Below are 144,179 nucleotides of genomic sequence, written 5' to 3'. Positions count from 1 at the left end.
AAATATAACGGGCTAATTTTTAAGTTGATAATTTTGTATGGCCCGCGAATGATGTTATAAATATCCAAATGGCCCTTGGCAGAAAAAAAAGGTTCCCCGTCCCTGGCCTAGAGCAGGGCTCGTCAGCCTGCGGCTCCGGATCGACGACGTGGCTTTTCAAGCACCGCTTCGTGGCGTTATTCGCATGCATTGGCGGCTCTTGAAATATTGAATTCATGGCTCTTCTTATTAGTTTGACTGCCGATCCCTGGGCTTTAGAGTGGTGAGCCGGGGTATGAAGGCCTGCGGTGAATGTGGACCTGGAGATGATAACCCAGGGGCTGGAGTGAGTGGGCAGCATTTCACGCGAATGGAGGAAGTGCCGGCAGGAGGAGGGAGACACGGGGGGGGGGGGGGGGGGGGTGGAGGACTGTGGAGTTGAGATGATGGCCCAGGGCAGGAATGATTGGAGATAGAGGATAGAGGACGGCAAACAGGAAGGCGAACCCTGCCACGTCCGTGTGTGGGGTGGGGGTAATTTTGGGATGAAGAAGCTAAAAGACATTACACAATGGAGCGTTATGGTCACATCGTTCATTGGTTGCCATGGCTCGCTCGCGGCTTATCGTGCGTGGCTGTGCGGTGTGTGTGTGGTGAGTGTGTGGTGAGTGTGTGGTGAGTGTGTGGTGAGTGTGTGGTGTGCGTGGCTGTGTGGTGTGTGTGTGGTGTGTGTGTGGTGTGTGTGTGGTGTGTGTGGTGTGTGGTGACTGTGTGGTGTGTGTGTGTGGTGTGTGTGTGGTGTGTGTGTGGTGTGTGTGTGTGGTGTGTGTGTGTGTGGTGTGTGTGTGGTGAGTGTGTGTGGTGAGTGTGTGTGTGGTGTGTGTGTGGTGAGTGTGTGGTGTGTGTGGTGAGTGTGTGGTGTGTGTGTGTGGGGTGTGTGTGGTGTGTGTGTGTGGTGTGTGTGTGTGTGGTGTGTGTGTGTGGTGTGTGTGCTGTATGTGTGGTGTGTGTGTGGTGTGTGTGTGGTGTGTGTGGTGAGTGTGTGGTGTGTGTGTGGTGTGTGTGTGTGGTGTGTGTATGTAGTGTGTATGTAGTGTGTGTGTGGTGTGTGTGTGCTGTATGTATGATGTGTGTGTGGTGTGTGTGTGCTGTATGTATGATGTGTGTGTGGTGTGTGTGTGTGCTGTATGTGTGCTGTGTGCTGTGTGTGGTGTGTGAGTGTGTGGTGTGTGTGTGTGGTGTGTGTGGTGTGTGTGGTGTGTGTGTATGTGTGGTGTGTGTGTGTGTGTGCTGTATGTGTGCTGTGTGTGTGTGCTGTGTGTGGTGTGTGAGTGTGTGGTGTGTGTGTGTGGTGTGTGTGGTGTGTGTGTGGTGTGTGTATGTGTGGTGTGTGAGTGTGTGCTGTATGTGTGGGTGTGTGTGTGTGGTGTGTGTGGTGTGTGTGTATGTGTGGTGTGTGTGGTGTGTGTGGGTGTGTGTGTGTGGTGTGTGTGGTGTATGTGGTGTGTGTGAGTGTGTGGTGTGTGTGTGGTGTGTGCCTAATGCAGTGGGGAGCGGCGGTGCAACGGTTCGAGCGCTGCGCTACAAACCCGGCGACCCCGGGTTCGATTCCCGCTCACAACCAACAGCAGTGACGATTATCTGAGCCGGTCCTGGGCCTCCCCTAGGTCGACTCAGCCTCAAATGAGTACCTGGTCCGGTATGGAAACATCGACACTCGGGGCCACCCATCCCTTCGAGTGCCGTGCCGACCCTTCATAGGTGCTCGCTAACAGCACTTGCCCCAACAGTCTGTTAAGGCTACACGGTGGATCTTTGCCTGTGTTACCTTTGTGCGGGGGAGCGGTGGTGTTAGCGGTTAGCGGTTAGCGCTACGCTCCGTTACGCAACCCAACGGACCCGAGTTCGATTCCCACTCACCCGGCCACCAACACCGAGTGACGATGAACTGAACCGGTCCTGGGACCTCCCCTAGGTCGACTCAGCTGGCCTTCGTAGGTGCTACTCGCTCACAGCACTTGCCCCAACGGTCCGTTAAAGGCTCTTTGTTCTTTGTCATTTGCGCCCCGTGATGCGAGTGAGTTCCCTTTCACGAAGAGCAACTCGTTAACGAGCACTCGGGAGGCGTTGAGCATCTTTTACGGCAGCAGGTCAAGGCGCAGAAGTTCACCGTGCAATTGGTGGGAATGGTCTCCCCTGATCGGGCCCCTTATTCGAGATGGTCCCCCAAATGAGCTATTTAGACTTCTCCTCTCACCACACGGGCCAAACATCTTGCAAAGAGGTGGGCGAGTTTGTTTTGTATGTTTTCAATGTGTTTACTAATGAAGTTAGCGTAAATAAGCATACTTAGAGGCAGCAATATACATATCCTACTGTAAAAAGGTGACTATTTACTGCACTGTACTTCCCACTACAATCCCCCGAAGCCTCTGCATGGGGTGATGATATGGTGATGTAGGATTGGGGGGGGGGGGGGTGGTTATTCAGAGGTTGAATCAAACTCCCAGCAGCTGTGATGATGGTTCGACGGATCGGCCCGGGACCGCCGGATAATGCTGGAAGCCGGAAAACTGCGCGCCGGATAATTATCGATGACCCATTGTCAACGTGTTTTCAGGCGAGCCTTAAAACCATCGACTGACTTGCGGAGCCGCTCCTAACGGACCGGGGGCGAGACAATTCCACTAACGAGGCGCCCCGGCTAATGAAGGCTCCGCCGCTCGTTGAATGCAGATTTGTCCTTGGGTGCACTCAAGGTGGCCCGGACTTGGTGGATCGACGTTGCCGAACTTCAAATTCGAACCTCGATTTAACTGGAAGCCAAATTCAGGGAACGAAAAATAGGTGTGACGTGCCCACATTTCCTCACTCCACACAAAACAACACGCACTTTACCCCACCGCAAACCAAGTGCCCGTCTTATAGAATACACAACTAAATAATATTAATGACAATTACTTACCCCAGGAAAAGTTTCACTTAGTCTCAAAACTTGTTTTTTATTTCTTCAGCAAGATCCTGCATTGGGATGTTTTTTGGCCAATTCTACTCAAATGGGTGTTTTGATAGTGGTAGGAAACCCGAGTAGCCAGATAAAATCCGCAGTAAACACGCTATCATTTGGCCACTCTTCACAGCCCCAGATTCCGATGGGATTTGACGAAATTCGGCACACTTAGGGTGATTTGATCACAGGCAAAATTTTATCCAAATACTAAAGAGACCGGAGGGAACGGTGGCTCTTTGAACCCCCGGTGACCTGTGTTTGATTCCTCGCACGACCATCATCGGTGATGAGCGATATTTAAACCCGTCCTGGATCTCCCTCCCATTTCTACATTCCACATTGACAATCAACTTCGCTGAACTCGCAAACAAACACCTCGTTGAGAAAGACCCAACGCAGAAGATCCCTGGGATTTGATCTTCCAGTTCATGGTGCACCCTGAATCGCATCCACAGCACAAACCATGGCAGTAGATGCATGCAGATGCACAAATGGAAATTTTAAAACTCTCCAGTGTGCGACTGCGGTCATTCAGAACAGAGACCGTACAACGTAGAACGACACAATGCCCGATCCACAAATACAAAAGAGAGACATCACAGCGATACACTCCACTGCTCCTCACGCGGTTGTCTGCTGGCTTGACCACCTGAATGCACAATTATCGTTGCTGCTCTGCGTCTACATCAGCAGCCGTACGAAATAAGAAGAAGAAGACTGCAGACATCACAGGCGGCTGAAACATGGATTCGAACTCAGGTTTGCCGTTCCAGTTTCTCTGACCCCTGCCTGAGCCAGCCATCCCTTCGTAAATCCACTGCTGGATGAAGGCCTCCCCACGCCGTGTCGGCCGTGAAAGATCTATGACCATTCGTCAACCGGATTTTTAATGGTTTTTTTTTTACTTTCCCCCAGGTTATTGGCAACGTTTCACCAAACAAAAAAATTAATCCAACCTTATTATTGCACAGGAGGTGGGGTAGGGTGGAGTGGTGATGGGGCGGCGGCGGGGGGGGGGAGAGACCGGTGGAGAGTTGTGTTCAGGAGGTTTCCCTGGAGGCGCATTAGTCACTCCACATTCTCTGGAGTCACTTAGAACTTCTCAAGGAGGTCCAACTCTGCTCCACACGCCGCGGGGGTGGTGGTTAGTGGCGCCACCAGGCATAGGCGAAGCTTAGAGCATCCAAGGAACTCCGGGTTAATTAAAACACCGTTGGTGCATCAAAAATCATTATCCGAAACGAACATAACGAGACGGCAACACATCCAATATACTCGTTCGCTCGTCTCTGTCTCGTCTGCTTCTCTCTCGTCATCTCACCGCATCTCAATTGTCGTCTCCACTTCTCTCATATCACTGCCTATACGGTACACACATCTATTCTGTCATCACACTCAGATATTATTAATTGAAAGGTTGGGCCTCAAACACGAATTTCTGCTTAGGTTACCCCAGTGGGCCAGCGCCGCCACTCAGAGTTGGTGATGGTGGTGGTGGGGAAATAATATTTGGCTTTAACTGCCAGCAACCCACACTCATTACGCGCACACACGTACGCAAGTGTGCGCGCGCACGTGTGTGTTTTCACGTGGGTTGTGAAATTTTAGGAGTCACTAAGCAGTGTTTGGTGCAACCCTTGGCATTAACAGCTCATTAAAATCTACATCGGCTAAATGGGCCTTTGGTCAGTTCTCTGGTGGGTTATTAACTCCCAAAATTATTCACATTTTGTGGAATTAATTAGGCACTTTATTGGTCGTTGTGGCACCCACGGTTAAGCTGCCTGTGCCTGCGTTGGCAGGTGAGTTGCCTCGGCTGTGCTAATTCAGTTCCGCGTGTCCTGCAGATTAACGTGGCGTGTTTATCCGCAAGGCAGGCTTTTAAGCAAACCCAATAACCCCGAATACCCCCGATCTCACTGGATCGTGGAAGCTATGCAAAGGCTGAGCCTGGTGAGTTGCTTCGATGGGCGATCGCCACTGCATACCAGGTGGTTGTAGGCGTTTAGGCACGTGGTGAATAGCAAGTTCAGTCCGCATGTAAATTCAATAACTTGGGTTTGACTATGAATTAAATACAAATTTCCGTGGAGCTTTGAGTGTTACACCTTTGTCTCGGCCTGCGTTCAGCAGTGGATAGCACATGGGAACTGCTCTGTTGTTCGCAATGATGATGTTGTAAAATACACCACCCACTCTTCTCCCCTTTGGCTCAGAGATGTCAATCCAATACCGTCAGGCCTTCAGGACACTTCAACAGCCCGATCCAGCTTTATTGATGGAATAATATGTTAATGGCGTGTCCATCACTGACCGCGCAACTTTCACTTATTGATGTATATGGAATGTGACAAGAGATTTGAAGCCAGCGGCTTCTTGTTGCGGGGCTTTTATTGCTTGCACGGTCAGGGTGGGCAGTGGAGACACGAGCGTGTCGCCGAGTGAGTGTCTCATTACGTGCGAGGAGCAGTGGTGTAGGCGGGTTGCGTGCTGCGCGCACTACGAACCGGACGACCCGAGTTCAGTTCCCGCTCAGCGCCAACACCAGTGAAGATTGTATCCGAGCTTATCCTGGTCCTTCCCTAGGTCGACTCAGCCTCAAATGAGTACCTGGTGCGATGTGTAAACATCGGCCAGTAGGAAGCTAAAGGCGGCCCGGGGCGTTTGTTGCTGGCCACTTACAACCTCGTGTGCCTTCCAGGCCTTCAAAGGTGCTCGCGAACGGCACGCGAAGCGATGGCGAGATCGTGAGACTGCGTGAGATGAAAGCGCAGGGCGGAGGACATCTGTTGAAAAAGAGTACCCAAGCTCATCGGATTCCACCAGTCTCAATAAGCATTCTGACTCTGCAAGCAAATAAGTTCCGAGGCCACTATTGGAGAGTAACAACTGAAGAAAGGCAGGAATTGAAGACAATTGGGGAAGCACTTTCCCAGCAAAGGCAAGTTGTTGCAGGCTGACAGCCCCGACAGCAACATGACAGGCTTTGCCCCCCCCCCCCCCACATCGCGAAGGTATCGGCCCGTACACATGGAGCACTTTTCGTCACTTTTTTTTTGGTTTGAGTGCCATCATCATTGGGGCGAGACGGTGACAAACTCTCCGCGAGCGGTAAAGGGTTTTTTTTGTGTTTGTCAACGGTGCGATGGCTGCAGCAGTCAGCCACGGCGTTCATTTGTCACTTTGTCTGCCCCCCCCCCCCCACTGCCGCCCGGCGGGCGTGGGGGGAAGCTGGCTTGCACCCAGTTCAAGATCACAGGGGAGGCGCCTCTGGCCCAATACGCTACTCTGCCACATTGTAGCGGAGTTGGTCACAGTGCATTAGTTACGCGCGCGCGCGCGAGCCACCGAGACACCTGCATGAGTCAGTGCTCTCGGTCGCGGTGATCGCAGCCGATGATACCGGGGCTACGATAGCCCCCCCCCCCCCCCCCCCCCCATACACACACACCCCTCCTTCTCTTTCTCTTTGACCGCCTTGTTGCCGTGGACTCGGTGCGGTGCCGTGATCCCACCAGCCACTGTTCTCCCCCGTGCCAGCCAACGGTACCGTGCAACGCGCGTTCACGTCGAGGATTGCACGGCCGCTCCGTTCCGTTGGCCTGGCCAGGTTGGCCTGGCCAGGTTGGCCTGGCCAGGTTGGCCTGGCCAGGTTGGCCAGGCCAAATTGGCCTGGCCAGGTTGGCCTGGCCAGGTTGGCCTGGCCAGGTTGGCCTGGCCAGGTTGGCCTGGCCAGGTTGGCCTGGCCAGGTTGGCCAGGCCAAATTGGCCTGGCCAGGTTGGCCTGGCCAGGTTGGCCAGGCCAAATTGGCCTGGCCAGGTTGGCCTGGCCAGGTTGGCCTGGCCAGGTTGGCCTGGCCAGGTTGGCCTGGCCAGGTTGGCCTGGCCAGGTTTGTTGCGAGTTCCAAATCCTGAAAACCTTCCCGTCGGGTTTTCGGCCTCGGAAGCCGAATCGAACCAGTGAAAACCTCCGCATCGCAAAGTCCGGTCTGCCGACCCAATGTTTCACCGCCGTGGCTGCAGCATCCCGAACTATAAGCACCAACAAAACCTGTTTCCTCTTTCAAAAACACGTATGAAGGAACCACCTCTTTTACTCGTAGGTCCCGAGTGAGTTAAGCACAGCCCATACCACGAGAACGAGGACATTTGTGGACACGTTGTATCACCACCATCATCATCAACAGCAGCAGCAGCATTGTCCAATCCACTGCTGGATGAAGGCACTTGCATGCACAAGGTGGCACGCTCCAACAACCTCGTGCAGGCAGTGTATTGTAGCACGTGCGCTAAATACGCCAATGCGGAGGAATCGGTTTTTTTAGTGTGTTGGTTTTTTTTTCTCTCCGAGAGAGAAAGAGAAAAAAACGTTTATTGTTTTGTTGTGGAAAGTATTCCATTGTTAATCTCGCCCAAACACTACACACAGCTGGCTGGATAATGGTGTTGTTGAGTTGTGTGCTGAGTGTTCCGAGTGTCACGGCGATAGTTTCGGGGGGGGGGGGGTAGTGGTAGTGGGGGGTTTGTAATTTCGGTGAAAATGTGTGAAGTGTCATCGGATGGACAGGACGGACATAATGTGTTCCGGGGATAGCAGTAATTAGCCCATCGGCTGCCTTAAAAATTCATCATGCTTCGCTCATGGCAATTGCACCCTCATTAATATTCCTAACCGCTTTACTCTGTATTAGTTTTGTTCTATTTTGTTGCCACAGACAAAAAATAGACAGAGAGAGATATATACATCTGCGACTTTATAGTTTGTGATGAATGACCCTTTTATTTCGTACTTACGAACAGAACCGCGTAACTATTAGGTTGGGTGGAGCGATCCTCCGTGAGATGTAACGAGTCCCAGCATCCTGCAGAGACTCATTAGGCCGCTTCTGACAAGCCAGGTAGCATCAGGACTCAAGGAAAGTGAACATGAATCTGATTGTTTTTTTTCATCTTATCTCATCTAGGATTTTACATCGCGCTTTTATCAAAGCGCTTTACAAGAATTGTAAATGGTACATTAGTTATTGGCTGATGGGGAAATGGGGATGGGGTTTGAGTGTTCCGGATGGGGAAGGGACGGCAAGGAAGGGTGATGATCGGGAAAGGGAGAGCTGGCGAGGTTCGGAAGGGGAAGGTGGAGGATGGTTAAAGTTTTAAGGATACAGACAGGGAGTAGGAGAGGGATACGCTATTGAAAAAAGAGAAGTCGTAAGGAAGGAACGAAAAACCGGTTGAGTGAAGTTGCCTGTGTGGATGTGGAGTGGGAGTTTATTCCAATGGAGGGGAGCCAGGAGGGAACAGGAGTGGAAACGAGGGGGTAGTGAGGGACTGTATTTATTTTTTCGTGCAAATGTCCAATAGTTCTGAGGTGCAAGCGCCGTTAGCGGGCACCTATGAAGGCCGGTATGGCGCACAAGTGCAGATTTATTACATCCTGTATCAAACAATTTAAGGCCGAGTTGTCTTAAGGAAGGCCGGGACTGGTTCAGATATTACTTGCAAGCCATGGTCGGGATTTAAACTTTGTACGCACCACATTACTCACAAAAAAAACAGCAGCTACCGTGCACTGCCATGTGATGGAGACATCACCACGGTGCTTGTGTCAGGCTAGGTGCACTTTGAGGCTACGAGAACTGTCGAAGGCTTGCTCGCAGGAGGTCACGGGGATTACCCAGGTGCTACCACGCTACGCTTTAGCCGCCTGGCACTCCGCTCGTGGTTGTGAGCGTCGCTCCTCCGCCCCCTGTTGTTGCTGGAGACCGAATGCCTCTCAACTGCCCAGTAGCATTCTTCACGAGCCTCCTCCTCCCCAGAGGCCGATGTTGACACCACTGGTAACTCACTTTTATGTGATTTGCGAGCGCACGCAAACACACACACACACGCCGAAAGTTACACACGCGCACAAGCACACACACCACTCAATCACTCAATCATGAACCACTCTGCGAGAGCAACATAAAAGCGCAAAGCCACAATTCCCCTATCGCCCCCTGCTAGCCTTTCGCACAAAGAGCCACAATGACACAAACATGTGGAAGTTGTGCCCACAAGGAGGCCCCATTTTTGTACCCAGTGGACACTTGCACTCGGAGACAACAGCGTGACCTCGTGTGATGGATGCGCGGTCACTCGAGTACCCCCCAGGGCACACATACTAAAGGGGGAGGGGGGGGGGAGACCTCTGTTTTGATCCTGTTGTGACCTTTGGTGGCTGCCAAATTTCAACAACCAAAAAATGTCAGAGGTGGCCGAGTGGCTCCCAGGGGTCAGAGCGCAGTGCCAGCACAGCTGAGATCAGGGGCGGAGCCAGGATTTTCAGCCAGGGGTGACATTCAACAAATTTTAATTTCAAGAATGATTAGAGAGTCAGGCTGTTGAACTAGACGCCATCGGTTGGCGACACACTCTGACAATGCAGTTGCACGGAGTCCGCCAGACCGAGTGTCGTACACTTATACGCAGAATGTTTCAGATTTTCGATTTTTTATTTTTTTTCGGGGGTGACATTTGTCTACCCTGTCACTCCCCTGGCTCCGCCCCTGGCTGAGATCCTGGGTTTGAATTCGGGTTGCATCTGCCCGGCAAACGGTGATTAAACCGGCAATAAACCAGGAGTTGTGGTAAGATGTTCAAAGACCAAATATATACCTATTGCTAGGCATCAGGTCTGCATTAACGGCACATACGTGTTGCCGAAACATGCAAAAAAAAAACACATTATTTGTTAATAATGTGTGCATTGTCTTCGAAACTGATTGGCCTACACCAGAGACAGCCTTCTTTATGACATTGTCTTACCACGTGTGAGACCAGAGGACGTCAAAAGGCGAACGGTACAAAGGCAATGCGAGTATCAAAGTATGAATAGCTCGGGTTGAACAGTTATATCGAGAAAGAGCAAACCCTATTGTTCTATTTTTTTCTTCATAATTTTGATACTGGCAAAAGGTCCCATAGATATGATTGAGCCGGGTTCTCAAGTGAAGTGAGTTGATGTTCTCAGCCACGTCACCAATGGCTTATGGAGACCTCTTGACTTACACACAGGGACCCGTCGATTTACACTGAGATTCATAGGCTTGCACATGACTCAGTGGCGATTAAACCGAAGGAATTCTTCGTTTCTTCACACGATGTTGACAGGACCGTTGGAATAAATTAAATGTGTTTTTTTTTATTAAGTTACCGCTTCCACACGCATGCATGCAGTTGACAGAGTTAATTGTGGGATGTTAATGATCGATTTTTCTCGTCATTTGCAGATTTGATAACACAGAGGAGGGCCTTGGAGATCTTCTTGTGTCGTAGCGCAATCTCCCCGTCTTTGCCCGACCCCTAACAGATGTCACAAAGATAATCACTCCTGGAAACATAAAGCAACAACGCGTGGTTTGTAAAATAAACATATAATCTGTGCGCGTGCGTGAGTGTGAACGCGTGCCTGAGTTAACACGGCATGCTTTCTGTGACGACGACGATGACGACGACGACGATGATGATGATGACGATGATGAACTTTGCAGAGCCGCACCCTGGCACCCGTGCCGGTTTGTGGATTCCGGATTGAGGAGGCAACGAACTCTCCACCTCGGTACCCCCCCTCCCCCCCCCGCCACCCCCCCGCCACCCCTTAATTTTCAGGTGGATTAGTTGAGAAAACTGAAATGGTCGTGGTTTTGTTGTCAGCGCTGTCTGGCACGGAGGCCCCGGGGACTCGCGTGAGGACACAGAAACTCACATCGAGGCCTAAGGACTCAGAGGCCCATAGACTCACAACAGGCAACCTGGAGACTCATGCAGAGACCAATAGGCTCACACAAAGACCCGAGACTCGCATAGAGTTCCAAACTCACAACGAAGACCCATACATTTACACATAGACCCACAAAGAGACGCAGGGACATATGGACTCACACAGAAACCCATACATTCACCTAGAGGCCCATAGACTCGCGGAGACAACCATAGACTCACACAGAGACCCAGAGTCTCACATAGACACGCGTAGACTCACATAGAGACCCATAGGCTCACATAGCAATCCATAGACGTACGTGGAGGCCCCCCCCCCCCACCCCTCGGACAAATTACATCCGAGAAACATTGAAATCCAATCGGTTTATAGTAAGGGTGAGCTTGGGGACTGTGGCACAGGGGCGTGATTTAAAAGCCGGCTTCAACAATTTTGGAAAGGTTGGCATGATCGTTTCGCGAATTCATATTCTGCTCAAAAATGAATTTGTATCACGCGGCCACAATGTAACATTTACACGGAAAAAAAATATTTTCCGCACATTATCTCATGGCGGTTCCCTTCGTAAGTGCGGGTGTTCGTAAGTCGGACGTTCGTATCTCGGGGGACTGCCTGTAGTTGATCTAACAGTCGGTGGCGCTTGTTTTCTCTGTGTGGGGTGGGGTGGGTGCAGCAGCTGTGCTCAACGTCCCGCTCGATGATTCCTATCGGCTCATCATCGTCGCTGATGTTAAAACAAAGAGAGAGAGAGAGAGAACAAAACACGAATTCAATAACGGCACTTTGTTGACGAACAAATGCGTCCACCCATCCCGCCGGCGACAGTTGGCACTGCTTGCCCGACCTGCTGCTTTGGAAAGGCCTCCTTATCGAATTCAGACGAAGGGGATAAAAGTGCCACGACGAGGCCACCTGTTTCTCCCCCCGTAACTGGGCAGAAACATCGGGCCAATTAACACCTAATTAGTTGTCTTGTGTTTGATTACTTTTTAGCAAAACACAAACAGAACTTTGTGTACTTAATCAAATTGTTACTGCAAGCGTTTTTTTTTTTTGCGACAGTCCTGCTAATGCGTATACTGGGTCATATGAACATTTGAGACCTTTGGGGCCGTCCATAAATGACGTCACGCACCTAGGGGGGGGGGGTCAGACATTTGTGACGATGTGTGACGAGGGGGGGGGGGGTGAGAAATGTGACGTCACATCAAAATGCGCAACTTTAAATAAATATAGACAACACGTTCTACTTAATTAAATGGACTTTTTAATAAATGTTTTCTCCTACAACATCAGAGTGCAGCGCCACATTAAATACGCACTACAATGACAATAGTTTAAAGCGATTTGAAGCATGTTTTATTTTCAAAATGGAAATATGGTTTTGGGGGGGGGGGGTAGAGCTTTGTGACGTCATATTTGAAGGTTGGGTCTGACTTTTTGTGACGCCGTGTAACGAGGGGGGGGGGGTCAAACATCGACCAAAATCGCGTGACGTCATTTATGGACGGCCCCTTAATTAATCCGCAATGAAACAATACCATTTGGATTCATATAGCGTGGCATCTCAAGATGGCACGAAAACAGTGGGAATATTTTTTTTTTTACATAGAGAGACGTTCAATTGTAGGTCTCTATGTGAGTCTATTCGTCCCTGTGCGAGTCTATGTGTCCCTGAGTAAGTCGTGTATGTGGGTTTCTGTGCGAGTTTCTGGATCTCGGTGTGAGTCTATGGATCTCTATGCGAGTCTATACAATGCAATGAAACAATTTGCATGTATGTATGATTTACTTTTACAGGAATTAAACTTGAGCGATAACCGAACGTAATGTTCATTCTTAATGTGTATTACAATCCAGACTTGTATTACAAAGCACCACCCAAAATACAAGGCATTTCCGCGCAATGAACATAGTAGGTTCATTATATGGATCTTACGTTAAATTTGAATGCATCGATGCATGAAATCCAGCTCATCGTCAACAAAATATGCATGATTTACAAAAATTTAAAGAGGAATAAGCTTTTCTTAAATTTGCAACGCAACGAAATGATAATAACAATGATATGAAGTGCAGTGTTTAAAAAAAAAAAGAAGTTGAGAATATCAATATTTGGGGCGCCTTGGTGGCGAGATGTTTACAGCCTCGCCTGGTGTACAGGAGGTTCGTGGGTTCGATCACGACACTATCGCCCGTAAATTTGGAATTTGCATGTCTCTCTCCATGTGGTCGTGTGGATTTTTCTCCGGTTCCTCCGGGTTTTCCCTCCACATGCTTGTGGCTCCTATAAATTCCCGCACGATAAGCCACTTTGTTGAACTATAGTTTGTGGCCGGGTCGCTTCTGAAAAAGAGCTATATAGCTCAGTGGGCTTTCCCTAGTAAAATAATATATATTTTTTTGTAGGAGACGTCAGTCTCGAACAGCTTTCTTGACATGTGGGATGATAAAAAAAAACGCAACCATGGAAACCGGAAGAACCTCAAAGATGAAAAACCGAGCAGGTGAATTTAAATGAGATGATTAAATATTGAAATGCAAATCTCATTGTGGGCTATCCGTGCATATAATCCACTGTCCTTTTGATATGCTTTTAAAGGCTCCGTTATAGACTCCATTTAAGCTCTGCCTCGCGTAGCCACTTCCAAGATTAATAGTCTCTTGGCCATGTTTGCTGAACATCATCAGCTCTGCTGCGGTGTGCGCTCTTGGCGTAGACAAGACAAAGATTCACCCCGTACAGACTTAACAGACCGTTGGGGCAAGGGCTGTTAGCGAGCAGCTATGAAGACCGGCACCGCACACGATGGGGGTGGGGGGGGGGGATGTTTAGACTTGGCGCGAGGTACACATTTGAGGCTGAGTCGACCTTGAAGAAGCCCACGAATGGGTCAAATAATCTTCACTGGTGTTGGTCGTGAGCAGAATCGAACTCGGGGCCCTCGACTAACAGCGCAGCACGCTAACCCGCTGCGCTAAAGCTTAGACACACAAAGACAAAGATCACCCGTATAGCCTTAGCAGACTGTAAGGCACACATCCTCACACATGCGCGCATTACGAAATACATTGTCGGTTGTTATATAGGTCTATGCAGACCCATTGTGCACCGTTGTGAAGTATTGCTATCATCATCAACAGCAGCCACGATCAATCCGCTGCTGGATGAAGGCCTTCCCAAGGTCATCGCTCCATCTCCTGGGTGATCGTCCGTGGAATTTCTTTCGCGCCGTACGTAGCCAACCGTGCCAATCGGAAGTGCGGGAAGTGAGGTGTGTGTGCCCTCCCCCCCTGCTGTGGAGAGTGGTGGGTAAATAAACCCAGGTTTGTCTCTCCACGCTAAAAAAACCCCTCATCCTCCGTGTGAACCAATGTGCCACCGCACCCCCAAATTCACGTTTTTTTTATTTTGTTACAGGGATGGTCGGCACGCTGGACTTGCAATCCAGAGATCGCCGGTTCTCGTCTATCTCGCGACGCGGCAATTGAAACATTGCGACAAGTTTCTGAACCCCCCCCCCCCCGCTCCAGCTCCCCCACCCACCACCGCATCTGTCCACTCGGCAGTAGAGAAATGGGTTCGACCAGAGTTAGTCGATCTTGGAGGTCGCGTGCGGCGGGGTGAAGTGTGGGTTCTCCCGCGCCTATCAGAGACGTCTGGCCGGCGTAGAAGAGGAGGCCAAAATGCCCTCCGTGCGAGAAGCTCCCTGGAGCTCCTCCGACGGGCGCGAGGCTCTTCCGCCAGGATTGGCGTGAGCGAGCAATTTGCAGGGCTGCGCCTTTACCCCCTATCGGGACGGGAGGAGAAGATGAAGGGAAAAAAATGTTGCAGAGCGGGGGATTTTGCTTTCTTCTTCGGTCATTTGCTGTTGTCATGGTGAAGCCCTCCAACGGCACTTGACAGCACTGTGCTGGGCCGGACAGACATAAAGCCCCAGGTCCATGAACCCTGTTATGGATTTGTCTCTGTTGGGGAGTGTGCACGCACTGCCAATGCACGCGGCAGGCTTCTCACTCGGCAGTCCACTGCTGGATTGGGATAGGAGGGCGCCTCGTCGTGCCGGGGTTATAAGTTGACCGCGCATGGCCACCGTTGGTCACTGCAGTTTGCTGTAGGTGCGGTGCATAGATGTTGAAGCGCAGGCGTTAAACAACGGGTTTTACCACAATACCCTCTCCCCCAACCAGCCCTCTGGCCGGCTCAAATCCAGGCTCAGACCTGCTCCGAGATGTGATGAGATTTTGTGCATTCCGCGTTATTTGGTCTTCGGCTACTGTGTTGCAACACGATTTTCAAGAAGCATTTTAGCTGCATAATATTTGTTTCTTAAATAAAGGCCAATTTATCCATGAGAGCCTCAAATGTGTCTCAGGACTCCTTTGATTTTTTTTGGAGCGTCCTTCTAGAGTGGGACATTTTGGTCAATTCTGCCAACGAGTTTGGTTTCACGTGGAAGGAAACCGGGGAGCCCGGAGAAAAGCCACCATACACCCGACGGGGACAACCCGGGCGTCTAAGTTTACATCTCGCCGTGGTGCCAAAATGTTAGCTACCTCGCCTGGTATACAGGAGGTTGTGGGTTCGATCCCGATCCCGACCCTGACGCCTGCTGTATATTTGGAATTTGCGTGTCTATCTCACCGTGGTCGCGTGGATTTTTTCTCCGCTACCGCCGGTTGTTCCCTCCACATTTGGAAACATTGCACTGAGAGTATTCGGCTGCTATAAATTTCCACATGACAAGCCACTTCGTTGAGCTTTCGTTTGTGGCCAGATCGTTTCTGAAAAAGAGCTATATAGCTCAGTGGGCTTCACCTTCTGAAAAAAAAGATATTGTTTAGTTTATAGTTTCGTTTTATCTCCTGCACAGCCCCAAGTCTACAATAACGTGCAAGGCCGAGCGTGAACCCATTCAAGCGGCCACCAGTCTCGAACCCGCTTGGCTTCCGAGGCCTGGTGGGACCGAGAGCATTTAGGGTGATTCACCCCTGTAATAACTCACGGCCAAGCGATTCTCCCTTGCGTGATTTCACCCCCCCCCCCCCCCCCGAAACCTCTGTTTTAGAGAGATGTATATATACAAAAAAATTAAGCTAAAAGAAAACGGAGCGTGGCCCGGGTCATTTTTCGAGCGCGCGCGATCGGAATGGACTCGCTAATGGCCCCGCCGCTTTTAGCGGCGCCACAGACGCGGGCACAATTTGTGAACGAGATGCGAAACGGGAGTGTGGAGTGTGATGGGGTGCGACACGGAGACCTGGAAACGGCAAAATCCCATCAAGATTCCATTTTCGCCAAATGATGGGTGATGTAATGAGATGTCAGGGGCTTTCTAGTGGGAACTGGCTGCAACTTAATTTGACATCGCCAAATATTCACGCCCGTGCCGCTTTGCCTCTGGCTTTTCGCGCCGTTTGTGTTTCTGATTGCTCCACGCACGTGGTCCCATTTCCCGCACCCTGTGCCGTTAACTCGAAAACCTGAGTTCGATTCCGCAGCCGTGAACAACATCGGTGCCGACTGATGTCTGAACCGGGCCAGGACTGCCCCCCCCCCCCCCACTTTGCCAACCCACTCTAAACTGCGTGGTGAAGTATGGTCAAACAATCCCCATGACTGTCCCGGTGTGAAGAGGTCATAGTTGCATTATTCGGCAAACAGGCTGGGAGATAACCGGTATCCTCCAGCTTATAAGTCGCACTGTCCTCCTATATTTTATAGAGACAGCTGGGGGTGCATCTTATAATCCAGTAGCTGTGCGCGTGTCCCCTAGGTCTATTCAGCCTCAAATGAGTACCTGGTGCGGTGTGTAAACATCGCCACTGGGCAGACGAATGCGGTCGGGCGTGGTGCTGGCGACCCACCCCCTCGCGTTCCGTGCCGGCCTTCACAGGTTGGCACCTGCCCCAACAGTCTGTTAAGGCTACACGGTGGACCTTTGTCTTTGAGATCACACGTGCATAACTTTATTGACACCGGTCACACGTTTGGGGCGCGTCTTACCTTCCGGAACGTCTTACAATCCGGAGAATGAGGCATCACATGAAGATCCACGTGCTGCGTAAGGCGACAGAGGCCATCAATGATCGTATATAATTAATCGTCATGTGTTGTGGGGAACACGTGTGGTGGCAGTTTCGTGACGAGACGAAACAGATTTTGTCAGCAGCATTGCTCCAAAGTTTGAATCTCTCCGCGCAATTTGCAATTGTCCCCCCCCCACCCCCAGCGTGTAATTGCTCTCATAAGCTGCTGTCACGTTCAATTAACGCCCCGCAAACACCCAAGCTCTGGCATGATGACGGGCAAATCGAGTGGCACCGCGGAACTGGTGGCACACGCCTTGCCTTAAGAGCTCGTGGACACGGCGAGGGAAAAGACAAAAAAATATATATCACTTCGGGTAATTTTTAGGATGCGTCTCTCCGATAAGAAAGGCGCCTGAACGTCTTCAAAAAAATGAAGAGCCGCATCCCCTTTTAGGCTGTGCAAGTGTGCGAACGTGGTGGGTGCGGTGGGGGGTGGGGGATTTGGTGGGGGTGAGGGCAGATTCCGCTGTGGTGTACTGGGTTCAGAGCCGTGCCCTAGGGCACACGGCGAATCGGGGCGACAGTCCCGGGCCCTGAACTTTAGGGGGAGGGGGGGGGCGCGCTTCGATGTCATGGTGTCAGATGTGATGCGTTCGGTTTAGTTTGATGGCGTAGAGGAGTCCACACGGTGGGGTTTGTCCCGGGCCCCACAACCCCTTCCCTGTGGGTGGCCGTGACTGGGGTAGCCACACTCGACTGCATTTCAGAGGCCACCGGTTCGATTTGATCTACCGCTGAAACAATCTGTAAGTTTATTAACTAGTACCCCCCACCCACCCCGCCCCCTGCCCCCCACCCCGCGCCTCCCCCCCCCCCCGCCCCCCCACACCCCCCCCCCACCTCTATGCACCCAGCAGTATAAATGGGTGCACCGCAGTCGATTGGCAGGTCGCAATGTGGCGAGGTAAAATGTGAGCATCCCAACCAACCCGTCCACCGCGACGTCCGCCCAGCGTGGAAGAGTAGACCAAAAACCCTGTAGGGTAGCTCCCTTAGAGCGAGCGCCCTCTCTCTCTCTTTCTCTCTCGTGGAGACGCTTCCGCCAGCCTGGTCATGAGCGGGCAATTGCAGGGCTGCGCCTGTATCTTTGACCGAAGAGGGACTCGTGCAACGCTTGTTACTGACTTCCTGTGTGGACATCATCCTCAAACACAACAACGGGGGTTTTGCTCTTTGGCAAAAAAGCAACGATCTTTTGTATTTTTTTTAAACCTCCACGTTATCAAAGAATGCCGTGGCATTTTTTTGTGAGAACATTTTTCGTGAAAGGGGCCTTTTGTGAAGGAAGATGTGAATCAGGCGCCGTGGTGTATCGTCTTTTTTTTGTTTAAAGTGATTATTGTTTTAGGTAAAAGCGCAAACGACGCTATGGTGACCAGACGTGTCAGCATTTGCCGACCGTGAGCAGGATGGATGTGTATATAATGCGGTGTTTTGGAAAAATCGCGTTATAATAACTACTTGGTAAAGCACAGTCCGCGAAAGCACGTGAGATGCGTACGCAGGTTGAACAAAGACTGAGACGCGTTGTTGGCATCGAGAAGCATCCGGGAGCGTCCCAGTGCCTTGTGTGATGTTACGCCGAGGCAACCGTACAAATTGCGTATTCCTACTCGTGCGACGTAGTTCTGTTCACTCGATCGCGTTATATACAATTTGCATCCACGTTATATATATTAAAAAAAAAATGTGTTCCCTAATACATTAATTGCGTTATGAAATCACGCGTCATGGCAGAACGGACTGTATGTTGAACTTCTTTCCCGCCAACCGTGCCGACCTAACTACACATTCACATCTTCATAGTATCTCTACACGCTCTGGCACCTCGTTAAGCGGCGCTCTGAGCCTAAAGTGATGAACACAATGGCTGTGTATGATCCAGACTTCAGCTGCCCCTGAATAGAATCCCCATTGGTGCAAATGCTTTCCGTAAAAAAATAGTTACTTTTTTGTTTACTCTGTTTTACTTGGTTGGTTGTCAGAGTGGTGGTGCAATGGTTAGCAGCACACTGGAAACCTGCACGTCAGAGGTCACCGGTTCGATTTCATCTTTGGCACGGCAGTTGAAACAATGGGTGCGCGAGTTTCTTAAATCCCCCCCCCCACCACCACCACCCCCGCTGCCTCTGTCCACCCAGAATCATAAATGATCATTCCCCACCAATCAATCACTAGGTTACGTGTGGTGGGGTAAAACGTGGGTACTGTCAGCACGGATAGAGGAGGTCAACGTAACCTCTGTTAAGCTCTAGGGAGTTCCCCCCCCCGCCGCCGCCCCCTCTCGTTCAGGCCCTTCAAGTTGTTTTCAAAGTTGATGTTTTATGTAGCCACGTGATAAACTCACGACACAAGGCAGGATATGTGCATTCGAGTCTCATTTGCATGAGCGACGACCTGGGTCACTAATTATTTTTTTTACAAACGGCAACAAACGTGAGATCCCTTCCGCCAGCGATGGCGCGATCAGGACATTGCAGGCACTGCACCCTTCACCATCATCATCATCACCACCATCAACAAGATCCATGGGACAGATAGCCGTTAGGTGTCCAATGCAACACTGCGTCATTTGTTTCCACTTCCCCTCTGTCTTTACCTCCACCAATTTTGTTTTACTTGAATATTGAGCCTCCTTCAAGTGTTCCGCGCATCTTTGGGCAGCTGCTTGCTTGAGGAATGTTAAAAGCAACGGCAGTCTGCGCGCGTGTGTATGTGCGTGCGTGTGCGTGTTAGCCGTTAACCTCCGAGAAATCGTCGGAGGTGACATCACCAACTCGAGGTGACATCACCTTCCACGCTGTTGTCAACCACTGTGTCGCGGGCCAAAACGATACTCCGTTCAGCTTCATTGCTCGCCCCCCCCCTCCCTTGCCCCCTCTGCTGCCCAACCTATAACACTTGTGACTGCCGTATTTGTCCCAAGTCAGTGGCGAGTTCATAAGTGAACACGTGTACGTGTTGAATATATCACCAATGAGGGTGAACACTGGGTCACTAGTGAATGCAAAACATATTTGTCATAGAAAATCATGATGTGAATGAAACGGTGTTATAGTGTAGTTAATACGGTGGCACGTTGGTAGTTATTGCACTGCACTATCAACCCGGTGGCCTGAGTTGGATTCCCGCTCACGACGAGTGACAGTGGCGAGTGATATCTGAAACGGTTCTTGCATCTTCACATCCGGACCTCCTTTACAACACCGGCACTGGCAAGTGCGGTGAAATATGGTTAAACATCAACCGCTTACCGACATTGTGGTGGGAAGGCCTACATTCAGCAGCGAATTGACAACCGATGGACCAACGTTGACCCGATGTTGGTCCGACGTTCCATGTTTTGGGGCGCCACAGTGGTGAGATGTTAACTCCCTCGCCTGATATGCAGGATGTCGTGGGTTTGATCCCGACCTTGACGCCTGTATATCTGGAGTTTGCGTGTCTCTCCTCGTGGTCGCGTGGATTTTTCTATGGATCCTCCGGTTTTTCCCTCCACATTTAGAATCACGCGTTGATAGTATTTAGCTGCTATACATGTCCACATGATAAGCCACTTTGTTGAGGTATTATCATCTGTGGCAAGGTCGCTTCTGGAAAACAGCTACAGTGAGGGAAAAAAGTATTTGATCCCCTGCCCACTGACAAAGAAATGATCAGTCTATAATTTTAATGGTAGGTTTATTTGAAAAGTGAGAGACAGAATAACAACAAAAAATTCCAGAAAAATGCATGTCAAAAATGTTATGAATTGATTTGCATTTTAATGAGGGAAATAAGTATTTGACCCCTCTGCAAAACATGACTTAGTACTTGGTGGCAAAACCCTTGATGGCAATCACAGAGGTCAGACGTTTCTTGTAGTTGGCCACCAGGTTTGCACACATCTCAGGAGGGATTTTGTCCAACTCCTCTTTGCAGATCTTCTCCAAGTCATTCAGGTTTCGAGGCTGACGTTTGTCAACTCGAACCTTCAGCTCCCTCCACAGATGTTCTATGGGATTAAGGTCTGGAGACTGGCTAGGCCACTCCAGGACCTTAATATGCTTCTTCTTGAGCCACTCCTTTTTTGCCTTGGCCGTGTGTTTTGGGCCATTCTCATGCTGGAATACCCATCCACGACCCATTTTCAATGCCCTGGCTGAGGGAAGGAGGTTCTCACCCAAGATTTGATGGTACATGGCCCCGTCCATCGTCCCTTTGATGCGGTGAAATTGTCCTGTCCGCTTAGCAGAAAAACACCCCCAAAGCATAATGTTTCCACCTCCATGTTTGACGGTGGGGATGGTGTTCTTGGGGTCATAGGCAGCATTCCTCCTCCTCCAAACACGGCGAGTTGAGTTGATGCCAAAGAGCTCCATTTTGGTCTCATCTGACCACAACACTTTCACCCAGTTGTCCTCTGAATCATTCAGATGTTCATTGGCACACTTCAGACGGGCATATATATGTGCTTTCTTGAGCAGGGGGACCTTGCGGGCGCTGCAGGATTTCAGTCCTTCACGGTGTAGTGTGTTACCAATTGTTTTCTTGGTGACTATGGTCCCAGCTGCCTTGAGATCATTGACAAGATCCTCCAGTGTAGTTCTGGGCTAATTCCTCACCGTTCTCATGATCATTGCAACTCCACGAGGTGAGATCTTGCATGGAGCCCCAGGCCGAGCAAGATTGACAGTTCTTTTGTGTTTCTTCCATTTGCGAATAATCGCACCAACTGTTGTCACCTTCTCACCAAGCTGCTTGGCAATGGTCTTGTAGCCTATTCCAGCCTTGCGTAGGTCTACAATCTTGTCCCTGACATCCTTGGAGAGCTCGTTGGTCTCGGCCACGGTGGAGAGTTTGGAATCTGATTGATTGATTGCCTCTGTGGACAGGTGTCTTTTATACAGGTAACAAGCTGAGATTAGGAGCACTCCCTTTAAGAGTGTGCTCCTAATCTCAGCTTGTTACCTGTATGAAAGACACCTGGGAGCCAGAAATCTTTCTTATTGAGAGGGGGTCAAATACTTATTTCCCTCATTAAAATGCAAATCAATTTATAACATTTTTGACATGCGTTTTTCTGGATTTTGTTGTTATTCTGTCTCTCACTGTTCAAATAAACCTACCATTAAAATTATAGACTGATAATTTCTTTGTCAGTGGGCAAACGTACAAAATCAGCAGGGTATCAACTACTTTTTTCCCTCACTGTATATAGTTCAATAGGCCTTACCTGGTAAAATAAAAAAAATTCTCCCGTTTTATAATTTACTTGGTAAGAGCTTTAATCATTAAAATGTAATTAATACAATATATAAAAATATATATTAATGCCAGTGCAGTAGGTGAGTTGTGGAAATATTCTCAGCGCAAGTTACAAATATACTGTGAAGTACGTAATTACCGATTCAGTCTTTCAATCATTTTTTTTGGCTGCCATCATTTAACCTAATAATAGATCCACTAGAGTATTACATACGTGTCTTTGAGGTAATGCAACATTGCACGATTGTACAAATGTAGAACGATAACGATTTTGCGTGAAATTTTCAAATTCTATTTCCAAGATGTCTTGGGCATTCTGTCATCAGTGTGCAACATTGCGACAACAACAAGACAATAAGGAAACGTAGGCTGCCCCTAGCAGGTTTCGTACTCAAAATCTGAATGCCTACTAGCAGGCCTTGTTACCGTGGCAACATTGACATTTCTTTAAAGGAGCACTGTTGTGGGCTTCGGTGCTTGTGATCCTGTATCACGAAAACCCATCAAAGGCGCGCGCTTGAGAGGCCTCTCTGAGAAATAAATTTGCCTTGTTATTGGCCCAAACGTTGACTTAATCAGAACCAGAATACTCTCCCTCGTAGAAAGGGCATTATGAAAAGCTTCGGACTTCCAAGAGTGTTTGATGTCCGCCAAACGTGGCCTGCTATTTTCATTACCCGACACTAAAAATGTGAATTATACTTTTGCACAACGCCCCGAATACAGCGCAGCCGAACATATTTCACGGGAAGCCAATTTTAGGTTTCAAAAAAAAAGAATACACATTTGTCAGTAAAAGCTTGAGAGATCGAAGGTAATAAAAACCCTAGAACATAAACGTGTCATAAAACCCAAGAACGCCCACAAGGCCTGCGAAAGACAGATTAGTCAGCAAATCCTCACTTTATGGGTCCTGTAGCCCTCCCGTCAATAAGGCTCGGTTCGCCAGCCAAGGCACAAAATCACTTAGCCGCTAATGTTCATGTTAATTTTGATGACTGCCGCATTCGCCTAAAAACCCCCCTTTGCACCCCAGTTAAGTTTGAGCAGCAGATTGCCAATTAAAATTAATTTAGATTCCCACCAACTTTTTCTATGGCACGCTCGAGAGACGTACGCCGAGAGAGGCGGGAAGAGTCGCGCGTGGCCTAGAGAGCGTGCGCGCATTAACGGTGTATTATTGATCCTTCGGGGTGGGGTGGGGGGGGCTTGGACAGGACACGTCTCGAAAGGATTACGGCCGGTGGTCTAACCTAAGGATGGAGTGACGGCCGAATGAGATGATGCGCCCGAAAGAAAAATCCATCGCGTGGATAGAGCCATAAAAAAACCTCCTCGAGTGTGGGTGAGAGACGCATCGGAGCGTCGCGGCTTGGGGAGGGCCTTCACCAGCAGTGGATCGATCATGGCTGAGGATGATAATGATGATGTACCTGGATTTCACTTCGAATCAGACGACCCGGGTAACGATCGATGTAGCGCATTGCCCAGAGCTCAAAATGTCATCGTAGGACATCCATTTCCACCGCATGTACAGACTGATACAGCGTTAACGGATGTAAAAATGCTGCACGGAGTCGATCACAGTGATACAATTATGTTTATATAATAATACGAATTCCATTTCTTTACCGAGGAAAGCCTCACTGCTGAAGCTCGAAATTCATATTCAGGAGGGTTCAGCATTGGGATGTTTGGCCAATTTCTTTCATGAGAGTTCCGCCATTTCTGTGGGTGGAATGATAGCACAGTGGTCGGTGAATCAGAAGCTTGATTTAGACCGGAGGAATCAGATGAGCTGTGAAGCTCTTTAGTCACAGGTGTCCAGCATGGGCGGGTCAGCAGGTTACAACAGCGAACAATACTAAAATAGGGCAGCGCACTGCCCTACGAACCCGGCGACCTGAGTTCGGGTTCCTCGCCACCGACAACATCAGTGGCGGGTGACGTGAATCCGAAGCGGGTCCTGGGTTCCTCTTGCTCACGAACCTGCACCGACCAGCGCGGTGAAGTATGGTCAAACAACCCTCCACGGCCAACGCGTCCTCTGGGGAGGCCTCCGTCTAGCTGCGGTGTATTGGCACGAACGCGCCGTCGATGATTACGAAATGCGTCGGCGAAACACCATCGACCTGCGAAGCAAAACAGCGACAGCGATCGACTGCGGGCACGTCACAGTAGGGTGCGTATGCAAAGTCTATCCGTTGGCTTCGCACTTTTCTATCGGCGCTTTAATGAGGCCTTAATCCCTCTTTTTTTATTTTGTTGCGCGCAAGAGCGATTTTCGTTTTATTGGCACAATGTTTATCCCGTTTCCCTGGGTTCAGGGTGCTTGCCCATGGCGAGGCATGTGGCCTAAACCCTCGTGTGAAACATCCTCCCCCCCCCCCCCCTTACAACAAAGGCACAGCAGAGGGCCGCTCGATTCTCTCAGGGTTACGAACTGCTGCACGATCACAGCTCTGCTGGCAATACTTGCCCGAGCGCGCCGCAGACAATCCATCGGCTGTTTGATCAGCCACATTATTGCAGACTGTTTTTTATTATTATTATATCTATATTTTTTTTTTTTGGGGGGGGGGGGGGGTGCTCACTGTCCATTTATTAAGGACCCTGAAATGTTGATTTGTTGTCGTTGTTGTTGTTGTCGTATGCTGCTGTGCTCATACACCATCACGGATCTCCCACGGAGACTAGGCGGGCAACTGGCTGCAGACTGTTTTTATTATTATTATTATTTTTTAGAGGGGGGTGCTCAATGTCCATTTATTAAGGACCCTGAAATGTTGCTTTTTGTTGTTGTTTTGTTGTATGCTGCTGTGCTCATACACCATCACGGATCTCCCACGTAGATTAGGCGGGCAACTGGCTGCAGACTGTTTTTTTTATTATTATTATATATTTTGGGGGATGCTCAATGTCCATTTATTAAGGACCCTGAAATGTTGATTTGTTGTTGTTGTGTTGTTGTTGTAGTATGCTGCTGTGCTCATACACCATCACGGATCTCCCACGGAGAATAAGCGGGCAACTGGCTGAACGGGATGTATGTAGGTACGTACTGTGTGTTGAAATTCTTTTGCACCGTACGTAGCCAACCCGTGCTTAACGGCTCAACCGAGTAACAAATTAAATAAACTTAAAATGGGAAGGTGGGGGGGGTTACTCAGGCTCGCGCTATCAATATTACAATCCATAATTATGTTTTTGTTGTTATATAACTTGAATAAAAATGGGATGCTTTTGTGCTTTTTCTAAATAAATGATGGTTTCCAGCCAGCTTATTGCAGTCAGGCGGTGTGCATATTATTATTATAATAATCGCATTTTTTTATGTGTTCCATCAGTTCCGCTCGTCTCCAAGTACAAGGCTAAATTCACGTCGTCATTGCTGTCTGACTTTGCATTTATAATTCACTAGCTTTCCTACCCGACTTCGCCCGGGACTTGGATTCACCACGCCCGGCCGCCTTTGTCTCCCCAGTGGCGATGTTCAGACACCACACCAGTTACTCGTTTGAGGCTGAATCGACCTAGGGGAGGCCCAGGGCCGGTAAAAATAATCGTCACTGGTGTTGGCCGTGAGCGGGAATCGAACTCGGGTCGCCGGGTTCGTAGTGCGGCGCACTAACTACTACACTACAATGCGTTACGCTTCCACATGCGCAGGTCACGTGACAGATTTGACGTCACAGCTCACTTGCCGTGCAAAAAAAACATACATTATTGAGCTCCCCCCCCCCCTCCAAAAAAAAACCTAAAGTGTATTTTTTTTATTTTTGCATGGTGTACAGTCTGGAAAGTACCCACATGGCAAATTTCAAGTTTGTTGCATGTCGGGAAGTACGCTAAACATTTTGAACAGACACACATAATCACAACTTTGCCTTATATATATGGAGACGATTAAGTGGTTCTCAAAATCTGCATCAAAAATACAGACGAGGCCCTGCATAGGACACTGATTCACAGCTGTAAACATATTTTCAGTGAAAATTTGTTTTAATTTCAATTCTCATTCTTGATTGTGTATTTGTTAGATATTGATTAAAAATCTTGCGTTCCTAAATACTGCACGTAAATGTTTGTTGTTCTTGCGATTAGTCACGAAATATCCAATTATCTAACTGCGCTCTGCAGTTGCCTGGGTGAAAAGTGCTGGGGCTATACGGGATCAGAAAATATATATTTATACTGGAGGAATCCAATGCGCTCTAAAGCTCTTTTTCACAGATTTCCTGTAGGACATTTTAGCCAATCCTGGCCCAGCCTGGCTCAAACAGTCATCACATGAGGACATGCGCACCGCTCCACGTTCATTCGAGCAGGACACCATCCATCAATGGGGCAGAACACCACTTTGATTCATCTTCGTCGTGATCGCATCATTTGAGCAATGATTAGAAGGTGTGATGGTCAGTCATGGCGTTGACATTGATTTTAAAGGTGAATGTTTACAATATTTTATACGCATATATGTTTACAGAGACTCCTCTGCTTACGAACGAGTTAGGTTCTAGAGGTCTGTTCGTAAGTCGATTTGTTTGTAAGTCCAACTTTACTCCCGTCGATTCCAAACATGCTGTACGTGCATGTACACTAAACACGGGGAATGGCTTTAAAGTGTTTTATAATCTCCTGTAGATGTATATGCCACTGGTTCTTCATGATCTGCGGATGCAGATACCACTGGTTCTTCGTGTGCATCTACATGACGAACGGACAGGTTTGTTCGTATCTCTGAAAGTTCGTAAATATAAGCTTCGTAAGTAGATGAGTCCCTGTATATATATACTGTTAAGAAAGGTATGCGGGGTTTGGGCAGAATCACGTCGCCAGAAGAGACGACGGACGTCCCGATGGTCAAAGATAGCGATGGAGCGACAGCCAAGCAATGTAAAGCCGTCAGAGAGGATATCCACCGGAGGAGAAGGAGCGATTTCAAGCAAAAAATCGCCACGTGTGCAAGGTGCTGGGTGGACTTACATCGCGGCGATCGCAAGAGATGGTTGGCGTCTTGGAGACGCCTTCGTCCAGCAGTGGATTGACCAAGGCTTCGTGATCATGGCTCCATAAAAATTGCTCAGATCACGGGCAACAGATGCCACCTTTTTTACATTTTGTGTAAGGAAGGACCGTTTCGTTCTAGTCACTGCTGCCATCTGTTGAACAAAATACACTGGTAGCATTTCGAGTGTACGGTGTTGTTCGTTTTCCCGATATGTCCGAAATATGAAACCTAAGCAGATCGTTCGAGGGGAGGGTCGACGGGTCACCTGAGGAAGGAGAAGTCATATCCATATGAATTTCCACTGCCAGTCGTCTGGATATGAATAGTCAAATGCGTCCGTGCAAAATCAACGTTGCTGACGTGTTTTGCTTGAGTGTGAACTCTGGAGGACAGGCAGGAGGCCGAAGGTCACCCAACAACGTTAGGGAAATGTTTCGCTGCTTTAAGCCACGTGCATCGCAGGATTTTTTTTAAATCTCCATTTGAAAAAAGCTAAAGTGTTGGCAACATTTTACATCAAGCATGGCATTGACAAGGAGCACTTCAACGCACAAACATATAAATGGAACATTCCACCGGCCGTTCTTTTTGGCAAGAATTTCTATCGAAATACTGGGGGGGGGGGGGGGGGGGGGGGGAGGAGATTTGAATCGTGACGAATCCTACAAATAAATCACCCCTAATTCACCCCGATCCCATTGTATTCTGGAAGCTAAAATATGGTTGGGCCTGCTTAGTACTTGCACGGACACATAGGCGGAGTTTGACTTCTATATTTGGGGGTAAGGGGCAGCCAGGGGTTCGCTTTGTCCCTCACATTATGAATCGCGGGTGCATATAATTACGTTTTTAAAATCTTAATTGTAAACTACTGAAAATAAATTATTAAAGGTGTCCAGTTTAGGAGGGGCTTTGCCCCCCCCCCCCTCGTGCGCACCCCGCCGCCCCCACCGGAAACTCCGCCCATGCATAAGCGACCACCACCAGGGTTTGTCAGGTGTTATAGGCTCTGTCTCCACGGTGTCGCCCAGGAGATGGCAGTGCCGAGTGTCCCCCCCCCACCCCGCCCTGCCCCCAACAGACGATTGTTTATGCGTGGTGGGTTTTCTCCAGGCTCTCTCTCTCTCTCTGCTTTCCGGGCTCACGAAGCCAAACTCTTATCGTCGTCCAAATCGACCAAACATCCCAATGTGGCAGCAACCCTGATGTAGAGAAAAAAAAAGAGTCGTGGGCGACTCATTAGTTACTCCCTGACAAATTTAGCAAGCCTCGTTGGCAATTCACTCCGGTGGTAGTAGAGTAATATTTCCTGCAATGTGAAGGCAAAGATTTTACGCGAAACAACGAATAATGACTTTCGCAGTAAAGAAATTTTACAAAGTGATCATACGCTGATATAAGCTGGTGTAATGTACAAACAATCGAACCGACATCAATCACAATCATTATTTCATGTCCGCAGCAACAAGGAACGAATACTAACATTTGAAAGCCACTTACAAGTTAATGTTTCAATCAGTGCGTGTACGTCATGACTTTTTATCAGCTCGGCCAAATATCGCATTCAAAACAAATGGTTCTGGTTTTTTTTTGGCTCTCCATCTGCGATCCGCTGCCGTGGTTGTGTTTTCTTGTTCTTGTGCAGCAACGATGGTTCTCCCACAGTCGCCGACGCAACTAATGACCCCTTATTTTTTCAGAGGGCTGAGCGTTCCACATTTGAAGAGCACGTCGCTCGACTGACAAATCCTGAAAACTTCAGCCGCGTCTCTTCGGTCCAAAGCCGGCGCCAATTTTTGAGCGACCAAAGGGCCTGCCAACCCACGGGGCTCTCTCAAGGCGCGGCTCCGGCTGGAGCACGCCACGTACCACACACGTGTCGGTGATGTGCACGTCTTCTTCGAACGCTGGGGAGCCGGAAAAGCCCTCTGTACCAGCGTGGACGGCACCCTCCTCGTGTTCACCTTCTGAGACGCTCCCTCGTCACCGTGGCATGCGCGATGACCACCACCACCACGTGACTTTTCTTTCGTGTTGTGCGCGCTGCATTTAGCGCCACAGCGCGTGGATTTAAAGCATTTGTTATTTGTGTTGCTGGTGACTTTGTGTATTTCATATCGGAATCGCCTCCAGTGCTGTTGCTGCTGGCGGCAATAAAAGTTGTTTAAAAGTCAAAGTCTCTCTCCGTGGCGGCGGCGGGCAACGTTTTTGTCGTCTCCTCGCACGCTCTCCCACGGCGACGGCCGCCGCTCGAGGCCTCGAGGTGTCACCGCGCGTCAAAAGACGCTCGCACACCACGGCCGCCACCACGCGGAACGAACCTCCGTAAACTTTGCGGACGTGTTGTTATCAATACCGTGGCGGTGTATTATTCACCGTTGCAACAACAACAACAACAAAAACACCGGTTAAATACATCGGCTTTTAGCGACCAATATTGTCCATAATAGAGGCTTTTTTGGGGCTAGATCGCGTGAATATAAGTGTGTCGTTAAAGCCGCCACCACCCGACACAGCCAATTAGTGAGCTTTGTCACGTAAACAAAACATGCCAGCACACCGGTGTATTGGGGAGTAAACCCGCAACATTTACCACTTGACTATGCCTTTTTGCCGGTAATTATAACCACCCTCATTAGGCGACAGCCAGAGTTGTGGAGAAATCCTCCTGTTTCGGTCTCAAATACTTCGCGCCATCTGCTTCACAGCGGACGTTAAATACCCCGTGACGTCATTCGCAAGAGGCGGCCGTTGTGTGCCAAGAGTCATGGTCCAAATTTGCCAAATTTGAAAAATTACACCACAGATTCTTCTTCTTTTTCTTTCGTGCAGCTGCTGATGTGGATGCAGAGCAACAACTACACATTCATATTCAGGTGGTCAAGACTAGATAACCGCGTCAGGAGCACCGGAGTGTATCGCTGCGATGTCTCTCTTTCGTATTTGTGGGATCGGGCACTGCGTCGTTCTACGTTGCATGGTCTGTTCTGGATGACCGCAGTCACACACAGAAGAGTTTTTAATTATCCATTTGTGCATCAGGTATCCACATCTACTGGCCATGGTTTGTGCGGTGGATGTGGCTTATGGTGGACCGTGAACTTCGTGGAAGATCAAACCCCAGGAATCCTCTGCGTTGGGTCTTTCGCGACGAGGCGTTCGGTTGCGAGTCCTTTTGAACTCCAAGCGTCATCGGGGGGGGGGTCGAACTCGCATTGTCCGAAGGCTAAGCGCATGGGGTCCAAAAAGGGCTTGGCGTGACTTCAAGCGACGACGAGAGACGTTATCGAAGGCCCCGGTGAAACGCCGTACGCTGCGTTGCAATCGTTGACAGCATTTACTGCCGACAACTTGGCGGGACTCTCATAATAAAAACAAAAAAAAGGGTGTGTCATGATACTCGGTGAGTCTTTCCTGGGTAAACAAGTGTAGCAGTACATCCTCTTTGGGTCTTTAAGTCAAGATTTAAGTGTACTAGTAATAATAATAATAAAATCATACCGCACGACGCGCGGTACAACTCTGAAGAGCTGTGGGGCACAGCTGGCAACGCTCTCGTTAATTCGTGAGTGCGCACACACAGCGGAGTGACAATTATGAATGTCAGCGATTGTATGTTCTTAGAGACGCTTAACGTGAACGTGGTGGCATTTTATGAGCTCCGAAGAGAGAAATGCAAAAGATGCACGCGTGCATTTGTCCGTATTTTAATTCCGATAGGGTTTCGGGGCACATATATACATGGCAGATGTTGAATAAAATTACACCTCATATGAACACAGTTCTAATCGCAGAAATACATGCATGTGTTGCACTGGGTGGCATGGTGGTAACCCAGCAAGAAGGACCTGGGTTAGATTCCGAACTGAGGCGTTTTTCCACGTGGAATTTATATATTCTCCCCCTGTTCTGCCTGGGATTCCTCCGGGTTCTATGATTTCCTCTCATAACAATTGAGTAATCACAGGTAAGAGAGGTTCTCGCGATGAACATGAATGCTGATCATTAATATTTTCATTTCCTCTCATTACAAAGCAAAAATCACGTAAAATGTAACACGACAAAAACTCAACACATGTCAATAACACAGCGGCTTTAAAATAAAATGAACAGAGACGTCAGAGAGGCATCGGATAAACGTTGGACACTGCACTTAACACCGTGAAGCATGATGAGAATACATTTTTGTAATATTTCGAATTACCAGTATTTTTAATAGGTACTTAATAGTAGCTGCTCGGTCACAGACAAAACCTTTCAATGATCAAAAAGTATTTTCGACTGAAACAAACAATTGTTTTGTTAAATTTTGATTTAAAGCTTTCGTGACTGCAGTAATTCATATTCTTAGCTCTTTCGGTAAAGTCACGTTGAAGGGAAACAATAAAATAATAAAATATATAAAACAATAAAAAATTCTCACGACGTTTCGACCATAACACAAACGGTCGTCATCAGGTGTGTCGGTTTGCATTAATATATATTTTATTATTTTATTGTTTCCCTTCAACGTGACTTTACCGAAAGAGCTAAGATATATTATTGTTTTGTTACTTTGAAAATTCACAACATTTATCCAACTTGCTTTTGGAAAGAAAAACAAATAAGCTGGATTTGTTTTTTTGTTTTGTTTCGAAGTCGCCGTCTTGCGTTTATCTGCGAGGGGCAGCGAGGAGCGACTTTGCGGAGAGCGATGGTTAACGTCACGCTCCGATTTTTTGTTCACCCCCCCCCCACCCTCCGCTCTGGTTGTTATCGTGAGTAGCGAGTGCGGCAATTAACCCTGGAAACCCGGCTGTCTTGGCTCATTTCACGAGCCACTACGATAGGCCAACGCGCGCGACGACTGACGCCAACGAGGAGGGCCTGTCTGAGATAGCCGTGGCTCGCTCAAAGGCGCGTGGGTTTTCTGACCCTGCTGTAGTTGCGGTGAACGAAAGTTTTTTGTTTGAGTTTTTTTTTTACCAGGTAAAGGCCCACTGGCACTATTTTGGACACACATATGTTGGTTGGACAACAACAGGAAATAAAAAAAAATTGTGTGTTTGTTTTGGGAACGATGGAAGGAACCGGAAAGAAAGGAAGACCTAACGGAGAATGGCTTGATGACGACGACATAAGAGATTGGTGCCAGAAAGATGTGCATGCACACTACGTGAGCATATTGACACAAGACAGAGGAAAGTGGGAACAAATGATGAAATGAGCAGTGGACACCAACGAGCTATCTGCACGTGGGTCGTGATGATGAAGGCCCACTGAGATATAAAGCTATTTCTCAAAAGCGACCTGGCCACAAATGATGGCTCAACGATGTGGGCTATCGCGTGGAAATTTATCGCAGCCAAATGCTGTAAACGCGTGTTTCCAAATGTGGAGGGGAAAACCGGAGGACCCCGGAGAAAAATCCACGCGACTACCGAGAGAACATGCAAACTCAAAATATAGAGCAGGCGTCAGGGTCAGGGTCGAACTTACCACCTCCTGTTTAACAGGCGAGGTAGTTAACATCTCGCCACCGTAGCACCCTAAGGGGGCTGGTGATCATCCATTGGGGACCCAAAGGAGAATCTATACTTGGGGATGCACCCCCGATCCCCTTCTTTCAACGTATGAGCTCCGAGTGAGATAAGCAAATAGATAATATCAACAAAGAAGCAGAGATGTCGTGAGACCGCCGACAAAGTTAGATGAGAAAACAATTTCCTACAAATAATGACGACAGCCCAATTGGCATTTTAATGTGAACATTGTTTGTTAGTGATTTGGATCCAAGTCGATATTTGATTCACCACGTTGTTTTTCAACGTGAAGCTAGGGTCCCTTTAGATATTTTGGGCCCTACGCTTTTGCTTGATTTTCTTGGGCCTTGCACTACCACCACATTGCTGCCTCTCCCAGGTAAAACCACACAGTTAATTGTGCTGATACAAGACAGCGTATTGTCCAGGAGCAAAATGTCAATGATGCTGAGTTCACATTATTAAGAAAGAACCAAAGAGTAATTATAAAGTAAACTTTCAAATAACTTACAGCCCTTTGTCAGCCCACTGCCAGATGAAGACAACGGCCTTCATAAAATTGTGGTTGTCAAGGGTCTTTGTTTTGTTTTGTCTAACCGTACTTCACCACGCTGGGCAGTGTGGGTTTGTGAAGGGGGTAAGGGCCTCTGAACCGGTTGCGATATCGCTCGCCGCTACCCGCCGCGGACGTTTCTGCGGTTGTGCTGCTTGGCTCACCGCTGTGTTTTCTTGGGATTGTGCCCGCACGTTGCGCCCTACTGCTTTTGCCGTTTGGCATCGAGTTGATTTTGTTCAACTGGAGGGTGGGGTTGGGTGGGGGGTACGAACCCAAGAGACCGGGATAGGAGTCTCATTTTACAAGAGTGACTCTGGGACGTTAGTCTGCCGGCAAAAGGCGGTGGTGATTGGCACCGCTGCTGCTGCTGCTGTGTGTGATCCCAATTGACAAAGAGAGAGCGGTAGTGTAGGGGTTAGCGCGCTGCATTACAGTTGCGACACGAGCTTGATTCCCGCTCATGGCCAACAACAGTGACGATTATGTAAACCTGTCTTGGGCCTCCCCTAGGTCGACTCAGCCTCAAATGAGTACCTGGTGCGGTGTGTTAATATCACCACTCGGGAGATAAAGGCGGTTGGGCGTGGTGCTGACCACCCATCCCCTCGTGTGCCGTTCCGGCCTTCATAGGTGCTCGCTAACAGCACTTGCCCCAACAGCCTGTTAAGGCTACACGAGGGATCTTTGTCTTCAATCCCAATTGAGTAATTTGCGGTGCAATTTTATAATTTGGCAAATTTGGTGCCTTGACACCGGCACACAACGGCACTGCTCCTGCGGATGACGCCAGGGAAATCTTTAGCGTTCACTGTGAAGTAGGTGGCGCGTATTTTATTACGGGCACTACACCGGCATTAATTAACAGGGTACGTACATACGTACACACACATATATATTGTGGTTGTAACTTTCTGACGTCTGTGAAAAAGATTCCTCCAGCCTAAATAAAGATTTTTATCCTGATATTGAACTTCTTTCGCACCGTACGTGGCCAAGCTTGCTAATCGGTGGTGCCGCGGAAGGACAACAAACGATGTACAGTTGGTATGCCGCTGTATTCAAACCGTGGGCGTCTGTAACAAGTGGTAAACACGCCACTGCTAGGCCACGCGAATGCTTTGGTTATGATGTCCGACGTTTCTCTCCCAGCACGTGCTGGAAGAAGCTCTCGGCACGCGGAGCAAAAGGTGGAGCAAAAGAGAGGCAATGCAACGATTAGTCACGGATGGGATCCACACTCACGTTGCCAGGTTCATAGTGAATGGCGCAAATCACTTCATCGCTACTTCAACTTGATTTCACGATGTGGTATGGAAATTCCAGTGGCTCGGATTTACTTCTCCAAATTGCTCCCCCCCCCACCTCCCCCCACCTAATTCAATTAACATTTTTTGTGAGGTACCTAACCTCAGAAGCGATGACAGACCCCCGCCCCCCCCACGAAAAATAAGTTTGTAAGAAATTGCATAATTCGTCAGTTTGTTTATATGGATCCATGACTTCGAGAGAACGCGCAATAAACGAAGCCCTCGAGTATCAGTCTATTTTCTCAAAAACCAGACTCGCTTGCAATTGCATTAAGAATTAACAACCTAGAGCTGTCTTCTTGGTTCTTTCGGTAAAGTCACGTAGAAGGGAAATAATACAATAATAAAAATAAAACATAATAAAATACAATTCTCACGACGTTTCGGCCACAACACAAGTAGCCGTCCTCAGGTGAAGAAACAGAACTGTCGGAAAGACACCTGAGGACGGCTACTTGTGTTGTGGCCGAAACGGCGTGAGAATTTTATTTTATTATGTTTTTTCTTCTTTGGTTCCTTCGGTAAAGTCACGTAGAATGAGAATAAAATAATAAAATAATAAAATAACACAATAAAATTATCACGACGTTTCGGCCACAACACAAGTGGCCTTCATCAGGTGAAGGGACGAGACTGTCTGGAGGCTCCAGCGCTGTCCTCCAGACAGTCTCGTCCCTTCACCTGATGAAGGCCACTTGTGTTGTGGCCGAAACGTCGTGAGAATTTTATTGTGTTATTTTATTGTATTAATTTATTATTTTATTCTCATTCTACGTGACTTTACTGAAAGAACCAAAGAAGATGAATCCTTGCAGTCACGAAAGCTTTAAATCGAAAATTATAATGTTTTATTTGTATTATTTTATTATTTCCCTTCTACGTGACTTTACCGAAAGAACCAAGAAGATGGATCCCTGCAGTCACAAAAGCTTTAAATCGAAACCTAGAGCTATTGTATCTATCGAGAATGGCTGTTAAAAAAAAACATTGCGTTATTATTATTGCTCAGTGGTCGAAATGGGAATGTAGCAGCTGTCATGTTGAAACATTCAAAGTCCACCAGCAGCAGCAGCAGCAACCCCCCATCCTCAATTCCGTTCGCTCTCTGCTGAAGCTTCGCAGCATACGGAACATAAACTGACCTGAGAAGTAACGGGAATCTGCGCTGGGAGTTCTGAGAATTGCCGGCACGCAGGCCTCACGTCCTCCACGGCCACGTTGGAACCACCTTTGTGACTCCTCCATTCTACCTTGACCAACACAGTCGATGTGCAGTTGGCAGAGCGAAGCACGCTAACCGCTGTGTCACCGTTCTCCACCAGTGTACATATCATCGTCGTAAATGATCAACCGTGATCAATACACGATGGAAACAAAGGTGGCCGGGCGTGGTGCTGGCCACCCACTCCCTTTTTTTGTGTTTACAGTCGTTTCTTGTCCTTCACCCACACCTCCGATTAGCACGGTTGGCTATGTACGATGCGAAAGAAGTTCAACATACATACAAAATACTATACACTACACACTACATCACTATAATACATTGAAAGCTCATTTCTTTAGAACTGCTTTTTGTGTTTAATTTCTGTCCCTCCCCCCGCACCTCCGATTAGCACGATTGGATACGTAAGGTGCGAAAAAAGTTCAACATACGTACAAACATATACGTGCCATGCCGGTCTTCAATTGGTGCTCGCTAACAGAAATTGCCCCAAAGTCTGTTCAGGCTATACGGGGGATCTTTGTCTCTTTCATTTTGTATGGCTATACAATTCACTCTCGGTTGACAAAAAAAAACAAGCACTGATGGAAACTGAGAAGCAAAATAATGAAAGGCACAACACGTGTTGCAGAAGGCTGCGTATCTAATCTTCCCCACCCGAGTGTAAGTGTTTCCATATCGATATGCTGGCATCTCGACAGGGGGCCCGATACCGCCTAAGAAAATACCCAGAGCCTTCTCAGGAAACACTTAAATGTCAGAGGTCCGTCACTGAGTGAAAGCTCATAATATAAAACCGTCTTGAGCCGCGCGCGCAGTGCACTGGCAGTGACGCACTCAGCGCCGAAGAGAAATCGCCTCTTTTGGCACACTCAATTGCCCGCGAGCAGAACATGAAACACGACGGCCAAGTCGGTGGAATGGGTTGCGGCGGGGTGGGGGGGGGGGGGGAAGGAAAGTCTCTCCGGGCGGATGATGAGGAGAATGCGAAACTCCGCATGAAAACGGAGAAGCCCTCCAAGTGCGCGCAAACTTACAGCTGCGTGGGCACAATGTTGCTCGTGAACGCCCTCAACATAAGCACTGGGGAGACAAAGGCGGCCGGGCGGGCGTGGTATATGACCACCCACCCTCTCGTGTACCGTCATAGGTTTCTGCTCGATGGCAGCACTTTTCCCACCAGGCTGTTAAGGCTATGCGGGGAATCTTTGTCTTTGTTTGTCTTTGTCGTTTGAAGCAAACGAAAAGTGAAGGGGTCTTGTCGAGACAAAACGGACCCTTATGCACTTTGCTGGATAAGCTTTCGCCGATTTATCGCTCTCCAATGTGTTTTCGGGTCGTACTATGGGCTGAGTCCGGAATGGGGTGGAGGGGAGGGCATGTTTTGGCATCACGGCAAATATGTACGTATGTATGTTGAATTGTTTTCGCACCGTATGTAGCCAACCGTGTTCATTGGAGGTGCGGTGGAAGGACAACAAACTAAACACACAAAGCAGTTTCTGAAGAAAAGAGTTTTCAATCTAGATTTAAAAGTGCGTTGCTCCAGTGGCTTCCTAATATCGGAAGGGAAGAGCGTTCCAGACGGTCGCGGAAGCGCATCTGAAAGCGCGCCATGCGGTGACCGACTTTGTTTGGTGGCCAGCCAAAAGCCGCTGGTGCTACAAGGATGACCGGAGTTCACGTGATGGTTTATGCTGCTTGACGATATCAGCAAGGAATTGTGGTTCATTTCAAGCATTGTGTTTCATTTGTGGCAAGCACTTTGTGTGGCACTGGTCAAACACTCATTGGAGACCTTGTCTGAGCGCACCTATTCACGGTCGAAACCCAGGGTCACTTGGAATGGTCCGCATGTAATGGGCAGGATCTTTATCACAGTGGAGTGGTGAATTATCCATCACTTTGTAAAACTGTAACATACCATTTAGATGCAACAGTCATCAGCTAACTGCACATTTGACTCCCTTCGTAAATGCCCAGCAACAAACAACTCTACCATAATGATCAGTGGCATTTATCCTAAACAGGCACGAGCCTGACTTCAGTACAGACTAAAGTGAAATATCTTTGCCCCTGCAATACAACAAAGGTCTTACGAGAAGGCGCACTTCATCATCCTTTGCTCCGGAGAGCGCTCGCTTCATCGTCAGAGGTGATGCAAGGGCATTATTTCGGTCTTCAACCAAGAGCGAGTTCATTAAATAAACATCGTTGTTGTTTTTTAAAATCATAATTATTGTATTTCCGCATATTGTCTGGCGTAATTTCTTCTCTTCCAAGAGAGAGCTCCCAGCACTGTGGCTAGAAAAGCCGGACATCTCGTCGAACGAGCCGGTAACGACCCCCCCGTAATACAGGGTGCTTCAAAAAAAATGTTAACACTTTCGAGAATTGGAATTGGCAACAATACCACAAGAAATGTGTTGCCTCTGGGCTCTGAAGACCACGTGGAGAATATTACAGGCATGTGTTGGCAATGATGGCGAAACAAGTGGAGACCCTTTGACTTTTTGAAGCTATTCACTTTACATTTGTTATCATGTTACAGTGAATTATCCATTCTCTTTCCATTAAAAACGATCGTCCCATGTAAGTGTTAACATTCTTTTTGAAGCACCATGTATACGACCGCCCCGGGCACCGCGCTGCGGGGGGGGGGGGGGGGGTCTCGCGCTTCGACGTCACGGTGTTAGATGTAACACTTTCGCTTCAGTTTGAAGGCGTCGTGATGGGAGAGTCGGGGGGGGGGTCCCACACACGTTCGGGGTTTGCCCCGGGACCCGCATCTCCCTCCCCCCCCCCATATGGATAGCCCTGCCTACAGGTGTCGCAAACGCCTTTATATCATAAAGTATTCCCTCGAATGTGAGCGGGAAGCAACAAAGAGTGGAATCGAACGGACACGAGCCATTTTCATATTGACAAATTATGGATTTCCAGTGCGTTGACAAAATGCTTTCACAGCACAATGCCAAGCAGAGATGTGGTGAGACTCGAGGTGAAGCTGCTGAAGCAATTACAGAAGAATGCACAATTTCAAACAATGTCGCTATATTCTATGGTTCTTTCGATAAAGTCACGTAGATAGAAAAAAATACAAATAATAAATAAAAATAAAGTGAATAAAAATATCACGACGTTTCGATCGCGACACAAGCGACCATAGAATATGAATTCCTGCAGTCACAAAAGTTTAAAGTCAAAATGTAATGTCGCTATTTAAACGTGCGCGTATCCAGCCCAATCTCCAACTCTCGCCCTTTAAGCGGTATTGTTTGAGACGAAGCCATTGTTGACAGCGGGAATGTTGAACCGTCCACGGAATCTGTGTCACCCTCGTCGTAACCTTGGCGTAAGGCTTTCGTGACTGCAGGAATTCATATTCGTTGGTTCTTTCGGTAAAGTCACGTAGATAGGGTAAAGTCACGTAGGTAAAAAATAAAATAACAAAAATCACGACGTTTCGGCCACAACACAAGCGGCCTTCATCAGGTGAAGGGATCAGGCTGTCTCGAGGACAGCGCTGGAGTGAAACACAACCACGCTCAGACCGCGGACCTTTAAGCTGCGTGCGAGCAAACAAGGTGTCCTGACAAAGAAATTAGCATAAAAATTAGCATTTGATTGGCCGATTGATTCACCTGATGAAGGCCGCTTGTGTTGTGGCCGAAACGTCGTGATTTTTGTTATTTTATTTTTTTACCTACGTGACTTTACCCAATAGAACCAAAGAGTATGGATCCTTGCAGTCACGAAAGCTTTAAATCTAGAATTCACGTAGATAGGTTCAAAGAAAATTACAAAAAAAATACAAAAAAACTAGAACGTTTCGATTGCAACACAAGCGGTCGTCTGTGTTGAGATCGAAACGTCGTAGTTTTTCGTTTTTTAAATTTTCGTTGTACCCTAGTCGTGTACGGTGTGTTCGCACAACGCATTCAAATGAGATGCGCGAGGGATCTTGATTTGCGCGCTAAATATTTTGCAAGTGTCAGTGTCATATATGAATATAATACGGGACGCACGACCTTGTTCCGTACAAATGTCACATTTTAATGAGAATTGTAATTGGCGTCTTTTTTTCAGACACATGATAATTCAGTAGGGGGGGGGTAAAAATTACAATAAACAATGATAAGTGAAAAAATTTAAAGAAATACAATAGTACTCTTTGGTTATGTCGGTAAAGTCACGTAGGTATAAGATTGAGATCTTTGTGTTGTACTTGTATTCATTATTGTCCAGTATATTATAAGTGTGCTTTGGAGGGGGTGCATTTTCCTGCGAGACATTTCCAGTCGTAATCCTGCAGCTAAGCAGTGCACCACCGGGCGTGAGAAACAAAACCTGCTAGAACTACTTCGGGGCCGCACATAAATGACGTCACAGGGGGGGGTTAGACATTTGTGACGATGTGTGACGAGGGGGGGGGGGTTTGAGAAATGTGACGTCACATGAAAATGCGTAACTTTAAATAAATTAGACAACACGTTCTACTTCATTAAATAGACTTTTTAATACATGTTTTCTCCTACAACATCAGAGTGCAGCGCCACATTAAATACGCACTACAATGACGATGGTTTAAAGCTATTTGAAGCATGTTTTATTTTCAAAATGGAAATATGGTTTCGGGGGGGGGGGGGGCAGAGATTTGTGAAGTCATATTTGAGGGGGGGTCTGACTTTTTGTGACGCCGTGTGACGAGGGGGGGGGGGGGTCAAAAATTGTGTGACGTCATTTATGGACGGCCCCTTCTGAAAATCACTGCAACTCATTTGGTGTTGTCAGATCGGTCGTCCGCTTACTGGAACAATATCTGTCAACCCCTTATCAGTGCCTACCTTATTACAGACCAATTCAGGCCTTATTGGTCACCCCGTGCCCCTTATAGATCTCAACGTTCATCCTACAAAGTCCCATCACAAGGGAGAAACACAAACAAATAGACAAAAAAATACTATATTCTTAGCTCTTTCGGTAAAGTCACGTTGAAGGGAAACAATAAAATATATATAAAACAATAAAAATTCTCACGACGTTTCGACCATAACACAAATGATGACGACCGTTTGTGTTATGGTCGAAACGTCGTGAGAATTTTTATTGTTTTATATATATATTATTATTTTATTGTTTCCCTTCAACGTGACTTTACCGAAAGAGCTAAGAATATGAATTACTGCAGTCACGAAAGCTTTAAATCAAAAACATACTAATTGCCCGTATTGAAACGGCTGTACGCAGTATTGACCTGAAAACTCAATTTCCCCGTACGAGAATAAACGGGTAAACCGTGTGGGTTGGCAGGTATGGAGTGACTGCTCATGGACAAACTGACGCTTGCCCCTAAGAAATCGCGAAGATCGAACGGATCGAACGGATCGAACGGAATTCGCGTCCTCTGCTTTGCCGTCAATCTTCCGAAAAATACGAGGTATACGTATGTTTCATTCTACCTATGATGGTATGTGCAATCCAAAGGTTGAACACGAAATTTAACACTCCTCTGAAATTCGTGGTCCGCCAGGAAGTGTCTAACTGTGTTGTTGGCCTGACTGGTTGTGCTTCACATAATGTTTTTTCAGGTTTGTTGAATTCTCGTCTCTCATCTTTTTACATTATGAAACCTCCTTTGCCAGAAACCAGATATAGGAATAGGTTTTACCCTTTTAACTGGCACAAAAACTGACACCTTTATTCAAGGCATCATGTTTGCAATAACCACAGCACAAGCAGTCAAAATGCAAACAAAAAAGACAACTCTGATAATAATATGCACTGTCCTTGAATTTGGAGACTAGGCTCTAAAAAAAGCTCTCGGATGTGGACCAATCAAATTCAAGGACAGTGCATATTATTATCAGAGTTGTCTTTTTTGTTTGCATTTTGACTGCTTGTGTTGTGGTTATTGCAAACATGATGCCTTGAATAAAGGTATCAGTTTTTGTACCAGTTAAAAGGGTAAAACCTATTCCTATCACATCTAATTGTTGTATTTACCTCCGTGATTTGTTCTTGAAACCTGATGAAGATCGCTTGCGTTGTGATCGAAACGTCGTGATTGTTTTTTGTTTTAATATAATTTTATTGTATTTCTACACACGTGGCTTTACCGAAAAAACCAATGAGTAATTTTATGCAGTCACCAAAGCTTTAATACTTTATTATGCCCCTCCTTCCCCCACCCGTTACGTAACGACGTCATCGCGTTGCCCCGAAGCGTCGTGCGCGATGACGTCGGCCTGGCGGGGGGGGGGGGAGGCCTCGGCCAATCGTCGGCGCGCTCGTGGGAGCACGTGCTCCATCCGCGCTTCCGCGTCACGTGCGCCGCCCCCCCCCCCCCCGCGAAGTGGTAAACAGTCGAGCGCCAAGTGTGTCTCCTGCCGCCGCACTCCCCTCACGGGTTCGCTACACGACGATACGTTTTGTTTAAACTCACCTCGAATGGACATTTAACATTAGCAAGCATCCGCGAGCGTTCGGCGAAGCCCCTCCGGGTCCGATTCGTAGGTCGCGATAATGTTTGCATGCGACAGCCGCTCGGCTCTCCCTGTTCGCTGTCGGGCAGCTGAGGCGGTTCGGCCTCTGGCGACCCCGAGACGTCGGTGTTGATTCCCTTTTTCTTTTTAAACAAAAACAAATAACATTTAAAAAGCGTTTTTTTTTACGTCGCGCGAAGCTACAGTCATGGGCGACGCGGACAAGTTTTTCTACATCTACAGTTGCGACCTGGAGTTGAACGTTCAACTCAAAATGTAAGACGATCAAATCCGCCTCAGTCGATGTTTGGGATACGTCTGTACTGTACTGTACGTTGAACTTCTTTCGCGCCGTACGTGGGCAACCGCGCTCGACGGAGGTGCGGGGGGTGGGGAATGACAGCAAACTAAACACACCCAAAAGCAGTTCAACAGAAAATTAGTTTTCAATCGAGATTACTTTCACGTGCGTAGTTCCCACTGGGCTTCCTTAATATCGGAAGGGAAGAGCGTTCCAGACGGCCGCTGAAGCGCATCTGAAAGCGCGCGATGCGCGCGACCGTCTGTGTTCGATGGCCAGCGTAAAAAAAGCGGCTCCGACAAGTGTGTTGTGTCTTAATCAATTGCCGCGGTATTTATATATATATTTTAGGAATTATAGGAAATCAAAGAGTCAAAGAGTCTCAACGTTCGCAAGCTTGGACAGACGAACTTTCCGCGCCGTTCAGTGGCCGATCCCCCACACCCATCTACTGGACCTCCTCCGAATTCCGCCCTGGCAGAGAGCGGCCGGGTCAGCCACCGCCCCCCGGCTCTCGACTCTCACGGCCCGCGCTTGATGCGCAGTTGGGCATTTTTATGTTTCGGTGAGCCACGCAGATCGAGCCAGCTGTGCCGTGTGGAGCTTGGAAAAAAACGTTTGAGAAGCACTGCGACTTAACCGCTTTGGGATTTAACATGGCCAAATAAAGGATGTTCATTTGCATACTTCTGCCTTTGCACGGCGTATACGAAAATAATATTTCCTGCCAACCAGATCCATCCCGGAATGCCAGGGCCGTTACCCGAAACGTTGCCTATGATATATATTTTCAAGCCACAGTGTTATTGACGAAAGTTGTTTTATTCACCTGTGCGCCACTGCCAACGAAGTTTAATGTGTCAGATCTAGCAGTCTTAGCAGGATTTTCGTGCCTAGAGAGTGATTGTGTCGATGACCACCATGCACAGCAGGTGTTATAGGCTGCGGGAGCTACGTGGAGGGCAGCAAAGAATAGTGCAGCAAAAACTATCGTCCTGCAATTATAAGCTCCCACGTCTATGTTCAACCTGCGTTGACCAGCATGGTGAAGTATGGTCAAATAAGATCCACGACCCGCGTGGTGTGGTGAGGCACCAATCCTGCAGTGGATTGGCAAAGAGCTGTATACTTGCATGCATGCAGATGAATGTGTCAGAAGGAGATATGCGGGTTCAAATCACTGGTGGTGGATTCAACGCTTCATCTCTTTGTGGGCGATAAAATGAGCGCCCCATTGTGCCAAGTGAACATGATGTCTTGCAGATGGACAGGTCCCCTGCCATATGAATGTGAAATTTAATTTACACCACTTAAGGCTGTGAACAGATGTGCTCCCCAATACTAATTTGAATGGGAAACCACTTTGACTTGAGGTTTTATTCTAAATTACAGTTGATCTGATCCTTTATTTGAGTGAAATAGGAAATGGTGGCATAGTGGTTTGCGCCACTGCACGATGTGGCCCGAGTATTTTGAGAAAAAAGTATTTAGATTGCTCACAGTGCAATGCACTCTTTTGCCTTTAGAGAATGGCCTATAGAAGATTATATCAAAGAGCTACTTCTGACATCCCTTCAAGTGACCTGTTCCAAAAATTAGAGGCTTAGGACTTTCCCACTTGGTCTGCTATATTAGGGTAATGTCCGTCACGTGGCAGCCACACCGATATTTTAACTCTCAGAGATAGAATTCAGTCCCAATTAAGGGGAGAGCCAAATTTTATTTGATAGGTTTTTTTCGTGCAGTACTTTGTGAGTGACCTGGCTGAGACAACTCACTGTGGCTTGCGAACCCGGATTTATCACAGGCGGCTGAAGCCCGGCATTAAACCCAGGATCTCAGCGGTGCCGGCTCACCTCTCTGACCAATGAGCCATCTGGCCACCGCTAAAAAGGGTTATATTATTCGTAACTTACCATTGCAAATTATCTTGTCTCCTTGTGGGGTTACCTCTCAGAGGTAGCCTGGAGGGCAAGCGGGAGCAGAAGAGCTACAAGGACCTACTGGATGACCCCATGCTCAAGTTCTCCGGGCTGAACCAGGAGTCATGTTCACACCTGTACGTCACAAGCCAAGTGTTGGGAGACGGAAGGCCGCTGGCTCTGCCCACGCGCACCGCCTACAAGCCCTTCAGCACGCGCTGGAAGTACGTGGAGAACCTGCAGCCGTGGAATCAATGCAAATCAATTGTACTTTTGGTTTTCGCGCAATTCTTTAGAGTGCAAGGTTATCGCCGAGGCGCTATGTTTTTTTTCAAATTAACATAGCCTGCGGAAGTTTGACGGTAGGGGACGAGGTTGATATGTGGGTTTACCCAATTAAGTAATTTGCAAGCGATACTCAATTTTTATTTTATTTTGACCAAAATCAGTGAACCCGCAGTATCAACCCCCGCTTGGTTTAAATTGTGAACCAATACAACAACCCGCAAGAGTGCTACCGTTTGTCTGGCCGTGTTACTATCCCAAAACCCATGTTTTACTCGTTTGAGTTGTGAATCCTCCCAGCCATGATAAAAAAAAAATTCATTTAATAATTTCCGTGTCACTGCTAGACCAGAGTAGGCAAGCGGGCTAGCAGCCACAGCCACAGCAAGGGGTATACTGGATGTGGTGTGAAATCGACCATCCATTTCAGTTTAAAAGTTTGTCCAATACAGACATAGGGAAATTAAATCACAAGCTGAATTCAGCTCGTACAGCAGGTACATAAATTTAGGCACCGAATGAGAGATGGTAATGCTTTGTGGAGGCCTTCATCCAGCAGTGGATTGGATGATATTGATGAACATCAAAAAGTAAAGTTAAAACACAGTTGAATGTATGTACGTTGAACTCCTTTCGCACCGTACATAGCCAACTGTGCGAATCGGAGGTGCTAATCTGGAGTTGTCATTTGCTTGCTATGTAGTGAGCCACACTATCACGAGCTTCGTTCCCATTAAAGCAGCCTGAAATTAGTGGTTGTTACACTTCTGTAAAAATACAGACTCACTTGATGCATGTGGAACATTCAGCGTAACATGGAGGCACATGACAGGGCAATTGGGTTACTCTCCGTGAGTCATGTCATTTATTAAACAAGCGCACTCAATTGTTCATATTCTTACCAGGGCCGTTGGTGCATTTGGCTATTGCCCTTTTCAGTCAATCGCCCTTTTTATTTGGGTTATCTTGAATGTTTTGTATGCGATGGTTTATTTTAGCCATTGTCATGTAAGGATAATGTAATTAAAAGTTTATCGTCTTTTTGTAAATGTATTGATAAAATGCGAGGAATTTATTGCCAGTGGAGGGTAAGCATATGTATGTATGTACGTTGAACTTCTTTCACACCGTACATAGCCAAGTTTGCTAATCGGAGTTGCGGGGTAAGGAGAACAAATCAGTTTTGAAGAAAGACGTTTTAAATCTAGATGTAAAAGTGCACAGCTCCAGTGGCTTCCGAATATCGGAAGGAAGAGCGTTTCAGACGGCCGCAGAAGCGCATACGGTGACCGTAATTGTTCGATGGCAAACCAAAATCCCGCTGCCGCTGCGAGGATAGCCACACAGTAAGCCGGCTTGGGCGCGGCTTGTTGGCGGAAGGGGCAGCCGGTGGTTCAGACAAACAACAGTGGCAGCCGAGGTAGGGGAGCTCCCGCTGTAGAGATGGCGTGACGAAGTCGCCTTGCGTGCAGGTGCGTGGGGTACGGTAGCGTCGCTGTTCGTGTGCTCCACTACGAACCTGACGGCCTGAGTTCGATTCCCGCTCACGATCAACACCGGTGATGATTCAACTTTACCGGTCCTGGGCCTCCCCTAGGTCGATTTAGCCTCAAATTAGTACTTAGTCTAGTGTGTTATCATCGCCATTGGGGAGACAAAGGCGGTTTCGGCCTTCACAGGTGCTCGCTAACAGCACTAGCCCTAACAGTCTGTGAAGGCTGTCGGGAGGGATGTTGGCCTTTGTTACATTGCAGGAGCCTTGAGAGATTGTGACCGCTGGGGGGGGGGGGGGAGGCCATCCTCCTGCAATGGATTGGCCACGGCTGTTGCTGACGATTATAACAGGGTACAATGTGGCATAAAGAGCATACGATTAGGACACAAGGGTTGCGTTGGCAAGGTGTGGGGGCGTGTATGCAAGATACAGGAGGGCTGGTTACGTTGGTGAGGTTTTGGATGTTGTACCCAGAGGTCGGTGACCAATGTAAAGTCCTAAATTAAGATGATTATTGCTCTTGATTTGAAGCTTTCGTGACTGCAGGAATCCATGCTCTTTGGTTCTTTCGGTAAAGTCACGTAGTTAGAAATAAAATAAAATAAATCACGACGTTTCGAACGCAAGGGAGCAGACACTGTACGGCTTGCAGCAGACATCGCAGCTATCACGATTTTCACCTGAAGATGAACGCTTGTGTTGCGTTTGAAACGTCGTGATTTGTTTGATTTTATTTCTACCTACGTGACTTTACCGAAAGAACCAAAGAGTACTGATTATTGATTTTAGATTTTCCGATTATCATTTTTACGGAAGCAGTTATCGATTCCAAACGTCATGGAATCCATAATCTATTCTATACAATTTTTCTGTAAATTGACTTTGGCATGTCATCGACGTGCCAAAAATTACTCTGGAAAAGCATTTCAGGTTTGTTGTTTGTCCTTGCCCTACCTAACCCGTGACCCTCGCGCGTGTCATGTGCGCGTGTGTTGTGGCGCAAGTTGGAACCAGTGGCTGCAGCTGCCCGTGAAGTTTGCTGATCTGCCGAGGAACGCGGTGCTTGCACTCACCGTGTGGGACATGTACGGACCGGGCCGCGCCGTGCCGGTTGGAGGAACCACGGTGTCGCTGTTCGGCAAGCACGGGTACCGCCCCTTAATTGCTGCGTGCAGTAGTTTTTGTCGCGATATGGCACTGCGACAATACTGCTTATGAATGTGTCATCCGTTTTTATTGTTTCTTGATGTACCGGCTGACTTGCCGATGATTGTCACGTGGCTGCTGAGTCGCCGACCTGCGACAAGTACGGAGCCACAAATAAATAAATGTTTTCACGAGCCAGATAATCCACCAAACGAGTGTTAACTTTACTCACATTTACAGGTGCGGCCCCTTTTGTCAATCCACCACTTGGCTTTTCCGTGCTTTGCATGTTGTAGGGGGTGTTTTGACAATGCTTTACCACTCTGGTCAATGCAAGGTTGGTGATGGCTGGGGGAGGATGTTAGATGTGAGAGCATAGAAAGTACAGCACAAGTGGATTTTGCCGCACTTCCCTTTGCTACCAACATAGCTCTACAGCGGCCCACAACACCTGTTTTATGCACGGTGGTCAACCTATTGAATAATTATCCATATCCAGGCTCAATCCTGCTTGTCTTCCGTAGACCTGACAATGAGGGCACTGATAATCTTTGGAAAACCAGCATCAGTGAAAGCCCATGGAATATTCAGATTAAATGTTTTCCAGCATTATTTATTCAAGCAGCCAAACTTTGGACTGGTTTTTCTGTTTTTGTGTTTTCTGACTTGAGTATGGCCTATTTAAGAAACCGCTGCTGGGTTGCCAGATGTTTAGTTTTGTCATAATAACGATGACAGAATGTGTTTGTATTGAAACATGTCTAACATATAATCCCTATGTGCATTCGTGACGTTATTAAGCCAATAGTACATACAATATCAGTGGGCTTTGCAGATATGAAAATTACCCGAAATTGCTTGTAAATCTTTGAACATATTCACATGTGTCAGTGGGTTACCATTGCTTTATGCCCATAAAATGTAATTGTACAGCGTTATAACAACATTGTATGAATCTTGATTTGAAGCTTTCGTGACTACAGGAATCCATACTCTTTGGTTCTTTCGGTAAAGTCACGTAGGCCGACAAAATAATAGATTACGACGTTTCGATCACAACGCAAGCGACCGTCTTCAGGTGGGAATTCACGACAGTCGCTTGCGTTGCGATCGAAGGCATCGTGATCTATTATTTTGTCGGCCTACGTGACTTTACCGAAAGAACCAAAGAGTAAACATTGTATGCTGTTATGATAACAAATTGAAATGTACGTTTACTGTGAAAGGTTGTCATAGCATGGTATGTGTAAAGGTCAGAGTAATATATACTGAGCAAAAATCAGATGAAAAGAATATTAAAAGACATTTGACACTGCATACGTTGGATGAAGCGTTGCTGCTTGGCTCTTCCAAACCAAAGTGAGCACTCGTAATAAGAATAATACAGGCAAAAGGTGATTTATAGACCACAAAAGGTGCCATTTTAACCATAAGAGCGGTCCTTCCATCATGCTTTGCATTTTGCCAGGAGGGCATGAAAGTCTTTTCGTGGAAGGGGGTTGGTGGGCGGGGGCTGCGGTATGGATAACGTGCTAGAGAAATGTTGAACGTACGCAGGGATCGTTCGTGCCACGTTCCGGCGGCAAACCATGCACGTGCACAACGTGGCGACTAGTGGTCTAAATTGGGGGTGGGGGGGAAGGGTGGCGTGCCACCCTACCGAAAGTTTGACAACCACTCGTTTAAAGTGAGTACTGTACTGGGGTGTTCCGCGTAAATGACTCGCTAACGCCGTCGCGACGGCAGGCTGTTCCGACAGGGCATGCACGACCTGCGTGTGTGGCCAGGAGTGGAGGCAGATGGTTCTCATCCGTCCACAACTCCTGGCAAGGCGGGCAGCTCACAAGGGGACGATCAAATGAGTCGGCTCGCGAAGGTACACACAACCCAACCGAGTTTGTGCTCAATGACAAGTTTTTGCTTTTTTTCTTCTGCAGTTGCAGGCCAATGTTGTCAACTTGACAGCTGAAATCGCCCGAGCTTATAAAATCAGTAATAAGAAGAAAGGGAGGTGGGGGTGTGGGGTGGGGAGGGGTTGCAGATGAGATTAAGCTGAGAAGGGAAAATGTGCTGTTCATCCCGTTGTCTACACAGGCAATTATCGAGCACCGCGTAACATTTCCATTATGCAGCGCAGAAAGATTGAACCATTTTAATTCGGGGAAATACTCGAGAAAACATCAAACAGCAAATACAACAGAATGTTGTAGCCTTTTGCAGACAACTCAATTGACATTTGCAGTTTTTTTGTTGTTAAACCCATATCATTATTTATTTGCACGAAGAGCCAGAACTTATTTGCCAGGTGCATAATAATAACAGTCAGCTGTGGCTTTCCCATAGAAGTGGTAAAATTGCTCCTTGGCAGACCTCTTCCTATGCACATGTGGATTTAGCTTTCCTGTTTTGCAGCATGCGCACAAGGCCCTGTATTCTCGGCTTGTGCGCAATATAGCGTGCGATTATGAGACGTCACTGCTCATATAGAAGGACATGCACGTTCGATACACACATGCAACTTATTACGGGTGTGTTTCTATACTCACTGCTCATATTCTTCGATTTAGCAATGTTTTGAGTGTGCTGACTTAACTGGTTTGGAATAAGTTGGCCACAGTAACTATTGGCATGCATTATAAAGGGTGCGCTCTAGTGCATAGATTATTATAAATGTGCAGTATTGGTGAATCCTGAAATCTTTTGTCTAACTTTATATATGCACACACACATGTTGTTTTTATGATATTTTATTTACACATTTTTATACACATGAAGAGTTTTGATTCAACTATTGGCATAATGAGTTTCATTTTAAAAATAATTGCAGTTTGTCAGTCCACCTGTGGATGAAGGCTTTTGTGCTGTGTCGGTCATGAGGGTTGTTTTAACCATACTTCACCACACTGGTCAGTGCGGGATAATGGCAGCGGTTGCCAGGAACCGGTTAAAATATTACTCACCACTGATATTAGCCGTGGCTGGGAATCAAACTCGGGTATACCAAGCTCAGCACAGTGCTCTGACCGTTTGTGAAAACTCCGCCTTAAGTTAATCAGAATCAGAATATTGATTCATACCGGAGAAATCCGATGAGCTATGAAGATGCTACAGTCTCCTTAACCTAGCTTAGTTTCAAATGGCACACAGCAGTCAATATCTGATCCTTCCTCTAGATCGAGTCAGACTAAAATTAGATCCCGTTTTAAATATGGGGCACTAGCACTGGTAAGACAAAGGCAAAGAGACCCGTTATTGTCTGTCCTTACATTTTAATATGCCTTGCTTAGCCTGTAATTTGTAAATATTTTCCAACTGCCTGTTGGCTCACCAAAATACGTTTCAATGTATACCACATAGGCCTCGACAAGGTAAGGTAAAAGGTAAAAACAACGAGCCTACCTTTACCCTACCTCTTACCCTTACCCCATACAAATTACCCGATTACAGGGTAATTACTGGGGCACTACTACACATGAACAAGGTTTGTAACAGGTAAATGATAGGGAGAGCGCTTTATTCATATAGAATACTCTCGATGATTCGAATTTTAAATGGAGGCCACAGACTGCGCCACGGAGCTTTTAGCGAGCGGTAAACAAGGTATTTACCGGGTAATACTTCGCGCTACCTTTACCCTACCGGGTAATTCTTCCACGCTACCTTTACTCTACCTTTTACCTTACCCCTTGGCATGTCGACACCTTTACCTGGTAAAAGGGGTAAATTACCTTACCTTGCCGAGGCCTAATACCACATTTTTCTGTGCAGGCAATTGAATGCAAATCCCATATTCCTGTGACCATAAGTACGGTACAACGTCGCATATCTGACTAGCCATGGACTGAGGTACAGGCGGACATGTGAAAATGTTGTTTATGTGAATATCTACGTTAAATGACAGTTACATCGTGCAAAAAATACTGCACTGGGGTGGGCGGTTAATTGGTCAGGGCGGATATGTGACGCAGTACTGCACCGTTTTTGTTTGTTATACTTCAATCCACACGTGTGTGTGTGAATACTACCAGGAATAACTCTGTAACAACTTTTTATCAAATCTGGTTGTAAGATTCAATTCTGTATTTCATATTTATGTCAACTTGAAATGGCCAATTGTTTTCTTAACTCAGGAGGAAGAGAGAATGATGGAAGTAAGTGATATATACCACTGGCATTTTTCTTCATTTCATGTCGCTAACAGCATTGTGAAATACAGAACTGTGTGAAACATTTGAGGTTCTTGCATCATTAACAGGTCTGTGGAGATACTAACTGCTATGCAACGAATGTGGTATGTCTATAGCCGAGTGCACTCGTTAATTAATTTAGATTTTATTGACATTAATACAGATTACTAAACGAGTTTCAAATTTTGATTTAAAGCTTTCGTGACTGCAGTAATTCATATTCTTAGTTTTTTCGGTAAAGTCACGTTGAAGAGAAACAGCAAAATAATAAAATATATATAAAACAATAAAAAATTCTCACGACGTTTCGACCATAACTCAAACGGTCATCTGAAGATGACTGAAGATAACCGTTTGAGTTATGGTCGAAACGTCGTGAGAATTTTTTATTGTTTTATATATATTTTATTATTTTGTTGTTTCTCTTCAACGTGACTTTACCGAAAAAACTAAGAATATGAGTTTCAAATTGTTTAAAGTGAAGAATTTAGTGTATTGCTTGTCAAACGATTTTAAAGCCTAACATTGCAATCGGCACAATAACTAGTTAGAGTATTCTAAATGTATGGGAGGTAACAATCACTTTTAAATGCTGATATTCATAGTCGGCATTTAATGATGCAGTGATTAGAAGGTGTATTCTCAGACTCCTAGTACATGTGTTGCATTGTAGATAAGGGAATATTATTTCCGATTATGCACATTTCATCCAAATGATTCCTTTAGGGTAATGTAAGGAATGTAAGTGACAGAACAAATGCTACGATGCAAACAAAGTGACAGACTACGAACAGGATGGTCGAGATGAGATGGGACTATCCAAACAAGAAAAACGGTACAAATAGAACAACGAGACCAAAAGAACAACAGACAATACAAAGATGACAGTACAGACGGCACAGACAACACAAACAAGGCGGTGCATCTGAGGCGTACCATACAAGCGGGAGAATACAAATGAGATGACCAAAATATTGCTTTCATCTCGAGTTTATTTGATTTGTTACACGGATGGTGGTCCCGTTTGGCCAGTTTCCCGGCTATTTTACACGGGAGATCCGCGGCACTCCGTGAGCGCGTCGGCGGCGACGACGACGACGACAAAACATAAGACATCGGCATTAACATTGCAGAGAACCACTGCAGCGTCTTCTTAAGGAATATCGCACGACGAACAAACGAGGCCGAATGAAATCGTGACGCCAAATAGCGACAAATGAAGCTGAGAGCTTCGCTTTCATCGCGCCCGGCGCGTACGGTGCACGCGGATTTTTTTCCAGCGGTCGCAATACGCCATTGTGCTGTCGTCTCGGTGTTCGCCGCGCCAAAAGAATGGTGTGCGAGCCGAAGAATACAAAGCAAAGATAGATTTGTGTGGAATGGGAACAAGGAGCTCCTCTCGTCAAGGAGCATAACCCATCAAGCAAACTGCGGTCATCCTTGCAGCAGCGGCTTTTGGCTAACCCTCGATCAAAGATGGTCACTGCATCGCCGCGCTTTCAGATGCGATTCCTGCGGCCGTCTGGAAACGCTCTTTCTTCTCATTAGGAAACCACTGCAGCTATGCACTTTTAAATCATCTAGATTGAACACTCATTTCTTTAGAACCGCTTTTTGTGTTTAGTTGTCCTTTCTCCGCACCTCCGATTAGCATGGTTGCCTACATACGGTGCAAAAGAAGTTCAACGTACATATATACATCCGCTTTTAATTTAAGAGAGCTCTCAAAGCTGAAGTCGAGCACTGTAATGTGTCCATTATATCAAATGCTGTTGAGGTTCACCCGTTGAGGGATATTGTAACAAGTCTTTGTGTGAACTTTATAATTATCCAAACCTTTGCAGAGGATAAAGCATATGCGCGCTCTTACATGTAATCATGGCTCTTGATCATAATTTCGCGAAAGATTTTTCTTGTTTCAAAGGAAATTATACAATTAAATTCCACGCAAACGACATCAAATGAATACACACGTATGCTAATGGCTGTTTTTACCCCTCAAGTGTTGTGCTATTCACAATGGCTGTGTAATTGATTTTCAGCTCAGGTGATATTTTGCTCTCATCTACATTTCAAAGGAATTTTTGATTGTGGCCTTCACGACATCGTTTTCTTCCCCCATTAACAGAACTCTTGAATTAAAGGTGGCAGTACCAAATCAAGAGAGAAATTATCAACAATAGTTTTGACTTCACTAATCGGCACTCTAAGTGAATACCGCAATATTTTTTTTTAAGAAAGTGTGTTTCTCACAGCATGAGACAACATCGGCTGCCCGCTTTGTGCTGCCATTTGCGGTTGTGAAAATTGATTTTTTTTTCGTAACAAAAGTGGTCGACATTTTATGTCGCACTTATTCCTTCTATTTGTTTTGAAGAACTGGAAGATGAGAGCCGTTTAATATTTATTTATTTATTTTGCGGAAGCAGGGGACGACTGAGATTTGGGGCTGGCAATGGAATCATATTCATGTCTTAAGTATCTCTGTCTACTCTGCAACCAGAAATCCAGCTCCCACAATCTTGGCATCAAATTAAAGTTAAAACTGTTCTCTAGAACAACATAATTGTTTTCAGTTGAAAATCCTATTGCTAACTTCCAAAGCAGTGAACCATCTTGCCCAAGCCTACATCATTAACATGCTGCACCCCCATGTCCCCTCAAGGTCCCAAAGATGTGGGGATGCAGATCTTCTCTGCATTCCCAGGTCGAGGTTTCGGCTTATGGGTGACCGAGATTTTCCCCGTGTAGCCCCCAGGCTACGGAAGACTCTTCTGCGAGATATAAGGATCTCTCTGAGTCTGTGGACATTTTGAAAATGTGTCTTAAAACCTATTTATACGCTTCCGCTTATAAAAAATTTAGTTCATTTTGTAAATGGATTTTTTTAATGTATTTGTAATATACATTTTTATGCTAAGTGCTGCTACCGTGATCCTTGATGAAAAGCGCTATATGAATGGAATTATTATTTACTTTCAAACGTTTGTAGTTTTTTTATTCTCCCGTGAAACAATAAAAAATACGTCTGCTAAAGAGATGGTAAAGCAAAAATGTTCTCGTAAATTAATCGTTAAACCTCATGAGGCATAACTTTACGTACCATATTCTCCAAGGTTATGACACGCTCCAGAAATTAAGACGCACCCAGAACTTGTGCCCAGTGCCAATTAAGTTATACATATTTGGTCGCGCACGTATGTATGTGTGGGGAGAGGTAGTGTAGCTGACCACAAATGATCGCTCAATTAAGTGGCTTATCATGGAAATTTATAGCAGCAAAATTCCAGGATCATCGTTTTCAGTCATTGCAGGAAATGTTCGAATAATGTATTTATCCTTGTATAATTGGTAACTTCGCTGAAAGTGTGTCTCCTTAAATCTCCTTCTGACATAAAATTGGCTACCTCCTGCAATCTCAGTGCAGCTGTTCCATGTTTGTAAAATATATTGTAAAGATTTTCGTTGATGTAGGCCTTGGTTTGTGAGAGCTTGGATGACCTGCATTGACATTGTCTACACATGTTAGGCCATGGAGGCGAGATGTACACTTCCTCGCCTGGTATACAGGAGGTCTTGGGTTCGATCCCGACCCTGACGCCTGTATATTTGTAGTTTCCATGTCTCTCTCCCCGTGATCATATTGATTTTTCTCCGGGTCCTACGGTTTTTCCTGCCACATTAAGAATTGTGCGTTTAGAGTGTTTGGCTGCAATACATTTCCTTCATGATAGGCCACTTCGTTGAGCTATCTTTTGTGTCCAGGTCACTTCTGAAAAATAGCTATATTGCTCAGGGGGCCTTATCTGGGAAAAAAAGTTTAGTTTACACTGTATTTTTATTTATCGTATGGGTATATTATTTATCTAAACTCTGTTAATAAAAAAAAACTGTCCTGTGTATTTATGTATAATAAATGCAGTAATAATGCAGCCCGGGTACACCCACTGAAATAGGGCAGGTGACTTGATTAGAATGCAGCGGAGCCCAGACACAGTCGCGTAATCTCAATCAAAGGCAGCTTGGCTTCTAAATTATGGAAATAACCATGGCTCTCACGCACCATCCACTTCATAGAGAGGAGGGCAGGGAAATGTTTACACCTGTGTTGATATTTACAGCCTTTTGTCAGGCGTTCACGGGGGGGGGGGGGGGGTTTGCCCATACTTCTCAATGCTGATCAGTGTGGGTTGGTCCACCTGACTCCAATATCAGGATCGGTTCCCGATACCACCCGCCACTGATGTTGGTCGTGGTCAAGTATCGATGCGAGTTGCCTAAGTCAAACCAGACCGTGTTAAAAATGTACGCTTCAATGTCATTTCCCTTGGCATTTGCATCGAGTCTGCCAAAGTAAAGAAACTCGTCGAATATCCTGCAAGCAGGGGGAGAAACATATCAAGCCGTACTACGCGGTGGCCTTGTTTTAAGATGGCACGGTGTTCATTTGAATGCATGGGCTTTTGCACTGTTGGCATAAAAAAATGAGGTCTTGTGTTTTTCAATGTGTAAATGGTTTCCCCCCCAGAAACGAATTCAATTTGCTTTCGAATGTGTGCTCGAGTTTGGCAAAAAAAAAAACAAGCAAGGAGGTGAATTGTGTTGCTGTGGTTATTGCATTTCTCATGGTATCTGGTTACATTACATAATGAGTGCACGTGGAATACTGTAATCAAAACTACACCCGTCACACTTCCCCCAAAATATTTCATTACATCTGAGAATAACATCAAATTTGGCCGTTTAAAATCAATAACAAGGTTCATATTTATATAGTTAAAGGTTTTGCAAGTTTTATTGTCCTTGACATTTTATATGCATATATTTAAAAAAAAAACACATTTTTATTGCAATGTGCATCAGTGCTTGTAACAAAAACTAATGTTTGTGATTCAAGACAGGCAGTTGAATATAATATATTTAACTATTCTAGATTTGAAGCTTTCGTGACTGCAAGAATCCATACTCTTTGGTTCTATTCGGTAAAGTCACGTAGGTAAAAAATAAAACAACAAAAATCACGGCGTTTCGGCCACAACACAAGTGGTAAAGTCACAACACAAGTGGTAAAGTCACGTAGGTAAAAAATAAAACAACAAAAATCACGACGTTTCAGCCACAACACAAGTGGCCACAACACAAGTGGCTACTTGTGTTGTGGCTGAAACGCCGTGATTTTTGTTTTATTTTTTACCTACGTGACTTTACCGAATAGAACCAAAGAGTAATATATTTAACATTTATTATTTTGTTTACATTTGTAGTCACGTCACAAAATCTGAACCAAGCACTACATTTTTCAAACGTTAAGTAATCTTGAAAGCAAATCGTACAGCTCGTACAATCGAAGTCAAGAGACTTTTAGGTCAAATCAAAACCTTTTCAAGGACATCTGCAAGTGTGACCTCAAAGGCTTTAACATCCACCGTCAATGAGTGGGAATCTCTGGCAAGACACAGTGGAAACTGGCGCAGCAGACTCTGGGTAGGCGGCTGGGACTGCGACGTGAGATGGTCTCAGTGGCTTCTGGACAAGGGCCGCCTACGTACACAGCAGGACAACACCAGCCTTGGCAGTCAGAACGTCGGCCATGACAGTACCAGAGTCACGAGTACAGATCAGATTTCGGAATCTTTATTTATACTGGAGGAATCTGATGAGCTATCAAGCTCTTTTTGACATGTCCACTAGGGGCTGGTCAGAATGTTACAACAATAAACAGTGCAAAAATACAATAGAAGTGCAAAGTATAGGAAAGGTAAGCAAATCACTGAAATAATATACAAATAAAACGAAAATTGTATTTTAATAGGTTAAGCTCACTGAGCTATTAGCTTATTTTTCAGAAAAGACCTGACCACAAATGATCGCTCAATTAAGTGGCTTATCATGTGGAAATTTATAGCAGTAAAATTCCAGGATCATCGTTTTCAGTCATTGCAGGAAATGTTCGAATAATCTAAACAATTTTCTAAAAAGTTAGCACTGAAAACTCATTGTCTTCCCTGGAAGATTGAGGAAAGGATGATGCCATAGACAATCAGAGTCAATGATTAGCCAGTGTGTGGTGTTAATCGCTTGCATGTGATCATACTGACTGCTGTTTTTAGGTACAGCTCTTTGTCATTTCACTGCTAGACAAGGTCTTCCCCGTGCCCTGTGAGTGTGGCGGTTATTTTACCATACTTAAAAGGAAAGGCCCAGGACTGGTTCAGATATAACTCTTCACTGGTCTTGGTCAAGAGATGTAATGATACTCAAATTAATGGAATGACCTCCCCACCTCACAATATACAATACAGTACTTAATATCTCATGTCGCTTATGGTTATTTCCGCAGGGTTTGCTAATAACCATAGCGGTTATCTCTGAAAATGACGCTGATGGGTGTAGTAATACTGTGTTATGTTACCATTACAATGACATGGTGTGAAGACAGTCATTGTTCTGAGTCAGGCAACTTATGCTCATCCATTTGCAGTCTGCATGTTGAATCATATCATGCTACGCAGAATATGAAATGTGTTTAACTTTAACGAGGACTGACATTTTAAACCAGTTAAGCTTTTAATGCGATGCCGTATGCCAAGATGATCAGTCTGTTAAATTTACAATTAAATTAAAATGACGGTAAGGCAAAAATACCATTACAAAATTGCACATGTCCTCCGGCTCGAGACGTTACTAATTCTGTCTTCCTACTGTGTCCTCTTGCAGCTGACCAAAGCTCATCGGCAGGGACACATGGTCAAGGTGGACTGGCTGGACCGCCTTACTTTCCGTGAAATTGAGATGATTAATGAGGTATTTTATCACCACCCCAACATCGTTGTTGTCGTCGGTCTCATTTTCGTCGTTGTCATGACTCTCATTTTCAGCGCCACCATTACTCATCTCATCGGTCACCTTCGCCGAGGTAGCCAGGTGGCTCAGGGGTCAGGGTGCTGAGCTGGCACTGCTGGGTTCTTATCTGGCTTTCAACCAGCCCAACTGACGATTAAACCGGGTTCTCAAGTGTAGCGAGTTGACTAAATTCCAGCTCGTGAGAATAATTTTGTTTGCCAGTTTTGCTGCCATGCAACAAATGTATCTCGGTGTTTGTGTCATGTGGGACGGGGCTTGCGAATGGAGATCACGAAGGTCACTTTAAGGGCTCTGCTGTTGGCATGGACCATACCCTACCATGGGTGATGCGCTGCTATGCAAGAGTTCTGAATGGATACTTTGTCATACGACATGACGCGGATAGCATAAATGGAATACAATTGAGAAATAACATTAAAAATAAATCACCTAGAAATCCGCGGTTGTCGATCAGGCTTGTTCTTAATTGTTCTTGTTTACCAATGCCAAAGCAGAGTATCACGAAAGAGCGCTCTTCTGAAGTTCTCTGCCCAAGGGCACGTCTGTCGCTCAACCTCTCTCCATCCCATGGGACCCCCGCTTGTGAACCTTCACCCTACACCTCGCAACACCGCACTCCACACTAGGTTCCTGAGCCAAGACGATGGGAGGTTGACGTGGTTGAGGTGATGTCCCCTCCTGAGCGGTGACGATGGGAGGTTGAGGTGGTTGAAATGCTGTCCCCTCCTGAGCCATGATGATGGAAGGTTGAGGTGGTTGAGGTGATGTCCCCTCCTGAGCCATGACGATCGGAGGTTAAGGTGGCTGAGATGCTGTCCCCTTCTGAGCTGTGATGATGGAAGGTTGATGTGGTTGAGGTGCTGTCCCCTCCTGAGCCGTGATGACGGAAGGTTGAGGTGGTTGAGGTGCTGTCCCCTCCTGAGCTGTGACGATGGGAGATTGAGGTGGTTGAGTTGATGTCCCCTCCTGAGCTGTGACGATGGGAGATTGAGGTGGTTGAGGTGCTGTCCCCTCCTGAGCTGTGATGATGGGAGGTTGAGGTGGTTGAGATGCATTCCCCTCCTGAGCTGTGACGATGGGAGGTTGAGGTGGTTGAGATGCAGTTTCCTCCTGAGCTGTAATGATGGGAGGTTGCGGTGGTTGAGGTGATGTCCCCTCCTGAGCTGTGATGATGGGAGGTTGAGGTGGTGTCCCCTCCTGAGCCATGTATTTATTTTAGGTGACACTGTCGCTGGGATTCGGTTTAATGTCACACAAGGATCACATTGGTCCTCGCCATCATTGTTCATTTCACCGGCATCCTCATCACTCTCTTTCCACAACCCTTTGTTGGAGATGCCAAGGTGGTGGGTAATCTTAAGACGTTGAGCCATGTTTAACGTGACCTCAGGATCTCACAGCCACACAATTATGTACATGTCGAGCCCCTTTTGTCAATCCACTGCTGGATGAGGGCTTCCCCATGTCGTGCGGGTCATACAGGTTATTTGACCATGCCACGGTGCTGGCCAGCGCTGGTTGGGGAGCTTTGATATGGGAGCCATAGCAAGTAGAGCACAACAGTTGATTTGGCTGCCCTTGCCTTTGTTGCCCACAATGTGGATCCATAGCCTATGCTACCTGTTATGCACGTTGGTCTCCCACATCCGAGCTCTACCGAGGCTCGGTCGTGCTTAGCTTCTCAGATCATCGGCTGTCCAGCCGTACTCTGTAATTATTTGCTATTGTTGCCGCCATCCACTATAGTATGGCATTGCAGTGCAAGTGACCTGATTACGTCTCTGATGTGTATTGTTCATCGACAGAAGGAGAAAAGGAACTCAAACTTCATGTACCTGATGGTGGAGTTTCCTCGGGTGGTGTTCGAAGACACGGAGTACGCTGTTGTGTACTACGAGAAGGTGAGATGGCTAATTCCGGCCTCCTGCCACAGAGAGATGGGGGGAGCGGCAGTGGTAGGGCTGAGCCCTGTCACCTTGTTAAATACAGCAAATTGAGAGGCTGATTGATGAGAGCTTTCAACGGTGACAATAGCTGCATTGCCTCGTTCCTGTGAAATACAACTGCTGCGGGTTAATGAAAACTGTAATTGCGAGTCACAGCAATCAGTTGTGAAGTGAGTCATTGGTTTTGCATCAATCATCAGGTGGTTCGGTCGGAAAGTGACAACGGTACTTGGCACCCGTATGAATTGAGTGGGTCAGCGAGTCAATTGGTCCACGGGGGAATGTGCGAGGCTGTGAAATGTGCTCGAGTGTTAAGTGTCTGAATGTCAGTTGTAGAAATTTAACATCGAGGGTAATAGGAAGGAATGTAACTTTTTTTTGTACATTTTCAAAATGTGTTTAAATTTAGGAGTAATACTTTAAACATGATTTCTAAATCATGGCACTAAACAAGAAATATAAGCCAGTGGTATGCTCTGAACCACATGAGCTCGGAGGGAATTTTGACGTTCTTTTTTTGACTGGATTTTTTTTGTAATGTGATCTTGCATGAGTTCACAAGAGATTTTTTAAGACAGCATTGCACCCACGCAGCTAATACCATGGATTGTTTATTCCGAACTCATTAGCATTAGATGGGCACATTCTTGGTCTGCAGTAGATTTACACAAATCAGTCTGCTGTGCAATACGAGAAAGGCTATGTATGCATGTATGTTGAACTTCTTTCGCACCGTACGTAAGCCAACTGGCCTAATCGGAGGTGCGGGGGAAGGACAATGAACTAAACACAAAAAGCAGTTCTAAAGAAATTCGTTTTCGGCATAGATTTAAAAGTGCATAGCTCCAGTGGCTACCTAACATTGAAAGGGAGAGCGTTCCAGACGGCCGTAGAAGCGCATCTGAAAGCGCGCGATGCAGCTAAGAGTAATGTGTCGAACAGGTCAATAACAGAAAACCAGATTTGGGCCACAGAGCCAGACACAGAGCCACGATTCACTGCACTTGAGTGGCCGTTTGGTTGGCTTTTCACCAATGCCCGTTTTTTTTTAGATGGCTGTACAACTTTGTAGTTAATTATTTCAAACATATAGTGGATCTCCGGATGTGCGCACATTTAATTTATAAGAAAACTAATTTTGGGAGGATGTATTGTTTAATTTTTTTAATTGGCCACTGGGGAGAAAAAGTTTGCACCGTGTAAGATTTTGCTCGCGATCAACTATTCATGTAAATTTCAATAAATTGACCTTCATTTTGTACCTCTCTTTTATAATTAAATATTGTTTATCTCTTGGCCTATTCGCCTTCTTGATTTGCATTAACCAGCATCATTTACTTAACACTCATGAATAAACATGTTAAAATGTTTAGTGTCGTTTCTTTGTAATTATATACATTCTTAGATATGGCAATACGTTCAGGAGCTAAATTCCATGAAATAATATATACACTGCAGTGGACATAGTGCTTGAGAGAGTTATGCCATCTGGGCTGGTGTCGACTTCTGTGTCTCATCAGTAGAGTGTGGCGTGTTAAACAAATACACCTGGTTTGCCAAATATTATATGGAGGAACACTCCCATTAAACCGTTAATGTTTCCCAACATTTTTGGACCCACAGACCACCGCCAAACCCCGATTCTCACGCACCTCCGATTAGCACGGTTAGCTACGTACGGTGCGAAAGAAGTTCAACATTACACGCATACAATAATGTACACTTCGAAATTGAAACAATTCTGCAACAGTTCCATGGACCACTTCCAACGGCGTTGAACATCGCCAGTGGTTCTGTCAAATCAATAATATACATTGTACAAAAAAAACTTCCTCCAAACTGTTGTGGAGCATTAGGAACAGTAAATAAATAGCTGAGAATGATTTATATATTTAAACGATCTGGAATACTCCATAACAGTGGCTAATTCGTGTATATATATTTTTGTGTTAATACATACAAATTCCCGACAACGGTTAGCGCTCTGGTAATATCCAACGGAATTATCCCGGCGGCAGCAGGGGGTCATCCATCTAACTCGGGGGTCGGCAACCTGCGACTCCGGAACCACACATGGTTCTTTAAGGACCGCTTCGTGACAGTTATTTATTAGAGACCACCACTGTCTCGTGATCCCGTGCATTGCGGCTCTTGCAATATTGAGTTTTTTTTACTGAATTCGTTAAAAAAATGCCTCTACTTGTTATTTTGGTTGCTGACCTCCCGGATTAAACTTGTGCAAGCTGGCTGTTTGCTTGATAACCCCTTTTATTGTTCGGCTCCAGCTGGCTTCAAGTGTGTTCTTTGTTTTCTGTTAAATGTAGGAGGGAGATGAGGTGGACGAGGTTTTGCTGAACCCGGAGATTGTCAAAGTTCCTGATCCACAGATGTCTCTGGTAAGCAACCTAAGCATGCAGTCCACCCTCATTGTGGAGTGCTTGGAGGTCTTCATGTGTCATTGCAGCTGCCCTGCAATGTGGATTTCTTCATAATAAACGTTTTTGGGTTAGATTGCGTTATTTATAAATGTGTCGTAACCCTCCACCATTTGACACGGCCAATCAGTAACAAAAAGTGTCCCGTTGACAAAAGACATAGTTCTCTACTTTAGCCCACCGGTGTGTTGAAGAGTTAATCCACAACATTTACAATTTCTTCACGTCAACATTGATGAGCCAGTGGGACGGCTTCTGGAGCTGCCCGGTGAATCTCTGAAATGCAGCCGCCAAATGATCGAAGCAGGCAGCGACGATGTACTCTGCAGTCCATGGTTCAGGGTATCGACTTGCAATGGAGACTCATAGACCGACATAGAGACCCGTGATACATCGACATTTTATATACACTCACGTCGAGGTTGGTAAGCCAGCGGAAGGCTTCATCAGTAGCCAGGCGAATATCTTAAATGTTCATCGGTGTAGGTGATGGCCAGGTCCACCACGCAATGTTCTGATGCGATTCAGGACAAGAACGTTGGTTACGGGGTAAATTGACACCGGGGAGGTTCTTTTGTTCTTCCGCACCTCCAATTAGCACAATTGGCTGCATACGGTGTTAAAGAAGTTCAACATGCATACACAGATACTGTGCGGTCAGTGATTAAATTGCCCCGGTTTAGAGGTGATGCTTTTAAAACATCTGAAACATGTTCTTGGTTCTTTCGGTAAAGTCACGTAGAAGGGAAACAATAAAATAACAAAAAATATATATATAAAACAATAAACTTCTCACGACGTTTCGACTGCAACACAATCAATCATCATCAGGTGTGAAAAGCACAGCAAGAACATTTTTCTAATTTTTATTATTTTATTGTTTCCCTTCTACGTGGTGACTTTACCGAAAGAACCAAGAATATGAATCCCTGCAGTCACGAAAGCTTTAAATCAAAATCTGAAACATGCTTCATTCCGCCCCCTCCGTCCAATTCCGCTCTTGTCTACGCACGTGCGTCACGTGCGTCACGTGCGTCCCACTCCACCGCTAGCCATAGAGTTCGCCCTCTGCCTGCATCTTGCACCCCTACCGCAACACTTCCCGTCCCGTCATAAGAGTACCTCCCCAATCCACCCAGTCGCACACACACACTAAAAAGATTTTCACTCGACGCGAGCCAAAGCAAAACCCCACTCTTAACTCGTACACCTGCTGTCACATGTTCTACCGAGTAATGAAAGTTATTTAAAAAAAAAACGCGTTAAAAACGTTCGTCTTTGTTTTATGTAATTCAGCAGAGTTCGCATTGCAAATATAACATGTAAGTTTTTCGAGACCAATATGATTGTGTCTCTCGTTTTAACTCACACCATCTGACACAAAAATCTATTGTGAATCATAATTACATTGTACTCTGGCCAATTATGCTAATACAGACATGAAGCCTGGTTCGGGCTGAGTGCCTTTGGGTGCGATTGCTTGGCCCCTAAGTAGCCTCATTGCTTGTCGTTGACTTTTGAATTGGCTTTGACTTTAAATTTCTTTGGCCTCATCTTTTCCACAGTGAGAAGGCCCCACCGGATTGGCCCTGAACATGTGGTGGAATTTGCTGATTCCTAGACAATGTTTAGGAAAATGTAGTGGATGGTGTGTTCTTCTGGGTAGATTTATCTGATACACAAACCTCACTGTTGGTGGTGGCAGTGGTGCTGGTGGAGGTGATGGGGGTTTTGCTGGTGGTAGTGGTGCTGATGTAATTGCTGGTGGTGCTTTTCGTGGAGGTGCTGCTGGTGGTGGTGATGGTGCTAATGATGGTTCGATTCCCGCTCATGGCCAACACCAATGACGTATATCTGAACTTGTCCTGGGCCTCCCCTAGGTCGACTCAGCTTAAAATTACTACCTGGTGCGATGTTTAAAACATCTCCACTCGGGAGATAAAGGTGGCCAGTTATGGTGCTGACCAACCACCCCCTCGTGTACAGTGCCGGCCTTCATAGGTGCTCGCTAACAGCACTTGCCCCAGCAGTATGGGGGATCTTTGTCTTTTGTGTTGGGTGATGGTGGTGGTATTGGAGCAGTTTGTTGTGGCTACTCTTCACGCTGCTGTTGGAGGCAATGGAGATGTATATATGTATGGTGAACTTCTTTCACACCGTGCGGAGCCAACCGTGCTTAACCGGTGGTTATTTTGTGATTCTGCAGGAGAACTTGGTGGAGAGCAAGCACCACAAGCTGGCGCGCAGCCTCCGCTCCGGTCCATCCGACCGTGACCTCAAACCAAACGCTGCCACACGAGACCAACTCAACGTGAGAACACCTTATCCTTCCCCTGCACCTCCGATTAGCACGGTTGGCTACGTACGGTAGCGAGAGAAGTTCAACATTCATACATACAACACCTTTCCAGCAGGGTACAGCGCTTCTTAAATATGTATTTAATTTGTCCTCACAACCTCATCAAACGAAAACAAACTTCTCGCCGCTCTTCTAATGTGCACGTATGCAAGGGTGACGCTATATTTGTTGACGAGATAGTCTGCCACCTGGTGGATTAAATCGAAAGAAAAATACGGCACAATTGCACTGAAATAATTTAGTTCACAGAATAATGTTCGAAGTTCCTTTACTTCTTGAAACATCATCTTACACACTGTTGGAGTAGAGTGTGCATTAGAAATGCCTGTCACCTATGAACACTTACAGCCAATGCAGTAATTTGGTTGAAGATGCCTACGATCAATCACCCAGAGTATGCCCAACAACATCAGATCACGCTATCCAAGCAGGGTCGACAGCACTTGTATCGATCTGTTGTACTATACTTATATCCTCCTTTGTATGTTTCCACATACCCAAGGCTGTGCGACCCAAGTTGCACGATAAACGTTTTAAGCGTCATCAGAGTCGGACATTCAGTTATATGGCTTTAGTGCCATCGCTCGATTGACGTTTCAGTAAAACGTTTTGGGAGTGTAAAACTCCTTGCTCTGCGGTAATGATGTGCTTGACAAATAATAAAATGTTATTTGTTTCATTAACAAATCAAAAAAACACACATTGGGCAAACCGGTACATTGAACCTGGGTGCTGTCTTACGAGATAAGAGACATTTGTTGTTTTGTGCTGTGAAAAACAAACGGCGTTTGGGGGAATAGGCTAACATTGTGAAACGTATTGATGGAGTGGTTATGTTCAAGAAAGATTAGGGAAGGCATTGACTTGGGGCTTTAGGAAGAGGAGTCAGGAGTGTTGCTAATGTGGGTTTTTAGCCTGCCAAGTTCTTTGTGGCCACATTCGATAACTTCAAAGAGGGTGTGTTTATAAACACAGTCCCAATGTGTATTGCAGCTAAAAAAGCACAGATTGCCATTAGCTCTTTGAAGTTCAGGAGTAAACAATTAAAACAATAAAGAAATTAAAATTGCTGCTTCAAGCAGGCGGCCACTTAAACAAACAGTTACGTGAGCGTGTGTGTGTGTGTGTGTTTTACTGTTAAAAATGTAGATGACGTAAGCAAGGTTGCTATGATACCTGGTGCAATTTAACACAGACCACGTCTGCCTATCCCCCGTGTGTTTTGTCACATAATTGCGGCAACTTGTCAGAGACCTATTATTTAACTGGGGAGTGCGTGGCTGCATTATTACCAATTAGGGAAAACTGTTGGAATAAAACCTTTCTCTCCTCCATTACTCGTGTCGCGTTAATTATAAGATAGTTACAGTGGCTCCTCTACTTACGAACGAGTTAGGTTTTGGAGGTCTATTCGTAAGTGGATTTGTTCGTAAATCCAACATTACGCTTTTCGATTCCGAACATGCTGTACGGCATGTATGCTAAACACGAGAAATGGCTTTAGAAGCTGTAGAATGTTCTGTAGTTATGGATGGCGCGCTGGTTCCTAATGTTCTGCAGATGTAGATGCCACCACCTCCATCGATTGCGCGGCGGTTGAACTTACGACTCTCGGTCGGTACAGGCAACGGGACGTACGGACAGGTTTGTTCGTATTTCTGAAAGTTCGTAATTCGAGATGTTTGTAAGTAGAGGAGCCCCTGTAATTTTTAATTGCTGCGTTACAAACCTTCCTGCCTGCCCCCCCCCACCCCCCCCCAACTGCCAGGTGATCAAAATGCCTGTGAAATTTTTCAAACAAAAACATTTCTCCTCTCAGATCATCGTGGGCTACCCACCGACCAAACAGCTGACCTCCGAGGAGCAAGACTTGGTGTGGAAATTCCGCTACTATTTGACCAATCAGGAGAAAGTAAGTATGGGTTGCGTTACGTGCCATGCAGCAGGGTGTTCTCATAAGTGCAGCAGTGTCTTCCAATGAACTATAGAAACTAGAAACAATTTTTTTTCCAGGTAAGGCCCACTGAGCTTTTATATAGCTCTTTTTCAGAAGCGACCTGACCACGGATGATAGCTCAACAAAGTGGCTTGCCATGTGGAAATGTATAGCAGCCCAATACTCTAAACGCACGTTTCTAAATGTGGAGGGGAATACCGGAGGACCCGGAGAAAAATCCATTCGACCACGGGGGAGAGAGACACGCAAACTCCAAATATACAGCAGCAGCAGGCGTCGAGTCGGGATCGAACCCACGACCTCCTGTGTACCTGGCGAGGTGGTTAACATCTCCTAGCCACCGTGGTGGGTATATGTCTTCCTACATAAAACGGAGGATTTTTTGGACCCCACCCCATTCCCTGCCGCCCTATTGAAACACTGGGAAATAGCAAAACGCAACTTTATTGCCAACTGGAAAGAGCACGCCCCCCTTCCCCATCACTGCAAGTCTGGGTCAATAAATTGTCAAAAAAGAACTGCTCTAAAAGATCTAAGTGCAAAATGAAGGCACAGAGAAGAAGCATACATCACCAAACTTGAGGACCCCTTTACAGCCTCTTCTCCAGTGGGCATTGATTTTTAAGATCATTCATTTGGGCATTTACGCCCCCCGCACCCCTCTCCTTCATAGCCCTTCCCTTTTCTTTTTCCTTCTCCTCCCCCTCTCCTCCCATCCCGTCCTTCCCCAAGAGGGCTATCTGAGCTAAGTAAGTAGACACCGGGGATGTAAGAGTTTATTGAAAGACGTAGGCAGGTTCACCATATAAAATGTTGGTAATGATCGTCGTACGTCGCGCTGTGTCCACACTGGTGTCAATTCCTGTGCACGCACCCCCTCTGTGCGCGCTGTGAATCGCTTGTCCAGTACAATGCGTTTTGGTAAGAAAAAAAAACACCACCGGGAAATGTTTGAGAGAAAATATTGAAAGTCGCAAATCGCGCAAAGCCGTGTGGACTCATCGTTCGGTCAAATGCCACATTTATCTTGTTGGACGCGGTGCGAAGACGAAGAGAGCTGCATCGTTCAAAATACAAGACGTTGCTAATAATTCACTATGTAACGCAATTTTTGTTCCTGGTTAGCTGGTGTTATTTCGTAATTGCTTATGCCTAAAAAGTAGAGAAAATGGCTATTATTCCTCAGAAACTTTGCTTTTGTGACCAGGACAGTGATATTTTTTTAAATTTAACTATTTTCAATGAAAAAAAACGGGCTAATTTGAGTCTTTTTGTTCACATAAAGTCAGAAAAAAATAACATGAATCAAAATTTACATGTATTTATCCTAAAGTAATACAAAAATGACTACAAAAGATTTAGAAGTGAGTAGTTTTTCGAGGTTTACGATTATACTGTAAATCACTTTCACGAATCAGCCCCCAAATGTAGTCTCCCATCATGTTCTTGTTATACTGTCCTTGGTAGCGCCGTTCAAAGTCCAGTATATCCTGGTGGAAGCGCTCGCCTTGCTCCGAGTACGCTCCCATGTTCTTGAATTTATCAATGATATGGACTTTGAGGGACATCCTACAGCCCATTGTGCCGTAGTTCTTCACCAGAGTCTCAACCAGCTCCACATCGTTGGCGATCTTGTGATTGCCCAGGAAGCCACGAACCACTGCGACAAAGCTGTTCCAAGCTGCTTTCTCCTTGCTAGTGAGCTTCTTGGGGAATTCACTGCACTCAAGGATGTTCTTTATTTGTGGTCCAACGAAGGCACCGGCTTTGACCTTTGCCTCAGACAGCTTAGGGAAGAAGTCTTGAAGGTACTTGAAGGCTGCCGACTCCTTATCTACAGTGGTGGCATGAGCACCTTCCGAGGGTCTACCAGTGGCTCCCACTTGACGTTGTTCCTCCCCACAGAGAACTCGGTCCGCTGTGACAGCTTTCTATTGGCCCTCGTCTCAAACGGTGTTAGACGAGGCTCAAAATAAAGCTGTCTCTGGTGTGGACCAATCAGTTTCAAGGACAATGCATATATTATCAGAGTATGTTTTTTTGTCTGCATTCTGACCACAAGCATTGTGGTTAATGCAGACATGATTCCTTGTAAAAGGTTTCAGTTTGCTGTTTTAACATCTTAACACCTGTTTTGTTGCCAGAAAAAAGGGGACAAAAACCTATGATCATTGTGTCTACTGGTGTCAATTCCCATACACTTCCCTTTGTGTGTGTACTGTGAACCGTTTGTTGAGTACAATACTTTTGGGAAGACAAAGAAAACCGCTGCAAAATATTGGAGAAACATTTTTTTGAAAATCGCAACGCGCAATGCCGTGTGGACTTGACCTCGTTTGACGCGGTGAGAACTCCTCGAGGAGGGCTGCATCGTTCTCCACCCCAAGCAGGACTTTCGTGCGCCATGCAGTCCCAATTTAGTACCGGACTGGATAGCATTTCCATTGGGCTGTTCTTGAATTTTCTTGTGATTCTTGTTGGTTGCAATGGTGGGGGGGGGGGGGGGGGGTGTTTACCACTTTTATATTGCTTTTAGGATCGGGGTTAATATAAAAGCTGGTCAGTTTACGGGTTTTGTAGGCTTTTGCGGGGCTGCCTTACCAGCCACAAATTTGAGCTATCATTTGTGGACAGGTCACTTCTGAAAAAATATCTATATAGCTTTTGGGGGCCTTTCCTACTAAAAGAAAGCGTTCAGTTTAATTTTTTTATTGAATGGGAAATGTAATTGCAAATGTTAAAGGACACCTCGTAAACCCCACGACTCCCATCGCCCGCTCAGCCCACGGTGCCCTGGTATGAGAGTGTGTTTATCCGACGCGCGCAACATTGAATATGTAATCCGGATCCCCGTCTGGTCAGCGTTCCCTTGAGGATGTAAATATTCCACTTGTTGTGACCGCGAAGCTTTGCGCAGGACATTGCGTGCATTCCTGCAGTGTTAGCCGTGTCCAGCATCAAAGAGGAACGTAAGAGAGAAGGGAGGGGAAAGAAGGATATAGGATTCGTTGTGTTTTCGTTCTGACCAAGTTTGCTGATTTTTGTCAACTTTAATTTGTTTTAGTTTTTTTCTCTTGTCTCGCTTTTGTGTTATCTTTTCTCAATTTTTTTTTACGAAAGATATCAAAAGATTGATGAGATTTTAGCGAAGCTATTTAAAAAAATTGAACACTCGCCGCTGTCGTTGCGAATTTTGTTAAATGAAAAATACGTAGATTTTTATTTTCTCCCGTCATTTCGATAAATTATTTTTTAGCATTCTACGTTACTTTTAGAAGAAGAAAAAATCCCAATGATGTCACGGACTTTTGCGGTGTAAATCACACCTGCATAATAACTACGTCATACTTTTCACCATCATCTTCATCATCCATGGTCAATCCACTGCTGGATGAAGGGGCCTCCCCAGGCCTCCGCCACCACTCACGATGTCACCGTGCAACGGTCCACCCAGCACCTGCGCGTGAACCAACCTTTTTACTCGGTCTTCCTGGTGGGACGTGCTCTCGACGTATTTAGACGTTGGGCCTTCCCGCAAGGGCCTTGGCGGCCTACACACTTCGCTTGCGTTTGACAAAGGTGGTGGCGGCGGTGGTGGCAGCTTGTCGTCTTGCGGGCTGGGTGGCCGGTGCTCCCGTCTTCAAAACAAAGATGGGTCGTTTGGATGACTGGTATGCGGATGCAGTGTCTTTGCTGTCTTTGTGTCTGTGTTTGCTTTGGTATCCTGTTATAGCGAGAGAGAGAGAGAGAGAAAAAAACCTTTCTTGTGGTGGCGTCCTGCTTACGGAGATGGCCTTCCTTTCCTTCCCGACTTCCTCATGCTCTCCTGTTTGTTTTCCTTTACCCCTCTCGGTGGCGTTGTCATCCAACAATAACAAGCTGGGGGGGGTGGGGGGTGGGCGGGGGAAAACCATTTCGGTTTTAAGTGGGTCTGGCCGAATGGATTAATAATTCATACTCAAACGAATATCGCAATCTGAAAGTTGTGCTAGTTTGAGACGACATTGAACACTGGCACGTGTGCGTTTATGGTTGCCAAGCGGTTAATCTGCAGCACATCCAATTCGCGGCGAAACGCGGAGGCCCGAGTTTGATTCTCGGACCCCCAGCTAACATCGGTGGCGAATATCGAAACGCGGTCAGCAAACAAAGTTACATTTAAGAGCCATTTTTTTTCGAATTTGATATTTAAAAAAACCTCAACATTTCAAGATTGGCAATGCATGTGAATACGAGATGGTGGTCCTTAATAAATAACATCACGAAGCAGCGCCTTAAAAGAGCCGCATGCGGCTCCCGAGCAGCATGGTTTGCCGACCCCTGGTTTAGATGTTCCCACCTCTTCCAAGACGCCTGGCCAGCATGAACAGTATGAACAAATATTCTCATTCTGATTCCCATGCGCCTACTCAGCCTTAAGCCATTGCGCCTCTGCAAGGTGCGTAAATCATCCGCACGACGGAAACAAATGCGGCCGAGCGCAGCTCTGGCGACGCCACCCCCCTCGTGTACCATTGCAGGCTTCGTCTGTGCTCTCCAACAGCACTTAGCCCTACAGCTTATGTAGGCTATATGTGGATCTTTGTATATTTCTGTATAAGCCCCTGCCCAAATTAGCAATGCAGCGGTGCTTAATTTCTATTTTCAGCCCTTAGCCAACGGTTTGAAATTCCACATTACCATGGCGTCCGCCCATGGAATGCGGATGACGATCCACTTTGTTCCGCTTTGTTGCCTGTCTTATGAGTATTTCTGCTTGCACGCTTTAAATTAATCGCCTTAAAAATATCTCTCCATTTGAAAAAAAAAAACGGGACGTGGAAAAGGTGACATTTTCGCACTCGGCACCATGTGTTTCCATTTACACAAAAGCTGGGAAAAGGTTGCCCGACATTTCACCACACGGCCGTTCATGCCACGCGAAGGACATTCTGTACGCGTGTGTCCCTCCGGGGCCGAAGGTCGTGTTGATTTCCTCTCTTTGCAAGTTGCTCGCGAGAGTCTGCACCTCGGCGCTATTTGTTAATGCCCATTCATGAGTAATGCTCAGAATGCCACCCGGTTTTTTCTGGCTTGCGATCGGCGAACACTGGAACCAAAATGCTTGCCTGTGTAAATAAGGGGGAGCGTCACCTGTCCAACGTTGGTGCTTGAATTCATACGAGTGACTTGCGATTGTACATGTGGCCAGAATTTAATTCGATACGGTTGTTGATTTGTGATTAATTACCATCAGATTCCATAAGCCTGGACATTGTTTTGATGGGTGACCACCATGCATAACAGGTGCTATGGGCTGCTGGGCTATCTGGTGTGCAGCAGAAGGCAGTGCAGCATAATCCATTGTTGTACTATACTTCTCCATCCACATGTGTCATGCTGCCCACATTCATTAACCCACACTGATGAGTGTGACGTATGGCCAAATTACCTCCACGTTATGTCTTAACAGTTACACGCTAGGCCTACGTGGAGTCATCTGTTAAATCGATTGTTAAGCTCAAGCGTGTAAGAGTCGGTCTCATTAATATTCATATGATTGTAGTTGGTTCATGTGACAATTGCAACGCACCACAGGATTTTAAAGTAAAAAAAAAATCCATTCTCCAATCAAATCTCAACCATGCATTTTTGATAATATGTAAAAAAATTTAAGGGTGGCAAATCATTCTGGCCCAATTATATACACCGTGTGTATTTGAATTGTGCAGATAAATACTATTAGCATTGGACTGAATTTTAAGTTTTAGAAATTAACCGTTCATCTTTCATGTCAACTTTGTACTTGAACTTGACTCTTTTGCCTTTAACCTTGTGAATTATTCATCACGATCGCTCTTAGAAGAGAAGACTAAAAACGGAAGGCAACATTTTATTGCGCGGTTACCCAAATTGAACTTTTCATCGGCGTGTCTCAGCACCCTTGATATTTCCTGAGTGCCGCTCAGATCAAGGCTCTCAATATTTCCCCCCCCCCGCCCGCATCCCCGCAACTCTTCATACACTGAGAGCACTTACGTTTGGGTGCTCGGCTTTTTAACGTAGTTACATCTTAATGCGGCGTTTTGTCTCGACCGTGCGTCTCCCGCGATTGGTTTGTCAATCAAGTCGGTCATTAATTTGATTAAACGTTGAAGGTTTCCTTTCTTGTTATTTCTGCTTCAAGGAGTTATCTCATTTGCGTGTGTGTGGCAGTGCCACAATATCTGTTTGTGCATGCAATATGAATAAGTTATGATTTTCGGGCAGGCGCTGAGGGTTGGGGGGCGGTGAGGGGGGGGGCGTGTGGGAAGGGGGTGAAGAGGGTAATATCAAAGGTAGAAGTTTGGTAGATCAAAGCCCAATCGCAGTCCCCTATGACGGGTTATAGGCAGCAGCTTCTTGGGGTTTTGGGGAGAGGGGCCACCATCATTAAGCTCCGAGTCAAACTTTAAAAGTCCCCGGCACGCCAACCCCCCCTGCATGGGATTAGGGCCACCGTGTTAATGTCATGGCCAATTTAATCTCATTAATCTGAGAGCAAAGCAATTTCGTTCCGTTAAAATAGTTTGTGTATGCAGCCAAGTGGCACAAAATTTGTTGATTGAAAATAAAAAAATATATGGCCACTCGCCGATGGTACCGTCGGAATAATTTCACGGCGGAAAGTTGAAACGAGGTCTTAATGACCTATTTTGGGGGATTTTGTTCGAATGGTGGTGGTTCTAATGTGAAATGTAAATAAGCAATATTAAAAAATACTTTTTTTAAAACACGCTTTAATGGAATGTACCATACGAGTAATGGCAGAACTCCACGACTCTAGGAAGTGGCCCCGAAGCTTGCCATAACGTAAGGGACCGTGGTGATTTACAGTCAACGTGAGTTGACCGTGGACAATTAGACCCAAGCCGAAACATAACATGTAAAAAAGATTGTTTTATATATATTTTTTTAATGATAGAATATAGTATTGTCATCGGTATGACATAAGTATACCAAGTTTGCAGTCGATACCACATTGGGAAGTGGGTTAGAATTGAGTTACAATATTTGAGGATACAACAGACAGTCAGTTAAATAAAAGTGTAATAAAAATGTTGCGATTGTTCCTCAAATACCCATTCTAAAATCCATTCAAAGGACAAATGCTAAATTTTTTAACAATTTGAATTATCCTTTACAATGAGTGTTTGTTCCCACTTGCTCGGTCTTCCCTGCTTCAACTGCTTGGGAACATTGAGTGCATCCACATTTCAACCGTGTTCTTTCTTACCTCATCCGAATGTTATACTTTTTTTCTCTGTTCATTTTGTTCACCTCTGGTGGTTGCCGTGAATTCGAATTTTCAGGGATCCTTCATTATATACGTAAGTGTCCTGCTGTGCGATGCCTTTTAAATTCCTGCATTTTCCTTTTGTTTCCCAGGCATCTCTTGAAAAAAACTGATGTGTAGTCAAAAAGGCCTCTGTCACCTCGTTTGAAAGAAAAAGTTAAAACCAGTCAAAAAATATATAGGCATTGTCCAAAAACAAGCCTCCTTTTCTCCACAATCCTTTATGATACTTCATGCCACTGTTGTCAAATCCCATGTGGTATTCATACAGGCTTAATGAGAGCATATGTGGCAGGCAGAACAACGGTAAACGGATTTACAGCGGATTTCCTAAACCATATCAAAATTGTGTATTTGATAGGACAGAGTGCGACCTCTATGAAAGGAAACATTTTTACCAAGTGGCCTACACCGGGGCGCAGTGGACCCCAATCAAATCATTCGTGGAATAAAAAAAATATAATGCATTAAAACGAAGCGGGCAGGCGGAAAACACAAAAAACAAAACACTTCACACTCACAACCTGTGCGTCGATTGTTTAGAAACCCCTCAACGCAAAAATTCCCGTGGAAATTTTTCACCGATTTTTTTTTGTCTGCAGCAGCGGCAGTCATGGCATTTTTCGTTTGTTTTCCCCGACCGCTGATTACACAGGAGATCATGCACACACGCGCACATATACTTCACAGATTAATGCATGCGTACATCAAGCTCTTATTTTGAGTTTGTAACGATCTCCCCCCCCATCACCACAGTCGAAACGTACATTGAATACCGTGGAAAAGGTACCCATTAAATAACCCACGTTTGTTTCGCCACAGTTGGCAGCTATCGACCGCTCATAGAAACGAAACGCTCTGCGCAAAGCGAAATCAACACAGGCACGGTGCCTTGCATTTAAATGCCACGCTTTCAATTTGAAAGTCGCTTCGTCGACAATTTCCAGCTCCGTCGATGCCACCCCGCGGACGTGGCCGCGGCCGCGGCCACGTCCGTCTTCCACCGCGTTGGGACGGATGGCGAATGGTGTGCGATCCCCACTATCTCTTGCTTTCTTCACCTTGTCCAGAACGTGCGGTGTTGCTCACCGTTGCGTGGTATTGCCGAGGCAGAGTTCGCCAAAGTCGTTCCACGAAATTGAATGCACCCCCTCCACGCTGTCCAGGTCATGTCGTGCCTTCGCGACGAGAGCACTTTGGAAAGGTGATTTATTTTGGCTGATTTTTTGATACATTCTGCTTTCCCTGCACTGTTTGCTTTTCATTTTAGATGTATAAGTGGATTCAGATACATCTTTTATGAAATCCGTAGCACTAAAGATGTTGGCTGAATATGAGCATTATAATCACAGATAATGTGTTAATGGACGAGACAATGAGACTAGTTATATTTTATTTATTTCCTGTTCCATTGCCGAAACCAATTACATTTATTTTATTATTCTAAAGTACAATAAGAAGGCGCATTCAAATTCGGCTTACATTAGCTAAGTGCAGATGCCCCTATGTAATGGAACACCACAACCATCACTAATAATAATTTAAAATGGTTTATGATATCACCATCGTGCCTTGTGCCAAGCTTCGACTCTGAAATGGAAAAAGCTTCATAACATGTTAGTGGTCAGGGGACAAACCCAGGTTTGAGCAAAATGACAAGGAATGGGCAGAAACAGAATCTATTGCCTATCACACCACCAAAGCTATTTGCTTTTTTACATAACATGGGACATTCCACAGTGTTATGATTGTCATAGAAGGGACATTCATAGACACATTATTAAGCCTACTGCTTTTACTTTTAATACAGTGTTCATAATTATGAACACTTATTAATAAACAAGTTCAGAATCAGAATCTTTATTTAGACTTTAGGAATCCGATCAGCTATGAAGCTCTTTTTCACAAATGTCCAGTATGGGCGGGTCAGCAAAGTTACAGGTGGAGAGGCGTTCCGGGGGGGTCAGCCACCGCTGCTTTGAGAACCCGACAACCCGAGTTCGATTCCCGGCCGTGGCTAACATTGGTGAGAAAGTAATATCTGGACCGTCACTGAGCTCCAACCTGGAGTATGAGCCAAAAACCCTTCTGCGGCCGTCTGTAACACTCTTCCTTCCGATGTTTTGAAGACACTGTAGCTGCTCACTTTTCAATGTACAGTGGTACCCCGGAGATCGAACTGAATTAATTCCAGAAGGCCATTCGAACACCGATTTGTTCGAACACCGAATTAATTTTCCCCATAAGAATTAATGTAAATGACATTAATTGGTTGCAGAGGCAAGAAATCTCTCATTATAAAGCATTTTTACACGAAGTGTACAGTAATTACATGCATGAAATCATACAAAAAACAAGAAACAAATAAATGGAATAATTGAATAAATATATGGAATAAATGAACATTGAACTTCACTTTACCTGTAGTAAGTAAGGAGAGTTGATGGCTTGAGTGGAAGGTGGTGACGAGGAGGAGGTGGTAAAACATTTGTCTGGGCAATCGTCGTGCACGCTGGGCCATACGCGTCTCAGCCGTGTACAGGTTCTTTCAAGTCGCGATTGCCCCGTTCGACCTCCGAATTTCGTTCGGTTTCCGGGGCAAAAAATGTTCGGAAATATCGTTCGAACACCGATTTGTTCGAGTTCAGGTGCGTTCGATCTCCCGAGGTTCTACTGTAGATTGAAAACGAATTTCTTTGAGTTTTAGAACTGCTTTTTGTCTTTTAGTTTGTCCCTCTCCCCGCACATCCGATTAGCACAGTCGGCAAACATACGGGTGCGAAAGAAGCTCAACGTACGTACATACGTAACGTCCGCGGCTTGGGGAGACTCTCATCCAGCAGCGGTTCGGTAAAGAAGAGCGATATCGCTGTGACGGCGCTCGTGACTGCATCCCTTTCCCCCCCGCCCCGCCCCGTCCTCTCGCCAACAGGCGCTTACCAAGTTCCTCAAGTGCGTCAACTGGTCCCTGGCGCAGGAAGCCAAGCAGGCGCTGGAGTTGCTCGGGCGCTGGAAGCCAATGGATGTGGAGGATTCGCTAGAGCTGCTCTCGCCGCAGTTCACCAACCCCACCGTGCGCCGCTACTCCGTCACCCGCCTGCAGCAGGCCGACGACGAGGTGACCCCACAAGTCCGTGTGTCGCCCGCCGGGCCCGGCTTGGTGCTGCGGAGAGTTGATGACGATGATGATGATGACGACGACGGGGGGGGGGCGGGGTGCTATAAATCTCCACTTGATAGGCTCTTTGTTGAGCTGTCACAGGGGTCGGCAACTTGCGGCTTCGGAGCCGCGTGCGGCCGATATCGACACTGCTTCGTGACGCGTCATTTATGAAGGACCACCGTCTCGCGTTAACGTGCATTGCACCTCTTGAATTATTTTCGGGGGGGTTTTTTTTTTTTTTACCGAATTTAAACAAATATGGCTCTTTTTGTTGTTTTGGTTGCTAACCCCTGAGCTATAATTTGTGACCAGGTCGCTTCTGAAAATAAACTAATAGCTGAGTGGGCTTTACCTGGAGAGACAAAAATTGTTTAGTTTTATTTGTCTATATTTTTAGTGATTTGCTTGCCTTTCCTATACTTTGCACTCCAATCGGGTTTTTTCGTTGTTGTTCTAACGTTCTGACCCAGTGCCCCCTTACTGGACATCTGTGAAAAAGAGCTTCATAGCTCATCGCATTCCTCCAGTATGAATGAATATTATGATTTTGATGAGGGAATACCAGGGGGAAAGAGGGAACGCCACCTGACGCAAGGGCTTTGCGCGCCAGTTCAGAGGTCACTCGACGCCGGGGTTGCACTCGTTCCCGGGAACCAAAGTCGACTTGCCGGGTTCACAGCCGTGGAGCACTAACTACAGTATCATTTCCTCAATCGAGATTTTCTTTTGGTTAGATCGCATGAATATAAATGTGCCACTAAACCCGCCACCACCCGACACGGCCAATTCGTAAGGTTTGTCACGTCAACAAAACATGCCAATTTGTCACGGAAACATGCTCAGGTGAAAAACCTTTACGAATTGGCTGTCGGGTGGTGGCGGGTTTAACGACACATTTATATTTACACGATCTCACCCAAAAAACTTCTATTATGGATAGGATTAGTCGCGAAAGCCTACGTGTTAAACTACTGTACAATAGGCGACACTTCAGGCCCTTATTCCTTCATGTGCTGTGAAGAAGGGCCATTGGCCCGACACGTTGCCCGTTACGTACATATATATTTAATTTTGATGTTGCCCTGTAAGGCCACACACGGTGTTATTGACCAAGGGGTTGAGTTCGTAGTTACCGCGCCACTGCTCCTCGTACAGTACGTTGCGCGCAATTGGCAATCGGTTAGCGTGACCCCCCCCCCCCACGCAGCCACTCGAGGCGCTAACGTCACCGCAATGGAGAAAACAAAAAATGGGAGAATCGTATCATGACCCCCCCCCCTTCCCCCGATCTTGACACTCTGGAATTGTGAGGCGATGGGTTGTGGGTGTTGGGGGGGGGAAGTTGGATGAGGGTGGGAGTTTGTGAATCATTACAGGACTGCTGAGCAAGTAACCTGCACAAACACCTTGAAGCACCTTGGCCTAGGCAGTTGTTTCCATATGCGCAGGCGTCTGAGCTTTTTAAAGTTTCTACTGTCTCAGTGTTTGTTTATTATAGCCCAGTTTGTGTGGGGGGGGGGGGGTTTGGTTCCATGAAGCAAGCATGGGGGGGGGTGGGGGGGGCGGCTCCGTACCGACCCTGCGGCTCACCGTGCCTCTGCACGTGGCCCCCCTGACGGAAGGGCTTTGTGCACTGCCCTTCCATTCGTGATGGCCGCTGTTAGTGCCCGGTCCATAGAAGGGGGGCCCCCTAAGTAGGAGGTTTTTTTTTAATTTATCGTTGGGGGGAGGGGGGGGGGGCGGCTCTCTTTTAAACTTAGAAACTTCTATTGGGATGACATAAGAGATTTAGAATAGTGATAGAGATGTATTGAGATGGGAGGCGAGAGATACAGATGAGACAGAGATGTAGTGATGTCAGAGGTATAGATGAGTGATGGCGACATATTGAGATGAGAGAAGAGATGAGCAGATGAGATGGTTACGTAGTACAGATTTTTCAAATGGCTGATGGAGAGCAACAATTAGATGTTCTATTTTGAGGTTGGTTAGTTATGTCATAAAACGAGAGCGACAAAAAATATATGAAGCAGGATTAAAAAAAAAGAGATGCAGACAAGATAAGAGAGATTAATTGGATTTGTATGTTATATTTATAAGGATCTGAATTCGGGGCTGATATTCGGCTATTCCCTTATTTTTTTTTTACATTAATCTAGGACCTTCTGAGCTGTTTGGATTCCTGAGATTTTGTTTAATTTGTTCGTGCCTCGCGCCACCTATGACGACGGCACCTGTCTAATGTGCACTGCGCTATTTCCTCCCCACACACCCCCGCCCCCCCCCCCCCTTTTTCGACAAAGCAAAACGCGGAACGTTTTAAAACGCACTTGCGTTGAGTAACCGAGGCTTTCCGTCCGTCTGGCCACCGCTGTTTACTGTTCCGACTGTGGTTTTCACTGCTCAGAAGAAAGCGAGTTGAAGGAAAATAGGATTTTTTTTTAAACAAAAATTTCGGCGGCGCAAATCACGAAGGAGCTCCGTGCACAGATCGAGATCGGTTTTGACTGGACAGCGAGTAGGAATGTAAAAAAAATATTTGAAAAGATTTCAACAGCTTTCCACATCTGCTGAAACTCCTTTTTTTGCTTCAGGGCGGGGGCACGAGGGGGGGGGGAAAGTTGGGATCACGAGGACATGCCTGAATTTCAAACGACGCAGCATGGAGTAAATTAAACGCGCATTCCCATCTCCCCGACACATTTTTTGAATTCTCGCGACATCCCTACAGCTGCCTCTCGGTATGACTGCCCACATTGAGTGGATTTGCTCTGGGTGTTGGGGAGTCACAAGTTGAGAGATTCACCGAAAAAAAGGTTGTTGTTTTTTCTGATGAATTCAAAGAAATTTATTTTCCCCCATTTAAATAGTTTTTTTTAAAGATGTATATACACATAATAATGCAGTAGCATTGCCCAATTATAGTCTCTGGCTAAAGGACTCCATACATGGTGGTTGTTTGACCATATTTCACCACACTGGTCAATGTGGGTTAGTGGAAGGGAGGCCAGGAGCGTTCCAGATCCCACTCGCCACTCGTGTTGACCATGGCTGAGAATCGAACTCGGGTTGGTGGCCTACGATCTCCGTGCGCTCCCTGCCGCGTCAACCCTACAACCCTTTCTTTGCATGTTGCACTTACGAATAAATAATTAATAAGTGTGTGCACAACACAATGTCATAAATATGAATACTGGATTAATCAATGTATAGTGACAATACTTATATTGATGCATAGTTTACAAATACCTGCATAAGAACTCTTTAATTGATAATTGTTTTTTTACCCTTTTATCTGGCAACAAAACTGACACCTTTTTTACAAGGAGTCATGTTTACATTGACCACAATACCTGCGGTCGGAACGCAAACAAAACACAACAACTCTGATAATGTATGCACTATCCTTGAACTTGATTGGTCCACACCCGAGACAGCTTTCTTTAGAGCCTCGTCTCACATGGTGTTGGACCAGAAGACGCCAAAAGGCGCACAACTCAGATAAAAGGGTAAAAAAACAATTATCATATTTTGTTACTGGCAAATGTGGTTTCCAATTGTGGAAATGCTTCCCCCGAGCTCTCCTACTCTGATGGTGCATTGCCTTTGAGTTGTGCGCCTTTTGGCGTCTTCTGGTCCAACACCATGTGAGACGAGGCTCTAAAGAAAGCTGTCTCGGGTGTGGACCAATCAATTTCAAGGACAGTGCATACATTATCAGAGTCGTTATTTTTTGTTTGCGTTCCGACCGCAGGTATTGTGGTCAATGTAAACATGACTCCTTGTAAAAAAAGGTGTCAGTTTTGTTGCCAGATAAAAGGGTAAAAAAACTATTTTCATATTTTGTTACTGGCAAATGAGGTTTCCAATGGTGTAAACTCTTTAATTGTTAAATTAACCTATTGAATTGCTGCCATAAATGCTCAGTAAAATAGCTAAATGGTGGGTTGTTAAAATGAGTACCAACGTATTAATCCTCTACACAGTATTCAGTGTTAACAAATGCAATAGAGTGATTAAATACGAGTGATTAAATACGAATTTATCTATACAAGTTGCCACATTATCGAAGTGAAGGCACGTTATTTAATTAAAGTGCGCAAATGAGCGAACGGAGCTCGCAAAATTATCCCTCGTTAAAGGCAGGATTCAACTAAGAAAAAAATAACCTCCACCAAACAGACAGATGGTAAATTTGGAAAGGGCTCCATCTGATGTTGGCTTGCTGTATCCTGGCAATCTCCTTGCTCGCGACGCTTATGTTGAGCTTGATTGTACAAAGCGTTGAGTTTTATTCATTGCGACCTCGTTCAATTCTACGCGTGAAGCGTGCACATTGTACCTGAGATGTTTAGGGTCGTGAGACGGTGGAAATGAAAGAGAACAAGGCTGATAAAGCACACATTTTTTTTGTTCATATGCAAAACAAACGACAGAGACGATGCAAACAAGAGACTGTACAAATGAGATTGTACAAATGAAATAAAAAAAAAACTTCACTTCTTGAATCACGACATCTCATCGAATCATAATTTGTGACATGCCTACTTTTTACAGCGTTATCCACTGCTGGATGAGGGTCTCCCTACGCCTCTCGGTCACGGGGGAATGTTTGTTACCACGCTGGCCTGTTGCAGGCCGGTGAAGCGTTTGCCCAGAACTAGTCCAGATATCGCTCACCGCTGATGTGTTGTTAGTTGTGGCCAGGAATTGAACTCGGGTCACCAGGTCTACGGCGCAGATTGCCGACCGCTGCAAACTCGTTAGGTTTGCTTCGGAGAATTAAAGGTCAATCTTGAATCCATACTCTTTGGTTCTATCGGTAAAGTCACATAGGTAGAAAAAAAAAATTAGGACGTTTCGCTCGCAACACTGCTGAACAAGTTCAGACGCTGTACGCCTTTCGGCGTCTTCTGGTCTAACACCGTTTTGAGACTAGGCTCAAAAGAGAGCTGTCTCTGGTGTGGACCAATCAGTTTCAAAGACAATGCATATATTATCAACGTTTTTTGTTTGCATTCTGACCACAAGTATTGTGGTTAATGCAGACATGATTCCTTGTAAAAGGTTTCAGTTTGGTGTATTAACATCTTAACACCTGTTTTGTTGCCAGAAAAAAGGGGAAAACCTATTTTCAAATCTATTTATTGCTTATTTACATTTATTGACTTGCTTGCCATTTTCTCAATTTTGCACTCCTATTGGGGTTTTCTTGTATTGTTTGCTGACTCGCCCCTACTGATCATCTGTTAAAAAGAGGTTCATGGCTCATCGGTTTCCTGTCGTCTAAATAAAGATGCTGCTTCAAATATACTGTGAGTTCGATACAAATTTAACTACTTTATTTCACAAAGTAAGGCCCAATGAGCGATGTAGCTCTTCTTCAGCAGTGACCTGGCCACAAATTATAGCTCAACGAAGTGGCTTATCACGTGGGAATTTATAGCAGCCAAAAACCGGAGGGCCCGGAGAAAAAAAAATCCACGTGACCACGGGAAGAACATGCAAACTCCAAATATAGAGGGCATAGTCAAGGTCAGGATCAAACCCACGACATCCTGCATACCAGGCGAGGTCGTGAACATCTCGCCACCTTGGCGCCCCACAGAGAGACTACACCGCCGGGACACAACGTGCCCAGCTGACCGTACGTACGGCATGCTTTTTGTGGCTGCGCGTGCAGGACCTGCTGATGTACCTCCTGCAGCTCGTGCAGGCCCTCAAATACGAGAACTTCGAGGAGATAAAGGCCGGCTTGGAGCCCAGCAAGAAGGAGACCGGACAGATGGTGATGTCCGACAGCACCCTGGCCCCTCCAGCCAAGGAAACGGAGCCGGACGGGTGAGCCCAGCATCTTCTCGTATTGCTGCGTTTACACGGCCATTAAAAACCGGGCTCAAGCCATACCGGGCGATATTTTTGGTTCTGAACTCTCGCACTTATTCAAGGATGTACGCGCCATTGCCTCATGGATCGCTTGCTGTGCCCCTATTGGCCAAATTCATGATTTCAAAATGTAAGAAGTCAATATTGAATGAGGTAACCGTTAAAATCTAGTACATTGCGACGCATCGACGCGATTAAGGGAATTTTCAACGATTATAAGAATTAAAAATATACACTTATGTTACGTGGGCCTTCCTTGGAGTTTGGAGATCAGCGTCATTGTGATTTGTAGCGCGTGTAAAAGAACTGCCGGGAGCGCACGCACACATCATACTGTCACCGGCTAACGGTAAGCTTGTAAGTGCCGCATGCTGTTTATTCCAAAAGGCTTGTAAATAACTGCTGGTGTAACCTAAAGCACCTATGCCTAAGTACTTCTCAACGCCGCTTTAATTTAGAACGGATATTTGAGCAATAAATCGCGCTCCCACTTAAGAGCGCTCTCTCCAGATAATTGCAACAGCCGAGACAGTCATTGTTGCGATGCTTTAGTGCAGTGGAAATGAACACGTGCATTCATTGAACGTTTCAGAGATGATTCCACGGCAGGGCTCAACATTTTTCTGATAAATCATTTAATACTAAAGTGTGTGTTTGTGCGTTTTATTTTTTTCAACGTTGTAATATTTAACGCATTGAGCGACAGAGACGTTAGCCTCGTCGTAATTGTCATAATTTTTAAGGCACTGTACACATGCGGTGTAGTGGTTAGCAGCACAGCTGAACTTGCAATCTAGGGTTGGCCGGGTGCAATTCCATCTCCTGGTGTGGCACTTGAAACGATGGGGGTATGGGGGGGGGCCAGTTTCTCAAAGCCCTCTGCCTCTGTACAGCCAGTGGTATTCGCCAGAGTAAGTCGATCAATAGGTCGGGTGTGTTGGGGCAGTGCTGTGTGGGTACGGCCACCGTTTCCAACCGCACCTGGTCCACGTGGAAGAGTAGGCCACATACACTCTTAAGAGTCTGCTCTCTTGGAGGCCCTTCCACCATCAGTAGTGTGAGCAAGAAGAAAATGCAGGGCTGACCTTTTTAATCGGTAGAAGAGGCTTATTTTATTTGGTGGACATTGTATTTACAGCTGGAAATTTGTCATTTTGCTGCAGAGGGGCTCCACTAGTGGAGGCCCTTTTGTCGCATGTGATGTAAGCAAGCAATTGCAGGACTGCACCTTTACCTAGTTATGCACACAGAACCAAATTAAATCTCTGGATGCACCCAGCTGAGCGTTGACCCAATTATATTGGCTTGGAGAAGAAAAAAACATTTCTAATTATGTTTATATTGAGGCGTTAAATCAAAGAGCAAAAGCCCCTTTCCTTTAATCAAGTCAATTGCGTCTGAAATGTTATCATGTTTACATTCAGGGGGGTGGGTGGGTTTCACTCTTTCATATTGTCAAGTCAACAGTTTCCTTTCTCCCATCAAACCGTAGTAACACACCGGCAGTGTTGGTTCAAATTAAAGCACTTATGTTTTCTCCCCGCTCTGACGTCGTCTTCGCTCTGTGTGTGGCTCGCAGTTCACAGCCCGCTGCAGGCCAGCCGCCTTCCGGCTCTTCGCAGTCATCGACGAAAAGCAAAGACGTGCCTGACAATGAAAACCTGGAGGTGTGCCCCGGCTGTTAGCCATTTTGAACACCGCTGTAATTTAGCAATTTTACGCTCGGAGATTTTTACGAAGAAAAAAGAAACACACAATTTTCTCGGCTGTTTTAGGGAAACGGAGGTGAACCAGAAGAGCTTGCTTACCCTCGCTCTTGGCTTGTTTCCTAAGCTTATCATCGCAAAGTACCGCCTTGCCTGCTGAAATTTTGCTGATAAAGGATTCCTCCGCGTACACAGGGCTTTTCGCGCTGGGCGCCTACGCTCGGCACAAGGGAGAAGTCGTGAACACTCAGTCGGAGATGGACTTTACAAAGGGGTTTTTGCTGTAAAATCCATGTACGATTTAGCGGTAGTCTAAAATGCATTAGCAAGCGTGCGCCCCGTGACATAACGAACTAAAAATAGGGCTGCCTTTGTGACAAGCTGTAAACTTGCAAACAGTGTTATGTTATATTCTAACACGCTCACATGAACGGCACGCAGTTATAATTAGCGCACAGTGATTATCATTTCTAGGCTGCCATTGATATAGCAGTAACGATCCCAATTATGGAATGGATGAATTCAAATCCTGGCCATAGTTTACACGACCAATCCTCTGCAGTCCATAACATGAGCGCCAGCTAGTGGACATTACTGCTGGTGATGTGGTTGTACTATGGACTGACCGTTCCCGGCCAGAGAAATGTAGAATTTGCATCTGTGGCTCATGGTTATCATCAGCAGTGAGCACTGCTCAATGACACTTTTACTTTTTGACTGTGAACAAAAAAAAGAGAAATGGGTTTGTTTTTTTTCAGTGTGATCTCTGCACCTTTCTGGTGTCACGGGCATGCAGAAACGGCATGCTCGCCAACTACCTGTACTGGTAAGTACCAGCGGTACACGTGGCCACATCTGCTCGTCGACCTCTGCAGCGAGGGCCACTAGCTGGACATTCACAGCCAATGGTCAACTCTGCAGAACGGGCGTCTTGAAATCCCTTTCACTCGACGCGCAAAGAGAATCATTTGTGACTTCTGTGCGGCTCCTCTGTTTGGGAGAAGTTGACTGTCCACGAGTGCTCTTTCAAGGAATGAACATCAATGATCCGTTAATTAAAGCGGTTATCACCAAGCGAAGTGAACTGTAGCTCCTGGGTACCAGCGAGATGATTGTTGGCAGTCCTCCAGTGCTTGTGAGCTTCTGCTCGTTAATCGAGTCACAGTGTAAATAACCGTTCCTGTACACAGCCTCTAGAGAGGTCGACATGTTTATTTTGAGACATTGATTTTTTTTAATAAGACAACTGGGAGTGGTGTTAGAGAGGACTTTAATTATTTTAACGCTGTGCATTGTAAACAAAAATTGCACAGAATGTATTTTGTTTTTTCGTATATAAAGTCACTCGTTTGTCCCCATTGGATTTCCACTCGGCAGAAATTCAATAAAACATGTCTGCAGCCAGCTGGTGCGATTAATTGTTTGATTGATGAGGCCTCAACCTGTTTTTTGTTTTGTTTTTTTCTCAATTAAAGTTGTCCAATTGATATCAAATCATACGAGGAATACATTTCCATTTGTAGTGGTGGCCGGGTGTCTTCAAGTCAGAGGCTCTGAGCCGGCAGCTGCTGAGAAACCCAAGTTCAATTCCAGTCAGCCACCCGTGGTTAAAGCCTATTCTCAGGTGTAGCTAGTTTATGGGTCCATCCCGGGTCTACCACAATTGCACAGGGAGAGAGACCCGATTTAATCACAAGTGGCTCAAACTTGGATTTGAATCAAGGATGTCGGTAGCGCTGGCCCGGTGCTCTGACGTGATGTGAGCTCTGGGCCACCCGACAACCTTCTGAATTCACCAATTGGTCCCATTGGATTTGCTCTTGGTAGCAGTTCAATTAAAATATTCCTCAAACCAGCCGGTGGATTGATTTGTTGTGCCAACCTGGACTTGGATGACCTCTGCACGTGACTAACTTGCCGACCCGCCCCTACTGGACATCTTTGAAACATCGCTTAATAGCTGTTCGGATTCCTCCTCCTGGAGTCTAAATAAAGATTCTGACCGATGTGGCTGCCCCCAAACCCGTTGGGTTAATAATGTACCATGGCTGCCCCACAGGTACCTGATTGTGGAATGCGAGGACCAGGACACAATACAGAGAGACCCGAAGACGCACGACATGTACATCAGCGTCATGCGCCGGTTCAGCCAGGCCCTGCTGAAGGTCAGAGCCACTTTGGGGGGTGGAATGGCCACCACTCTTTTTCTTTGTCTCACAATTGTTTTAGCTTCTTTCGCCAATCTTCTCCCGCTTGCGCTCTCGGTACCACGTCACGAGACGAAGAATCCCGTCATCAGCTCTTCCCCCGTGTTAGAGAATGGCTCTTGGAAACGGATTTTGGTGAACCTTCAAGGAGATAATTTCAAGTAACTTCTGGTCCACGTGATAGGGTGGGGCAGCACTTACCATCCACACGCCTACAGAGACTGCACATAGCAACATCGCTCCCTGCTTGCACAACTTGGCAGGACCCTCTTGAAAAAATAGTTTTGAGACACTCTGGCTATATATGGTAGAAAAAAAGCGTAACAGTCATAATAAAAATGACGAGCATCGCACAAATCTACTTGTTTGAATTTGCATTCTAATGCATTAAGTGCATATTTTGTATAAATGTTAAAGAGCGGGAGTGAAATTGGTAGATAAAAAGGGCACTTGATGAAATATATTTCTGGATTTTCCACATGCGAAAATTGGTTGACAATAACGAACATAACCTATGCACTGTTCTTACGTAAATTTTAACACTTCTAGTAGAACGCCTGATGACCTTGGTTGTAATCACCAATAAAACGTGGTGCTTTAAGTAGTCAAACATTGTCACATTTTATTCACGTGACAAACCTTACTCATTGGCTGTGTCGGGTCGAGGTGGGTGTACGACATAGTTACATTAATCCATAAAAACTTTATCTTGAGTATATTCTATCTTGCTCTGGGATCACATGAATATACAAAGGAAATGTTGCATCTTCACGGAATATCTTGCGGTGGGAGATTGAACAAAATGCTTTGCTGCCATTGACAGTTCAATGTAGACGGTGCATCCTCTACATTTTCAACTACACTGACACAGTGGTTTACATTTTTTTCGATAAAAAATACTGCCCCAATCCAAATTCTCCAAACAATTGTAATGTTCCACAAACGTTATTATTTGACTTCGAAAACATTTGGTGCAGTTGAGGTAAAAGGTAATTGGAGATAGGGAAAATCAGGCTTTGTGCAATTGTGTGCACATGTTCACTTTAATCGTGTCCCATTACTCTGGGTTCAACTATAATCCGTCGGGATCTCTTTAGAATTGCCAGAATTTGTGTTGATGCGCCCGCAATAAATTGCATTTGCTTGTGATCGATACGCGCAATCATTTGCCACCGATTTAAGAATATATGCAGGCTTTAGAAAAAAACTGCCGAGTTTTTGCTGGCTCATCTGAAATTGAGGTCCGCATAGGGTAGGAGTGTTTAACTTCGCTGTCACGCAGGGACAATGGTGGTCAAGTAACAACAAACATTTTCGACAAGAGAAAATAGTGTATAACATTTTTGGAGTACAAACAGTTGCAGGTTAATAAAAACCACCCTCACATTCACAATTGTAATCGTGATGGAAGACACACACACTTGTAGGGAGAGAGACCTTTGTAAGGATAGCGATTATTTTGTGTGCAGCCTTCGGTATTTATGGAAATACCTTATTCTCGTAACAGAAGCCAATCTCTCTGTATAAGGTGGCCACATTTTCCTTCCCACAATGTGGTACTAATTTTATAATTCCTGGAGCAGTGATGGGCTGAGCCAAACCCTGACCAGAATTTGAATCTTCAACCTTTACATTTCTAATCCAGCACTTTAGACACAGGTTAGCTTGGCCTGGTATTTTGCGATTCATTCTTCCATGCCGAAAGGGCAGGTTCACGGCTCCAGTTCCCTCCACACTCTCCGACATTGTGCCTCTATCTCTTCCTATGCGTACCCCCCCCCCCCCAGCACCTTTTCTTTTTCTACCTCTTGTGCTTCACCCCAACTTCCTTCTGGGGCAGTGTTCTTCATTGCAAGGTTCGTGGGGCCACTGGTGGGCCCTGGTGGCTTTAAGTGCGGCCCCTTATGTGCGGCCCCCGACGATAAACAAATATTACAAGACTCCTTGCAGGGTGGTGTGGTGGCCCCTCACACTGATGTCTTATTGGCGAAAGTGACCACTCTCTGAAAATTAGTGAAGAAACACACTGATCTAGAGCTTCCTTCAGCAAGACCGTCCTTCTGATGATAATGATATACCTAACTCGAATATTTTATCCTATCCAGAGTTGTTCCAATGAAACTCATCTCATCCTGAAGCCATTCTAGCCACTTCCTTATTCCTATTTTTTTTCTCCCGTCCAGTTTATTTTCTCCTTTCGATCGCGCCCGCGCATTCCAAACGTTCTATTGATAAATTTCAAGCATATTTTAACACTAGGAAAATGTTTCTTTCGCATTAATTATGTAATGCTTTTCAACATGTATTTGTCTTAGAAATAATTATCAGTATGGAAGCCCGGCGGGTAGCTAATGGCGCAAGATACACGTGCCTATTTGCAAAGAGTCCATTCGTGTGCTTTTGCAGGTGTCGCCACAAATTATGCAAGAACCCTTTTATCAATGTGGCCAGTCTTCAATCGGGGAAATCCCGAATAGGAATGCAACTTTACGCTAAAGTTTCATTCACACTAGATCAATCATCATTATGAATGCTACATTTCTCCTCGCCGCTACATACGTACATACGTACGTACAGGCCGAGAGACAGCGCTAACGCATAAAGCGTCTACAAGCACCCCTCGGCCTAGGTTGGAAAGCGTCAACAAATAAGCCAAAAAAGTCAGCTGTGAATGTCGCTTGGCGGTGGCGAAAACGCTGCGTCGTCGTTGTTCCACAGGGTGGGAAAGACGCACGCACCCGGCGTACGCTGCTGGCCGCTCAGCAGACGTTCGTGGACCGCATGGTGCAACTCATGAAGGCCGTGCAGCGCGAGAGCGGCAATCGCAAGAAGAAGGTTTGCTCGTGGCGCGGGGGGGCATTTGTGAAAAAGAGCTTCATAGCTCATCGGATTTCTCCAGGATAAAAAAAAAGATGATGATTCTATGGTGGGGAGGGGCGGGGGGCATAGCTCCTTGGCTTGGCGTACTTGTTGGGGGCAAGTGATAGACCCCCTACCTGCCACCAAAAACCCTTCTGGATCCTGGTGGGGGGGGGGGGGGGTTAGACTTGCAGCCCTGCAATTGCTTGCTCACGTGTGACTGCTGGCAAATAGGCCTCCACTCAAAGGGCGTTATAAAGAGCGCGTCTAGATGCTATGTTTCGCCTACTCTTCCAGCGCTGGCCGGATGTTTCGTAAAGAGGCGGGAAACGCACAACACTTTTCCTTCCTCCCCGCCTCTCCAAATTCCTTCTTAGCAAGCCGGGCGCCACCTGAGCCGCCTGGGCTGCCGTAGCCCCGCTTCAAGTTGCACCGCCTGCGCACTTGGTAGCCGCCGCCCGTCGTCGTCACCGCTCGTGTGAAGCGACCACGTGCGCCACCAAAGCCGCGCGGCCAGATGGCCGTTGACCGCATGGCGTGACCCGATGCCTTGCCGGCCTTCATAGGTGCTCGTTAACAGCACTTGCCCCAACAGTCTGTTGAAGGCTGAATGATGGGGGGGGCGGTGATCTTTGTCTTTGGAGCAGAGGGCAGGACCCAGTGAGCGAATTCTGTCTTTTTTTTATCGCGAAGGTGTCAGAAAAATTATTCTGGGATCAACGCGCACTGCTTCTCAAAATCGAGTGATTGGTGTCTCAGGCTCGCCGGTTCGGATTTTATACCATTAGGAATTGGTCCATAACAGCTATTTCTTAGAATAACGATCAAAAGTGTTTAAAGCTTAAAATTGTTTAAACTGTAGGTTGCGTTTACTTACTTTATCTATAATGTGCACGTTATATAGTCTTTGAAACCCTTGTCTTGTTATTTAAGTGTGTTTTTGTTAATATGTGTGTCTTGTGTCACGTAAGATATTTATAACCAGGTGAGAGTCCATTGAGACTACACATCTCTTTTTTACAAGGGAGTCAGTCCTTGGTTGCAAAAGCAAATAGAAAAGCAGATCCTGAAAACATAAAAATGCATGCGGGAGAGTGCAACATGTCAGAAATGAATTCCTAAAATAAACGAGACAGAAGTTAAACATTTTATAAGTGAACAATTTTCACACATCTACAATCGGAGCAAGACGCATAATTTGGTGAGCAGAAGGCAATGATCAGAAGCATGTGTGGTGGGGAGCGGTGGTGCAGTGGTTAGCGGGCTGTCCTTCAAATCCGGTGACCCGAGTTCGATTCCGATTCATGGCATATACCAGTAACGATTATCTCAACCGGTCCTGGGCCTCCCCTTGGTTGATTCGGCCTTTGATAAGTTACTGTTGCGATGTGTAAACATCGCACTATGGGGAGACAAAGGCAGCTGGGCTTGGTGCTGGCCACCCACATACTCGTGCGCCGTGCTGATTTGAATAGGCGTTCGCTAACAGCACCTGCCCTTTCTAGATTTGAAGCTTTCGTGACTGCAAGGATCCATACTCTTTGGTTCTATTCGGTAAAGTCACGTAGGTGACTTTTACCGAAGAAGGCTACTTGTGTTGTGGCCGAAACGTCGTGATTTTTGTTGTTTTTTTTGTTTTATTTTTTACCTACGTGACTTTACCGAATAGAACCAAAGAGTAAGCACCTGCCCTAGCAGTCTGTTAAAGCTGTGCGTGCGGTGGTGTGTTGATTCACACACTACATTACGAATCCTGCAACCTGGGTGTTATATTCAGTCATGGATAACATTCGTAGCAAGCGGTGCCTCAAACTTTCGTGAGTCTCACTTAGATTGACTCAGCCTTAAATGAGTTCCTGGTAGAGCGTATAAACATCAGCACTGGAGAAATAAAAGCACGTGTGTGCATGTTTTTGCGTGTGCACGTACATGTTTCAGTGGCATAGGGTAATTCTACACATATTGGGAATCTCCTAGGTCGAGTTGGCTGTACAATGAATGCCTGGTACAGGGTGTGAGCATCGGCACTGGGGAGACAGGCCACACCGCTGGTCATGGTGCTGGCCACACCGCCCCTTCATGTGCCGTGCCGGTCTTAGTAGCCGCTTGCCAACGACGCTCGCAAATCCTTATTCACAAGGCTGCTGAAGGCATTCAAATCGCGAATTGGACACAGGCGTCGCTCCAAATTGTAACGTTCACTTTTTTTTCGTATCCTTCCGCGGTGTCAGATTACGTTTGCAAAAAAAAGGGGGGGGAGGGGGGGCAGGAAAACTATCCGTGCGTGCGTTCATTCGCGTGGCGCGTGCACATGTCTGTGTGCGTGTGTGTATGCCTACATACACACGTTTGTGTGCGCGTGTTTGGGTGTGCGTGCGCTTGTGCGCGTGTTTGCGTCGTGACTTCAGATCGAGCGGCTGCAGTCCCTGCTGGGCGAAGCTGAGGCCGGAAGGGGCAGCTTCCTCACCTTTGACCCCATCCCTCTACCCCTGGAGCCGGAGGTCAAAACCAATGGCGTCATCCCGGAGAAAGCCACGCTCTTCAAGGTGCGGCGCTGGGGAGCTCACGCTGAGACCGCACGGCAGCTCCCCTCCGGGTGCTCTCGCTCGGCCACAAATGTCTCGGCGCACGGATTAAAATTTAATAAAAAAACATTTTGGGGTGTTCTCCGTCTACCTACCCTCGAGTGTGTGTGTGTATATTGAGAGAGAGAAATGTTTTACAATCTCCGCTCGGTGAATTCGTCGTCGGCTGGGTATCCCCTGCTGCCTTGACAGTCCCTTGTTTTTCTCGTGCCGTGGCATTCTTAGTGAACTCCCGTTAAACAACTTTGAGCACTTTTGCGCCTGGTGCCGCCCGTTTTGTTTCTGTAGCCATGTTCACATCGTGGCACTCGTTATGCCCTTCGACCCCCTTGTGCTTTCGTAATTAACGTGGTGTTGCAAGGGACCCCTGCATGGTTTATTGATTTCTTTAAGCCATTCATTTTTGAAAACATCTAACAGCTCCGTTGTCAACATAGTTCAATGCTTCGTCCCAAAGCGGAACGCAAAGATGGGGATTTAATTTGCGCACACAACGTGCGAATGACAGGAGTAAAACGTGTACCGTCCAGCAAAAAAAAATCCACGAATTATACACACCATGCAAATGTTTACTTTGTGTCAAAGTAAATAGCTTTTGACTGGAACATTATGTTTGAAGTCAGATTTATCCAAAGAAGGTCCGTAGATTAGGTGACCACATTGCTGTTTGATTCTCTTTCACATTTTGAAATGGACGTGTGTGTGTGTCTGTGTGTGTTTACTCGTTAGGTTTGTCACGTCAACAAAACATGCCAATGAGTTACTAGTTCAGCACACCGGTGTGTTGGAGAGTAAACCCACGACATTGACAATTCGAGTATGACGTTTCGCCGGTAATTACAACCAGCCTCATCAGGCGACAGCCAGATTTGTGGATAAAGCCTGTTTCAGTCTGAAATAGAGGGGGCGGGTAAATGTGATGTCATCACTTTGAGCCACTCAGGTGCGAATACCAAACGGGTTAATGCCGTCCTATAAATTACAATGGATGTCTATTATTAGTTGGGTTATTCACAGTTAACGTGCATAACGTATGAAAATTACGTTCCAGTACCATGTGACCTGTGCCCTCCTCCCCGTCCCGTCGGGCGCCCGTGAAGAGCGCGCTGATGCCCGCCAAGCTCATCTTCCGCACGACCGACGGCGACGAGTACCCCGTGATCTTCAAGCACGGAGACGACCTGCGGCAGGATCAGCTCATCCTGCAGATCATCTCTCTCATGGACAAGGTACCCACCCCGTTCTCTTTCCGTTCCTCACCTCATCTTCCTTCTTTCTCAGCTTCCTTAAAATTATTATTCTTTTCTCCTTCCCTCCATCACTCTTCCCCCCCCCCCCCCCGTCTTGATCTCTCCCCCTCATTCGTTACCGCCTCCTTCCTTCCCTCTTTCTCACCCTAGCTTTCTTCCTATGTTGTCACTCCTCTCTTCTCCTTGCCACCTTTCCACTTTTACACTCTTCCCCGAGCCTCCCTCCCCCCGTGTGATATTGCGCGCGTAACGGCAATGCGAACTTAACCCACGCGTCGCCAACAGCTCCTGCGTAAAGAGAACCTGGACCTGAAGCTGACGCCGTACAAGGTCCTTGCCAGCAGCACGAAACACGGTAAACGCTTGGCGGCATTGCAACACCTTCAAAACTCTTGTCGAACTGCCATCAGTGTACACACCTCGTCGCCACGAATCGTGCTCAGTTTTGCACGCACAGCCTTCTGTGAATCCACTGCCCCCACACCGAGCGGGTCGTGGCTCTGGGATGCTTGACCCTAATCCGGTCGTTCCGTGCGGATTTGCGAACGCGGAGGGCGTGGACACGGGAGCATAGGCGTACCGCGTAAAAAAATAATAATCTAAAATTGCTGCACTTGCCTGTGCTGTCTAACGTGTGTAGCCGTATCAAATTATGAAAACGTACGATGTGCGTGGCGCGATTGCAGCGTTCCTCGCGTAAACGAGCAACGAATTAAAATATATCAAATGAGCGTACAGATGAAAAGCGCCCACCGCCTTCGTGATCGCCAACGTTTTCCGGGCCCTCGTGAGTGTCGTCGCCGATTCCGCCGACGTTTCATTTCCCCCCCCCCCCCCGGGCAGGTTTCATGCAGTTCGTGGAGTCGGTCGCAGTGGCAGAGGTCCTGGCTTCAGAAGGATGCATTCAGGTTTGTTTACGGCACAACGGCTGCGCCACTCGGGTAATTTCGCATCGAGTGGCGCCAAATCGGCGTGTATTTTCACCCCCCACATCACCCCCTCTGCTGGGTCACGCGCCCTCCTTGGCCTTGCAGGCGGGCGCAGGCTGCGGCGTGGGTACCGTGCAGGAGGAGTTACGAATGAAGTGCTTGGTAGCCCAAGTTTTCAAGGGTGCCACTGTGTTGAGACATTGGTGCCATGGTGGCTAGGAGATGTTAATTACCTCGCCCGGTATACAGAAGGTCGTGGGTTCGTTCCAGACCCTGACGACTGCTGTATATTTGGAGTTTGCATGTCTGTCTCTCCCCGTGGTCGCGTGAATTTTTCTCCGGGTGGTCCGGTTTTTCCCCTCCACATTTAGAATCAACATGCGTTTTGAGTATTTGAACCTTATGGCGGGACCCCGGGGTCCCATTAGCCCCCGGCTCTCGCATAAACTGCGTTGCGACATCATTTTATGTCTGCCTCGACGAGCTCTACACGGTGTGCTAATCAAAGTTTATAAGTTTTGTTTATGACTACGCTTGGACGACATGACATCAGAATAATCCGCGCCAGGTGGGTTGCGGCGTTTATGTTCGCGGTGGGACGGAGTCACCAAAAAGAAATTAATTACGATTTTGACTTCCGTTTATTCGTGACCCCTGGGTCCCACCACAAGGTTAATTTGATGCGACAGATAACCCACGTCGACGAGCTATCACTTGTGGCCAGGTCGCTTCTGATAAAGAGCTCTTCAGCTCAGTGGACCTTACGTGGTAAAAAAAAAATAAGTTAAACTTAGGAAGAAAAATAAGTGGGCTTCGGGTAGGAGGACCACGTTGCCCGAAGGGATGGGTGATGGCCAGTGGTCAGGGTCAGGACAAGCAATGGAGCGGTAACCAAATTTTGGAACGCGCCCAAAGAGAATGCCCACCCCCTCCGAGATCGCTGCGTTCGAGCAACTCGCGCACACCAATCGAAAATGTTTAAATGACATCAGTGGGGGGCTTGAGGGGGTAGCTGAGGGTGGGGTGGGGGGCACAGGGACGAGTTGTCTGGATTGGGGGGCTGTGCCGCCCAACTGAAAAGGTTGAGAGCCACTGCGCTTAAGCAGGAAAGTATCAGAATGCCGCGCGCAGCGGTGTTGCCGACAGAACGTTGCTGTCAATTGCTGCGACCGATGTCTTTTGTAGAGCTCCAGATGTTGCACTCAGTGGGCAATTAAGTAAGCAATTCATATGCATGGCTTTGACGTAGAGCTGTTTAATAGTTAGTTTCAACTAAGGAATGCTCGTTTGTTCGTTGCTCAATCAGCTTGTCCTGTTGAGGGTCACGGCAGCAGTGTGTTGAGTAGTGGCGGTCCACACCTTCCTCCCTTTCCCTTGCGACAGACTAGCTCTACTACGCTATGCACTACTACACACTACTATACACTACACTACTATATACTACACTACTATGTACTACATTTTACACTCCACTACTATACACTACACTATACACTACTATACACTAGTATACACAGACTCTAGTTCTTCCTGGGGAATTCCCAGGCCAGCCGAGCGACGTAGTCTCACCAGCGTGTCCGGGATCGGCCCCGGGATCTTTGCCCAGCGGGACATGCCCGGTAGACTTCCAGGGGGAGTCTATCTGGAGGCATTTTTACCAGGTGCCCGAACCACCTGAACTGCATAAGGACGCATTTACGGTGGCTACGACTTGCATCGACATGTCCGCTGGCGATCGCTTATTGAATTGCACCGCATTTTTTTGCCTTAATTATGATTACCGAGTTTTATTTATTTATTTATTCATTCCTGACTGATGCCGTTTTGTCATAAAAAAAGGCGTAGGTTGATATCCATTTTCAGGCGTGCTTCAAAGTGACACGAAGCATATGCCTGGACGTAAATTGTTGCCCTAAAGAATACGGGCACGAGGGTAAGCACAAACCCTGAGGCTTGAACGCGCAAATTATTGCTGTACAGTCTTCTTGTTCGCCAAAGGGACAGAAGCACCCATCATTGCTATTTTCGAATCGCCACCACGTGTTGTTCGTGGTTACGAACTGAAACGTCGGACGTGCCGAGCGATCCGTGCTACGCAAACGCACAGGGGACCTATACGGCGCAGCCATGAAAATCTACGCAATAGTAGTGGCACCTCGATCGCTCACGTTCGTTCCTTTGCACTCCCCCCACCCACAACCCCCCACGTTGACTCCCCTGCAGAATTTCTTCAGGAAGCACGCTCCGAGTGAGAAGGGACCTTACGGGATCAGTGCCGAAGTGATGGATACGTACGTGAAGAGCTGCGGTAGGTTCTTGCTCTTGCATATTCAACCAAAGCGCGTGGGAAGGCCACTTTTTTTTTGTGAAATGCCTTTTGTTGCCGTGTCGACGGCCACTGGAAGTCAGCCGTGTCATTGCTGGCAGTCATGGAGGCGAATTTTCAGTTTTATTTAGGGTAGTTTTTTTGTAGGGTTATACTTTAGGAAAGCTTTCAAACCCGTTCATAGAACAGCTTGTTACGTATAAAAGTGAATCATCATACCAAGTGAACGTTGTGTTAATGGGGTATTTTACGACTTGTGTTCTTCCCTCGACAGCTGGCTATTGTGTCATAACTTACATACTTGGCGTTGGCGACAGACACCTGGATAATTTGCTACTCACCAAAACGGGTAATGTAAACTCTGTTGAAACCTTGAAATATTTTATTCCAACTTTGACATTTAGTCACCAAGTCACCCACTACCCAGGGGCGGAGCCACAGGGGGGGGCTGGGGAGTGCTTAGCCCCCCCTGAAATTTAGGGAAAGTCGGTAATCGGAATAACCGGATATCCGGCTGCTGCAAAATGCAGGCTGCCACCTTGTGCTGCCCTGCAGGCTGCCTGAGCGGCAGCCTTTCGAACTTATCGAACTTATTAGCCACATCAGTGGCTCCGACCTATTAATAAACTCCGCGTTCAAATCCAATAAAATGTGTTTTATACATTTGTGGCGCCCATTGGAAAACATGAACACTGGATATCTCAGAATATTGAAGTCAAGCCCCCCCAAAGTCAAAATCCTGGCTCCGCCCCTGCCACTACCTGTCATTTTCACGCTCAAGTGGCAGAATGTCTGCCCCAAAAAATAATCCCCAAAGTGTTCCATACTCGATACCATTAGGGCATTTAAATCGAATCAGCAGTGGCAGCAGCCGCATAACAAATTGCACTTCGGCGCATTTGCTCTGCTCGCACGCTCACAAGTGAAATCCTCTTTGTAAATACAGCCGATGGCGCTGATGGTGCAGTATCATCGTGCGTTGTCAGGAGTTGAAAGAGCTCGCTTCGTTGATTGATGGGAGCCCACCCGGGGCCCAAAACAACGGGCTCATCGGAGCCGTGCGTGCGTCGCGCGTGCAGGAAAGCTGTTTCACATCGACTTCGGCTACATCCTGGGCCGCGACCCCAAACCGCTGCCTCCCCCGATGAAACTCAGCAAGGAGATGGTGGAGGGAATGGGAGGCATGCAGAGCGAGCAGTACCAGGAGTTTCGCAAGCAGTGCTACACGGCTTTCCTGCACCTGCGCAGGTACGCCGTTCCCACTCTCAACCCCACCTGCCTCCCACCTTCCTGCCCTGCCCCCCTACCAAACACTGTGCAGTGTCATCATCATCAACCCCCACCCCCCCCCGCCGTACCAGGTTCATTCAGGGGTGGAGTGCCCCGGAATCAACCCGACTCCTTGACAAAACAACGTTATTTCCAGGAAGACCAAATTTAGCCCATTCGTATGTATGTAAGTTTAACTTCTTTCGCACCTTCCGCAGCCAACCGTGCTCATCAGAGGTGGAGGGGGGCCGGGGTGGAAGGGACAACAAACCTAAACACAATCAGTTTTCATTTGAAACTTCTCGTGTTATATCCATACTGCTTTTTTTTTACATTTTTAACAGATCTCCGCATTGCGGAGAAGCGAACGTTTCACACCCCACCACTGCGGTGCCGTCTGTCGCGCAGGTACGCGAACTTGATTCTGAACCTCTTCACGCTCATGGTGGATGCCAACATCCCCGACATCGCCCTGGAGCCCGACAAGACCGTGAAGAAGGTGAGGTGACCCACGTGCTGCCGAGAGCTCGGCAGCACGTGGGTCTCTCGCAATGCAACACGGACCAGGGCGCCACGGTGGCGTGGAAACGTTAACTACCTCGCTCGGCATACGGGACGTCGTGGGTTCGATCCCGACCCTGACGCCTGCTGTATATTTGCAGTTTGCGTGCCTCTCTCATCATCATCATCATTACAGTGGCTAAGAGATGTTAACTACCTCGCGTGGTGTACAGAAGGTCGTGGGTTCGATTCCGACTCTGACGCCCGCTGCTGTATATTTGGATTTTGCATGTCTGTCTTCACGTGGTTGCGTGGATTTTTCTCCGGGTCCTCCGGTTTTTCCCTCCACATTTAGAATCGCCATGCGTTTAGAGTATCTGGCTATTCTAAGCCACTGCATTGAGCTATCATTTGTGGCCAGGTCACTTCTGAAAAAGAGCTACATAGCTCACCCACTTCTAAAATGCGCCTGCATCTCACGACGTCGTACAGAAGCAGCGGCGTACTATGTTAGTATGCGGTGTGAGACTGCTGGCCCGCGGTCGCTCCGTGGCCCATTCTTAATTTGTTCACCGGTGTAGGGGATAGCCGCCTCTACTGTGCGATGTTCTGATATGGTTCAACACAGGTAGCTGTTTGTGAGATGAATCAAAGCGGGACGTTCTTCTGTGTGGTCGGCAATCGTCTTCACTCATTTTTGGTGATGAGAAAGTAAAAAAATATCACACCAATCTGTCTACCCTGGCTGCGTGTGGCGCTCGTGTGTGCAGGTGCAAGACAAGTTCCGTCTGGACCTCTCTGACGAGGAGGCCGTCCACTACATGCAGAGTCTGATCGACGAGAGTGTTGGGGCTCTGTTTGCTGCCGTTGTCGAGCAAATTCACAAGTTTGCTCAGGTGAGAACCCACCGCCCCCCAATTCCCCATCCCCCCCCCACCCGTCCCTCCCCCACCGACACCCCCCCCCCCCACTGGGCGCACGTCCACCCTGGCAAACACTCTAGGGGCGCTGTGGTGGCGAGATGTTAACCATCTCGCGTGGAATACAGGAGATCATGGGTTCGATCCTGACACCTGTAGCTTTGGGGTTTGCATGCTCTCCCCATGGCCACGTGGATTTTTCTCCAGATCCTTCGGTTTTTCCATCCACATTTAGAACAATGCATTGAGAGTATTTGGCTGCTATAAATTTCCACATGATAAGCCACTTCGTTGAGCTATCATTTGTGGCCAGGTCACTTCTGAAAAAGAGACTAAAGCTCAGTGGGCCTTACATGGTAATAGAAAAATTGTTTAACAATTAGGTTTTTTGTTGCAATAGCTGTGACGATCACAATGTCCCTTGGATTGTTCGTCCGCAGTAACAGCTGTACGTGACATTAATTATGAAAACCCAGTGTTCACTAATTCCTTGTCTTTATCTCCTTTTACTTTTTTGCAGTATTGGCGGAGGTAAAACGTTACCTGGAACAACGCTATCTTCGCGGGACACATCCACGCTGCATTTCCAGGATAATTTCATAATCACACCCCTTGCCGATTTAAAAAGTACTTTACCGGTTCGTTTTAATTTACTCCAGGCCATGCCACTCGGACCCACCGGAGCGTGAAATTGCTCCACATTTTTCTACCCTGGGAAAGTGGTTTTAATGTTAGCATGTTAAACTGGCAGGAATTGCATTTGATGACTCGCTGTACATTTACCATTCGTTGTTTGTTTTTATATTATAATTTTTTTTATGTTCACCAGTGTTTGAATTGACTCTCGTATCTGCGATAGGTACTCTCAAGTTATTCATATAGTCGTCACCGACGCGCTCTGGAGGTCCACATTGGAATGCCATTCTCCAGTGGCCAGCACGCAGGAAACTCAGCTAATGCATCTTTATTTATTTTGCATATTCACTTGATTTTATCACCACCACTTAAGTCCTCGTTTTAACGCGCTCGATGCATTCCTGACAAGTGGCGCGTTAAACGGAAAATGCATTCAGCGAAAACGATTTCTCCATTAAACAATGTCATGGTGGAGTTTGGCGAGATAGCGACGTACGACTACGCACACGCAGTAAGACGGCAGGACGAATAACTGAGGGTACGCGCCGCCACGTTACTGTATAATTCCGCGTACTGTATGACCGTAGCGCTCGGCCGCGCAGCTCAAGAAAGTTCCTCGTCGAGCGCTCAGAAACTGCGTTGTAACGGTGCGCGTTCCGTATGCTCACAACGGCGTGTTCCGTGTTATAACGGCGCGCTTTCTGCGTTACAACGGGGTGCACGTTCCACGTCATGACTGTGCACGTTCCGCATTACAACAGCGGGCGCGTCCCGAGTTGTGCGAAAAGTGTCCCCGTATGGAAGAGCCACGTTGTGGAGAAAACGCGTTGCGTCAATGTCACGCGTTAAGCGAGGACTTAACGTACTTTAGGGGCAGCAGCTGCCCTCGCCCAACCCCCAAACCCCCTCACCCCCACCCATGTGAACTCCCCTTGGTCACGTTCTTCGGTGTTTTAAGATCGCTGCTCAATGCGACGGGAACTTTTTGTCGGCTCAGCGAAATGCATTTGCGAAAAAAAATCTGGCATTAGTTGAGGTCCCCATGGTGCCGGCCAGTGGAATGGTGTTCTAATGTCTTACGTCCCGTGGGGTGTTGGCAATCACTTGTTAAAAAAAGCATAGTTAACGTGAAGTATTAAAATCTTAGTTTTAGTTAATTTCATGGAAACATAGTATTATCTTTATCAGAGATTACACGTGGCCAAACTTGTCATCATGTAACATTTAAATGTCACATTTCCACATGGAGTGCAATTGTTACCACGGCTGGACTACAGTGGTAAACAGTGCGCATGCCCATAAACAATGGTTTACGTGTGTTCCAGACATCGGGAAAAAGTCGTTAGTAATGATCTAGAGTGGCTCTTTTATGTTTTGCATCAATAGGATGCTAGAACGGTGTAATGGTTCACACTCTGAACTTGAAATCCAAAGGTCGCTGGTTCGATTCCATCTCCCGGCTTGGCAGTTGAAATGATGGGGCAAGCTTCTTAAATCCCTCCACTGCCTCCGTCCACCCGGCAGTGGAAATGGGTGCAACCACAGTTAGTCGATCCATCCGCGGGGCGCATGTGGTGGGGGTAAAGCGTGGGTACTCCCATCTCTTTGAACTTCTTTCGTACCGTACATCGCCAACCGTGATCATCTGCGACGTCTGGCCAGCGTGGTAGAGTAGGCCACAAATAGTCTCGACAGGCGGGGGGGGGGGGGGCAACCCTCTGGAGATTCCTCTCGCGCTTCTGCCAGCAGTGGCATGAGCGAGCAAGTGGAGGGTCGCTCCTTTTAACCCTTTCCCGTTCCGATGACATACGTATGCGTATGTGTACGTCATCAAGACGAAGAGAAAAAAATATATATCGGTACCGAGGCTCCTGTAAGGCCATGCGGGAGGGCGAGTGGCGCAGTTTAGCGCCAGTTATGAAAAGTGCGGTCGTGTTGCAACAGTTATCTGTGGTGAGTACAATGTCTTTACAAACAGCGGCGCTATGCCTCTCTAAAAAAAAAAATTGTTGAGTCGCTTGTGTGTTCCGAGATTTGTAGGTGAACGGGACCCACCCTGCAACTTTCATGTCGGTGGACATCGTATTTGCAACAAGCGGAAATCGACATTTTGCTCAAGTCTAAAGAGATGCGCTCCTTTGTCTTGTCCACATTGTTCAGCCGACACCACAACCAACACGACACCGCAGGTCCCAACAACACACTCACCCAAACAACTACTCGCTGACCCAATAGACTACTCACTCACCCAATAAACTAGTCAATCACCCAAATTACGTGGTTTTAAAATATAAAAACTACAGCAATTGAAACGCTTTCATATAACGATTTTATCCAGATTGCGATTTTGAGATCTACTAATCACTAAATAGGTCCTACATAATTGAATTATGAAGCATAATTTAATTCGTAATTTCCAGCAAGGTCATACCACAGCTGACATCTGCCACATGTGTGTGTGTGCGCGCGCGCGTGTAAGTTACATCCTTATTTGTCCAGCATCAATAAAGGGCCTTGTTGCCGCTTAAGAAATGCTGTCATTGTGTGCATGGTGTCCTAGCAAGGTACGCAAACATTCAAATTTGGTTGTGCCTTTTCTTCGCCTCTGTGAGGGGGGGGGGGGGGACTCTGCCCCCTGCGATAAAAACTTCGTGTTTTATTGTTCCGTCACCAAAGTAGCGGCGATCCAACGTGTTTCCATGGCAGGTTCCGTTTGAACAGGCGGCTTTTTTTACTGTGTCCTTGTCTCTTGATTCTTCGTCTTGCTTGCTTGGTTGCTTTTAAAAAGCGTTTTTCTAAGCCCCGTTTGGACTTTTTTGTTTCTCTCTGTTACTTTTTGAGTCGCGAAGCGCGAACTAATTGGTTACACGGGCCTGCGGAAACTCGCCGAATGCGGTTGTTGAAAAAAAATATCCACCCGTGAGAATTTCTTCATATTCTCGAGGCCGGCTATTTTAAAGGCGTCGAATGCAGCTGCCCAGAAAGGGGGGGGGGGGAAAGAGGGAACTTCTCAGTTGAGTGGTTAACAAAAAAAAGTCAAGTGAGAACAAAGTTGGTAGTTGTAAGTACACGTCACTAAATTAGATGTCGTACCAACTGCGCTAATAAAATACATACCGGTGCCCTGACCGAATGGACTTTTGCCAATAGCTGCGGTACTTGGGCCGCAATAACATAATGGCTACTGTCAACCTGTGCCATAAATGCGCGTCCGCATAACATGTGCAAACGCGTAGCTAAAATTTAACCTGCGATTTCATATGGGGTGGGAGGTAATTATTCTTTTATTATCGTGAAGTGCTTTGGGTGGGCGGAGAGGGGGGTTTTTTTGGCGATGACTTTACCAACTCTCTTGTTCTGCGCCCTTCTAACGCCTCGCGTTTAACCCTTGTAAATGTGTCTTCGCACAATAAGCACTCTTTGCGAGCAATTCTTAAGACCGTTCTTATTTTATTTTTTGGGGGGGGGATGCCTCACAACGTGGCGTGGTGTTGGTGTGTGTTTCTCTGGGCGCTGTGCTGCTGCGTGAAACCTATCGGGGGACAAGATGCGAGTGAGTACTGGCGCACGTATCTCGCTTGTGCATTTCCTATGTTGTATGCTAGTCAAAGCTCTTGCGTTATGGTTTGTGTCGGTCGTCTGCAGGCGACTGTCATTCGTTGTTGCCTAAATGGACCGGCGCCCAGGGTCACCTTTGAAATTTCAAATCGAGGGCCGATGTATATTTCATGGTCCGCCGACTCTCAATCTGCGTTGTCGGCTATTGTCATTGTTATATATGTGATGGCACGGGGCTTCACTCATGTTACACGTTGCAAGTCTGCTCCGACGCGCAACGTGTCAGCCTGAGAGGTCTCTCTCTCTCCAGCCTCAACCGAGTCGTGTCGGTATTTCTCTCGCCACATGGTCGTGATGATGGGGGTTTTTTTGGAGGGGGGGGGGGTCTTCGATCGACTGGCTTTGTTTTGACACACGCGCGCACGCTGCGTTTCAGTAATTTCGGCTTTTAGTTTTACAGTTTAAAACATATATTGGCCAGCTGCGCGTTACGCTGGTGTTATTGTCAAGGTGTAGCCCTGCAATTGCTTGTCCATGCCACCGCTGGCAGAAGGGCCTCCACGCTCGAGGGAGCTCTAGAGGGTAGTTGGTCTACTCTTCCACACTCGCCAGACAGTACTCACACTTTTCCGCACTCGCACACGATCTGCCGCCGATCGACTTAACCGCACTATTTATAGAGGCCCAAAAATATCGACTTTTTATTTTAGAATTCCCCCCCAAAATGGAACTAAAGAAATGACGCGAGTTTACTGTCGAAGTACTCTCCGCAGAAGCGTTCGTGTACAAAATAAAAACTCCGCAGCGAATGTCCACCCTGCAAAAGCCCTTTACGACCGCTAAATTTTTACCGAAGTAGGATTATGAGGGGGAGGGGGGGGGGCATGGTAATAAGCTGTGAAAGTGGTGGACACGGTTCTGTGCGACCGAGTCATCATCATCATCCCACTGTCGACACGCTCATTTAGAGCCTCTGCGGCTCCTTAAACTCTCCCCCCTCCGGGCGCCCTGCCCTGGCCCCGTGGTGCCTCCAGCCGTCTGCCATCTGTGTTCAATCCAGAGCCGCACCGCTCGCAAGGAAATGCATATGTCCAGTCTGACGGCAATCTGTAACTGTGGTTTCATTATTACACATTACCTCCTTTATTTTGACTCCTGACCACATGAATGTTGCTGCCCTCTGATGTTCGCTGCCATTGAAGTGCCTTTGGGTTTGTGGTTTTTATTTGTAGTTTCTCCCGCAGAGGAATGCTTATATATCGCGGTCGAGCATTACATTACAATATATATCTGTATCCCCAATCTTCATTCCTTACATTATCTTGGAGAGGGGGGGGGGGTGTCACGTTTTTATATCAAATAGTGACATGTAAGAACTTCAATTCGCTAGGCTGTTTTCTTTTAGAAAATAAAACAAATTCGATGTAAAAAAAAAATCCACTCCCTCCCCTCGTCCCCATCAGTAAAAAAAAAAATCTGCCATAGAGCTGGACTTAACGTGATTATTTTAAATAGTCGATCACCCTACCGAGTATTATCGGTTCGATTATTCGGCTGTAATTTGGATAACTCGAAAATAGTTGGAAAATAAAGCCTCTCCGCTTGAATGTACTGTACGTTGAACTTCTTTCGCACCACCGTACGAGGGTAAAGGACAACAAACAACACAAAAAACATTTCTAAATAAATTAGTTTTCTATGTAGTATCGTGGTGTAGTGTATAGTAGTTTGTATATGTATGTTAAACTTCTTTCGCTCCACCGTACGTAGCCACCCGTGCTAATCGGAGGTGCGGGAGAAGGACAACAAACTAACACACAAAAACGCAGTTCTAGATAAATTAGTTCTAAATATAGTATAGTGGTGTAGTGTGTGTAATGTAGTGTATAGTGTATTATCTATGTTGAGCTTCTTTCGCCAAACCGTGCTAATTGGAGGTGCGGGGGAAGGACAACGAAACACCAAAAAAGCATTTCTCAATTAAATGAGTTTTCAATCTGGATGATTTTAAAAGTGCATAGCTCCAATGGCTTCGTAACATCTGAAGGAAAACCGTTTTTACCCTTCCCTAGGGATGTCTCCTAAATCGCCAATCTCACGCCTAACGGATCCTCCCCACAGATCCCAACAGTGAGAGGTTTAGTGGCTGGATGATGGAGGCAATGATTTTCACTCTTCCAGCAATTTGATTAATCGTCTTGGAATTGATTTGATTCAAAAAGGCAATTCCAGTCGGGGTTTTTTTTCTTCTGTCTGGATTTGTTGTGTTTTTGCGTCCCATTTTCTTCTCTCGTTGATACAGCGTTGTTGCCTATACAGGGACAACTCTACTCACGAATTCGTTCGGTTCCAGAGGTCTGTTTGCAAGTCGATTTGTTCATAAGTCCAACTTTACTCCTGTCGATTCCAAACGTTGTACGGCATGTACGCTAAACACGGGGAAGGGCTTTAGAAGGTGTTTGTATAATCTCCTGCAGATGTAGATGCCACTGGTTTTTAATGTTCTACAAATTCAGATCCCACTACAGTGATCTATTGCGTGGGGAACTAGACATGGACAGGTTTGTTCGTATCTCTGAAAGTTCGTAAGTCGAATGTTCGTAAGCAGAGGAGTTCCTGTATCACCCGACTGATAATACGACTTTTATAGAAAAAAAACAATCAAAAAAATACCTTCAAATCCAGCGTATCCAAGGGTCGATGAGAGTTGCCCAACTCGAAGCAGACGACGTCTTACAATTGGGAGCAAGGCCGTAGCCATGGAGTCAACATTGGGGGGAACCAAATCTTCCAGGGGGTCTGGGGGTCCCCCCCCCAGAAAAAAAAACTAAATTTTAAACTCATTTCCTGCCTAAAATATTTTAAAAAATTACAAACACATAGGATGGACTTTTTTTTTTTACAATAATATCTAATAGTGTATATTGTATTACATTGCTCTGTTTCTTTTTACCTTTTCTTGTTTCATTGTATGTAATGGCAGAGATTAGGGATTAATAAAGTACAACCATAACCACAATCACATAAACAGAAATCTATTTTATAGCAATATATTTGGGGGGGGGGACAATTTGAGCATATTTGAATATATATTATAATTACGGCCTTGATTGGAAGTGTAAATAGCAAAAAAAATGTTCCCCATCAGCCAAACGACACTAAATGCAACTCATCAAAGATTCCAGTGGGAGAAGTGGTCCAACGAAGCCGTTCCGCGTGGCTGCCCTTGTTTTAATTGATTTCTAAGTTTTCGCCACGCTAGTGCACAAGGAATGTGCGTGCTGCCACGGGGGGGGGGGGGGGGGGGGTTCACAATCACGGAAACGCAAGGGAGGTAGAACAAACGAGGAACTTAAAGCGTAACATTTGCACACGTTTAAAACTTTGCACTCGCGTGATAATTATTTATGATGTGCGTGCGCGTCGTTGTTGTGTGGCTTACCTTTGAAACTGGTTGCCGCGCATGTTTTGCACGCTTTCGTGATCTCTGGGATTATTAAAGGCATTCTTTGGTGATGCTGCTGTTGTGTTGGCAGTGGTTAACACGCAGAATTAACCATCGTGCTCTTTTTTTTGTACTGCTTGTGGTTTTTTTGTAACGTTAGGTCATCGGATTCCTCCTGCATGAATATTCTGATTCTGCATCATGGAATCTCCTTTGTCAGTACCAAAATATGATAATAGGTTTTCCTCTTTTTTATGGCAACAAAACAGGATGTTTGGTGTTTTAACATCTTGACACCTATTTTGTTTTATTTTTATTCTTGATTCTTTCGATAAAGTCACGTAGAAGGGAAACAATAAAATAAAACAATAAAATATACCTGTTTTGTTGCCAGAAAAAAGGGAAAAACCTATTATCATTCTGAGTCTGATCAACTCAACACATTGGTCAAGAACTTTGGCCTTAATAGGTACACATATAATAGGCGAAGTTTCGGGCAGTGGTCCTTGTTCATAACATATTTGTGTGCTTTGAAGACATTTCGGTTGATGTGATGTTAAAACACTAGCCAATGGCGCTGCCCTCTGCAGTATCCACTTTACAGGGTGGTCTAGTGACCCCCCCCGGCCCCCAATTAATTGACCCGAATTTTTTTTCATTGCATAATAATTTCTATTCTTTGGGTCTTTCGGTAAAGCCACGTAGATAGAATTAAAATATCACGTTTCGATCGCAACGCAAACGATCGTCATATTTGTTTCACCTGATGACGATTGCTTGTGTTACGATCGAAACGTGATATTTTTAATAATGTTTCTATCTACGTGGCTTTACCGAAAGACCCAAAGAAAATGAATTCCTGCAGTCACGAAAGCTTTACGTGAAGATTTGACTTTGTGCCAATTGCGTACACATCTTGCGTACAACACTGCCACCTCTTGACTCAACACTGACAACACTTTAAAGTCCTATTCAGAATCAGAATTATTTCTAACTGGAGGAATCCGATGAGCTATGCAGCTCTTCTTCACAGATGTTCTCTATTTTTCGCGGATGTCCAGTAGTTTTACAAATGTCCAGTAGACGTCCTATCCGAGATGTCCTATTTGATTTATTACAGTTACACGAATTATCTGGTTTTCGCCAACTTCCCAGCTATATGTTGCATGGGAGACCCGTGGGAACGTGAGCACAGCGCCAGCAGCAACACAAACAAAAGGCGACGAGAAAAACGATAAACAGTCCCCAAGTCGAGTACAAGATCCGAATGAACATTGCGCAATACGAACGAACGGCTAACAAATTCTCACATGGCATTGACTTCCGCTTTAACAGCAAGGACATTCACGCTTCAGAGTGGGCCGATTCGCCCCTCCCCAGCCTTGGCGATTCCAAGAATTATCACGATTCACGGTCGTGATTTTGTTCCAAGAACCGGTTTCAAAGGGTTTTTTTTGTTTTTACAGAGGCAGGAACTAAAATGTGTGTATGTTGAACTTATTTCGCACCGTACTTAGCCAACCGTGCTAATCGGAGGTGCGGGGGAAGGACGACAAACTAACGCACAAAAAAAGCATTTCTAAAGAAATTAGTTTTCAATCTAGATTATTTAAAAGTGCATAGCTCCAATGGCTTCGTAATATCTGAAGGAAGAGCGTTCCAGGCGGCCGCAGAAGCGCACCTGAAAACGCGCGATGAGATGACCGATGGCCAACCAAAATCCGCTCCATCCCGTCCCTCCCCTACCCTTTCGTGACCCCTAAGTACCCTCCATCGCGGTCACTCATTGCTCGACACTTGCACGCCAAATCATCCTGCCACCATCCGTTCTATGTAAAGCACCTTGAACGTGAGCGCTCTATAAATATAAAATTAGATAACGTGATATATTTGCATCTCAAAACAATAGAATTGCAGTTTAACACGCGGCAGGCTTTCGCGCACAATATCATTCATTATAAAGGTTTTTGGGTCAGATCGCGTACGTACAAATGTGTCGCAACCCTCCACCACCCGACACAGCCAGCAAGGTTTGTCACCTAAACAACGCGCCAATTAGTTTACTACTTCAGCTCACCGGTGTGCTCGAGAGTAAATCCACAACACTTACAAGCCTCGCTGGCTTTGTCGGGTGGCGGAGGGTTACGGACACATTCATACTTACGCGATCCCAACCCAAAAAACCTTTATTTATTAATAGAATTGCAAACCGAACGATCGGCGTTGGTCGGTCGCGCGTGCGGCACCGCAGGTTTGTTGTGCGGGTAAATCCACAACGCTTCCAAGCCGCGCTTTGCTGTTGTCGGGTGGCGGAGGGTTACGGACACATTCGCACTTGCGCAGGAGTCGCCGAGTGCAGGCTGCCCCGCGAGCAGCCCCGCCGTGGGACGGACGACGCGAGGAGCTCCTTGCGCTTCGCCTACGACGCCTCGAGGGACTCGTGCAAGCTCGTGTGGGTCGCGGCGGCGGTGGCGACGTCGACGACGTCGACGACGACGTCGCCCACCGCCTCCCCTCCGCCGCGGGACGACGACGCGTCGCTCTTCACGTCGGACCGCGCGTGCATGCGCAGCTGCTCGCGCAGGGGCCCCGTTCTCTACCCGACGGGAGGTGAGGACCCCGGGAGGCAGCGTCCCATCGTATTATCGGAAGAGTCAAAAGTAGCCACGTATGTTGCTACGGGCCCCGCACTCTCAAGGGCAACCCTTCCCCCCCTCCCCCCACCCCCACCCCCGCGCTAAATGCTTTCAAGCTATCGATTCCGGTTCAGTGATTATGCACTTGCTCTATTACTATAGTACTATACTGTTCTATGGGTCTTTCGGTAAAGCCACGTAGATAGAAAAAATAATACGTAAAAATATCACGACGTTTCGATCGCAAGACAAGCAATCGTCTTCAGGTGAGAGAGGTACTATAATATACTGCCTTTAACGTTAACGAACGACTGGGTGTTTGAAGTTAGCGATTTGGCGTATTTTCTGGCTGTATATCAAATGAAAAATACAATTACTATGCAAGTGAAAAATTTATGTTTTTAATATTTACGTGTTTTTTTTTATTTAGGGCCCCTTTATAAGAAATGCTACAGGCCCCGCACTGAGCTTAATCCGGCACTGCCCGTGGGTGGTGGTTGGCCTGCCCGAACGCCCGATCTGGCACCCGATCCTGGTGTCGCGTGTGGCCTGCCCTGCCGGGTGTAAGAGTCTTGCTTGTTCTTTGGTTCTATTGGGTAAAGTCACGTAGGTGAAAATAAAATAACAAAAAATCACGACGTTTCGGCCACAACACAAGCGGCCTTCATCAGGTGAAGGGACGAGACTGTCTGGAGGACAGCGCTGGAGTGAGAGAAGCCACGCTTAGATCACGACCTTTAAGCTGTGTCAGAAGAAAAACACAAAGCGCCTTGACAAAGGAATTAGCATATAATTTAGCATTGAAATGGCTCATTGAAATAGCTAAGTTAAAGTATACACATCCGCAGAGGTACCCCTTGACAAAGGAATTAGCATAGAATTTAGCATTGAAATAGCTGAGTGATTAGCTTGTAACTGGACACAGAAATAGCTATGTTAAAGTCAGAGCATATACATTCACCGAGGCACCTAGTACTCATCAAACAGGAGAATTTAGCGAAACACAACCACGCTCAGACAGCGGACCTTTAAACTGTGTGCGAGCAAACAAGGTGTTCTGACAAAGAAATTAGCATAAAAATTAGCATTTGATTGGCGGATTTTAGGAAAGAGGTGGTGTACGTGCCGGTGGACTTGCCGTTTGGCGCGGGGGGGGGGAAGGGGGGGGGGGAGTTTACCTATTGATGGTGTGAAAAGGGAATTTATAAGAGCTGCGAAAATTTGGGGTACCACTACTTGAAAAAATATACTGTACCATTGAAATTAGTTTAATGTTTAGTTCGATTTAGAACATCTTTCCAATGGTTGCTTAATTTGAAACCATCCTCTCGGTTGAAATTGTGTCTGTGTTTGTAGATCTGAATTGCTTCATGAACAAATCTCTGATAAAAGCCCGTGGGTTTGCAAAGAACCTTGGTATCGGAGAAAATTATATCGTGATCCCCCACAGCGTTGTAACAGTGATCAGCCACGGCAGAAAAATTAGTTTTGCATTGTTTTAAATCTGATTTGTGCTCGCGAATTCGGTCAGAGACATGTCGCTTTGTCTCCCCGATATAGCAATCACCGCAGGTACAACTCAAATTTGTAAACCCCGGGGTACTGTAAATCAGGAATGACATCCTTCACGGATGGGATCAGATCACGAATTTTGTGTACTGTATTGAACCGGACCTGGATCTTGTGTTTGTTTAGAATTTTGGAAATCTTTTTAGTAACGCCTGCTATATATGGAAGTGTGATGGATTTGACTGGAGTATCAAGTGGTTGTTTCTGTATGGAGGGAGAAACAGCTTGGCGGATGGTACGGTCAGAGTAACCATTCCTTTTGAGGGCCAGGTGTATATGTTTTAATTCACTGGTCAGGTGGTGTTGGTCCGAAATGCAATGAGCCCTATGGTATAAAGTTTTGATGAGAGAATTATTTTGGGCTGGGTGGTGGTGGGAATCAGGTTTCAAGTAGGAATCTGTGTGGGTGGGTTTCCTGTAGACAGAATGCCCCAATGAGCCATCAGGTCTCCTCTCAAACAGAACATCTAAGAATGGTAGCTTGCCATCTTTCTCCACTTCCATGGTGAATTTGATGGCGGGATGTCTGGAATTGATGTGGTGTAGGAAAAGGTTCAGAGCTGGGAGGCCATGTGGCCAAATGGCGAACGTGTCATCCACATATCTCTTCCACAGGGAAGGTCTGAGGGTGGAAGTCTGGATGGCGTCTGATTCAAATTTCTCCATAAAAATATTGGCTATCACTGGTGATAAGGGGGATCCCATGGGGGTACCCTCATTTTGTTTGTAGAAGGAGCCATTCCAAGTAAAGTAGGTATTGTTGAGGCAGTGCCTAACCAGTGCAGGTGTGTCGGGGTCTAGTCCATGTTGGACCAAATTTTCAATTATTTCAATGGTATCAGGTACTGGGACCTTGGTGAACAAAGAGACCACATCGAAGCTGACAAGGATATCGTCAGGGGACAGTACAACGTCTTTGACCATAGAGACCAATTGGGCTGAGTTAAGTACTGCTGAGGCGGTCTTGCCAGTGAAAGGCAGCAAGGTATCTGACAGAAAACGGGCTAGTATATAGGTAGGGGAGTTGATCGTGGATACGATGGGTCGAAGTGGGGTGCCTTCTTTATGAATCTTGGGAAGACCATAGAATCGAGGGGGTCTTGCAGCAGAAGGTTTTAGGGAGGGACGTTTAGTTGGGTCGATTAGGGAGGTTGAACTTGTGATGATTTTGTTGGTTTTTATCGCTAGGCTATTAGTAGGGTCATTTTTTTATTTTTGAGTGACTTCCATCGTTGAGCAGATTCTGGATTTTGTTGTTGTATGAATCTTTATCCATAATAACAGTAGCGTTGCCTTTATCGGCTGAGAGGATGACTATATCACTTCTGTTTTTTAAATTCGCGAGTTCAGAGCGTTAATTTTTGCTGATGTTACTAATGGGTTTCTTAGCATTCTTTGATGAGTACTAGGTGCCTCGGTGAATGTATATGCTCTGACTTTAACATAGCTATTTCTGTGACTAGTTACAAGCTAATCACTCAGCTATTTCAATGCTAAATTTTATGCTAATTCCTTTGTCAAGGGGTACCTCTGCGGATGTGTATACTTTAACTTAGCTATTTCAATGAGCCATTTCAATGCTAAATTATATGGTAATTCCTTTGTCAAGGCGCTTTGTGTTTTTCTTCTCAAACAGTTTAAAGGTCGTGATCTAAGCATGGCTTCTCTCACTCCAGCGCTGTCCTCCAGACAGTCTCGTCCCTTCACCTGATGAAGACCGCTTGTGTTGTGGCCGAAACGTCGTGATTTTTTGTTATTTTATTTTCACCTACGTGACTTTACCCAATAGAACCAAAGAGTATGGATCCTAGCAGTCACGAAAGCTTTAAATCTAGAATAGTCTTGCTTGTGTTAAACCAATCCTGCTGAGGGTGTGCACTCCCAGAAGGCCATGCGGCTGATGGGATGTGTAAAAAAAACTTTTTTTAGCGTAAGGGACGTGTGTGAAGGAGGCGTATTATCTCCCGATGTATTTTGTTGCTTGTCCGCTGTTATCTCCATCTCTATTCTCGCCACACGTGATGTTATTGTACGATATATATTTTAAAGTTTTTTGCTGGCTGCGCGGCTAGAGGGAGGGATGGATGGACGGACTGACGGCCACGTCCAACGGACGTTCGGGCTGCTAGTCTCACGAACAAATATTGCTCCTTCGTCTTGTACCGCCGCTGGGTAGACTAGAATGACTGATTCCGAGTGCCCATAGTTCCTACTGCGCTGTTGCTTCATGGGTAAATTCTCGAGGCACGTTAAGGTGCAAACGATCAAAGGTGCAGCCCTGCAATTTCTCACTCGCGCCACTGCTCAGCTGGAGGGAGTTCTAAAGAGCATTTCCAGATGGTATTTTGGTCTACGGGGCCGTCCGTAAATGACGTCACGCACCGGGGGGGGGGGGGGTCAGACATTTGTGACGATGTGTGACGAGGGGGGGGTTTGAGAAATGTGACGTCACATCAAGATGCGCAACTTTAAATAAAAATGGAATTGTTATAACAACACTAATTGTTATAACAACACTCCTACAACATCAGAGTGCAGCGCCACATTAAATACGCACTACAATGACGATGGTTTAAAGCGATTTGAAGCATGTTTTATTTTCAAAATGGAAATATGGTTTCGGGGGGAGGGGCAGAGATTTGTGACGTCATATTTGTGCGGGGGGGGGTCTGACTTTTTGTGACGCCGTGTGACGAGGGGGAGGGGGTCAAAAATTGTCCAACATCGCATGACGTGATTTATGGACGTCCCCTACTATCGGACACGCGGGTGCACCCCTTGCGAACCGCTGGGTGCCGCTGAAGTTAGCAGTGGCCAGGTGTCTAACTCAGGTTACTGGGGATCAGCGGCGGACGGAGAGCTCAACCCACTGCACAACTGGTTCTGATTGCTAAGAACCAACGCGGTTCAGCGTATAACGTGAAGCGTTCCATCACGCCTCGTGCACATTTTGTACCAAATGAGCCTTTTCTTCGCGTCGAACGTTTGTAAAGAGGAAATTTGTGACGTGAAGGGACAGGAGTTGAGTCTGGTAAAGAGGGAGCATGGCCATTTAGCGTCTTACGAGTCGGAAAAAAAACTAGGGCGTTAAAATGTCCGTTGCTTGAAACAGAACTGACAGCCAATATAATGAGCCCAGAGTTGGAGGAGTGCGGACGGATTTCTGAGATTTCATCGAAGCTCTGACAAGCGGTGGCACTCGGCGCAGTGTATCACCAGGGATATAATGCCCTCTCACCTATTGCAGTAGGAGAGGACCGGCACTGCAGGCAGTCAGCTCGAGATGAACTGTAGAGTGGAAAAACATTTTGGCATCAGAAATTTCGACGGGAGATATGAGTATTGGCAGTATTTTTTTTCTTTGATCGGAAGGGTGGTGGTGGTGGTGTTGGTGGCGGTGTGGAGCTGAGACCTCGGTCACGGAGATATGGACCTGAAGGAGAAGGCGTGGGATGAAAAAAACACAACTGCACGGCTTTTCGAACGTCTATTTTTGTTCAGTAGTCGACGACGAGAACTTTGAGAAAGTTTCAGGTTGCGAAGTTTAATGTCTGGAGCCCGGTATAATTGCAATTTTTTCTTCTTCTGAGTTTAATTCGTACGCTGAGTTTGAAATCTGTGTTGCTGACAAAAATAGACTTCACAATTAAGTTCTAGTGCGCCTCAATTGCACTCCAGTGGTATCACTGCATTGGCAACGTATGGTTAATGATTTCACAGTGATGTCACGAGACAGTTTTGATTTACCTGCCCGCGCTGGCCTTAACCCTCTTCCCGTTCTGAGACGTCTGCAAGTTGCAAGGTGGGTATTTAGAGAGGCGTAGCACAATTGTTTTAAAGACATTATACTCACCGCAGAGAAATCGTAGCGACACGACCGCACTCTATGATAGCTGACGCCAAACTGTGCCACACTGCCTCCCGCATGGCATTGTGGGAGCCTCGTTACCGATAAAGTTATTTTAGTTTTTCTTCTGATTCCGTTTCGATGACGCACATGAACGTCATCGGAACGCAATGGGAAGAAAAAAACTGATGACGTGCGGGTACGTCATCGGAACGGGAAGGGTTCGTGGGCGCTCGCTAACAGCGCGTCGTCTCTGCGTGCATAGCCGAGGTGTGCTTGCTGCCGAAGGACACGGGTTCCTGCAGGGCCCACTTCCGCCTGTGGTTCTTCAACGTGGAGCGGCGGCGCTGCGAGAACTTCACCTACGGTGGCTGCCGGGGCAACGGCAATCGATTCGTCGAGCAGAAGACGTGCGCCAACGTCTGCCAGCACCTCATCCACCCCGAGATCCAAGGTTGCAACGCGCGCCGGCCCGCCGCTTTGCTCGCCCCTACGGCAGCGGCGATGGCTGCGATGCGGAGACCCGTATCTCTTTTTCCTGCGGGCATAACAGAGCCGCGCGCCAGGGCCAGTGCCGAGCCAGCCCGGCGTGGGAGGTGCCATGGTTGTTGTTTTTTTTGTACCACTGCCGAAGCCAAGCTGAGCCGTGCCGAGCCGCTGACGTCACCCACAAAACGTGAACGTCTCCAAACGTCTGTAGATGACGCGGTGTGTCAGTAGGCGACCGATGTTGCGCGGAACAGACGCGTCCATCGCCGGGGCCCATAGCTCTGCTTGGTACCGGGCCACGTTCACATATCTTGTGAGGCCAGCGTGGGGTGGTTATGTTTTGGCTCGGCATGGCATGTCGGCAGTGGAAAATCACCCGTGCCAGAAGGGCCCTGCAATGGCTCGGCTTGGATGTGCCAATGGAAAAAAGGGCCGACAGGCCACCCTGGGGCTCCGTTGTCATTGGAGGGCAATGCAGTGAAATTTTCCGTTGTACTGTACCATGCTCCAATGTCTTGCGCCCAGCCCGAACCCGAACGAACGCCAACGAACGGGACAATCCTGAAAAAGAGTTTGAAGACTCTTCGTGGCTTTCTTGAATAATAATAATAAAAAAAATAATCACTGCTCTTCAACCGCGTGTGGCGTTTGTTGTTCACAGACAGAGCTGTTGGAGATCATAATGACCATTTCAGAGAAGGTAAGGGAACAACAGCGACCCGAAAGTCGTCGCAAATTCAGCAACGCATTTGCCGCGTCGGGTTCGTCAGCTCCTTATTTTGCAAAGCACTATCAGAGCCTATGGACGTGGCTCGGTGACTCAGGAATCCTGGCCCTGAGCCAGCACCGCTGAGACTCGTGAGTTAGAATCCGGCCAAACCAACCATCACTCGTTCAGAATCAGAATATGTATTTATACTGGAAGAATCCGATGAGCTATGAAGCTCTTTTTCACAGATGTCCAGTAGGAGCTCGTCAGAACGTTACAACAACAAACTATTTGAAAAAAAAACACGATAGGAATGCAAAGTATAGGAAAGGTAAACAAATAACTTTTACAAATGTATAGATAGAACTAAACTATTTGTATCTTGCCAGGTAAGGATCACTGAACTATCAGCTTATTTTTCGGAAGCGACCTGGTCACAAATGGCAGCTCAGCGAAGTGGCTTATCACGTGGAAATTTCGAGCAGCTTAATCATGTAAACGCACGTTTGTTCTAAATGCGGAGAGGAAAACCGGAGGGCCCGCAGAAAAAAACATCCACGAGACCACAGGGAGAACACGAAAACTCCAAGTATACAGCAGGTGTCAGGGTCGTGATCGAACTCACGACCTCCTGCATACTAGGCGAGGGAGTTAACATCTCGCCACCCTGGCGTCACTTCGTCCAATCCAAGCCCACACTGACTTTTTTCTCGCCACCGTTCAACCTCTAACCTTCGATCGTATTACTAACTATAACCTTATCACGAACCCCAACCACCGATCGTATCACTAACCATAACCCTATCGCTGATCCTACCCTCCAATCTTTTCACGAGCTCTCACATTATCTTTAACGTCCACTACGAAGCAGACGGCGTGCAGTTCATCGCGCCGCATTAACCAGGGCGTCCGCTGGGCTGGAACTGCGAACCGCCTCGTCACCGCCGCTTTTCCTTCCGGCCCAGGTGCGGTAGCTGCGGCCGTGTTCGGCGCTCTGTTTGGCATCACCATCACCGTCGTCTTGGTCGTGTTTGCCATAAAAAGGTGAGGTCCCCTTCCCCCCTCCCCCCCCCTCAACGTCTCCTGCAGATGGAAATAAACAAAAATTATATTTTTTTTATTTTACCAGGTAAGCCCCACATAGCTGTTTCGCTCTTTTTCCGACGCGACCTGGCTACCACAACTGATAGTTCCACGAAGTGGCTTATCATCGTGGGGAAATGTAAATAAAATCCAATACTCGAAACGCGTGATGTTTATTCTAAATTTGGGGGGGGGGGGGAACCGTAGGACTCGGAGAAAAATCCACGCACCCGTAAGGAGAACATGCGAATTCCAAATATACAGCAGGCGTCAGGATCGGGATCGGAATCGAACCCATGCCCTCCTGCATACCAGGCGAGGTAGTCAACATCTCGCCACCGTGGCACCCTAACTCCGATCCTCGCCACGGCCGGGTTTTAGCCGAACAGAATGACATTGCCCTTCTGACATCCCTCGGCGTCTGTCTGGAACAAAACTGACACCAGCGCCGGCTAAGGAACAAAAGTGAACGCGTACGAGCGAAGGAGTTGAGAGCGAGGGAGAAAGAGAGCGGAGTGATATTGCTGGCGCTGATGGCATCGTTCTTTTGATATTGGAGCTGGGCGCACATGTCGTGATGGGTGCGAGCGTGTGGTGTCGTGGGTGGCACACTGGAGCTACGGATCCCCGGTGACCTATTTCAATTACCGACCATGGCTACCAACTCCGTCTTACGTGAGCACCCGGTGCGGTGCGTACACATCGGTACTGGGGATACAAAGGCGGCCGGAAGTGGCGTCGGCCACCCACCCTCTCGTGTGCCTTGCCGACCTAACTGCACTTGCCTCCACAGCCTATGTATGTATATGTGTTGAAGCTCTTGCACACCGTGCGTAGCCAACCGTGCTATACAGAGGATCTTTGACTTTGCGTGTCTGTGGTTGGAGGATGTGCAAGTAATGGAATTGATTGTGTTGCTGTGTTATTTTCAGAAAACGTAACATCAAAACGAAGGCGTACTCAAGCCCTCACGACTACGGACTCAAAGAGGACTCGTTTTAAAGATGAAAAAATATATACGAATTGTATTCCTAAAATGATGTACATGATGTACCGGGTTAAATCGAGTGATTGTCGCTGTAATGGCAACGGATAGATGGCTTGGTAAAATGCACTTGAGAAAGGTGGAATGAAATTGTATAAGCGTTAACAAAATGGAACGTTTACGTTCCGACCGCAGATATTGTGGTCAATGCAAACATGATTCCTCGTGTAAAAAAAAGGTGTCAGTTTTGTTTGCCAGATAAAAGGGTAAAAAAAAACAATAATCATATTTTGCTACTGGCAAAGGAGGTTCCAATGGCGTGCGCAGTTAGTTTGGAGCTGGGAATACGAGTCGATTCAGCTCATTCATCGACAAATAATTATAACTGACTGTTTTATTTGCGGTCGATTACTCGGGATATTTTGTAAATGACGGCCACCCAGACTTCCTGCCTGCCGAAGGCGGGAAACCCCAGACAAACCACGGCCAGCGTGACACGGCCAGTGATGCCGATAACGTCGCTAAGGCCACGCCCGTCCATCACCTCCCGTCCAGCGACATGCGTGGGAACTCAGGTGAGACTTTTCTTACCCTAAATATGTTCGTGTGATCAGATTCGCCACTTAATTAAAGCGATCATTGGTATCGAGTGTTTGAGACTCTGAGGTTTTTCCTGGATTAAGGGCGTCATTATTATGCAGCAGTTTAATTCACGCTGCGGGCACAATTTTAAATATTGCCAATGATCTCCTCAGTGTCGCTGTACATTCTGCCTTTTGAATTGTTCCATTAGCTTTCACGAGGTGGAGCACTTTATCATCATCAACATTGTCGTCAGCCATGATCGACCCACTGCTGGATGAAGGCCTCGAAGCTGTCGCTATCTCTCTCGGTCCTGCGACGTAACCAACAGAAGCGCTCAGCCGACCTCAACCCACCGCGTATGAATATCCCAGCCTAAATAATAAATAGCATTCGGGGAAGGATAGCGATGGATTTTCTGAGACAATCTTCATATTCTGTACAGTGCTGTACTCTATCGATTGCTGAATCTGTTTCAGGCGGTGAATGCAACGTTTAAAATGGCGATGTTTGTTTGTCTCGAACTCTTAAGGGTTTGCAAGGTATGTTTCAAAATAACCAATGCAATTGTCATTGTCTTACGTGCAGTCAAATGTTGTTATGAAAGTCAGCAGGGAGGCTGATTTGTTTTTACAATAACAAAACGTCGACTCTATTGTGACGTGTGTGTGTGTGACGTATGTGTGACGTGCGCGCGTGTGTGCGCTCTCTCTCTCTGTGTAATGATATAAAACATTTTAAGTCGGTTGAAATCTGAGTCGCAAATTATTATTATTTTGCCGCTGATGGTGTTCGTAATAAACCGACAAAGGCGCAGCCCTGCAATTGCCTTCACACGCCACGGGACCCCCGCTCCCCACCACCACCACCCCCACCACCCCACTCTAAGCGTCGGCGCTGTTGTAATAAAGCATCGCCACAAAACCCGCAGCACCTCTGCTGCAACCGAAACAAACAGCGCGCTTCGCTCCCCATAGCCTCCCTTCACTGGCTGGGCTATTCGCAAGGCAGACAGCAGAGGGTGGTAGCACCGCACGATACGGAACAACTCCTTCGGGGCGCCAACATTCGCGAATAGATGGCGGCCCTGCGATTGAAACTAAAAAAACTAAGATATTTTTTTTAATGTACCAGGTAAGGCTCACTGAGCTACGTAGCTATTTTTTTGGGAAGCTACCTAGCCACAAATGATAGCCCATTGAAGTGGCTTATCGTCGCGTGGAAATTCATAGCAGCCAAATGCTCCAAACGCACGTTTCTAAACGTGGAGGGAAACAACGGAGAACCTGGAGACAAAAATCCACGCGACCACGGGGAGAGACGCAAACTCCAAATATACAGCAGGCGTCAGGGTTGGGGTGGAATCCACGACCTCCTGTATACCAGGCGAGGTAGTTAACATCTCCTAGCCACCGTGATGATGATGATGAGAAAGACACAAACTCCAGATATACAGCAGGCGTCAGGGTTGGGGTCGAACCCATGACCTCCTGTAGACCAGGCGAGGTAGTTAACATCTCCTAGCCACCGTGATGATGATGATGAGAGACACAAACTCCAAATATACAGCAGGCGTCAGGGTTGGGGTCGAACCCACGACCTCCTGTATACCAGGCGAGGTAGTTAACATCTCCTAGCCACCGTGATGATGATGATGAGAGAGACACAAACTCCAAATATACAGTAGGCGTCAGGGTTGGGGTCGAACCCACGACCTCCTGTATACCAGGCGAGGTAGTTAACATCTCGCCACTGCGGCGCCCCAGGAGCTCAATGCCGATGTCTGCTGGCCGCGAGAGGGCTTTAGGAGCGAGAGAGTTCGCGTAGTTTTGCTGCCTGTAATAAATTTCACATTGACATTGAACTATCGATACACGGGTAAAGAAGACAGTTACAAATCACATTGGCAAATGCAGTTGTACCCAGCACTACAATCGTCTGTCTGTGTTTTCGTATAAACTCGTGAAGTGGTGGTGTGTGATGTGAGTGTCTGACAGCGGCCAGGTGAGTGTCACGTGTCACAGCACACCGTCCGCTAAATTACTCATACAATCGCAAATGCCTGAACACATTGTACAATTCAAAACTATTTAGATCAAATTGTTGTGTTTTGCAGTCCTGTGTAATCGGACTGAGGTCACCTAAACGTTAGACAATATAGTTTGACGATCAAAGTGTGTCTCGTTTCTTACTTAGCCCGGGATCTCAGTGGGCTGGCTTGGCAACTTTAACGCGTCAAATTATGACCCACCGCCCTCCACTCTATAATCCACACAGCCACCCCTGAGAATTAATGATGCTCTCCTTGGGGGCATGGGAGAAATTACACCCAGGCGAAGTGATGAGCCACGGAATTTGCCCGGGCGCTGATTAAGTGTTCAGCGGGAGCGCAGAATTACATGCGGCCCGGTACGTTCGCTGATCGCGGGGCGGGTAACTTAATTAGAATGCAAGCGGAACCTCGACGCGCACAGAAACAGCTCAATCAAAGGTAGATGTTGGCTTCGAAATCATGGATATAACCCTGGCTCTCACGCACGATCCATTTAATAAAGTGGGAGGCAGGCGAATGTTTACTCTCGAATGTTTGCCGATCTCCCCGGCTCGAATACATTAACTAAATAACCATCATCATCATCATCTGTCTAGATGAGGTAGGCGGAGAGGCTCAAGAAGGACAGGTGGTTTTGTGAATTTCACTGGGAGCACAGTCGACGAAAGACACGTTTGTCGCGAAGTGACTCCCTCCCTCCAAATCCACGTTTGGTCGTGCGATTCGGGAGGTTGCTTTGGTCAACGTGGAACACGCGGAGCTGGTTCGGGTACATCACTTTGCGAGCTGATGCGAGCCGCAATCGGGAGTCGTTACTCTGGTGGGCTTAGGTGGGATAACCACCGTTACCCAACGTTCGAGACTTCCCCCATGCCGGTTTTTTTTATTTACTTACGGAATTACAGAAGTATTAATGAAAAACAAATCGACTGATTGCATTTTCGAGTCACAGGGACGATGCGAAATAAACAAGAGGTCAGATCCGCTCAGAACTTTTTGACCTCTCCTTGCTGCACGCTTGTCACCTGTACGTGGTAGACCCCCCCCCCCCCCCACAAACACGGGACTGCTCTTTTACCTCGCCCCCCCCCCCAAATATATATACAAATTAATTACACCATTAGGCTTGTCTTGATCGCAATGTAAATTGATTGAATGTGTCTTGTAAATTACCCGAAATCAGCAATTGCCAAAACACACCTCAACAAATACGTCAATAACACTGTGTGGGCTTTAAAGCATAAATATGTGTGCGTAAAATATGTATATATGAAATGTGTGTACAAAACACAGCTGTACATAAAAGGGGTAGATGAAATATGTGTATATAAAAATGTGTATATAAAAATGTGTACATAAAACATGTGTACATCAAATATATGCACATAAAGCATGTGTACATAAAATGTGTGCACATTGCACACGTGTACATAAAGTATATGTTCAAAAAGTATATGTATTCAAATTTGAACATAAAATATATGTACATAAAATGTGTATCTAAAATGTGTGCATGCAATATATGTACATTAAATGTGTATATACCATGCGTAAATAGAATATATATATACAATAAATGTGTCTATGAAATGTGTACATAAAATCTATGTGCATAAAATATGTGTATATAAAACACGCAACGTTTCGAGCCATGGCCCTTCTTGCGCAATGAATAAGGGCCATTACCCCAATGATGTACAAACATACACAAAATCAACACTTCTTTCAACATTAATAACGTTTCACAAATGTAAAGCGCTCAAAAAAATGGCCTTTAAAAAGTATTTCGGACAGAGTAGCAAACTCACACTCGTTCCATTATCGTATGATGACGAGTAATGTTTTTTTTCTTTTTTGTATCATTGACGAATGTGTGCTTAATTAGTGATTGTTCACCACTGCCAACGCACCAGCAGCAATCACCAAATAGCCTTTTGCCCGTCCAAGGACGGGTGTATTGCAGTAAATCTGAAACTTGCAAGCGAAAAGCAGAGCGCGACGTGATATATTCATTGCATGAATTCGTGTGCAATTTGTAAGGCCCGCGGTGACACGGACCTATTTCATTTGAAGGTTATAATCCCTTACTCTTTTGGTCTTTCGGTCAAGTCACGTAAATAGAAATTAAAAATCACGACGTTTCGATCGCAACGCAAGCAATCGTCTTCAGGTGAGAGACGAGCGCATGGATTCCTGCAGTCACGAAAGCTTTAAATCAAGGTTATAATCCCTCGTTCATCATGACGTCCTTTTTACTTCGATGTCTCAACAACAGCGTGACGGAGATCACGTGACGTGATGACGTGAGCGTTCTGCCTTTGTAGTGAGGGCTGTGAGTTGACGCCGAGGAGGGGGGAGGAGGCGCCTCGCCCCCCCATGTGGAGTGACGTCAGCCGCTAATTATTATTCATGGCGGTGGGGTTTCCATTTGGAGGACGTCACCTTATAATGATTATTAATGAGAGGGGCTATTCGATGTGGAGTGACGTCACCTGCTCATGATTATTAATGATTGGGGAGGGTGCTCCATGTGGAGTGACGTCACCTGCTCATGATTATTAATGAGGGGGGGTCCATGTGGAGAACGTAACCTGTCCATGATTATTAATGAAGGGGGGCTGTTCGATGTGGAGTGACGTCTCTTGCGCATGATTGTTAGTGAGGGGGGGGGGTACTCCATATTGAGTGACGTCACCCGCTCATAATTATTAATGTGGAGGGGTGTTGGGGGGAGGGGGTGTCCATTTGGAGGACGTCACCTGCTCATGAATATTAATGAGGGGGGAATCGTCGATGTGGAGTGACGTCACGCGCTTTAAGGACAGACATTCCTGCGTGAGCCCACAACATTTACAACGTTTTACAATATTTTACAATAAGTGGTTCAATTAGCAATTAAAGTCAATCGCCCTCCTCCTGGTTCAAAATCTCAATCGCAAATCTTTATTTAGACTGGAAAAAACTCCAATGACCTACGACGTTGTGTTTCCCCCCCACAGATGTCCAGAAGGATCGCAGATGAATCCCCTGTTCGGTGCTTTGTATGCAGCGACGACCGACCCAGTGCCTGCCTGCCACGTGCCGTGGGCATGGTTAGCGCACTGTGCCTATGGGCCCTCAGTTTCACTGCAGGCCATGGCGAAGTGGTGCCGAGTCGTCGCCCGGAACAGAGGCGTCACCAAGCAGGCGGCCTTCAGCGTTGTCCGCCACACGCGGTGCTGAACTGCATTGGTTTGGGGACAGATTTACATCAGCGCCTGCTGATGGTTCGCACGCGGCCACAGCCCCGACCGTCTCTCTCTTTGCTTCTAAATGCACATTTTAGTTGTTAGAGACTCGCGTTTGAATGCCATCTCGGCCATTGATGCACGCGCGGAAATGACGTCACGCGATTTTGGACGATATTTGACCCCCCCCCCTCGTCACACGGCGTCACAAAAAGTCAGACCCCCCCCCCCTCAAATATGACGTCACAAAGCTCTGCCCCCGCCCCCCCCCAAAAAAACCATACTTCCATTTTGAAAATAAAACATGCTTCAAATCGCTTTAAACTATTGGCATTGTAGTGTGTATTTAATATGGCGCTGCACTCTGATGTTGTAGGAGTGTTGTTACAACAATTAGTGTTGTTATAACAATTCTATATTTATTTAAAGTTGCGCATTTTGATGTGACGTCACATTTCTCAAACCCCTATCCCCCCCTCGTCACACATCGTCACAAATGTCTGACCTCCCCCCCCCCCCAGGTGCGTGACGTCATTTATGGACAGCCCCAAAACCGCATTCGTGGTGATGAGGGGGGGGGGCATGAATTGAGTGTGTGACCGTTCCACCACTGTTGTCGCGTCATTATTATCACGAAGGACAACATGACGTGTTCAAACCGGCACTGCGACACGGCCAGAGATCGAACTCGTTGATCGTAACGTGGCGTTACGGTGAGACCTTCTCGCAAACTTAATTGATGACCTTAACTCTAAGTGGGCACGTTACCATCGAGGCCACAGGTTCAATGCCAATTGCAGAAGGAGGCATTTGGAAATTCGCCAGCGCGTGCCACCCGGCCGTCGAATGGGAGACAGATACTCTGTTGGAGTTGATTCGAAATTGATGTGTTTACGTGCCAAACGTGTTCAATGTTTTTTGATTGCTCGCCCACTTACCGGCGCGTTGAATCAATTAGAAATGTGCACGCTTGCTCTGCGTGACGGCTTTCTGTTTTTTTATTTGCTGCGTCGGGTGGAGGAGGGCGCTTGCGACACACCTTGGCATTGCACGCACGTGTTCTCGCTCGTAAAATCAATTGCGAATCGTGAGATTGAATCGCGTCGAGTCCCGTCATTGTGGACAGGAGATCATTGTGCGTCGGTGTCTGGGACCACAACAGCTGAGTTGCCCAGGGGTCAGAGATAACTGAGCCATCGCCGATTAAATACCTGGGTTCGAATGTTGGGTTTCAACCTCCCGTGTTTACGTTTGTTTCTCAAGTGTAGTGCGTTGATGATCGTTTCAGCCTGCTCACCAATAACTGCAAAGACAAAGATCCCCCGTATAGCCTTAATATATTCTTGGGGCAAGTGCTTCTATTGAGTACCTTTGAAGGCTAGAACGGCACACGAGGGTGGTGGGTCGTTAGTACCACCCGCCTTTGTCTCCCTATTAGCCATGACACATCACAGCAGGTACTCACTTGAGGCTGAGTCGACCTAGGGGAGGCCCAGGACCAGTTGAGATAATCGTCACCAGTGTTGGCCGGTTTCATAGCGATATGCACTAACCTGTTATGCTAGCGCTCCCCACGCCAATAACTACACACATATACACAAAACGCATTGTTTTAAATTCGATTTTGACTTAATTGGATGAATTTACAGACATATAATACATGTATCGGTTTGGGCAGACGCATGACTACAAGACATGACTGATTGCCTCTCTAAATAAAACATAGTCATGCCTTCTGCTTGTCGACAGCGTCGTGAGATATTTATTTGGAGTTTGCATATCTCTCTCTCTCTCTCCCCATAGTCGCGGGGATTTTTCTTCCGGGTCCGCCAGGTTATTATTCCTTCGACATTTAGAATCAACATAGCGCGTTTCGAGTATTTGACTGCTCCTATAAATTCCCGCGCGACGAGAAGTCCTCTTCATCGAGCTATCATTTGTGATCGCCAGGTCGCGTCTGAAAAATAGCTACGCAGCTCGGCGGAGCCTTTCCTGGTAAAAGAAAAATTAAACAAAAAATAGTAGATGCGGTGGTATTTGGACCCTGTGTAAATCCGCACTGTGGTGTTGCGTTTGTAATCAATATTAATGCGGCGCTTTGCCAGCGGTCCGGAGCCCTAGCCCGATGAGAGATGGACACGGAGCCATTCACAACGGCGCGCACTCTCGCGAGTTTGTAAAGTCGATATCACTTTTCAATTACTGAAAACACAACGGCACACAATCAAACGCACTCACAAACGACGTTTATTATTTTTATTTTCTATTTTTTTTTACGCGGGCGGACGTCCGTGACTTCCTTTGACGAGCACGTCTGTTGGGATCGATTTGTTTCACGGAACAATTATCACGGTCTTGTAATTGCCGTCGTAATCAATCATCTATTCATCATCACCGTGGGCTTTACAGTGTGTTTCAGCAGGAAAGCAATGTGTGATTATTTTGCTGCGATAAAAATGTTTCAGACGTGGTAAGCCACTTCGTTGAGCTATCATAGGCGGTCAGGTCGCTTCTGATTAAAAAAAAGCAAATAGCTCAGTAGGCTTTACCGGGTAAGATTTAAACAATTTAATTTTATTTGTATACTCTATTTTTTTCATGATGTGTTTACCGATAATACAGGTTTTTTGGGGGGGTTATATCGCGTACATGTATAAATGTGTCGTTAAAACCCGCCACCACCCGACACAGCCAACTAGTAAGGGTTGTCACGTAAACAGAGCGTGGCCAATTCGTCACTAGTGCAGCAACACCGGTGTGTTGGAGAGCCAAGCCACAACATTTACAATCCGAGTACGACGTTTCGCAGTAATTACAACTGACTTCATCAGGCGACAACCAGATTTGTGGATGAATCCTCCTGTTTACCTCTCCTATACTTTGCGCTCCGGTCGTGTTTTTGTTATTGTTTGTTATTGTTTGTTAATGTAACGTTCTGACCCCGTGTCCCTCCACTGGACATCTGTGAAAAATAGAGCTCTGTAGCTCATTCCCTCTGCAGTATTAATAATATTATTCACATGCTTACCGTCCGTACAAAACGAGCGCTCGCCAACGTTACCAGCGCCCTTCCAACAGCAGCGACGAGATGGGCTCCGTTATTCAGTGGGTGGGGTGGGAGGCGTTCGGAGGGGAGTGCTGGAGGAAGGGGGGGGGTGGAGGGAGAGAGGGGGCACCTCTTGCTGAGGGCTCAGCCCCCCCCCGCCACTCCCCCTCCCACCAGCAGCCCCCACCAGATCAAAATGTTGGTAACAGAAATTCGTGCGATTCAGAGGACGATGAGCATCGCAGCCTTTGCTTAGGGGCGCGGTAGGCGACTTGAAGGCTCACTTCTTCGGAACTGCTCTTTGTGCGTGTTTTAGTCTGTTGCCCTTCCGCCGCACCTCCGATCAGCACCGGTTTGGCTACGTACGGTGCGAAAGAAGTTCAACATACATAGAGACCCATAGACTCACACAGAAACCCGTGGAATCATCACACAGAGACCCATGGACTCACACAATGCATCGCGCTCTTTCAGATGCGCTTCGGCGGCCGTCTGGAATGCTCTTCTTTCTGATATTAGGAAACCACCGAAGCTATGCACTTTTAAATGATCCAGATTGAAAACGTATTTCTTGAAAAACGTTTTCTAATGGTTAGTTTGTTGTCCTTCCCCAACACCTCCGATAAGCACAGCTTGGCTACATACGGTGCAAAAGAAGTTCAACGTACATATACACGTACAGGGGAATTCACGATCGACAAATGCGAATCGTCATTCGAAGGGTTATAACATTTGTTTAAAGCGTGTTTAATATTGACAGCGACTCCACCGTATGTAGCCATACGAGATTCCGTGTGGCCCCATTGATGCAGGCCCACAACAGGGCCACACCCTGACAGCGCATCGGGTGGTCTTCTCGGGGTCAACTCAACTCTCACGTGAACTGTGCGATCCAACTGTTACATGACGTCATTTTAAAACACAACCAACTACGATGTCGCTGTCGGATATTTCCACCCCGGCTCATTGCTGCTTAGGTAAATAGTAATCACAGCAAATGCCTTATTCAATCAAATATTGATTCAGAATCTTTATCCAGACCGGAGGGATCCGATGCGCTACGATGCTGTTTTTTTTAATCAGATGTCCAGCAAGTGAAAGATGGTTGGTGCTTGGATGGGTAACCACCAGGGTCTGCCTGCAGGGTGCTGTGGGCATGGTTAGAGCACTGTGCGATGAACCCGCTGGCCCTCAGTTTGATTCCAGGACACAGCTAACATCGATGGCGAGTAACATTTCGATCAGTTCTGCAAGCCGCCGTCCCCCAAGACGCCTTTCATAAACCTCCACCGATCAGCGTGGTCAAATATGGTCAAATATTGTCAAATAATTACCATGCCTGGCATGGCGTGCTTTAGAGGCCTCCATACGTATCGCGGCGAATTGACAAATGGGCCGTCCATAAATGACGTCACGCGAATTTGAACGATTTTTGAATACCCCTTCGTCACACAGCGTCACAAAAAGTCAGACCCCCCTCAATATGACGTCACAAAGCTCTGCCTTCCCCCCCCCAAAAAAAAACATGCTTCAAATCGCTTTAAACTATTGTCATTGTAGTGCGTATTTAATGTGGCGCTGCACTCTGGTGTTGTAGGAGAACACATTTATTAAAAAGTCTATTTAATTAAGTAGAACGTGTTGTCTATATTTATTTAAAGTTGCACATTTTGATGTGACGTCACATTTCTCAACCCCCCCCCCCCTCTCGTCACACATCGTCACAAATATCTGACCCCCCCTAGGTGCGTGACGTCATTTATGGATGGCCCCAAAGGGCTGGGAACATCCGAATTGTGTTTTTTTTTGTGTTCAACTAAAAACAGGGAACCTTGGTCTGTGGTGAACACATTTATTTCACTTTGCCATGACTCTGGTAACATCGTTTTATACCACGTGCAGGCTTGAGATTGCGTGCATTGGAAGCCCTTCCCATTGTTAACTTTTGTCTTTCTTTCTTCCTTTACCCACGGCATCATCTTCTCTACCCTCTCTCCCTCTCGGCTTGCCCACTCTGTTCTATAACTCGAAACTTCCCCCCTACCGCCCCTCGCCCCTGAAAATCTCACAACCCCCACTTGGTGCATTCGATACTTTCATCATAGAATTGATATTTCCACTCTGATATGTTTAAATCCCTTGTTACGACTCAAAAGGAATGTCCCTCTGGGCGATAAGAATTTCAATCAATGCAAAGTGAATGTTTTTTTTTTTCAATTGAGAATTTTGTAACAATGTGTGCATGTAAAATTTCGATTTAAAGCTTTCGTGACTGCAGTGATTCATCTTCTTTGGTTCTTTCGGTAAAGTCACGTAGAATGAGAATAAAATAATAAATTGATAAAATAAAATAACACAATAATATTCTCACGACGTTTCGGCCACAACACAAGCGGCCTTCATCAGGTGAAGGGACGAGACTGTCTGGTAGGACAGCGCTGGAGTCCCTTCACCTGATGAAGGCCGCTTGTGTTGTGGCCGAAACGTCGTGAGAATATTATTGTGTTATTTTATTTTATCAATTTATCATTGTATTCTCATTCTACGTGACTTTACCGAATGTGTGCATGGTTTTTATGTTTTGTCATTTAGCTCCTGGCACATTTGTTATTCCACTGAACTCCTGTATCGATGTGCGGGTTACTGAGTATAAAAAACACCATCTCCTTTAAAGGAGAATAAATTATATCAATGAAAACAAAAACGTCAAGTAAAGCCCACTGAAGCTATTAGCTATTTTTCAAAGGTGACCTGGCCACACCTGATAACTCATCGAAGTGACTGAGATCATCGCACGGGGGAATTTATAAGTGGCAGCCAAATCGTCTAAACGCGCATTGATTAAAAAAACGTAGACGGCAAAAACCCCAGAGAGACCCGGAGAAAAATCCATGCGAGCACCACGGAGAGAGAGAGACAACGCGGACTCCAAATGTACATCACCGTGTCCAGCATCGCCTTAGACAGCCCCAGTGCTGATATTTACACACAGCATGAGGCACTTATCTACAGCTGAGTCGACCTAGGGGACGCCCAGGACCGGTTGAAATATTCGCCAATATTATATTGGTCGTGAGCGGGAATCGAACTCGGTCATCTGGGGATCATAGTGCAGCGCGCTAACCACTAAACTACCGCTCCCCCCTACACTACAACAAACAAAGATCCCCCATGTAGCCTTTAACAGACTGTTGGGGCAAGTGCTGTTAGCGAGCACCTGTGAAGGCCGGAACGGCACACGAGAGGTTGGGTGGCCAGCCCCATGCCCGGCCGCCTTTGTCTCTCTCGTGGCGATGTTTACACATCACACCAGGTACAAATTTGAGGCTGAGTCGACCTAGGGGAGGCCATGGATCAGTTCAGATATTCGTTACTGGTGTTGACCGTGAACGAGAATCGAACTGGGGTCTCTGGGGTTCATAGCGCAGCGCGCTAACCGCTGAACTACAGCTGGACCCCCCCACCCACCGCACACAGACGCACAGGCACACAGACAGACACGCATTGGCTCAGACACGCACAGAAGACCACTTTACAAACAGGCGACTTTAAAAACATATCCACAGGGCGCCCATTTTATTTGTACGTGATCGGCAGCTTAGACACGGGTGGTTGGGATCCTGTTTAATATAGCAAGGGGGGGGGGGGCCTTCACAACACATTCACCGGGTGTGTGTGTGGGGTGGTGGTGGGGTGTTTTTCTCTCTCTCATTAACTCAAGATGCGATTTGAAGAAAACCGCGCTCCTTTGACCACGGCGTATCTCTCACGGACACCGTAAAACGCAATTTCGATTGCACAGGGCGCCGCTAGTTGCAAACGTCTGTGGACGGTGGAAGAATTCAGTTTTTGCGAAATCTGCCCGACCAGCGCCCTATTAACCAGATTCAGAACGCGAGAGAGAGAGAGAAGGGAGGGGAGATGGAGAGTGTCAGAGTGTGTGTGAGAGAGAGAGAGAGAAAATATATGCAGCGAAAGAGAAAAAGATGAAGAGAAAAGTAATTTATTGCTCCGGGAACGTCGAAGGTGCCCTTAATTCTCTTGAATATGGACACGAATTAAATCAAGGAAGCAATTATCGCCAACATGACTGCCTTGAATACAGGTGTTGGCAAGGATACGGCCACGTTTCTGCTGAGCTTGGCATTCGTCAGCTGTGCCCGTGCATCACAATTCATCACGTGGCTGTAGACAATTGCGGTGTCGGCGATGGAGATCCGTGCGACACACGCGAAGCATTCAACCCGTGCGCAACACTCTGCGCTGCGTTTCCAGGGTTGTGCCACCGCGTGTTGTTCGGTGTGACGTCCGACGTTTCGCTCCCCCCCCCACCTCGTCGTGGCAACCTCAGGCAGTAGCGCAGATGGTTGGTGGATCACGGATAGACGTTGTCGAAAAATCCCTTCCGCGTAAGCGTCGAGGAAGTCCTTATACTCTGCCTGGCTCGCAAGGAGAATGTAGTTCTGCAAATTGACTGATCACCATCTGTTTCCATCTATACGGGGATGCAGTGACGTTGCTACCTCGGGCGTGTGGATTTTCCACCAGGTGCCTCCGGTTTCCTCCCGCGTGTAATAATAAAGTTAATCGTGAATTGGCTAAAAAGACATATTTGAAAAAAAAGCAACGTATGTATGTTGAACTTCTTTTGCACCGTATGTAGCCAGCCACGCGAGTCGAATGTGCGATTAACTTCTTTCGCACCGTTCCTAGCCAAATGCAATGGGGCAGGACCCTCCTGAAAAAGCGTCACACGGCTCAGCATGGCTCTGGATTAATTAAGCAGCAGCCTACCTACAGCTAGTAGGTAGACTGCGACTGCTGGTTCTTCGCTCACATTGGGTTCCGCTGCCTTGACGTACTAAGAACCGATAATACCGCCACCAGCATCGGCAGCATCGGCAACAGTAGCAAGTGGCAACGCTGCGTAGTCGAGGGAGAAATTCAGACGCTCCATTCAGTTCCTCAATAAGCTCCCAGCACGTGGAGCGAAACGTCGGACGTCATATCAAACAACGCCCGGCACAACTCCAACAACGCATACAGCACCTGAATACCCCCCCCCCCACCAACACTAGCAACCTGCACGTGACAGTCCGTCCGTCCAGTCAGCCAGCCAGCCGGCAAAACTTGGTTGTTGCTGTATAATCAATGAACGACGGTCCTCCTCCAGCCTCCAACCTGCCCACATCCACCCGCATCTCCTCCCCCAGTCGCCCCCCCCCCACCCCATCCCCACGCGATGTTAGTTGAAGGGGGGGAGGCGGAGCAGTGCAATGCCACATTTCTTTAAGGATGAAAAACAAAGCTCCCCGGTGTTTGTATTTTAATCTTCACAAATGGAAAGTAACAAGTGTCTGCATCATTATACGGGGGCACTAGAACGCTCACATCGCAATTATCCTACGCCGAAGATGTTAATGAAAATGGGGAATTAAAGAGGCGCTCATACTTGCACACAGGTTTTCCACAAAGAATAACAATCATTAAGGGACACAGCGAAATTACTAAGACCCTCGACTCTTCCAAGAAGGTCTACCTACTCGTTTAGGCGTAATTGCAATTGCAAGCAGGTGTTATAAATAAATTGCCCCCCCCCCCCAAAAAAAAAAAGCGCCCGTCGTATTTTAAACGAATAGGTCCCCGGAATAAATATAAAAACTAAACTATAAAAAAAGTCCTATCGGTGCATTAAATTATTAATGAGCATTTGCAACAAGGCGGGCAGATGGAGGTTATTTCACGCATGGGCAGGCAGTGGCAACAGGCAAGGGAACGAGGACACAATAGAGAGAGAGGGAAATGAGAGACGCTAAGCTAAGACGTCGGTAAGGCTTTCGCCACCCCAAATATCACGACAACGCTGTGTCGTAAACCCGCCTCCACCCGACACGGACAATTGACACCGCCGTCACGTGACGGACAAAGCGCGGCCAATTGTACGCTGCCTCAAGCAGCACCGCGGGGGCGGCGTTGGGGAACGACGTCACAACGTATTACAACCAATGGCGGCGTTGGGGAGTGACGTCACAACGCATTACAACCAATGGCGGCGTTGGGAAGCGACGTCACAACGCATTACAACCAATGGCGGCGTTGGGGAGCGACGTCACAACGCATTACAACCAATGGGTGCGACGTGTCGCCGATGGTAACATCAAGGGTCGGATTAAGGTGTTGTAGGCCCCCTGGGGCTACAGGCAACTGTAAGGGCCCCAAGTAATATTTTCAAAAGGAAAACAAAGTTAAAGAAAATTTTAAATTTATTTTTGCAAGGCTAACAACAAATAAAATTCAGCATTAACAAATGAAAGAACTTTTCACTTAATCTCTGGAGGCCCTCCAGCTAGCGGAGGCCATTGGGCTGCAGCCCCTGAAGCCAATGCCTTAATCCGGCCTTGGTTACAACCAGCATCGTCAGGTAGATTGCCAGAATTGGTCGTTTAACAAATCATCAGATGACTCATTAATCCCCCCACCCACCACTTTGCGCAAGAGCGCAGAAGCGTGGTCACCACATCTACGCCTCTACATAAGGAACGAAACGGGTGGACTTCTCCACGAATCTGTCTGACGCCTGAAGAAGCTATTTGTAATTCACTGGCGAAGCGTCGTACTCAGATTGTAAATGTTGTGGCTTGGCTCTCCAGAACACTGGTGTGCCTGACTAGTGACGAATTGGCCACGTTCTGTTTACGTGACAACCCTTACTAGTTGGCTGTGTCGGGTGGTGGCGGGTTTAAACAACACATTTATATATTTACGCGATATAACCCCCAAAAAAACCTCTATTATAGATGAAAAGCCCCCTGCAAAAAAAAAAACATGGTGCGCCTATAATTTCGCAGTTGCTGCTGATCGCGAATGCGGCGTTTACTCCGAACGATGGCCTGCCGGGCTCAACAAATGAGGCCAGAGGATCTCTGTCCTACACAAACCGGGCACGCTCGCCAGATCCGGAAGGCTCTCATGAGCCCCTGGTCACTTGGCGAGATGACCCTTGCTCCTACCAAGGTTAGATCCCGGGGGCTCAAACCACTACAGACGGTTGCGAGCGCCTTGGGGAAATGCAGGGACATGCGTGTCTCCTTCACCATCCGTTGTACATAGACAACAAAAGAAACCCCCCCCCCCCCTTCATTCTCGATGGAAGGCACAGGGGCTAACTGGCCCAGCCTGAATCTACCGAACGTGCGGCGATTTTAGCTTTCCAGATGGGCTCGAGCCGTTATCATCGGGAAACGATTTCTCCTCTGGTGGCACTGAAGAACGTCCCAGGACCGTCGCCATCCCTCATCACTGCACAAGTAAAGCCATCGCGTAATTTAAAACGGCTTTGCATTTTAACTTGGCTAAACTCCAGCTCTGAGAATTACCAGCATTGTCAGTTTGACGATCATCATAATAATAATAAAAATAATAATGATGCAATTTTGTAACGCGCGCAAATTTGCCGACAGAGCGGCCGCCGCTCAGAGGCGCGGAGCCAAGCTCAGAGTCGCTCGAAAGTCAGGTCGCAGAGGTGGGTTTTTAAAGTGTCTCTTGAAGGAGACGGCGGAGGCGACGCTGCGAATATGCAGAGGGGGATGGCGTTCCAGACCGTGCAGGGGGCAGCCACCGAGTAGCGGCGCGTAGCCGTGACCATCCTGGATCTTGGTGTCGAGAGGAGGTCCGTGAGTCGCACTGCGAAGCTATCTGCCGTGCGCCGTGCTGCAAGTCGTCAATGGCGAAGAGAGGTACGGGGGGCTGTCAGACTGTGAAGGCGCCGGTGTCAGAGGCAGGCGATGTTGCATGTGACCTTGCTGGCAATGCGGAGCCATTGGAGGGCGCGGAGAGAGGCAAGTGAGTCTAGCCGAGGATGAGTGCGGCCAATGACAAAGGCGTGCTAGGTTGTTTTGAAGTTTTTGAAGTGTTTTGAGGTTGCCAGAGGAGGACCGGGCTAGGACGGAGTTGCGATAATCGAGACGAGACCCAACTATGTAACATGCCAATGTGTTGTCAGTTTCAGTGGAGATGGGAGGACGTAGGTGAAAGTTACAGGAACTGATGACTTGATTGGTTTGGCGGTCGAAGGGTAAAGTTGAATCAAGGATGACACCTAGGCATCTGAAGCGATTGGTCGACCTGATGCTGTAACCAGCAATGGATATGTGTGTTGGGAGCGCGGATGAGTTGAGACGTTGCCTGGTGCCTAACATGATGGCCACTGACTTTGAAGGATTGAGGGCAAGGTAGTGTGCGGAGAACCACTGGTGCACGGCAGTGGTGCATTCCGAGAGCCTCTCAAATCCAGACGCTTTTGGAGAATTGATGGCGGTGAAGAGAATGGTGTCATCCGCATATGCGTTTCTGTAGCGGGCAGGGAAAGTCCTGTGGATAAGAGGTCGCTTGAGATTTCAGAATAAGTCATGTGATATCTGCTTTCACGGACTGCTCACCTAAGATTTGGAATATTCCACCAATGTCCCAGGGTTCTTAAATATTTATTATTTTTTAGCTCATGATGTATGACGCAGACAACAGGCATGCTCAGAATATATTTGTGGAAAAAGACGAAGATAATGGAATTATTTTGTTTGTTTTGTGTGAGGAAACCTGCAGAGAAACCCCGACGCGTAATGTGGTCGCTCGAAGTTCCACACGGATGGATTCAATAAATGTCTGGTGCTGACAACTCCTGGCCACGTGCCAGCCCCGTCGCCTCACGTAACGTTTCCGAGGCCCAGAATTCGGAGACAGTCTCCCATACCAGCACGAGCTTGAAAAAAAAATATCAGATTAAATCCAACACATTATTTGGTGATCTTGATGGATTATGCTATTGGCAAATGTCTTGTTTTTTTTATTTCATTATTATTATTAAATCCAGTGCGTTTAATGCAATTTAGTCACGAGCCTGCCAATACGCTGCACACTAATGATATATTTTAGCATTTATAATTCAGCTAAATCGAATTAAATGGGAGGGGGGGAAACTAAATTACACAAATGTGTTGCATATTCAGCTAGGACGAAGCAGAAGGGACGCCGTTGTTGTTCTGGTTGTTGATGGTGGTGATCGTTGTACACTCACAGTGCAAAATCAGTGCTCCACATTTCCTAACTAAAAATCAGTGCTCCACATTTCATAACTAAAAAAGTCTACGCCAGTGTCGTGTTTCGGGGAAATAATTTTGGAGGGATGGCAATTTTGCTGTGACGGTTTCCACCTGAAGACGGAAGCTTGTGTTGCCTCCGAAACGTCGCGATTTAATTTAGTTGTTTTCATTTATTTTATTTTGTTGATTTTTTACCTACGTGACTTTACCGAAAAAATCAAAGAGTATGGGATGGCCACTGTTCAAAACAGCATGGTTATCTTAGAAGACAGTTACAATGATGAGGGGTATTGAGGTGAGGTTGTACAGTATATATGCTGTGTTGTACCATGCTTTGTCGCAATCGCCAATAGCCAGGCTGAGGCAATCAATCTACTGAGCGACAATACACCGGCTACCGAAGGTGGCCGAGTGACCCGGGGGTCTCCTATCATGCCACAGCGCCCGGCTGCCACCGTTCGGATCCCTGGTTTGAAATTATGGGTTTCAGCCTCCCATCACAGCATTACGACGGCATTATTCAATAGCGCTGCTCTCAACAGAGAGAGAGAGAGAAATAAAAACTATATTAGAAAAAAAAATTGAGATCTCTCCGCGCAATAAAGAAGTTACAAAATAAATAGACAGCGCGCATCTTTCCTATATCTCGTCCCTCCACGTAAAAAAAAAAACCCCACAATATATCGATATATTTGACGCAAATACCATCAGTCGCACTCTCTCCTGGGAGTGCAGGATATCAGCAGCATTGTATCAACGCAAGCAAAACCAATTGGACCGGTGATTTACATTCGTCGTCTCCCCAGCGGAGTCGGGCTTGTTTTTGAACCAATGCAGGTGAACTGCCAGATGTTCATAGGCGAAGACTGTCGTCGGTAGGTAATGGGGTCCTAGTTTTACATCGACTTGGCAGTTCACCGGCATTGGTTCACGTAAGCTCGGCTGGCTCGATGTGAAGGTCATGATGAGTCGTCACTGACACGTCTCACGGAAGCCGATATCCACCAGTTGATAGACAAAGGGCCGTCCGTGAGTTTTAGTATTATTACCACGATACCATGGGACCTTTTTTGCCAGGATCAAAGTATGAAACATGTGAATAGGTATTCGCCCTTTGTGGTGTAAGCCAATCAGTTTCAGAGACAATGCATATATTATTAGAGTTTATATCATGGGACGTCTTTTTGCCAATATCAATGCATGGGAAATAATAATAATAATAATAGATTCCACCCTTTCTGGCAATAAATAAGGTGTCAAGTCAAGGAATCAAGTCAACATTAACCACACGTACTTTTCGTGAACATGCAAACCAACATGTTCTGCTAACCAATGCATTGTCTTTAAAACTGATTGGCCTCCATCAGAGACAGCTTTCTTTATTGCCTTGTCTCACCAGTGTCAGACCAGAGAAGACAAGGCAATATCGGCGCATGTATAGCTCGGGGTGAGAAGCTATATCATTGGACCTTTTAATTAGAGTTCGTTTGCATGTTCAGCACAAGTACGTGTGGTTGATGCAGACTTGATTTCTTGCGAAAGGTTTATATTTCGTGTTTGCACATCTTAACACCTGTTTTATTGCCAGAAAGGGTAAAACCTAATCTTATTTTCATAATCTTATTACCACATTCGCCGCATGTGTGCGTCTGCAAAGAAGCGGCAAGAGACGAATGCTTGACATTAACACCCAGAAAGAGAAGAGCACGTGTGCCAGAGAACCGGGGGCAATTTGGAGGCATCGTGGTTGAGTGTTACAAAAAAAAGAATGTAGGCTTGGGCAAGACAGGAGGGTGACGTCCGATGGTCGAGATTGATGATGGCCTGGCAGCCACAGGAGGGACACGCGCCACAGAGGACGTCCGTGACAGAGATGTTAACTACCTCACTTGGTATACAGGAGGCCGCGGCTTCCATCCCGACCCTGACCCCTGTATATTTAGAGTTTGCATGTGTTTCTCTCCGCACGGTCGCCTGGATTTTTCTCCGGGTCCTCCGGTTTTTCTTCCCTCCTGCTGTGAATTTCCACGTGATAAGCCACTTTCGTTGAGCTGTCAGTTGTGGCCATCATTGCTTCTGAGAAAGAGCTACATAGCTCAGCGGGCCTTACCTGGTAAAATAAAAAATTTAAGCAAAATAGTAGTTTTAAATAGGATGGGTTGCGTCAAGACTGCTGGGGATGGTGACATCTTGCGGGAGGCTTTGATGCAGCGGTGATTAGATCGTCGATTGTGGCCCGCGACGATCGTGATGCGTGGGTGCAAGCGTGCGTGGGGATTTAAAAGGGAGGGAGAAAAATCAACAGGTGCACACCGTCGCTGTCCGTCGTTCCTTTCTCGCCGAAGCTCGAACTTTGAAGATGAATGGACGCTCTCGGTACGTGCTCTCTTTAATGTCCACTTATCGGCGCATTCCGCCCCCATTCTCCGAAGCGACGCTGTGGCCCTCCCCCCTCCCCCCGTTTGATGAACCGCCACGTTCCACGAGGCGACGATGCCATTAAGCAATTCGCCATCAATCGCCGCGTCGAAAGGCGGCTTCAAAGCCCCTTTGGCTGCGCGCGGAGTGCCTCCGAAGTGAGAAGGATGGTGAGCGAGTGTGGCGCGCCGCAGTTGCTAGGAGATGTTAACTACCTCGCCTGGTATACAGGTTGGTCGTGTGTGTATTTACGGAATCAACGTGCGTTCGGAGTGTTTGGCTGCCATAAATGCATTTCCACGTGATGATAAGCCACTTCGTTGAGCTATCACTTGTGGCCAGGTTGCTTATGAAAAAGAGCTATACAGCTCAGTGGGCCTTACCATGCAAATAAAAAATATATATATAATAATTTATAGGTCGTCGGTGTGATCCCTACCCTGGCGCCTGCATACAATATTTTGAGTTTGCGTGTCTCTTTCTCTCCCCGTGGTCACGTGCATTTTTTTCCGGGTCCTACGTTTTTTTCCGCTCCGCATTTAGAATTAATGGCCGCGATACATTTCCACAAGATGAGCCACTTCGCTGGGGCTATCCGTTGTAATAGTCAGGTATCTTCTGACAAAAAAACAGAACGCCATAACTCAGTCGGCGCTTACCGGGTAAAAAAAGAAAAGTTTTAGTTTAACTGCTGGCACATTCCGAAGGTGGAAAAAAAATGGTGAAGATGCTGCCCCTGAAATTGCTTTGCTGCGGTTGCAATGGACGGAGGCGCCTCTGGAGATTCGGGGGAAATTCTGGACACCCCCCTAAATGTATGCCTATACAGGTCACCAAATTCAATAAGGATTGCCATAAAAATAAACCAAACTGCAATGGATACCCATAGCCATTTCTATGCATTCATTAATACCCCCCCCCACATCGTGCAAGAAGAGCTAACAAGTCATGTCATTACATTTACCCCTCTATTTAAGGATCGAAACAGGAGGGCTTATGATGATGCTAGTTGTAATTACTGGCGAAACGTCGTACTCAGATTGTAATTGCTGTGGCTTGGCTCTCCAACACACCGGTTGTGCTGTACTAGTATACTACACTATGCACTACACTATACACTAGTGTTGTACTAGTATACTACACTATGCACTACACTATACACTAGTGCTGTACTAGTATACTACACTATACACTACACTATACACTAGTGCTGTACTAGTATACTACACTATACACTAGTGCTGTACTAGTATACTACACTATGCACTACACTATACACTAGTGCTGTACTAGTATACTACACTATACACTAGTGCTGTACTAGTATACTACACTATACACTACACTATACACTAGTGTTGTACTAGTATACTACATTATATACTACACTATACACTACACTATACACTATTGCTGTACTAGTATACTACACTATACACTACACTATACACTAGTGCTGTACTAGTATACTACACTATACACTACACTATACACTGCACTATATACTAGTGCTGTACTAGTACACTACACTATACACTACACTATACACTAGTGCTGTACTAGTATACTACACTATACACTAGTGCTGTACTAGTATACTGCACTATACACTAATGCTGTACTAGTATACTACACTATACACTAGTGCTGTACTAGTATACTACACTATACACTACACTACACACTAGTGCTGTACTAGTATACTACACTATACACTACACTATACACCACACTATACATTAGTGCTGTACTAGTATACTGCACTATACACTAGTGCTGTACTAGTATACTACACTATACACTACACTATACACTAGTGCTGTACTAGTATATTACACTATACACTACACTTTACACTAGTGCTGTACTAGTATACTACACTATACACTACACTACACACTAGTGCTGTACTAGTATACTACACTATACACTACACTATACACTAGTGCTGTACTAGTACACTACACTATACACTACACTATACACTAGTGCTGTACTAGTATACTACACTATACACTACACTACACACTAGTGCTGTACTAGTATACTACACTATACACTACACTATACACTAGTGCTGTACTAGTATACTACACTATACACTACACTATACACTAGTGCTGTACTAGTGTTGTCTTAGCACAGTTGTAATGTAATTGGGAGGAAAGTAAAAAAAAAACTGAATTCAAATGGTGTTTCCCCTAGGTTGCTCATCTGTGGGTGCCACTTAAATACCAGAAATGTAACTTATGTTGGATCAATTTGTTCGCATCTGAATAATGGTGACATTGTAAAAAGATGAGAAAAACGTGAGAAGACTTCTCGACGCTTCGTTAGTCTCGAGCACTCTGCAGCTCGTTCTCAGCCATCTATCACACACACACACCACATATCATCCATCCATCTCCTCACGAGCCATTCCCCTCCCATAATTACCCACCATCATTCACTCTCTCGACGATAGCTTTCCCGACGTTATTCTCAATGTTACCACCGTGGGATAAGGGATGAGGATATGCTCAATTACACTTCACCACGCCCAGTCAGTGTGGGTCGGTGAAGGGGGACACAGAACCGGTTCAGACACCACTCGCTACTGATAATAGCCGTAGCTGGGAATCAGTGCAGGACGGAAGGCTATCCACGGGTATGTATGTTGAACTTCTTGATTTGAAGCTTTCGTGACTGCAGGAATCCATACTCTTTGGTTCTTTCGGTAAAGTCACGTTGGTATATAATAAAGTCGCGTAGGTATAAAATACATATGTGACTTTACTGAAAGAACCAAAGAGTATGTTGAACTTCTTTTGCATCGTATGCAACCAACCATGCTAATCGGAGGCGCAGGGGGAACGACAACAAACTACAAACAAAAAAGCAGTTCTAAAGAAATGGGCTTTCAATCTACATGAATCAAAAGTGCCAAGCTTCAGTGGGCTTCCGAATATCGGAAGGAAGAGCGTTCCAGACGGCTGCATCGCGCGTCTGAAAGCGCCGCGCGATGCGGTGGCCATCTGCATGCCTGAGCAGCAACTCAAAGCGCCGTGCATGTCTAATCCAATCTCAATTATTCCAACGCCCTTGCTGCAAGTTTAACCAAAGCAACGCCCCCCCCCCCCCCCCCTTTGCAGCTATCTCTTGAACCGCACAAGGTGTACGCAGCATCTGCCTGCAAAAATGTGACTTTAGTTCGCCAGCAGGGGGGAGGGACGGGGTGGAGCGATGTTACTAAGTGGTTTTCAAATTCAAGTAAATTCGCGAGCAATTATTCGCATTTGGACCACGATAGCCGGTGCGAAAATACGTTTGCCCGCGTTGAGTTTCTGACAGCGAGGACATTGCTACACGTGAATTGAAGCGGCGCAAAGAAAGAAAGAAAGACGTTTGGGTTGTGGGTAATGGAACAATCCCGCTTTAAAGCACCAATTATATAAACATACTTTATCGCGCGCGTGCACGCGCGTGCCTCGTGCCCGAAATAGACATTAAAAATGTGGCAAAGGTGCATCTCGCACTGGTCACCTGCACGGGTTGACCCAGAAACAGTCCAGCAATTCCCAGCTGCGTTCCGGTTGCCAGCAATTCGTTTGTTTTACCGAGATCCGGGAGCGGCGCCGCGCTGCCTTTGAAGCTTCGACGCGACCGGAAAGTCCGCAGTCGTCGACAGACCGAGGCTGAAGTGAGAAAACGTTGCCGTGGTCGGGTTAGTTTGCGTCAGCTCGGCGCAGCCCTGCAAAAATTTGCGAGCCCTACGCCACCTCCTTGCAGGAGAGCCTCCGTTTGAGGGAGCTCAACACGGGCCATTTGGCCTTCGCCTTCGCACAGGCCAGGCGTGTTGGAAGAGAGTGCCCACACTTTACCCCACAGCGCGTGACCTTCCGATGGAATGAATAGCCGTGGTGGACCCATTTAATACCGCCGGATGGATAGCGGGTGGTGGGTTATAAAATAAAAAAAACTTGCACCATTGCTTCAACTGCCATGCCCGGAGACCGAATCGAACTGACGAACCGTTTGGATTACAAGCCCAGTGCTGTCCTTCCCCCAACACATCCGCCGAGTAGCACGGTTGGCTACGTACGGTGCGAAAGAAGTTCAAAATACATACGAACACACACACAGTGTGCTGACAATTACACCACAGCAGCTTCCCCGAAGCCGCTAACTCTGCCCGTGCTGGTTTGGGGTGCCCTTTAGAAAATGCGTGACCCCCATCACTGCACCCTCGGCATTCGCGGGTAGCGCAGGCAACACGATCGGGACAGCCCGGATCACGCCACGTGTGCGGGCGTTGTTTGTAAAATCGATCCGCCGACACGGATTTGATTTGATGTTATATTGGAGGTGCCGAAAAAATTAGATTGCGTGCTGTAGCAAATATTATTTTTTTTATTATCAGACGAGCAGCCAACACCCTCCTTTGGAAGTAACCGTCCGTACGTCCCTCCAGCCAGGGAGCCAGCAAAACGTTGTTTTTTTCATGTAGCTACCCGCACGTCTCTTGGACGTGTCCGTCCCTCCGTCCCTCCAGCCAGCCAGCATTGTTGTTTTCAAATGTAGTATCACATCTTTTTTACGGAACGTGGATGTTACAAAGCAAGGTTGCGTAACCGTTGTTTCGCAATCATCCGGGGCGAATCGGGGGAGGTGTGTGACGGATTTAAAAAAAAAACACACAATTTGCACTGTATCAAAACCTATTCGAGTTGTAGGCGATCATACACGAGTTATTGTTTACACATCTGTGAAGTTCAACGTGCTGCTTGTTCTTATTGCCTCTCTGGGGCCGGCCTG

The 144,179-nt window shown here is 46.7% G+C and overlaps 2 protein-coding genes across 2 annotated transcripts; both read left to right on the top strand.

The window, feature by feature from the left end:
* Positions 1-42,035: 42,035 nt before the first annotated feature.
* Positions 42,036-103,172, top strand: PIK3C3 (phosphatidylinositol 3-kinase catalytic subunit type 3). Its single transcript, XM_032973939.2, has 25 exons — positions 42,036-42,467; positions 44,450-44,638; positions 47,199-47,342; positions 49,087-49,216; positions 58,245-58,331; positions 60,197-60,292; positions 62,662-62,733; positions 64,979-65,083; positions 66,951-67,043; positions 77,336-77,521; positions 83,250-83,407; positions 85,032-85,119; positions 85,917-85,984; positions 87,218-87,323; positions 90,084-90,200; positions 92,633-92,770; positions 93,910-94,038; positions 94,345-94,414; positions 94,903-94,967; positions 97,212-97,296; positions 97,589-97,663; positions 98,394-98,562; positions 98,992-99,082; positions 99,855-99,980; positions 100,525-103,172. Exons 1-25 carry the CDS (start codon positions 42,400-42,402, stop codon positions 100,537-100,539), a joined length of 2,670 nt encoding a protein of 889 aa, XP_032829830.1. The 5' UTR covers positions 42,036-42,399; the 3' UTR covers positions 100,540-103,172.
* Positions 103,173-103,254: 82 nt separating this feature from the next.
* On the top strand, positions 103,255-120,198 carry LOC116953615 (uncharacterized). Its single transcript, XM_032973973.2, has 6 exons — positions 103,255-104,193; positions 109,987-110,253; positions 115,961-116,149; positions 116,846-116,884; positions 117,859-117,937; positions 118,909-120,198. The coding sequence occupies exons 1-6, from the start codon at positions 104,109-104,111 to the stop codon at positions 118,976-118,978; spliced, it is 729 nt and encodes a 242-aa protein (XP_032829864.2). The 5' UTR covers positions 103,255-104,108; the 3' UTR covers positions 118,979-120,198.
* The last annotated feature ends 23,981 nt before the right edge of the window (positions 120,199-144,179 follow it).

This window comes from Petromyzon marinus, chromosome 52 (genome assembly GCF_048934315.1).
Source record: "Petromyzon marinus isolate PM22_M1 ecotype Great Lakes invasive population chromosome 52, UKy_Petmar_22M1.pri1.0, whole genome shotgun sequence".
Lineage (NCBI taxonomy): Eukaryota > Metazoa > Chordata > Hyperoartia > Petromyzontiformes > Petromyzontidae > Petromyzon > Petromyzon marinus.
The sequence above is the reverse complement of the archived record's forward strand: the minus strand, read 5'-3'. Positions and strand labels throughout refer to the sequence as shown.

Bases quoted from the DNA above. Each gene is read 5' to 3' on its own strand.
- PIK3C3 (XM_032973939.2), top strand. From the start codon at position 42,400: ATGGGCGACGCGGACAAGTTTTTCTACATCTACAGTTGCGACCTGGAG. The intron at 58,332-60,196 runs GTATTTTATCAC...GTTCATCGACAG, and splicing joins AAATTGAGATGATTAATGAG to AAGGAGAAAAGGAACTCAAA. The intron at 99,083-99,854 runs GTGAGGTGACCC...TCGTGTGTGCAG, and splicing joins CCGACAAGACCGTGAAGAAG to GTGCAAGACAAGTTCCGTCT.
- LOC116953615 (XM_032973973.2), top strand. From the start codon at position 104,109: ATGCCTCACAACGTGGCGTGGTGTTGGTGTGTGTTTCTCTGGGCGCTG. The intron at 110,254-115,960 runs GTGAGGACCCCG...CTGCGTGCATAG, and splicing joins CGTTCTCTACCCGACGGGAG to CCGAGGTGTGCTTGCTGCCG. The intron at 116,885-117,858 runs GTAAGGGAACAA...CTTCCGGCCCAG, and splicing joins TAATGACCATTTCAGAGAAG to GTGCGGTAGCTGCGGCCGTG.